Here is a 139,404-nt window from a genome sequence, read left to right as displayed (position 1 = left end):
CTATAAAACGTCTAAGAATGTTGTTATAAGGGCTCACTATCTAGAATTCAAGCTAACTAAGAATGAAAGACCGATATTACTAACAAGCTTTTTATTTTCTAAAGCCGTTGATATTCGTCTTGAAATTGTAGCTTCGTATGTTCTGGAAAGAAGATTGAAGCTACAAAATTACATTCTATGAGCAAATAAAATCTTGTGTTCAGAGAGAGTGGTCTCACATCTGTTCCTTGTGGCATAAAGCATAGAAAAGTGGAATGGTAACCTGAAGGTGAAGATTCAAAGCTGCATGTTTCCAATTTTTTTTTTGTCGTTTGTGCAAATTCACGAGAAAGAAAAAAACAACGCACTTCGGACAATGTTTATCCAACTTATGAAAGCGAGTGTGAAAAAAATGAAATAGCTGCCCTTTGCACATATAGGCTTCGCTATAATTCAAGTATTTTTCTTCAGGTAGCTAAAGCCATGAGGTGTGTTATGGCAGGGAAAGTATCCAATCAAGGAGCAACATTTGGAGACTGTGTAACATTAGGAGTAGGTAAGCGAGCTAAGTGGCTGCCTAGAATTGTTAAAGGCAAGATGAATTTGTGATATGACTGAACTCTAGGAGGCCTAGGTCTCAGGACACTTTCGACCAGGTGACAATTATGAGTCCAGGCACAAAGGCTAGCAGCATCACCGGAAATAGGGATAAATCCCAGTATGGGGAATTTTGATGGCTGTCGCTCATAAGGCATTTGTGCAGGACAAAATGCTCCAAGATATGGCGGCGTGCCAGACAAACTGAAAGATAGCTTCTTAGAGCTGTTTGAGAGTCTGTAATAATTCAAGTAATAAAGCAGATCTGAATACCTCAATGCTCTCAAATAGAAGAGGCACACCCAGTGACACAACAATATTTCAATATCTTTAATATTACAATAGTTAATAATCTACAGTGACTAAATATTTTCACAGTGAACCTCTGAATTAACATTTTTAAATGCTTTAAGCAACTTCATATCTCAGATGATAGCGTTGCACTATAGCTATGTCCACTGAAACCTACGTATCTGCATTTATTTTATTTCTTGACTTATGTTTTTATACCTTTTCATGATCCAAATGTTTGTTAGGACATCGTATTCTTCACATTTACACAACATCAGTACCTAATATCTTGTCACATTTGTGTAGTTATTTACAGTTTACTACTTTGCCAGTAACATTATTTAAATACTGATTGCAAGCACTATCGAAAACTGCGCTAATTTAAAAGTGGTCAGTCGTATGTGTTAGCAGACACCACAACATAAAAGAGAAGCGAATGATACTACTGTACAGGAGGCACACATAATTCCTTAAAAAATGTTTACTGATAATCTCTTGTAGTTTACCATGAGCACCCTTGCATGAGAATGCTGGCTTATTGATTTTTGAACCAACTATTACTTATATTTGTTGTACATGGTCTGAGAGTGTCCGAATGCTAATAACATTTCTCTTATTTAAAAATTTTTGCAGTATATGTGAGTTTAGCGCAGGAAAGTGGTCAAGCAGAGTCAATTCATGTCTGTAGAGCTTAATAATGACAGATTTCTAGTGGGGCAGCCTTCAGCCAATGGAAAAGCAGACAGTAGCAGAACGCTATGGGAATCAAGTGGAGACTGTAACTTTTCGATCAAAGAGCTCAAGGTAGTGATTCTGGACACTTTTACACAACTTCTGTAAGACAGACGTGTCTAGAGTAATATGCGCAATTCCGTTGTCTAGGTGACTGATTCTGGGTGGTGAATGGCCGCTATGATACTTTAACTTCAAAGGGTCTTTATATTTCGATATGTCTGAATATGCTCCAGAGTAGGACTCTAACTTTACCTGCTTGTACTACAGAAGTGAGGATGAGGGGGGGGGGGGGGGTATGAGTTTCCATTCTTTGCATCACATGTTGCAGTTTGTGAATCATCATGTTAAACTCTGAACTGTTTTGAGGAAATGAATATTTTATCTATAGTAGCTACGAAGTGGACTTATTTTCGCATATCTTTGATTACAGTTTAGTTTGGGGATTATGCTATCATAACGTTCTCACTGTAACTTTACTGCATTTGATAATGATAAGTTTTGTCTGTCATTTGACTGAATATCGTAGGAACAATTCACATTTATCTGAGATGTCCTTTCTTAAATAAACATTATTCAACATAATTCTTTGTCATCTACAGCAATTATGGAGATTAGAATAGAACCATTGACATTGAATTATTCACCTAACTTTTATTTCATAGTTCTTTGTATTTTATTAACTCGCAATCCTAAGCAATGCATAGACTATTTGACTGCAGGATCACAGGTAGAGATTATTATGTTCAGAGAGTTAGCTGCAGGGAATGAAAGCAGTTTACGTGGCTCGACCATATGACTACACTGAGCCATTCATTTTAATTAGCTCTGTGTGTAGCCCAGTACCTAAAGTACAAGTAAGCACAGGTAAAGATGCCACTGGTTCACTTGTAAGGGAAGCTGTTTGGAAGAGCAAATACCCTAGCAGACCGCTAAGTACTGTCGTCATTGGGGGCTCATCTGGTATATGAATTTAATCCCTTTAGAATTACAACTGTAATCCTAACACTTAACAATATTCTGTGATCTACTGCATAAGGCAGTTTGCGTGGGGGCCTGCGAGCACAAGATTTTGCAGCTGTTGCTTGAGTGAGAATTGGTAGCAAAAGGTAGGTGTGGGGAAGTTCACAACAGAACTTCAAAAAAGAAGAAGGCTGCGCAGAGGCGTGCTGAGTTCGAGTCTGCAGTGGCCAGCAGCAGCAGAGAACTCGGCGATGGTAAAGCAACAGTGGGCAGTGGCAGCCATGGCAATGTGGGCCACCAAAGTCGACTTTGAGTTCAGCAGCATCAACACTTCAGACAGCAGCAGTGCATCAGAAGAAGCCAGCATGACCAATAAGTTAAATACTTGCACCAATAGTGTTAATATATGTCATAAGTGATGAAGATTCCAATGATAAATAATCACCTAGTTTCTGTGGTTCAGATAATGTGAGCAGGCCACTTAGTCCAAAATCTGAATGTAACAGTGTTGATAGAGATGACATTAGTTTACAAATAGTCCAAAATGAGGGGGAAGTTAGCTTCAAGACAGTACATCATCAGAGTTAATGTAAATTTTGCAAGAAATGGAATCTAGTATAGGGGAACTGACTATAAAAACGGAACAAGGAAATTCCGGTCTCAATTCACATATCGAAAGTGTAAAATCTGAAGTGGAAAAAATTAAAGATATAGAAGGCGATATTGATAAAAGTTGTAAGTTATAAGAAGAGATGTAGGCAGAATTTCTGAGGATGTTGGTCAAGTTAACTCTAGAGTCGACAGATTAGAGAAAGATTTTGGGGAAAGGTAGGAAAATATATGGGACGAGCTGGGTAGCAGCGTTAAGAATTGTATGCCGAGGCAAAATGCGCTTGAGGAAGTGACCACTGAGTCGGTTAACAATTTTTCAGTAGAGTAGTAGAATGTGATGAAGACGAGCTTAAGAACACAGAACATTTTGAAGCTTTATTAATCAAAGAAGATGTGCAGCATGAACAGCAGATGAAAGACATACAGGAAGAATTAAATTCTTTAGCAGCGAATGAGGTTCCTTTAGTGATAGGAGTTCCATGGGTTAACACTGGTACAACAAAATGTTTTGCAAATGATGGGAAATACCACCCAGTTGATTTTCTTCCTGCCTGTAGACATGGTTTTGTGTGAGGAATGTTGGAAGAGTCAAAAATTAAACTCACAAAAAGACGCTCAAAAGATGACTACTGGGATTTTTACAAGGGGATCTTGTCCATAATCTGACAAATTTATTGAGAAGCTTGAACAGGTGTTGAAATTCAAGCCATAAAATTCGAACAGAAGATAGGAAAATGGATAACAGAGTGGGAATTGTAATAATCACCAAAGTAGTTATCACTGTAATAATAATTTTTACAGAAGAAATGGGAACAGGAATATTCATAACGAAAATCAAAATCAAGAATGAAGATTTGAGAGAATTTCAATACCAGAATACGAGCTCAGCAAATTAGGGATAACCACATCTATGGTCCAGAGATGGTGAAATAAACTAGCATTGAAAAGGAAACATTATTTAATAAATTCTCTTAGTGTTGAAAATTCGCCAAAGAAATCACAAATGATGGAGAAGGAGGTTATAAAAAGTAAAAATAAAATGAGGAATAATATTAAGCAGCACAACAGTAAAGAGGTAAAGAGGGCGCAATAAAGGTCATAAAATATGTAGAAAGAGTCGTGGTAAAGAGAAATAAAGATGCCAGCAATGAAAGTCAGTTTTACAGATAATTGTTCTGAATGTAAAATTCAGTTCTCCAACTGTTCGTTTATGTGTACTTTTGAAAGAAGGCCACAAAAGTACGTGATTTTGTGCGATAAAAATTAAAATGCTACAGGCTTTATTTAGTGCAATAAAATCAACAAGGAATAGTTGAACAACACTTAGAAGTGGGGTTTTTTGTAGGTTCTAGCTCATCTTATTCTGAGAAAAAAATGACATAAATCACAAAATCCCTTCACAATTTCGTGATTTATGTCATTTTTTCGTAGAACAAGAAATCCAGAACCTACAAAAATATCCTAACATCCTACTTTTCTTTCAACTCTTTCACCCCAATCTTTACTTCTTTCAACGCATTCATATCAGTCTAAGAATAATAAAAAAGTAGACAAGTAGGGAGATTACCAGTTTTAATTAATATGTATATATAATTTTCTATTTTTATTTTATAATTTTTATATATTAGTGGTAATGGGAACATTGAGCGCACCTGGATGCCAGTGCAGGGACGAGTAAGAGAAATAACAATAATAATAATGTTGTTGTTGTTGTTGTGGTATTCAGCCTGGAGACTGTTTTGATGCAGGTCTCCATGCTACTCTATCCTGTGCAAGCTTCTTCATCTCCAATTAACTATCGCACCTTACAGCCTTCTGAAACTGCTTAGTGTACTCATCTCTTGGTCTCCTTCTACGATTTTTACCCTGCACGTTGCCATCCAAAACTAATTTGGTGATCCCTTGTTGCTGCAATACACGTCATACCAACCGAACCCTTCTTCAAGTCAAGTTGTGCCACAAATTCCTCTTCTCCCCAATTCTATTCAGTACCTTCTTATTAGTTATGTGATCTACCCATCTAGTCTTCAGCATTCTTCTGTAACACCACATTTCGAAAGCTTCTATTCTCTTCTTGTCTTAACTATTTATCGTCCATGTTTCACTTCAATACATGGCTACACTCCATACAAATACTTTCAGAAATGACTTCCTGACACTTAAATCTATGTTTGATGTTAACAAATTTCTCTTCTTCAGAAACGCTTTCCTTGCCATTGCCAATCTACGTTTTATATCCTCTCTACTTTGACCACCATCAGTTATTTTGCTCCTTAAATCGCAAAACTGGTCTTGTAAACTGACATATGGCCAGTAGAGTGGTGTGCTGACCACATGCCCCTCCATATCCGCATCCAGTGACGGCTCTGGGCTGAGGGTGATGCGGCAGCCAGTCGGTACCATTGGGCATTCCAAGGCCTGTTCGGGCAGAGTTTAGTTTTAAATACCAAAACTCATCTACAACTTTAAGTGTCTGATTTTCTAATCTAATTACCTCAGCATCACCTGATTTAATTAGACTACATTCCATTATCCTCTTTTTAATTTTGTTTACGTTCATCTTATATCCTCCTTTGAAGACACTGTCCATTCCGTTCACCTGCTCTTCCAGGTCCTTTGCTGTCTCTGACAGAATTACAATGTCATCTGGAAACCTTAAAGTTTTTATTTCTTCACCAGGGCTTTCAATTCCTGCTCCAAATTTTTCTTTTGTTTCCTTTAATGCTTGCTCAATATACAGATTGAATAACATTGGGCACAGGCTACAACCCTGTCTCACTCCTTTCACAAGCACTCTTTCCCTTTCATGCCCCTTGATTCTTATAACTGCCATCTGGGTTCTGTACAAATTGTAAGTAGCATTTCGCTCCCTGTATTTGACCTTGACACCTTCAGAATTTGAAAGAGAGTATTCCAGTCAACATTGTCAAAAGCTTTCTCTAAATCTAGAAATACTAGAAACATAGGTTTGCCTTTCCTCTATCTTCTAAGATAAGTCATAGGGTCAGTATTGCCTCACATGTTTCAACATTTCTACGGAATCCAAACTGATCTTCCACAAGGCCGATTTCTACCAGTGTTTCCATTCATCTATAAAGAATTTGTGTCAATATCTTGCAGTCGTGACTCATTAAACGGATAGTTCGGCGATTTTCACATCTGTCAACGCCTGTTTTCTTTGGGATTGGAATTATTATGTTCTTCTTGAAGTCTGATGATATTTTGCCAGTCTCATACATCTTGCTCACCAGATGGTAGAGTTTTTTCATGGTTGGCTCTCCTAAGGCTATCAGTAGTTCTAATGGAATGTTGTCTGCTCCCAGGGCCTTGTTTCGACTTAGGTCTTTCAGTGCTCTGTCAAATTCTTCACGCAGTATCATATATCACATTTCATCTTCACCCACCTCCTCTTCCATTTCCATAATATTGACCTTGAGTACATCGCCCACGTACAGACCCTCTATATACTCCTTCCATCTTTCTGCTTACCCTTGTGTGCTTAGGACTGGTTTTCTATCTGAGCTCTTGATATTCATACAAGTATTTCTTTCTTCTCAAAAGGTCTCTTTAATTTTCCTGTAGGCAGTATCTATCTCACCCCTAGTTATATATGAATCTACATCCTTACATTTGCCCTCTAGCCATCTCTGCTTATCCATTTTGCACTTCCTGTCGATCTCATTTTTGAGACGTTTGTATCCCTTTCTGTCTCCTTCATATATTGCATTTTTGTATTTTCTCCTCTCATCAATTAAATTTAATATCTCTTCTGTTACCCAAGGATTTCTACTAGCCCTCATCTTTTTACCTACTTGACCCTCTGCTGTCTTCACTCTCAAAGCTGCCCATTCTTCTTTTACTGTTTTTCTTTCCACTGTTCTTGTCAATAGTTCTCTAATGCTCTCTCTGAAACTCTCTACAACCTCTGTTTCTTTCAGTTTATCCAGATCCCATGTCCTTAAATCTTTTTGAAGCTTATTCAGTTTTAGTTTATAGTTCGACGCTAACCACAGTTCGCATCTACAGTACACGACAACGGTGCGGCGTTTCGAGAGGGGAGGGACTGGGGGAAGGGATGTGCTTGCGTAAGTCTTCGCCAGTGCACTGGTCGGCACTAGGAAACATTGTATAGCAGGCGCTGAACCAGCCGCGTCTATGACAAGAGAAGACCAAGACACGCCCCCAGGCTACGCGCCGATAATGCCCCCTGGTCGGCGTGCACATAGGCCGCCACCACCGCCCGAGCTGGCTCAATCTCTCAGTACTTCAGTACGTCGCGTCGAACCTCAATACGTCGCATTGTGTTGTGGTCTTCCATAGTGACAGTCGTCACCTCGCACCTTTGCTAGCTGTGAGACAACGTTATTGACTGCTGTTAACAACATACATGGTGTTTCAAAAATGACCGGTATATTTGAAACGGCAATAAAAACTAAACGAGCAGCGATAGAAATACACCGTTTGTTGCAATATGCTTGGGACAACAGTACATTTTCAGGCAGACAAACTTTCGAAATTACAGTAGTTACAATTGTCAACAACAGATGGCGCTGCGGTCTGGGAAACTCTATAGTACGATATTTTCCACATATCCACCATAGCAATAATATGGCGTAGTCTCTGAATGAAATTACCCGAAACCTTTGACAACGTGTCTGGCGGAATGGCTTCACATGCAGATGAGATGTACTGCTTCAGCTGTTCAATTGTTTCTGGATTCTGGCGGTACACCTGGTCTTTCACGTGTCCCCACAGAAAGAAGTCACAGGGGTTCATGTCTGGCGAATAGGGAGGCCAATCCACGCCGCCTCCTGTATGTTTCGGATAGCCCAAAGCAATCACACGATCATCGAAATATTAATTCAGGAAATTAAAGACGTCGGCCGTGCGATGTGGCCGGGCACCATCTTGCATAAACCACGAGGTGTTTGCAGTGTCGTCTAAGGCAGTTTGTACCGCCACAAATTCACGAAGAATGTCCAGATAGCGAGATGCAGTAATCGTTTCGGATCTGAAAAATGGGCCAATGATTCCTTTGGAAGAAATGGCGGCCCCAAACCAGTACTTTTTGAGGATGCAGGGACGACGGGACTGCAACATGGGGCTTTTCGGTTCCCCATATTCGCCAGTTCTGTTTACTGACGAAGCCGTCCAGGTAAAAATAAGCTTCGTCAGTAAACCAAATGCTGCCCACATGCATATCGCCATCATCAATCCTGTGCACTATATCGCTAGCGAATGTCTCTCGTGCAGCAATGGTAGCGGCGCTGAGGGGTTGCCGCGTTTGAATTTTGTATGGATAGAGGTGTAAACTCTGGCGCATGAGACGATACGTGGACTTCGGCGTCATTTGGACCGCAGTTGCAACACGGCGAACGGAAACCCGAGGCCGCTGTTGGATCACCTGCTGCACTAGCTGCGCGTTGCCCTCTGTGGTTGCCGTACACGGTCGCCCTACCTTTCCAGCACATTCATCCGTCACGTTCCTAGTCCGTTGAAATTTTTCAAACAGATCCTTTATTGTATCGCTTTTCGGTCCTTTGGTTACATTAAACCTCCGTTGAAAACATCGTCTTGTTGCAACAACACTGTGTTCTAGGCGGTGGAATTCCAACACCAGAAAAATCCTCTGTTCTAAGGAATAAACCATGTTGTCCACAGCACACTTGCACGTTGTGAACAGCACACGCTTACAGCAGAAAGACGACGTACAGAATGGCGCACCCACAGACTGCGTTGTCTTCTATATCTTTCACATCACTTGCAGCGCCATCTGTTGTTGAAAATTGTAACTACTGTAATTTCGAAAGTTTGTCCGCCTGAAAATGTACTGTTGTCCCAAGCATATTGCAACAAACGGTGTATTTCTATCGCTGCTCGTTTAGTTTTTATTGCCGTTTCAAATATACCGGTCATTTTTGAAACACCCTGTAACTTCAGTCTGGACATCACTAAAGTTAACTACTGAATTGGGTCCTATGATAAGGTGTATTTTAACGATGTGTGCCTTTGAGTTGTAGTGAGAGGAAACCGGCCACCTATCTATCATACCACCCACTCCTCATCCAGTCAGGGGCCACACAATACTACAAGAAGGTACAGCCACAACAATAATCACACTCGATGCAGAGAGAACAAAACGTGGGACGAAAACCATTTACAACATACTTCTTCATTCATTTTCTGTGATACTGGGATTGTTACGAGGAAAGAGAAGAGCATCAACGTTGTACGTGTCCAGAAGTTACTGTCGGGCACTTAGAATGAAACTTGCAGAGCTAAAATTTCTTGTAAATAGTCTTCACGGGTTTGCCGCCGGATCACGTTGTTCTAATTCCACAACATTTCCTCGGAACAGCTGTCCGACATATTCAGAACAGTTCAGGTTGAACCACCGGGAAAGATTGAAGAGTCACATCTAAAATTTCTTTTTCATTCCAATCATCAGCTACATTTTCGAGTACATCTGTACTTTTGTTCATGGTAATAAAACAAAGGCTTTTAATATTCCGTTCGACTAATCATCAGAACTCAAAAGTACTACTGGAAAAACAAACACAGATGTTCTGTTCTTAAAAGTATTTGAATTATATTCCAGCATTTGAGGACTTCGTCAAAGTTGCTCTCATGTTCTACCTGGACAGTCTGACAAACAATTCACGTATATTTGGTTATTATTTAGGTAAGAATATACCTGAGATGATGTGCTTTTCTGAGGCCGAATTTAAGTTTATTTGGTAGACGGTGCTTCACGAGAGCGGGTCCTGTTGTGAATGGTCACTCGAAATTATTGATATAACTGCACTCCCCCGAGATTCAGACATCGTTTTAAGATGGCGAAATGATGCTCACAGGAAAGCAGCTAGCTCGAGGTGCCTTTTTCTCTACATTATTTTTCCGGTGGACTCTCAATATTTGCCGGCCGCGGTGGCCGTGCGGTTCTGGCGCTGCAGTCAGGAACCGCGGGACTGCTACGGTCGCAGGTTCGAATCCTGCCTCGGGTATGGGTGCGTGTGATGTTCTTAAGTTAGTTAGGTTTAAGTAGTTCTAAGGTCTAGGGAACTTATGACCTAAGATGTTGAGTCCCATAGTGCTCAGAGCCATTTTAACCATTTTTGATCTCAATATTTATTTCAGAGACTTCTCCGTCCTGGGGTTCTTTACTTAAGTGTTTCAGGAGCGTTATCTTCCATGGCAACAGCAGGTGCACTGTACGTGATTTTTCCTTTGTCAGTTCTTTAAGGTCTCCTTTAAGGAATGTATGAAAAATCCCTGCTTTAATTTTCCTCGAATAATTTGCGTGCTAATGAATACCAGTTTAATGTAAAAACATAATATCATACGTACCTTTAGAAGAGAAATCAGTTCATGCATCAACGTGATGTCAATCCTTCTATTCTCTCTGTTTCTCATTTCTCAGAGAGCTTTTTACACAATACCGAATACTGTATTTCGACCAATTAAAGCATTGTCAGTCATGTGTTCCGGCGTTCCAGCGAGTATCGTTCAACTACTAAGTGTTCTATCTAGACTATGAACAAGGCCACTTTGCTTTGCAGATGTCACAAGTTCCTTCACTGCTGCCAGAAGAAAATAAAGTTGCGAGAAATTGGGTGACATATACCGCACATTAAACGCTTTTCTTAGCACTGGGTTCGGCATGTGATAGGAACAATTCAGTCTAGAACGTCCACGAAGAGCAGCGATAGTGTTGGAAGTTTGGCCAGCCGTAAAAGGTACAGACAAATCGTCTCAAAAATTCCTTTATAATATTTTCATCTGTTTCACTCTCATCTAGAAACTGGGTCGTAAACAAGAAGCATGATATCAGGTCTCAACCAAAAAAATGAACTGTTCGTGTCAGCTCTTGGCGCTACATATCCACATATCTGTATCGCCGAGCATTCGTCTCCGTTCACGTAATAATTTCCTTTCTTAAGTTTTTCACTTTTTATGTGATGTGTCGTGAGACAGTTGTGGACTGAGGTATCATATGTTTTACAGATACAGTTCCACAAGTCACTGCAGTGTCGACTAATCTCTGAGCCAGATCCAAAACTCCTTCATTTCCAATAGCGTCATAAGATCTCAAATCTCGTGCACACATAGCAATGCATTTGTCAGTAATCTTGCCCTGAAGAGATGCAGGGAAGGCGCTTTTGGTCAACACATGCCACTTGTTTGTTAGGTACACACGAATAGCGTGAAATGTGCGATGGGCCAGACGACCCACAAGCATGCAAGTTAAGTTCGTTGCACTCCGCACTACAAGTTAACACCGTTGCCATCACCATCTGCTACAGGCTTAAACACTCACCAAATTGATCTTCTGAGATTTGGATCAGGGTTCTGTGCTCACCAGCCATTAGTTCTTGTTCTATTTCCGTTTTCTTGACATACTTTCCTTTTTTTTCGAAGCACTTGTAGTTTCTGCACTCATCTTCTATACAGTAAGAAAAACGTGAAAGTCTCGTATACCATCACAACGGTTTGACACATAATAAGAGAAAGCATCTTAGCAGAAGATTAACTATTGGCTTTTGTTAACGATTTTCTAGAATTTGTTAACGATTCTCACCTCATTTATCTGTGTCCATTACGATACGATTGCTACTAATTGTGTTTGAGCAGCTGTGTTATAAAGTATCTATTTCAACAACACGAAGACGTCATAATGTCGTACCAATGCCACCATCTTGCTTATAAAGATTTAAACAGATTAAATCATGTGCATGAAAATACCCAAGGCAATTACTGTAATTAGGTAAGGCAATAAAGTGGACAATGTGAGGAAAATCGGCAACAAACAAAGAAGCAACATGTTGCAAAATACAGAATGCCAGTTTTTCTGCAAAATTGTACACACTATTGGATTAAACTCTAAAGAGAGACTCAAATATTTCAGACATAATACGGATGTTTGTGGATAAGAACACAAAAATCCCAATACGTTGAGAAAGACAGACAGTCTGTGTCTGACAACGATCTAAACTGCGTGTGAAATAATATCAATAGGCCTATATGTGGAAGGAAAACAGCCTTAGGTAAAGATAACAAAAATCGAGAAAAGGCGGAGAACCTATTATTGAATGACTGTATAAAATGGTTCAAATGGCTCTGAGCACTATGGGACTTAACTTCTGTGGTCATCAGTCCCCTAGAACTTAGAACTACTTAAACCTAACTAACCTAAGGACATCACACACATCCATGCCCGAGGCAGGATTCGAACCTGCGACCGTACCAGTCGCGCGGTTCCGGACTGAGCGCCTTAAGAATGACTGTATACATTGAAGTGATAAAAGCAGTTGATTTATATTTGAATGATGACTGTAGATGCATCTAATGAAATTAATAAAAGATCTGCACTATAGTAGGAAGATAAGCAAACATAAATCTGGACATGTTTGTCGATGTTTTGATGCAGAGTTGTTAGCAAAAATAATTTCCTTTGATAAAGCTGTCGCCAGCACAGTGGTCGGCAAAGAGTTTGCAAGAAGATCGATAATAGGCACTGAATCAAGCGCTCCTCTGAGGAGAGAGGCCAAAGACAGACTCGCAAGCTACGTGCCGCCAACGCCCTCTCGACTGCCAGTATTTAGATCGCTGCAGCGGACCGGAGGGCCCAGTCAGTCACACAGGCAGTCATAGATAGAGTCAGTCGCAGTCGCAGTCAGCTCAGTTACTAACTCAGTCACTATTCTAATTGGCATCTGTCAGTTCACGTCAATGGCTACGAGAATGTAATGTTTACAGCAGGACTTGTACTTCACCAGCTAATGCGGACTGTTACAGAAGATCTTGTACGACAACAACTTGCTTGAAGATAAGTAGCTCCTTGTTCTTATGAATAAAGAACCCTGTTAATACATGTGTTGAAAGAGGATACTGGCCACAAAGTTTTAGCAACTGTGGTACGCTAAAAGTAATAAAATGTTTAGTGGGTGAGTATAATAGAAATGAGACTGAGGCTTAGGACGTAGCAGCGGCGTGTAGATGTTGCAGTTACGACACCGAGTTGCCTGCACTGACGGTAACGTTAGTAGGAGCTGTTACTCCAGTCACAAATGCAGAAGCATCTGGGTATAATAATTTAATAGAAAAAGCTGATACTGCTTCTGCCGGGTATAATATTAGACTTCATGATACAAATGTTCAACCGAGCCTTCATGTAGGCATTAATCCTACATATGCTTTAAGTACAAGAAGTTTAAATAGTGATGTTACAAAATATACTGATACTCAAATGTTGTTTGAAGTTATTGCAGAATGTTCAGTGTATGCAGATGGTTTAGAGACACATTACCCTAGAGCAACTGTATCAAATGTTCAAGTATCAGATATGATTTACATGTCTAATGTAAAAAGGAATGAAGAATCACCTGTTTATAAGGGGCAATATGAAATTAAACAATTGTAATTGAAATGTAACAATTGTAATTTATTTTTATTTGTTGTAATAATTGACAATAAAAATTATACATTGTACAAATTCTTGTCTTTTATTTAATAAGGAATATTATATATTTGCAACAATGAAAAGAAAGCTAAAGGATAAGGCTTTTTTATTGCATTTTTCAATTCATCAAACTTTTTCCACCTAATACACTCCTGGAAATTGAAATAAGAACACCGTAAATTCATTGTCCCAGGAAGGGGAAACTTTATTGACGCATTCCTGGGGTCAGATACATCACATGATCACATTGACAGAACCACAGGCATATAGACACGGGCAACAGAGCATGCACAATGTCGGCACTAGTACAGTGTATATCCACTTTTCGCAGCAATGCAGGCTGCTATTCTCCCATGGAGACGATCGTAGAGATGCTGGATGTAGTCCTGTGGAACGGCTTGCCATGCCATTTCCACCTGGCGCCTCAGTTGGACCAGCGTTCGTGCTGGACGTGCAGACCGCGTGAGACGACGCTTCATCCAGTCCCAAACATGCTCAATGGGGGACAGATTCGGAGATCTTGCTGGCCAGGGTAGTTGACTTACACCTTCTAGAGCACGTTGGGTGGCACGGGATACATGCGGACGTGCATTGTCCTGTTGGAACAGCAAGTTCCCCTGCCGGTCTAGGAATGGTAGAACGATGGGTTCGATGACGGTTTGGATGTACCGTGCACTATTCAGTGTCCCCTCGACGATCACCAGTGGTGTACGGCCAGTGTAGGAGATCGCTCCCCACACCATGATGCCGGGTGTTGGCCCTGTGTGCCTCGGTCGTATGCAGTCCTGATTGTGGCGCTCACCTGCACGGCGCCAAACACGCATACGACCATCATTGGCACCAAGGCAGAAGCGACTCTCATCGCTGAAGACGACACGTCTCCATTCGTCCCTCCATTCACGCCTGTCGCGACACCACTGGAGGCGGGCTGCACGATGTTGGGGCGTTAGCGGAAGACGGCCCAACGGTGTGCGGGACCGTAGCCCAGCTTCATGGAGACGGTTGCGAATGGTCCTCGCCGATACCCCAGGAGCAACAGTGTCCCTAATTTGCTGGGAAGTGGCGGTGCGGTCCCCTACGGCACTGCGTAGGATCCTACGGTCTTGGCGTGCATCCGTGCGTCGCTGCGGTCCGGTCCCAGGTCGACGGGCACGTGCACCTTCCGCCGACCACTGGCGACAACATCGATGTACTGTGGAGACCTCACGCCCCACGTGTTGAGCAATTCGGCGGTACGTCCACCCGGCCTCCCGCATGCCCACTATACGCCCTCGCTCAAAGTCCGTCAACTGCACATACGGTTCACGTCCACGCTGTCGCGGCATGCTACCAGTGTTAAAGACTGCGATGGAGCTCCGTATGCCACGGCAAACTGGCTGACACTGACGGCGGCGGTGCACAAATGCTGCGCAGCTAGCGCCATTCGACGGCCAACACCGCGGTTCCTGGTGTGTCCGCTGTGCCGTGCGTGTGATCATTGCTTGTACAGCCCTCTCGCAGTGTCCGGAGCAAGTATGGTGGGTCTGACACACCGGTGTCAATGTGTTCTTTTTTCCATTTCCGGGAGTGTAGTTCTCACACGGACATTGTTGAAATCTGGATGACTACATACAATTGGCTGAGAATTAGAAACTAACAGTAATGGAGTACGTCTTAAAATAGCCTCTCCTTTATATTTTACACGAATGTTGCATGCAATTCGTTCACAAACTTTTTTGAAATCTTCTATAGCACCTTCTTCTAAGGAAATTTGATTTCCAATGATTATACGCCTATTAACGGCATCTTGAAGAGCAAATTGATTCTCTTATTATTGCATCGGCCAATGTGGCCTACATTAAGTCCAAGTGAAATGAAACAATCAAAAAACCAATTTTTTCAAGAGTTTGGTGGGTCAATAATACAAAGAGTGTTTAATTTTTTATTTTGTACATAATTATTATCCTGCCATTGGTTGCAGTTGCTGACCCTCGAATCATGAAACGACGCGACGCAGTCATGTTTCGATTCATGAGGGTCAGCAACTGATAAAAAAAAAAGGGGCCCCCGGGGTCCCAAGGTCGCGATGGCGGCGTCACTGTCCCGCCGAGATAATTTGTCCTTTTAGGACAATTGTCTGAGCAAGCACCCACGCCAGCAAAAGGTTGCCCGACACGTGTTGATAACAGGATTTGTTTTAACCGGCTGTAGCCGAATTTTAGTGTATAAGGAGGATGATTTGGAGCACAGCACATCATGTCCTCTGAATCGACTCCGAGAACTTCTATTGTCGCTAACGAGCTGGCAGAAATAGTAAGTACACTTCTATTACAATGGAAACTTTGTACAAACTTGCACGAATTGCTGTTTGTGGAAGACCCCAAAATGCCTTGGATGTTTATCAATTGGAGTTAGCACAAACTATACGGGAATATATTTTATTGGAATTTCGTTTTTCAAAATTTACTTTCATGTTAAATTCGTATAGGTTGCCAGAATGTTATATATTTAATAAAAGTGAGAATGTTCCCATGATTTGTGAAATCGTAAATGATGCAGTAGAAGCTTGTGCAAAAATAAGAGCGGGAATTCCAGTTCCCAGCATTGCTCTAATTATACTACATGAAGCGGCGACCACGACATGTAGTTTTGATTAAATTGCCAGAGTAAAATTTCATTTGTGAGATAGAATTACGTGAATTATCGATAAAATAAAGTATGTGTTTCCCAGATGTGAGAATAAAATGCAAAATACTGTGCGGAGCAGCCCGACCTGCGCAATGACGTCACGGTCTCGCTTCGTCCGCTGTCTATTGCCTAGTGGGAGGGGGGGGGGGGGGGAGGGAGCAGTGCGGTGTCAGCTCATGGGCCGCGCCGCTTTGCAAGACTGCCTAGTTTGCAGGCGCAACAAAGAGACTCGGAAGTTGGTGCAGGAGAGTAACTCTTGGCGGGCAGCATCAAACCAGTCTCAAGTGTGACGAAAAAAAAAATAGTGAAAAGACAACAAATTCAACACTCGCATCGAGTAGCCAGTGAAAAATTCCCCAAAATGTCAAATGCATCAACAAAACGCATCAACGTTTTAGTTACCAGAGCCACAATTTGTGATAGACGCTCTCTCCGCATTATTACTTGTTAGGGTAGCTGCTGCCCGCGGATTGGACACCCTTGTTCTTGACAACTGTCGTCGAAAATTTTTTTTGGAGGGGGGTGGGGGGTCGTCAAGTGCTTTTTTTCCTGGAAAAGGTCATGATCAACAAATACAAATGGAAGAGGGCTACAGGCAGAACAGTTTGCAAGAGGCTTCGACTGGGACAAATTTAATGTCGGTGAATAATTTTTTTATATAGGTCAGTTGTTTTGAACAACTTTGAACCTCCTTCATGGTCATAGCCTCCCATATTGATGTATCTGAAAGAGTAATTACTATCGGCCAGAGTAAATGAAATAATTGAAAAGAACGCTCCCTAATAGCTATATTTATTTTAGAAATGTAATTCTCAATGTAGATAACAGGTTTTCGAGGGAATTAACTGAAATTTGAAAATATTTCAAAAAGATATTCGGATATTCCTTCAGTTCCTAGTATTGGGGAAAGAACTTCCCCTTTGGTGGATTTTGCTTTCCCTCAGCTGTCTTTGATTTCGACTACGGCGAGTAAGTAACGAGCATCGTGCGAAAAGTAAATTGCTGTCGTGTGAAATACTGTCCACTGGCGTTCTCGAGAAGTCACTTCTCTGGAGCGTCTATCTGTCCATCTCGCTGCCAGTGCCCGGCAGTTAACCCTGCTCTGTGTGGCCGGCACATTTGCTGAAATTTCTGCAATATTTTTTTTCCATCTCGAATTCCGTTGCAAGAATCGCACGTGCGAATTAGGGAGGAGTAAGAATCACTTCAGCCAGTTTGAAGGGCTGCCGACCGCGTTCCCACGCTGTGCAGCGTCCCACCTGCCGTTCTGTGCGCGCCAATTGTTGCAGGCCGAGGTAGTCTCGTGTGAGCGCTATACATACCGTCTATAAGCCAACCCCGCAATTAGTAAAGACATTTGCCATCCAACGATCGATATGAAACTTTACAGAGTCTTTCCAGATAATAATGGTTAACTGTTTTACGAACCTCAGTGTCATGCTTAAAGTAATTTCAGAAATGTTTAAAATGAGCTACAATACTGAAATTAGAACTTGTTTTAACATTCAACATTCACACAGTTTAATATACTTTTTAAATATATACGATATTTATTTTAACTCAGTACTTGATCTCCTACATAGTTAATTAAACAAAATTTTGTTTGACATTGTAAATTGCGTAATGTTCTCAGCTTACAAAAGATAATTAAATTTTATCAGTGTTTTTGATATTACTGTTTTGGTCTGCTACGGCGTTTAAGAGACTGGCGGAACGAATGTATGTGTATTAAAATTGTCGATAACTGAGTGTTGGATTTTCTTGTCCAGTTATTTAACATGAGTCACAAACGTAGGGCAAAAACGCTAGTATTAAAACAGCCAGTTTACTAAGTTGCAGAAGTGTAAAGCTTACTTCAGTCCTTCAGATGATTAAAAGTAGGATTAATTTCTTTTTATTTGCATTTTGATAATGTGTCATCCTATAACTTTATCCACATTTATTTAGGAACGAAGTTGGCCAAACGACAGAGGGTACCAGGTAGATTTAAGCTGACTGGCTACTTTTTTATGCAGCTAGTCAGTGGAGAGATATTCGGTGCGTTTTGGCACTGGGACAGAAATTTCAAGCCTGAGGTGCTGAGAGTTGAAATGGTTCTGAGCACTATGGGACTTAACTTCTGAGGTCATCAGTCCCCTAGAACTTAGAACTACTTAGACCTAACGAACCTAAGGACATCACACACACCCATGCCCGAGGCAGGATTCGAACCTGCGACCGTAGCGGTCGCGCGGTTCCAGACTGTAGCGCCTAGAACCGCTCGGCCACGACGGCCGGCGGGGCACGTTGGTCATGTAAGTGTGCCATTGTGATCTGTCGCCATAGTGGAATTATTTTAGTTCGTTTACGCAAACGTTTTAAGCTTTTACTCCCGTATGCAATGTCAAATTAAACTGTAATATATGGGCTTTAGTCGTTGTACTTACTTATTTGGAAAATGCTTTATCTTGTAGTACACAACAACACATCCTTGGCAAGCAAATTTTATTTTCACTGACAAGACAAAATGCTTGCTCTTCCTCACTCGACAATCTAACTGCACTGACGCATTTGTGGAAAGAAGACGGTTTTCTTGCCACCAGCCTCCATGGTCGGGGGTGTTCTCTAACGGCAGCTTAATGACATGTCACCAGTAGACCATCCTGCACGTGTGGGCCACTTGCCCTGATCTCCAATATGTCTTACAGACTAGGCTTGTTTGGAGATTGCTACTTACTTTCCAGGATCACAGTTTGTTTTAATGATTGCGTTCGCTACACCATTCCTATCTTTTATCACAGAGCTCTCATTTACACGTTTAGTTTAATTGATAGTTTTGTTGTCAAGTACCACGTGGTACCTACATTTCCACGCAATTACTGCGCTCCACTAATCAACGATGGTACCTAAAGACTAGCTGCGCCCTGCAGCCTTAGTCACTCTAGTGACTGCAATGTTCCTCAAACTTAAAACCAGTCTATATCTCGTTTTGAAACATCTTTTGCCACTCTTGTCTCAAAGAGTGACACTCGTAACAAGTGAGACTCGTAATAACTGAAAGCACTGCAAGCCCCTTTTTTTACTTTCACTGCAACATTCTAATGGACAACGATTTATCTTCCTCGTTTCTTTGCAAAGTACATGTCGGTGCAATCTTTTCTGCGTCTGTGTTCAGTAAAGCTTGAGTGCTTATTCATCACCCGAACATCTGATGTGGTTCAGATCTAATTATCTTGATTTTTTCAGGAATAAATTACAGAAAGTTGACAATTTCTTTACTCAATCGAATTTCACGGGTAAGTGCGTAATAATGGTGACTAAAGCAAGAATATTTAGAACAGTGGCGTTATTTCATGTGGTTCAGAAGCTTGCACAATGAACTGGGAATAAATTGAAAATTACTAGCTGCGGAGGTGGATTTCTACAGACTTTTGGGAATGAAACCGAACAGAAAAAGAACAACCGTAGAAGAGACGTAATTATTGCTCAAACTTAAGACATTGATTTTTTCTATAGAAATAACGTATCCAAGAAGACAGGCTTCCAAATGTAAGAAGAAAAAAAGGAGCGATCACGAAATTTATGAAATCGTGGCGTCTAGTTGGTCGTAAGGGAGAAGAATGTTCCTAAAGAGCTATGGAGACTGTTGTGACTTGGCAAGACAGCCAAGCCGAAAGGCACGCGTTTAAGCTCACGCAGGCTGGCGTGAGGTCTGGAACAGGTAAAGTAATTGAGACTAGCAAGTAAAGTACGTAGCTTCTTGAATACTTAACTTTAATCCATAATTGGTGAACATCTGTCTGACGGTACATGCATCACAAGATAAATAGCAAATGATAATGGCGCCTTGCTAGGTCGTAGCAAATGACGTAGCTGAAGGCTATGCTAACTATCGTCTCGGCTAATGAGAGCGTAATTTGGCAGTGAACCATCTCTAGCAAAGTCGGCTGTACAAATGGGGCGAGTGCTAGGAAGTCTCTCTAGACCTGCCGTGTGGCGGCGCTCGGTCTGCAATCACTGACAGTGGCGACACGCAGGTCCGACGTATACTAACGGACCGCGGCCGATTTAAAGGCTACCACCTAGCAAGTGTGGTGTCTGGCGGTGACACCACAGAGACAAAGAGAAGAGCGGAGAAAAAGTATTATAGACACAATGCTGGTAAAATGCACAAACATTGTAAAACCAGAAATTTATATGATCGTTTGGCGAGTCTCCTCCGTGTTTTCTATGCACAGGACATTTCCGAAATTGCGGCCAATGTTCTTTTGAATCTGCTGTTCGGTCTGACCTCACACATAAAATCACTAACTTCTCATTGGAGGGTACCATATTACTCCCTATCCACTTTAAAAACAACGACGAATGTGCTTGTGTAGGAGAAGAGAAATTTAGTACCTAATTGCAGGTGAGCCTACTGGAATCGATGATGATCGGGAACTCCAGAAGAGTGCTTGAATGAGGAAGACAGTGCTGTGTGCACACTCCGTGACAAAAAATGGTTCAAATGGCTCTGAGCACTATGGGAGTTAACATTTGAGGTCATCAGTCACCTAGAACTTAGAACTAATTAAACCTAACTAACGTAAAGACATGACACACATCCATGCCCGAGGCAGGATTCGAACTTGCGACCGTAGTGGTCGCGCGGTTCCAGACTGTAGCGCCTAGTACCGCTCGGCCACTCCGGCCGGCATTCCGTGACACTGTGTAGTCGCAAAGTAATTTACGCCTTTTGAGAGTGGCAGTTGCCTTCATGTCACCTGTCAGTTTGGACAATTGCCATATCCTTTGGTAAACAGCGTAGAACATGCTGCCCGAATATTGCTAGGATAGAGGTCGCCATTTCACATATGGAACGATGGAAAATCTTAAATAAAACACGTGTTCAAAAAGACAAAAGACGGACTTTATTGACAGTAGCACACACAAATAATGCTCTGCGTTGTACAACATGCAGGAAGCGACACATTGAGCTTATTGCGGCGTTTTACCTAATCTCTCAAATAAGATACAAGCACACCACGTAAAATTAATATTGTCACATGCATCGTTCAACTTCTCGAGTGGTTTCTTATTCTGTAATTCCGGATATCACGTCGATTCTGTTGGTTTATGAAGCATTCGTCAAGTCTCCTCCTTGGATTACCTGTAACAATAAAATGATGTGAACTGATAGGCAATGCATGATAAGAACCTTATTCTACTCAATACTTCGTAGAAAATGCGTGTAAAGAACTGTTCTATAAACTTGCTTTATATTCTTTTGTTGTTGTTGTTGTGGTCTTCAGTCCTGAGACTGGTTTGATGCAGCTTTCCATGCTACTCTATCCTGTGCAAGCTTCTTCATCTCCCAGTACCTACTGCAACCTACATCCTTCTGAATCTGTTTAGCGTATTCATCTCTTGGTCTCCCTGTACGATTTTTACCCTCCACGCTGCCCTCCAATACTAAATTGGTGATCCCTTGGTGCCTCAGAACATGTCCTACCAACCTATCCCCTCTTCTAGTTAAGTTGTGCCACAAACTTCTCTTCTCCCCAATCCTATTCAATACCTCCTCATTAATTATATGATTCTGCTGTACTAAACAAAAATACCTTGATCTGGGATAAATTATTTTTTTCTCGGTGCTGGTTATAATGCCACAATTTTTTTGCTGGATTTTAGAATAATCTACATTTTCACTGAAATACGCTACAGAACCTAAGAACGTAATGCACTGGTAAAATGTTTCCTGACTAAAAATCAAAATTGGCTTCAAGGCATATAGTTGCTAATACAGAGTAAAATAGCAGCAGCCTGTCATCTTTCTGAGTTTAATGTCTCACCTGTTATAGAAGGACGTTCACTATTACTGGATAGTAAATGGCAAGCCGCGGTACGCAACATGGATAAGAGGCATGGGCATTGTGCTCCTCGTATCAGCTGATACAGTGTAGAACTAGCCTTTCCATTATTAAATACAGTAACTTCTTTGTAAAACAGTATTTTGCCATGGGGTAAAGTGAATGAGTAGCACTGCTTTGACCCTGCTACCTCCCTTAGAAAAGCTACACACATGTGCCTTTCGTGTCATAATGATTACAAATTGTTAAAAATTATTATAATTTTAAATGTAAGTTTACTTGTTACAATACAACCCAGTTTTACAGTATTACATGCGAACAATCTCCACAGTGATGTAACTCCAGACCTCAATGAGCTATTGCGCAATAGAGTTTTACTTAAAGTATAATCTATCAGTCACGGGAAAAATTAGAATAGAGTATTATTTAGATTTCCACAATTTGCGCAGTGGTATCTAACGTGAGCTTTACAAACACGTTTATTACAATTTGAATCTTCATTGATGTCTCGTTATCATAACTGTATGGACAAAATTTGCATGTGGCACGTTTGAATTTTTGTATGCCAACACTGGAGGTTGGTGTTGATGGATTCCCTCTTTGTGTTCTTCTAACAATTGCCGCTGAGTGTTCATGTCGTGGCAGCAATTTTCGAGCTTCAATGTAAGAAGCGACTAGGAGTCTTCCCAATTCATCGAGAAATATTCTTCCTTTGTAGAGAATATTTTTTCTGCCCTGGATTTATTCCTCTCCACAGCACAAAAATATTGTTGGCAGAAGTATCCCTAATACTGTAGAAGGTTACCATTGGCCAGCGGTTGGTTTTCCTGTTGCCATGTGTGGATGCCAAGAAGCTGATCCAACATGTCAACTGCTCCCTTGTTTGCGTCGTAGTCCAATATCGTTTTAGGTATCTTGTCTTCTCTGTTGCTTATTTCCTCATTGTTGTGCACTGTGCTCATCAGGACAACCTGTTTGTTCTTCCTTGGAACGTTCGATACTACCTCGGTATCCTTAGTAAAAAAGAGCTGTAAAGTGTCAACATCTGTTTCGCTTGCTTTATTATTATTGAGTTCAGACTTATTTTTCTCACTGCCCTAGTATATTATAATGTCTTTTGAGAAGTCCCTGGCCTAATGGGTATGTGACGAAATTGACACATGTGACATTTTGTTCTTTAGCTCATGTGGCAGATCCATGACGACCTTATACCTTGGTTTTTCTCAAGTGCTTGTCCAGGTAATTTTCCTGTATAGATATGTCTTCAAAACATCGGAAGTAGCTCTATCACACAAGGTCCACATTTTTACCTCATATTTTGAGGGTTTTCTCTGTATATATTTTTTGAATTACGTCCTTGGAAAGCCACCAGTTGTTCATTCACGGTCACATTTGTGCTAATATTAAATAGTTTTAAAAATTTTTTTCACCCACATATCTCACAGAACTCTTACAGGTGCCAACTTGTCATTTACTCTTCGTGCTCTTCGATCAGATTTGTCATCGTGAGATGCAACAGAGGCGTTTCAGCGGCATTACGGCAGAGAAGATGTCTCTACCCGCTTCGCAATTCCACAGACTCTTTGTTGATTCATCATATGATTTATACATACCAGTCAGTAATGACAGGCCAATATAGGCTTCAAGTGCAAATTCATCGAATGACTCCCAGCTATCCCCATAAACTCGTCGATTCTCAATGCTACTCATTAACACCACAATAATGTCAATATTATCCTTCACTGTAACTTGAAAATATGATGTTATATCACTTACTCTGGTGATAGCGTATCTTGTCGGACCAGGGGTCAGTTTTATAATGTTTTCACTAGATGCTCTTCCAGTTTGCGGAAGAGGTTCTGAGCTCCACTTAACGTTTTTGTCTTTAGACTGAATCGGTTGAACAACTTGCACATTGTTATTTGAGGTATCAATATCTGAACTATCTTCTGAACCAGACGAGGTATGAATGTTGTCATCACTGATGTGACTTTCTTCTTCAGAAATATTCTCCTTGCTGTCAGATGCATTTACTAAAATTTCCAACTGCTATCGGAAGGAATTCGATTTTTCGTGATAGCCACACAAAAATTCCTACGATAGGGACATGAACTGCGTCTGCACACAACGGTTGATAAAATGTAACTGTTAGCTATAATGTGGTGTAATAATTTGAACGTAATCAGCGTCTGCATTGTTGCGAAATCTTCGCACATTTCAACATTAAGGAAAGAGATATTTGCTTTGTCATAAAAAAACCGTTATGCATATACTGTACATCTCAGGAATGTACAAATAAAACTTGACTACGATATTTACTCATTATGTAAGTTTTTAAGCGCCCCGGATCATACTGACCCAAGGAACACAAGTGTAACAAATTAAGTGGTAACAAGGGGGAGAAAAGTAATATATTTTTTTTAAATTTGAGCTTAAAAGTATTTACAATGTTTATAAAAACAAATCCATCCAGTTTGGAGCAATACCATCTAAATATTAAAAAATTATAAGAACAAATTCCTTTTTTAGGGTCAAAGATAACAGCACGGTTAAGAAGCCTGGCCTTGTGTTCAGGAGGCTCTAGGCTTCATCAGGCGATGCTGATGCGGGTTTTCTGTGGTTTCCCTAATTACTTCAGAAAAATGCTGTGATGGTTCCTATTATAAGGCCATGGCCAACTGCCTGTCCCATTCCTGTCAAACTAGACCTATAAATACGTAAATAACTGTACTTATAAATTATGTTATGTTAAACGGTAATACCAAGATATGCCCATGATCCTTGTAAAAGTGATCTATAGATAAATAAAACAACTGCTGCTGCTGTTACTACTACTATTACCATTACTACTACAAGTGTTATGAGTAGAGAATGTGTGACATGTCTCTAGTGATATCCTGGAAACTTTCGATACATCCCAGTAAGAGTAGGAAAACAACCGGTTCTGGGGTCTAAAGGCATCCGAGGAGAATAAACAATAGCTTAATTTATGATGTGAGCAGCGAGTAATGGCCCCTATTTCACATTGATGGAGCACCCTAGAAATTACTTCCACATCCGTGGTTGCCTCTCCATGTGGTATAATGTGGTGCGTTCTGTATAAGAACAAGTTTTCAGTCGTGTAGAGCTGCAGACGTACCGGTAAGTGTAACTCCCAGGTTGCACGGCGCCCAGGCAGCTGGCGACTGGCAGCAGGTGGCCGGACCAGCGGAGACTGTAGAGGCCGACTGAGGCGGCAGTGGCTGAGGCGGCAGGGTGGTGCCTGCAGGCCTCACGACAGCAGCCTGCGCAAACACAAACACAAGCAGCGAGTCAGCGGATGGCGACCGTGGCAGGACCCAGCGACCGCTGCCCTGCAATGCGGGAGTGCCGTCAGCGTGTGGTAAAGGGGTCGGCGATGGCGAGGCAGTGACCACTGGCCTAACTTCAGCAGGCTGCACGAGTACAAAAACAAGTGGTGAGTGACCATGTGGCGTCCATGACAAGACCCAGAGACTGCCCCACTGCACTTAGTCGACCAAGGGTAGCGGCCGAGCGGTTCTAGGCGCTACAGTCTGGAACCGCGCGACCGCTACGGTCGCAGGTTCGAATCCTGTTTCGGGCATGGATGTGTGTGATATCCTTAGGTTAGTTAGGTTTAAGTAGTTCTAAGTTCTAGGGGACTGATGACCTCAGCTGTTAAGTCCCATTGTGCTCAGAGCCATTTGAAACATTTGGCAGTAGACAGTTTAAGTAAAAGAATAGTGTACTAGAGCAGCTGTAAAGGTCACTGTATCAGATTGTCGGCAATATCACACTATTCATTTCGAGGCTCGTTTTGGACATTCCCTTTGATGGCCGATGGCGTGTGCATGGTCGACGCTTCATGTTAACCTTGTGCCCCAAAAATCATACGCAGAACAACAGATTTTTCTGCACTAAAAGGCCTAACATTTCAACTAAGACACGTGGAATTAATAATGTACATTTCACAAAGGCTGCTAGGAAACCCAATACTTCCTTTAGAAACTATATTGCTCTAGAGATTGGTCATAAAGCTGAACGAAACTCTATTGCCCTAAAGCAATTCCCCATTGCTTGATGCACCACACGAAATAGCGACTAGCATTTATAGACATGGTACTATATTTTGTAGCTTGCGTCGAGTTATTGTTGTTGTGTTCTTCAGTCCAAAGACTGGTTTGATGCAGCTCTCTGTGCTACTTTATCCTGTGCAAGCCTCTTCATGTCCGAGTAACTACTGCAACCTGCATCTTTCTGAATCTGCTTAGTGTATTCATTTCTTGACCTTCCTCTACGAATTTTACTCTGGAAAGTTGGAAAGTTGTGATAAGTTCTTATGGGACCAAACTGCTGAGGTCATCGGTCCCTAAGCCTATACACTACATAATCTACCTTAAACTAGCTTACACTATGGACAACACACATACCCATGCCTGAGGGAGGACTCGAACCTCCGACGGGGGAGCCGCACGAACCGTGACAAGGCCCCTAGACCGCGCGGCTACCCCGCGTGGCGATTTTTACTCTCCACGCCTCCCTCCAGTACTAAATTGGTGATACCTTGATGACTCAGAACGTGTCCTACCAACGGATCCCATCTTCTAGTCAAGTTGTGCCACAAATTCCTCTTCTTCCCAATTCTATTCGCCGATGGTTCAAATGGTTCAAATGGCTCTGAGCACTGTGGGACTTAAGTCATTAGTCCCCTAGAACGTAGAACTACTTAAACCTAACTAACCTAAGGACATCACACACATCCATGCCCGAGGCAGGATTCGAACCTGCGACCGTAGCGGTCGCGCGGTTCCAGACTGTAGAGCCTATAACCGCTCGGCCACTCTGGCCGGCTATTCACCGATAGACCGTCTGTTTGGCAGGGCAGGAGGCGAGTTCGGTCTACAGAGGAAGTTTCTATGACGAGACGGGGGGAGGGGGGCTGCAACTTGCCCTCTGCTGCTACTCACTAATACGTCCTTATTTTTGAGTATAATTAATATTACATGTACCTTCAGTTCATGCTTTTCCTACGTCTTTGACGTTTTCCTTTATAAATTGTAGTCAATACTTCTTCACCACTGTAATATTTGTCTTTATCCTTTCAGCTGCTGCTGTTAGAACGCTTTACTTCTTCGAACGCTTTATTTACATTTTTAGTGCAAATGTTGAAAAGGGTTGGATGAAAAGAACTTCCTTGTCTAACGACTCATCTGTTCCTCGATCGCCAGTCCTTATCATCTCTCTTTTTGCAGCTCCTTTATCAATCTTTTGTCCATCCATTTCATACGAAAGTCTTGTAAGGTGTTAGGAAGGAACTCCGGTTATATTATTTCGTTGGGCCATCTAGGACCGTGAGTCTGCAGCTCGTGATCTCACGGTTGCGTCCTCGCTTCCCGAGTTCCCGGGTTCGATTCCCGGCGGGATCAGGGATGACTGGGTGTTTGTGTTGTCCTCATCATTTCACCATCGTTCATGCAAGTGGAGACATTTGACTGAGCAAAGGTTGGGAATTTGCACGGGCGCTGATAACTGCGCAGCTGAGAGCCCCACAATCCAATCATCATCATCATCACCACCATCATCTAGGACCGTGTTAAATCTTGTTACACTTGCGAGTGAATTTTATATATTCATGGCACTGTGGACGCCAGAGGTATGTTTCAATTATGCTTCTTAACTGAATGAAGAGTGCTGCGAATCATTCTCTTCACCGATACTGAAACTAACAGTCTTATGTAAAGATCTGCATACTGAAATTAATTTGTGCTCACTCTTTCTTGTGCCCATAATTCACCAACTTCTCAACTTTTATAGCTTTTCGGCCCAGTAATGAGCTACGTCAGTGGCACATTTATTAAAATCCGATCCATCCCTATAAGTCTCTGTAGCGGAGAAGCAGGTGTCTCGCATCTGGCAGCATCATAAGAGATGCAGTCTTCATCCTTCGGGCCATATCTTGCTCGGTTGATCTTCATCTGCACCACGACTGGCCGCCTGGAGTAAGCTCAATCGACTACCAGTGTCATGTCGAACTTTAAAGACTGTAGGCTGACTTTCTTGAAGCTGCCAGTTCCAATCTATGCTATGACATAAGAGTCCTCCTTAATTTTAATCGTTGTGGTTCACTGAATGTGTCCCCTGCTTCGTACCTGACATGTCGTTCGTCATGGGGCAGCTTTTACTCACGATATTCTCGCCACATTGTTGGATCAGAAGGCCCTTGGAGGAAAAAGAAGGAAGGTTGGTTTTAAGGCGTCGTTGAAATCGAGATCATTAGAGACGGAGCACAATCTCTGATTGTGTCAAGAGTTGGGAAGCAAATCGGCCGTGCCCTTCCAAAGGAATCGCCCCGGAATTAGCCTGGAGTGATGTAGGAAAGTCACGGGAAACCTAAATCTGAATGGCTGGACGCGGGTTTGAACCGTCGTCCTCCCGACTACGAGTCCAGTATGCTAACCACTGCGCCACCTCGCTCCGTAGAGTGGCCTGCTGCTACGTATAGGTTGTACGTAGGTGTGTTCTTAGTGCAGGCCGTTATTTAATGTAAAGTTCCATTGAGAGTAACATATGTAGTGATTAACCATACCTTTATGAATATACCCTCCGCTGGCTATAACGCCACCTGGGGGTGTTGAGATCACGTGACCCGGTAAGGAAAGTATGTTAGTGGAACTGAGACGAATCGGAAAAACATTATAGCAACGATACTGACCATAAATGCGGAAATCCACTGAGACAGGCGAATTTGACAAAGGGCAGACAGCAACGGCTCGGCGCCTGGGAACGGGCATCTCGGAAACGACGGAGCCGGTCGGAGCTGTGGTGAACTCTGTGGGAAGAAGCGGCTGAAGGGCCGACATACCTCGGGCAGGCAACAAGGTGTTGGACGTCCCACCTTCTGCCAGAAGATCTACATCTACATCTCCATACGTTCTCCACAAGCCACGATACCGTGCATGGCTGATGGTACTACAGATTACTGCTAATCATTCCCTTCCTCGTTTCACTCGCAGATGTAGTGAGGGAAGAACTACTGTTTAAAAGCCTTCGACGAGCCACATTTTCCATTATCTTGTCTTGACGGTGGTTATCTGAGATGTATTTTGGTGGAAGTTGAATCGCACTGCAAATAGCGGCCCATCAAACTTTCTCAATACTGTTTCACGAAAAGAATGTCGTCTCCACTCCAGGGATTCCCATTTGAGTTCAAGGAGCATTTTCGTACCCCTTGCCTGTTGATCGAAACTACCGGTAACAAATCTAGCAGCTCGCCTGTGAAATGCTTCGAAGTCTTCCTTCAATCTGACCTTGTGGGGATCCCAAACACTCGAACAGTACTCAAGAATGTTTCACCCACGTGGTCTGTGTCCGGTCTCGTTTATGGATTATCTATAACTTCTTAGAACTTTGCTAATAAACGTAAGGAGACTGCTGGACTTGCCTACAACCGAGCTTATGTACTCGTTGCATTCTCTACCGCTTTGCAACGTTACGGCTACACACACACATCAAAAAAGTTTTGCATCACCTCGGTTCCGAGTGTACCAGAACCAGTAAAGAAATTTGGAACAGAGATCAACATAAAAGTCATATTCGCCCTTTTTATTGCCCATGAAAACCACACATTTCGTGTTGTACCACCAAACAACGAGACTTTCAGAGGTAGTGGTCCAGATTTCTGTACACACCGGTATCTCTAACACCCAGTAGTACGTCCTCTTGCATTGATGCGTGACTGTATTCGTCGTGGCATACTACCCACAAGTTTATCAAGGCACTATTGGTCCAGATTGTCCCACTCCTCAACAGCGATTCAGCGTAGATCTCTCAGAGTGGTTGGTGGGTTACATCGTCCATAAACAGCCCTTTCCAGGCGCGTTCGATAGGGTTCATGTCTGGAGAACATGCTGGACTCATACGTCGAGCGATGTCGCTATCCTGAAAGAAGTTATTCACAAGATGCGCACGATGGGGCACGAATTTGCGTCCATGAATACGAATGCCTCGGCAATACGCTGCCCATATGGTTGCACTATTGGTCGGAGGATGACATTGCCGTATCGCACAGCCGTTACGGCGCCTTCCATGACCACCAGCGGCGTACGTCGGCCCCACATAATTCCAACCTAAAACAGCAGGGAACCTCCACCTTGCTGCACTCGCTGGACAGTGTGTCTAAGGCGTTCAGCCTGACCATGTTGCCTCCAAATATGTCTCCGACGATTCCCTGGTTGAAGGCATATGTGTCACCCATTGGTGAAGAGAACGTGATGGTAATCCTGAGCGGTCCATTCGGCATGTTGTTGGGCCCATCTGTACCGCGTTGCATGGTGTCGTGGTTGCAAAGATGGACCTCGTCATGGACGTAGGGAGTGAAGTTGCGCATCACGCAGCCTATTGCGCACAGTTTGACTCGTAACACGACGTCATATGCCTGCAGGAAAAGCATTATTCAACATGATGGAGTTGCTGTCAGGGTTCCTCCTAGCCGTAATCCGTAGGTAGCGGTCATCCACTGCAACAGTAACCCTTGGGTGGCCTGAGCGAGGCATGTCATCGTCAGTTCCTGTCTCTCTGTATCTCCTCCATGTCGAGCAACATAGCTTTGGTTCACTCCCAGACACGTGGACACTTCTCTTGTTAAGAGCCCTTTCTAGCACAAAGTAACAATGGTTACGCGATCCAACGGCGATATTGAGCTTCTAGGCATGGTTGAAATACACACAACACGAGCCGTGTACCTCCTTCTTACTGGAATGACTGGAACTGATCGGCTGCTCGAGCCCCTCCATCTAATAGGCGCTGCTCATGCACGGTTGTTTATATCTTTGGGTGGGTTTAGTGACATCTCTGAACAGTCAAAGAGACTGTCTCTCTGATACAATATCCACAGTCGACGTCTATCTTCAGTAGTTCTGGGAGCCGGGGTGGAACAAAACTTTTTTTGATGTACTTAATCGTAGTGACTGTGTCAAGCAGCACACCACTAATATTGTATTGGAACGTCACAAAATTGTTTTTCCTTCTCATCCACGTTACCTTACATTTTTATACACTTAAAGCAACTCGTCATTCATGAAACGAAATATAAATTCTATCCCAGTGGTACCGTCACTCAACGATGACACTTATCCGCGTGCTACAGTGTCATCAGCAAACAGCTGCAGGTTGTTGCTCATCCAACAGATCGTTTGTGTGTACGGAGAACCAGAGCGGTCCTGTCACGCTTCCCTTGGGGCTTTCCTGACAATGGCCTTGTCTGTGGTGAGTACTCACCGTCCCGGACAACGTACTGCGTTCCAGTACATAGAAAGGCACTAACATATCAGAAAATCTGTTCCGTATGCCCGGACTTTCTGCAAAGGGGCCAACGTTTTCCAAGAATCTGGGCATATGGAATCTGCGTGCTGCCCTTCCTACATGGATCGCAGAATATGGCAAGGGAAGAAGGCAAGCTGAGTTTTGCACGAGCGATGATTTCTAAGTCCATATTGATTTGTGGACAGAAGATTTCTGTCTCAAGGAAATTTATTTTATTCAAACTCAGAATATGCTCAGAAAACCGACTTTAAGAATATCCGTCTGTAATGTTACGAGTGCGTTCTTTTACTCTCCATGTATGCTGGTGTGAACTTCGCTTTTTTTCCAGTCGTTTGGGACTTCGCGCACGGTGAGAGATACGCGATAAATGGAGGCTAAGGAAGGGGCTAGTGCCGGAGAGTGCTGTCCGTAACATTAGCTGTCCATCAGTACCTGGCCACTTATTTGTTTTCAACCGTTTCAGTTGTTTCACAAAGGCAGAAGTGCCTATTTCTTTGTCCTCCATACGAGAGTCCGTGCTATAGTCAAACGGTGGTATGTCTGTACGATTATCAGGTGTGACTGTTGTTTGAAACGCGACATTTAAGACTTCATCTTTCGCTTTGTTGTGTTGTATGCCACACGAGACTCTTCGACGAGCGACTGGACAGAAGAAGTCTTCGACCCGCCAAGTGATCTCAAGCAGGACTGGGATTTTCTCGGGTTCTCGGCAAGATCTTTCCCTAACGCATGTCGCTGAAAGTTGCTGTACGCGCCGCGAGACGATCTCGTGCACCGGTTTCTGCTAGCTGTTGTCCGTTTTTAATGCGGAGTGCGCCAGTCTCCGTTCCGTCACCATTTTCCGAATTTTATTATTAAACCGTGCTGGGTCTTTTCCACCCTTCAACCACTTACTCGGCATATACTTCTCTAGAGCGCAATTTACAATCTGTTTAAACTTTGGGCAATAATCTTTAGCGACTCAGCTAGGCCCATTTATTTCAGGTCGGAGGCTTGCGCGCGCTGTAAAGCAGGATGAGCAGCGATTACCGAATACACAGTGCTGATGCGAGGGCGGGTGTTTCGGACCACACCATTCAGCGCACACTGCTAAACGTGCGTTCCACAGCACACGACCCTACCCACGCCGAGTCAGCTAAATCACCCTGTTTGGTTATTCCAGGTCGACGGTCGTGTGTGGCCATACTGTCACGCAGGCGAACGGTTATTCGAAACATGGACTGCGCTACACTTCATCTTGGGCTCACAGACTGAACATACAGACTGATAAGACATTTGCAAGACGAGGTCAACGTAGTTTACTCCTGAGAATGAGCGGAGCCTTCAACAGCACGTCACTAGAGGCACTTTGCGTTGTGATGGGGACCTTCCCTATAGACATAACAATACGTTATACAGCTGTACTTAACTCGCTTAAGAGGGACAGGCTCGATAGCGGCACCGAAATTACGTGAACCAACATTATGACTAAAACCCCAATGAAACAATGGCGGATTCAAACATGGCAGAGAGAGTGGGACGCATCCGACAAAGGTCGCCGAGTACACTCTTCCTTTCCGGACGTACGCGGAAGATTGCAACTGAAACATGTCGACTCAAGCCGGGGGATGGTCCATTTCCTGACAGGCCACGGGCCGTATCCGGTACACTTAAACCGCGTGGGACTAACTAACGATGAAGTCTGCGTTTTAGGAGAAACTGACACACCAGAACATGTCACACAGCTATGCAGCACGCTAGCACAAGTGAGACCTATACAGAACGACAGCGACAAGCGCCAACCCATATCGAAGGAGGCGTAGACAAGCACAAACAACACAATAAACCACTTGGGAGGACACAAGCACGACCACAGATTCCGAAACCGAGGAAGGAACACTAAGTGAGCATGATTAGGAAGGGATCAAAACGTAAGGGACTCAAAGCAACAAGGCATGGACTCTCGTATGAAGGACATAGAAATAGGTATTCCTGGCCACATCAAGCATGAAACAAAGCAGTGGCTCCCAGCAATATTCAGATAGTCTGTAGCTGTCATGACGTCCTCGATAAGGACCAGACATCCCATGGAGGTCGGGATCAATATCTTCCACAGCATAATAGTGCCCGCACAGTCATAGTGCAGCCTGTAGCACATTTATTTTTTTATTTCATTAACAGTACAGAGTAACTCACCACCTTGAAATGTAAGGTGGGTCGGACGCATCTAAATCTAACAATAAATACTTCTCATTGTTACAATCTTATTGGTATACATTTGTTAATGCTTTTTTTAAAAAAAATAATATAAATAACATAATATATAACGATTTCTCTAAGGTTACAGCGAAATGAATGCTTAACAATTGTTAAATGGTTACATATAATTTGTTTGTGCGTAGTTGATGAGAATATAATTTATATAATGAAAATGTCAACGAAAAAGAAAAAAAGAAAAAAAAAGAAAATGTAATACAATGAGTGTGGTGAAAATAATTTGCAGTACGTAGAGGGAAGTGCTACACTGTATATGAATGTGTAATATAGTCTAAGTACCATTAATGGCCTATTTCTACCTAATTCAGATGAGAAGGTCTGGGTAGAAGCTCGAGCTATACCCATCTGAAATGGTTTGTGCTTACGTATGTTTACTGTGTTTGTGTGTATTGGTATATAAAAGGGAGTGTTGCAAGCAAGGGCACTACATGATATTCAGCACCTGTTTGTTTGCCCCATTGTTGGTAGTTGTGGCATATTCTATGTGATACCTTAGATACATACACCCAGTATTATACTGATTAAATACTGATTGAGCATTTCGTACATGGAATACACTGAATGCGTTATTCCTTAAATAACTTAATACATTACATTTTGAGTTATATACATACTTTATACAGAAATACATTTGATATATAAAATTCAGTGACTGTAGCTTTGAAAAGAGAAGAGAATATACTTCTATCTACACACAGTAAAACATTACTGCTTGTATGCAGTATGTCGTTGGGGAGGAGGAGCCTCGGAATAAAAGTTCTTCGAGCCTTCTCCTCCCAAGCAAAATTGCCTTATTACTACAGTCTTAGTATCTGGTGTCGGTTTTGTTTTATGATTGCTACTGTCTGTTGTGTTGTTTGTGACTGTGTTGTGGCATGCAGTGTCACGCGTTGTTGCTTTAAGTCCCTTACGTTTTGATCCCTTCCTAATCATGTTCACTTAGTGTTCCTTCCTCGGTTTCGGAATCTGTGGTCGTGCTTGTGTCCTCCCAAGTGGTTTGTTGTGCTGTTTGTGCTTGTCTACGCCTCATTCGATATGGGTTGGCGCTTGTCGCTGTCGTTCTGTATAGGTCTCACTTGTGCTAGCGTGCTGCATAGCTGTGTGACATGTTCTGGTGTGTCAGTTTCTCCTCAAACGCAGACTTCATCGTTAGTTAGTCCCACGCGGTTTAAGTGTACCGGATACGGCCCGTGGCCTGTCAGGAAATGGACCATCCCCCGGCTTGAGTCGACATGTTTCAGTTGCAATCTTTCGCGTACGTCCGGAAAGGAAGAGTGTACTCGTCGACCCTTGTCGGATGCGTCCCACTCTCTCTGCCATGTTTGAATCCGCCATTGTTTCATTTGTGTTTTATTCATAATGTTGGTTCCCGTAATTTCGGTGAGTTAATCGAGCCTGTCCCTCTTAAGCGAGTTAAGTGCAGCTCTATAACGTATTGTTATGTCTATAGGGAAGGTCCCCATCACAACGCAAAGTGCCTCTAGTGACGTGCTGTTGAACGCTCCGCTCATTCTCAGGAGTAAACTACTTTGACCTCGTCTTGCAATTGTCTTGTTAGTCTGTAAGTTCAGTCTGTGAACGCAAGCACTGGCGGCGAAGCATGCGATGGATTCAAATATCGCAATGTGGTAGGTCCTTATCGTCTTAATAGGTAATTTGTACTGAGGTGTGTTTGGCCTTGCTAGTTTGTGCATAATTTTGGAGCTTTTGTCAATTGTCAATTTTGTATGATTGTTGAAAGTCTGTTTTTCGTCTTGATGCAGTCCGAGATAAGGTGTGGTTTGCTTCCCCTTTATCCTTTACTGTCTAATTTTAGAATTGGATTCCTCTGTAGTGTCCCTCTGAGCAGTAAATATACAGTTTTGATGGGAGCTATTTTTAATTTATTTTCTTTACACCAACTGTTAATTTTCAGAAGCAGTTGAATGCCTTTTGTCTCTAACGCTGCTCTCGAGTCAGATGACTCCACTACGAGCAGGTCATCTGCGTAAGCCACCACACCTCTTACCCTGCCGTCACTGTCCAGGGTGTTCAGCAAGGGCTCCATTGCGATATCCCAGAATATTGGTACGCAGATCGATCCCTGTGGACATCCCTTTGTTATTCCTTTCCCTCTGCAGTTGTCGGGGAAGGTACTGTAGAGAGAATCTGATAGCCTCATTTCGCTTAACGTGGCGAAGAGTGACGGCCACGACAAGTTGTCAAAAGCTCCTTTGGTCGATTAGAATGGCGGCCGCGTATTTGTCGCTGATGCTATTTGTAACTGTCAGTGCTTGGTTGACGGCGTCTTCTACTGATCTACTTTCCCTGAAGGGGCGTTAGGCCGAGGAGACGGTTGTGCGATTGTAAAGGGACACACAGGAGCATTTCCTCTACCTTGCCGAGTGTGTTTAAGAGACAGATCGGTCAGTACATTTTGGGGTCAACTGGCTCTTTGTCTTGCGATTTCCTGATTAGTACTACATGAGCAGTTTTCCAGAGGTTTGGAATTCTACCTGTTAGTAGTGCCTCGTTGAACATGTTACTAAGATAAGGTGTGATTTGTGTTACTGTTTGTTTTAATGTTTCTGAAAGTAATTTGTCTGGGCCTGGTGCTTCTCGGTTTTTAAGCCTGCTGATTGCCGTCGCGCCTTCTTCTTGCGCGAATGGCATGGTCACACTGTCACTGATGTATGGTTGCCTGATGCTCTCTCTTAGGTCAGCGTGGTGTCGCTCGTTTTGTGTGGGGTCGTCATCTGGGAGGAGCCTGTTTAGAAGATATCCTGCTGTGCTTCTCCATCCTCTCATCATTGTGCCATAAGCTTGTTTTAGTGTTGTTAGAACTGTCGGTGTCTTAATTCGTTCTGTTTCTATATTGAATGGTTGTCCCCAGATGTCATTCCGTAGCTGGGTTTTTACAAAATTGGTCCAGTAGTCTTGCCTTGTTGTCTTCAGTTGTTTTTGGTATTTCTGTTTAGCGTCACGATACAGATCAAGTCTTACCTGCCTTTCAGGAGGTGTCTTTGCTTGTTGGTAGTACTTTATTTTGTCCCGTGAGTACTTCCTTAGTCTTGCCAGTTCTGTCGACCACAGTTGTTTCTGTCCCCACCCAGGTTTTGCCCGTGGTATAGCTGCTTCCTGTGCGGGATGCCACCATTTACACTGAAGAGCCAAAGAAACTGGTATAGGCATGTGTATTCAAATACAGAGATATGTAAACAGGCAGAATAAGGCGCTGCGGTCGGCAACGCCTATATGACAAAAGTGTGTGGTGCAGTTGTTACAGGGTGTTTAAAAAATGACCGGTATATTTGAAACGGCAATACAAACTAAACGAGCAGCGATAGAAATACACCGTTTGTTGCAATATGCTTGGGACAACAGTACATTTTCAGGCAGACAAACTTTCGAAATTACAGTAGTTACAATTGTCAACAACACATGGCGCTGCGGTCTGGGAAACTCTATAGTACGATATTTTCCACATATCCACCATCCGTAGCAATAATATGGCGTAGTCTCTGAATGAAATTACCCGAAACCTTTGACAACGTGTCTGGCGAAATGGCTTCACATGCAGATGAGATGTACTGCTTCAGCTGTTCAATTGTTTCTGGATTCTGGCGGTACACCTGGTCTTTCAAGTGTCCCCACAGAAAGAAGTCACAGGGGTTCATGTCTGGCGAATAGGGAGGCCAATCCACGCCGCCTCCTGTATGTTTCGGATAGCCCAAAGCAATCACACGATCATCGAAATATTCATTCAGGAAATTAAAGACGTCGGCCGTGCGATGTGGCCGGGCACCATCTTGCATAAGCTACGAGGTGTTCGCAGTGTCGTCTAAGGCAGTTTGTACCGCCACAAATTCACGAAGAATGTCCAGATAGCGTGATGCAGTAATCGTTTCGGATCTGAAAAATGGGCCAATGATTCCTTTGGAAGAAATGGCGGCCCAGACCAGTACTTTTTGAGGATGCAGGGACGATGGGACTGCAACATGGGGCTTTTCGGTTCCCCATATGCGCCAGTTCTGTTTATTGACGAAGCCGTCCAGGTAAAAATAAGCTTCGTCAGTAAACCAAATGCTGCCCACATGCATATCGCCGTCATCAATCCTGTTCACTATATCGTTAGCGAATGTCTCTCGTGCAGCAATGGTAGCGGCGCTGAGGGGTTGCCGCGTTTGAATTTTGTATGGATAGAGGTGTAAACTCCGGCACATGAGACGATACGTGGACGTTGGCGTCATTTGGACCGCAGCTGCAACACGGCGAACGGAAACCCGAGGCCGCTGTTGGATCACCTGCTGCACTAGCTGCGTGTTGCCCTCCGTAGTTGCCGTACGCGGTCGCCCTACCTTTCCAGCACGTTCATCCGTCACGTTCCCAGTCCGTTGAAATTTTTCAAACAGATCCTTTATTGTATCGCTTTTCGGTCCTTTGGTTACATTAAACCTCCGTTGAAAACTTCGTCTTGTTGCAACAACACTGTGTTCTAGGCGGTGGAATTCCAACACCAGAAAAATCCTCTGTTCCAAGGAATAAACCATGTTGTCCACAGCACACTTGCACGTTGTGAACAGCACACGCTTACAGCAGAAAGACGACGTACAGAATGGCGCACCCACAGACTGCGTTGTCGTCTATATCTTTCACATCACTTGCAGCGCCATCTGTTGTTGAATATTGTAACTACTGTAATTTCGAAAGTTTGTCCGCCTGAAAATGTACTGTTGTCCCAAGCATATTGCAACAAACGGTGTATTTCTATCGCTGCTCGTTTAGTTTTTATTGCCGTTTCAAATATACCGGTCATTTTTGAAACACCCTGTAGATCGGTTACTGCTGCTACAATGGCAGGTTATCAAAATTAAGGTGAGTCTGAACGTGGTGTTCTAGTCGGCGCACGTGCGACCGAACACAGCATTTCCGAGGTAGCGATGAAGTGGGGATTTTTCCGTACGACCATTGACAAGTGTACCGTGAATATCAGGTATCCGGTAAAATATGAAATCTCCGAAATTGCTGCGGCCGGAAAAAGGTTCTGCAAGAACGGTACCAACGTCGACTGAAGAGAAACGTTCAAATTGACAGAAGAGGAACCCTTCCGCAAATTGCTGAAAATTTCAGTGTTCGACCATCAGCAGGTGTCAGCGTGCGAACCATTCAACGAAACATCGTCGATATGGGCTTTCGAAGCCAGAGGCCCACACGTGTACTCTTGATAACTGCCTGCACGACACAAAGCTTTAATCCTCGCTGCCGCCCATCAGCACCGACATTGGACTGCTGATGACTGGAAACATGTTGCTTGCTCGGATGAGTCTCGTTTCAAATTGTATCAAGCAGTTGGACGTGTACGGGTATGGAGACAACCTCATGAATCCATGGACGCTGCATGTCGGCAGGGGACTCTTCAAGCTGGTGGAGGCTCAAATGGTGTGGGGAGCGTGCAGTTGGAGTGATATGGGACCCCTGACACATGTAGATACGACTCTGACAGGTGACACGCATGTAAGCATCCTGTTCAGCACCTGCCTCCATTCATGTCCATTGTGCATTTCGACAGACTTGGGCAATTCCAGCAGGACAATGCGACACCCCACACGTCCAGAATTGCTACAGAGTGGTTTCAGGAACACTGTTCTGAGTTTAACACTTCCGCTCCCCAGACACGAACATCATTGAGCATATCTGGGATGCGTTGAAACGAGTTGTTCAGGAGAGATCTCCACCTCCTGGCACTCTTACGGATTTATAGACACTCCTGCAAGATTTCTGGTGTCAGTTCCCTCTAGCACTACTCCTGACTTTGTGTTGCGGCACTTCTGCGTGCTGACGGGGGCCTACACGATATTGGGCTGGTGTACTAATATTTTTGGCTCTTCAGTGTGTACAGTGTATACAGGTGGAATGCGAACAACGAAAGACGACACATCAAGTTGAGAATGAAGCCCATTAGTAAAATAAAACTTTTTGGATGGCAACTAGACTATGTGGTCAAAAGTATCCGGACACCTGGCTGAAAATGACTTGCAAGTACGTGGCGTCCTCCATCGGTAATGCTGGAATTCAGTACGGTGTTGGCCCACCCTTAGCCTTGATGACAGCTTCTACTCTTCCAGACATACGTTCAATTATGTGATGGAAGATTTCTTGGGGAACGACAGCCCATTATTCACGGAGCGCTGAAATGAGGAGAGGTACCGACGTCGGTCGGTGAGGCCTGGCACGAAGTCGGCGTTGCAAAACATCCCAAAGGTGTTCTATAGGATTGAGGTCAGGACTCTGTGCCGGCCAGTCCCTTACAGGGATGTTATCGTAGTGTACCCACTCCGCCAAAGGACGTGCATTATGAACAGGTGGTCGATCATGTTGAAAGATGCGATCACCATCCCCGAATTGCGTTTCAACAGTGGGAACCAAGAAGGATTTAAAATGTAGGTCTGTGCTGTGATAGTGTCACAAAGGGTGCAAGCCCCCTGCATGAAAAAAGCGACCACACCATTACTGCCTCCGAATTATACTGTTGGCACTACACACGCTGGCAGATGACGTTCACTGGGCATTCGCCATACCCACACCCTGCCATCGGATCGCCACGTTGTGTACCGTGATTCGTCGCTCCACACAACGTTTTTCCACTGCTCAGTCGTCCAACGTTTACACTCCTTACACCAAGTAAGGCGTCGTTTGACATTTACTGGCGTGATGTATGGCTTATGAGCAGCTGCTCGACCACGAACTCCAAGTTTTCTCACCTGTCGTCTAACTATCATAGTACTTGCAGTAGATCTAGATGCAGTTTGGAATTCCTGTGTGATGGTCTCGATAGATGTCTGCCTATTACACATTACGACTCTCTTCAACTGTCGACGGCCTCTGTCAGTCAACAGACGAGGTCGGCCTGCACGCTTTTGTACTGCACGTGTCCCTTCACGTTTCCACCTCATTGTCACATCGGAAACAGTGAACCTAGGGATGCTTAGGAGTGTTGAAATCTCGCGTACAGCCGTATGACACAAGTGACACCCAATCACCTGACCGCATTCGAAGTCCGTGAGTTCCGCAGAGTGCCCCATTCTGCTCTCTCACGGTATCTAATGGCTACCGAGGTCGTTGTTATGGAGTATCTGGCAGTAGGTGCAGCACAATGCACGCTTTGTGAGGAACGTATGTTTTTGGAGGTGTCCGGATAGTTTGATCATATAGTGTCAGTAGCTCTAGAGTAGAAGGGAGCGTGGGGAGCGACCGTTGGGTGTGACATCTTGGAGGGCATCTACCATACCTGTGTACGAGCTGCAGCGCCGCCAGCGCCGTGGTGGCGGCGGCAGCCGCGTTGGCGCCGCTGGCGCTGACTGCGAGCCGCAGCGTGGCGTCGGCGAGGCCGCGCGGCGAACGCACCAGCAGCCAATACTCTCCCGCGTCCGGCGGCCGCACACCGCGCACTTCCAGCGCCGCCCGCCGGCAGCCCTCCGAGCTGCCCTCCTGCCACACACACACAAATGTGTCTGCTGCTTCACCACAGTCCCCACACTGTCACCGGTCGATGACATCATACACTGGGCTTCCAAATACGACGCAAATGCTGCATACAGAGCACGTCAAATCCGAATTAAGACTCGAGCTTCCGAAGACGGTCACGATGTTCTTCGTCAGGAGATCTCTTGATGAAGAAGATGGTGATTATCTTCGAAAGCTCGAGTTTTAACTCAGATTCGATGCAGTCTGTACAACAAGAAGATTTTACACTAGGATGCTGCGACGAAAATTTCGATGTCACATCACGACATAAGCAGTTTTTCGAACGTTGCTTGTGAACTGATAATGGCGTGGGAGGGGGACAGGAGAGGGCGGCTTTGATAGCAATATATGCACTGGCCCATTTCGGGGTCTTTGGCAGGAGGCAATTCGCATTTACCTGAGTATTAGCTAGATGAGTTAGGAGTGGCCTCTTATTTAAGTTCAAGAAAATAGTTACAACATTTAGTACTTCTGAGTGACGAGTGGCAGGCTCACAGAGGTGTGTAAAACTGTATACTGAAACCTTACAAAAAAACACAGTATACAAAAGAACCGATTCAGGTACACATCATACAAAGTAAAGTGTCACAACTGGCATTTTTTTATCCTTGTCATTTTTGTTGTGTAGACATTAAGGTGTGGTCCAATGCAGATTTCTGTGCCTAATGGGGTCAAGTGTATATAGGTACTATTAAATGAAGCATCAACACCTGGCTTAAAGAACTCAAGAGCAGTTGGCGTCCAGGCAACCGAATAATTGGGCAGCAGCCAATTATGCACTGGGACCAGAGAATCACCAAATTAGATTCTCTCACACTCTAGGTCTTCGACAGACAAGAGGAACGACTATCTCGGACAATTACGGGTTAAATAAAGCAAACAGACCAAGTCTTATGCAGTATGAGCTTCATAATATGCATCAGTGCCCCTCTGTGAACTTCGACAGGGGCCGGATGATGTCACAGCACAAATGTTGTGTTGTCGCGTATAAACAGTTTGGCTTCCTGAGTTTGAATTCGAAAAGTTAGTAACAGCATTTTATATTGTCTGAGGAAGTATTTCACATCAGGAACAAAACCTAACCACAGTGTAATGCTCACATACACTGAGGTGACAAAAGTCATGGGACAGTGATATGTACATACACAGATGACGGTGGTATAGCGTAAGCATTGGTGGAGCTGTTGTTTGTACTCACGGGATTCGTACGAAAACATGTCTGATGTGATTGTGGTTGCACAACAGGAATTAACAGACTTTGAACGCGGAATAGTAGTCTGAGCTAGATGCATGGTAAATTCTATTACAGAAATCGTTAGGGAAGTCAGTATTCTGAGATCCACAGCGTGAAGAGTGTGCAGAGAATACCAAATTTCAGGCATTACCTCTCAACACGGAAACGCAGTGATCGACAGCCTTCCTTTAACGACCAGGAGCAGCGGCGTTTGCATAGACTTGTCACCGCTAAGAGGCAAGCAACACTGCTTCAAAATAACCGCAGAAATCAATGTGGGACGTAGGACGAACTTATCTGTTAGGATAGTGCGGCGAAATTTGACGTTAATGGGCTGTAGCAGCAGACGGACGACGCGAGCGTCTTTACTAACAGCACGAGATCGCATTCAGCGCCTCTTCTGGGTCATAACAATCTCGGTTGGATGCTAGAGGACTGGAAAACCGTGGATTGGTTGGATGAATTCCGATTTTAGTTGTCAAGACCTGCTGATATGTTTCCAGTGTAACACAAGAGGTCCCACAAAGCCATGGGCCCAACTTGTCAAAAGTCACTGTGCAAGTTACTGGCAGCTGTGTAAACGTGTGCGCTATGTTTACATGGAATGGAATGGGTCCTCTGGTCCAACTGAACCGATCATTGACTGGAAATAACTATGTTCGGCAACTTGGAGACGATTTGTAACCCAACAAAGTTTGAGCTGTTATGGGTTACAATGCATCATGTCACCAGGGCACAACTGTCCATGATTGATTTGAAGAACATTCTGAACAATTCGAGCGAATTATTTGGCGACACAGATCAGCCTTTATGAATGCCATCGGGCATATGTGGGACATAATCGAGAGGTCGGTTCGTGTACAAAATCCTGCACTGGCGACACTTTCGCAATTATGGATGACTATAGAGGCAGCATGGCTCAGTATTTCTGCAGGGGACCTGTAACGACTTGTTGAGTCCATGCCACATCGGGTTTCTGCAGTATACTGGGCAAAAGAAGGACCGACACGGTATTGGAAGGTATGCCATGATTTTTGTCACCTCAGTGTACAGTGGCTGATAAGGAAACTGAAGCATCCAGAGGAGATGGTCAGATATCAGTGTAGACGTACATACCATCGGGGAGTGTCTAAATGATTAGAGTTGAAATTCTCTGAGACAGGTAGAATGGGCAGCAAAGTGCAGTACTGTTGTTTGCGTTTAGTATTGTCACCAGACTTTGAGAGGAATATAAGACGCATCAGATGTTGAGTGACTGCTGTGAAAGACATGGAAATACCTCATAATGGTGTAAGATTCCTTCATCAGTAACTGAGTGGGCATTGTAGGGGGACTCAATTTGGCTGGTTGATTGAATCATGCAATATGTGAATTTGTGGGGCATTTGGATGTGACTGTGTATCGATGTTGGATTTCATGTCAACTTGAGGACAGGCATACGTGTCATCTACGTTCTGGTCGTCTACGTCTGACTACCTCAAGGAGGGATTGCCGCACTGCGCTACAAGCATCTACATCTACATTTATACTCCGCAAGCCACCCAAAGGTGTGTGGCGGAGGGTACTTAACGTGCCACTGTCATTACCTCCCTTTCCTGTTCCAGTCGCGTATGGTTGGCGGGAAGAACGACTGCCGGAAAGCGCTCGAATCTCTCTAATTTTACATTCGTGACCTCCTCGGGAGGTATAAGTAGGCCTCATCCAGAAACGCACCCTCTCGAAACCTGGACAGCAAGCTACACCGCGATGCAGAGCGCCTCTCTTGCAGAGTCTGCCACTTGAGTTTGCTAAACATCTCCGTAACGCTATCACGCCTACCAAATATCGCTGTGACGAAACGCGCCGCTCTTCTTTGGATCTTCTCTATCTCCTCCGTCAACCCAACCTGGTACGGACCCCACACTGATGAGCAATACTCAAGTATAGGTCGAACGAGTGTTTTGTAAGCCACCTCCTTTCTTGATGGACTACATTTTTTAAGGACTCTCCCAATGAATCTCAACCTGGTGCCCGCCTTACCAACAATTAATTTTATATGATCATTCCGCTTCAAATCGTTCCGTACGCATACTCCCAGATATTTTACAGAAGTAACTGCTACCAGTGTTTGTTCCGCTATCGTCTAATCATACAATAAAGGATCCTTCTCTCTATGTATTCGCAATACATTACATTTGTCTATGTTAAGGGTCAGTTGCCACTCCCTGCACCAAGTGCCTATCCGCTGCAGATCTTCCTACATTTCGCTGCAATTTCCTAATGCTGCAACTTGTCTGTATACTACAGCATCATCCGCGAAAAGCCGCATGGAACTTCCGACACTATTTACTAGGTCATTTATATATATTGTGAAAAGCAATGGTCCCATAACACTCCCCTGTGGCATGGCAGAGGTTACTTTAACGTCTGTAGACGTCTCTCCATTGATAACAACATGCTGTGTTCTGTTTGCTAAAAACTCTTCAATCCAGCCACACAGCTGGTCTGATATTCCGTAGGCTCTTACTTTGTTTATCAGGCGACAGTGCGGAACTGTATCGAACGCCTTCGGGAAGTCAAGGAAAATGGCATCTACCTGGGAGCCTGTATCTAATATTTTCTGGGTCTCATGAACAAATAAAGCGAGTTGGGTCTCACACGATCGCTGTTTCCGGAATCCATGTTGATTCCTACAGAGTAGATTCTGGGTTTCCAAAAACGACATGATACGCGAGCAAAAAACATGTTCTAAAATTCTACAACAGATCGACGTCAGAGATATAGGTCTATAGTTTTGTCCATCTGCTCGACGACCCTTCTTGAAGACTGGGACTACCTGTGCTCTTTTCCAATCATTTGGAACCTTCCGTTCTTCTAGAGACTTGCGGTACACGGCTGTTAGAAGGGGGGCAAGTTCTTTCGCGTACTCTGTGTAGAATCGAATTGATATCCCGTCAGGTCCAGTGGACTTTCCTCTGTTGAGTGATTCCAGTTGCTTTTCTATTCCTTGGACACTTATTTCGATGTCAGCCATTTTTTCGTTTGTGCGAGGATTTAAAGAAGGAACTGCAGTGCGGTCTTTCTCTGTGAAAAAGCTTTGGAAAAAGGTGTTTAGTATTTCAGCTCTACGCGTGTCATCCTCTGTTTCAAAGCCATCATCATCCCGGAGTGTCTGGATATGCTGTTTCGAGCCACTTACTAATTTAACGTAAGACCAGAACATCCTAGGATTTTCTGTCAAGTTGGTACATAGTATTTTACTTTCGAATTCACTGAACGCTTCACGCATAGCCCTCCTTACGCTAAATTTGACATCGTTTAGCTTCTGTTTGTCTGAGAGGTTTTGGCTGCGTTTAAACTTGGAGTGAAGCTCTCTTTGCTTTCGCAGTAGTTTCCTAACTTGTTGAACCACGGTTTTTCCCGTCTCTCACAGTTCTACTCGGCACGTACCTGTCTAAAACGCATTTTACGATTGCCTTGAACTTTTTCCGTAAACATTCAACATTGTCAGTGTCGGAACAGAGATTTTCGTTTTGATCTGTTAGGTAGTCTGAAACCTGCCTTCTATTACTCTTGCTAAACAGATAAACCTTCCTCCCTTTTTTTTATATTCCTATTTACTTCCATATTCAGGGATGCTGCAACATCGTAAGTCCGTGACATCTGCGCCTGTCAGCCGAAAACATGCAATATTCTGTGTCATTCCTCACCACAGATCAAAAGTAACAGGAACCACACCAGCGGATTAGTATCCTATACTGTTAAAACCACAAAACGAAAGGCTGTGTTTAGAGTGGTGCCATGCACGGAATCCACGGATGGCTGATGAATGGCACTGGATTGTGTTCAGCGATGAATTGCAGTTTTGCAATTTCCCAGGTGACCATTGTCGGCGAGTGCGGAGAGGTCCCGTTCATCCAACATTTTAGAGGCGCCCGGCGTTATTTCTCCTGGCCGCAAAGTGTAGGGAGGCATGGGGTATGATTCCAGGTCGCGGCTGGGGTGTCATTGAAGGAACTCGGACGGCACAATGATACGTCACTGACATCCTGCGTCCACATGCGACAGTACCATGGTGCCATTTTCCAACAGGACGATGGTAGTTCACACATCGCACGTGTCCTTACTAACTTTCTGCGTGCTTCTGAGGTACTATGGTGGACAAGAAGATCCTCGGATCTGTTCCCGATAGAGTCTGTGTGGGAGCAGCTCGGAATCAAGGATGTTAACAATCGCTTGTAATGGTCGCGGGCCAACTTGCCTCAGTAGAGGATACGGCTGATCTATGACATCATTGCCAATCGGGTCAATGCAGACATTCAAGTGACAGGGGGTGCAACGTCGTACTAATAAGTGGACTGATTTCTAAATCTGACTTTATTTTGTAATCAGTGAAATAGCATCACATACAATCTCATCGCGTGAAGTCTGATTCTGATTCGGGCATCCTTTCTGAGTGCTTAACATTTTTCTCACACAATGCAACTAAAATGAGAGAGGGTGAAACAGTCCACGTGCTATTCTCGACAACGCTAGTGCAAGCAGTTATTGCTGTTTGTGTACGGTGTAGAGATTTATCCTGAAACGCTCTTTGTTTGTGCTGAGGCGTGACTGAATTTACCACGGAACGTGGAATCGCAGAACAATCGACGTTAGAATTCCTAAAATCCTCTTGTGTTACACCTGGAGTCTCCACATGTAAAACAAGTGTAACTCTGGCATGTAATCAAGTCTAATGCATATAAGGAGTTCTATAATACCGTCCAGTATGACCGTTTCATTTATAATATACTTTGGTAAATGAACTGCAGAGTGCAGTTAAATAGTTCCGTTTTCGAAATCCCGTATTTGTCTCTCATTGCGACACACAAGTCTGAAATATGGCTCAAAGTTGCCTACAACTTTCCTCTATAGCGGTGCGAAAGCGTGGCGCACAGCGACGTCACGGTCTGGACCGGCGAAGCTTCAAACAGCAAGGTGTCGACACGTGGGAGGGAGGAAAAAAAAAAGAAAAAAAAAGCCAGAGCTCAGAAGTCCATTTGAGGGTTACCGATGTCACATTGGCACCAAATTTCGTCACAATTCAGCTCAACGCCACCGTGGAAGCTTCATACTATGAAAACCTCGTCACAACACACCTTAGCTACATTTCACCCTTTCTATTGAAGCCTCTGCGGTGAAGATCAGAATCGCGACGCCCAACTTTGAGACCCCTCGGAATTCCTACGGATGTCCGAGGAAAACATTTTAGACACGCCGTCGCTCAGAATCGATACGGGAAGGCGTCTGGTGTAGCATTAAAGGAATAATAAAACCACCGTCAACCAACTTCGTCATGTCCCATGTATGAACCCAGAACTGTGCTGCATTTATTGCGAGAAACATAGCAAGAATTGATCGAGAGTGACCACAACATTTGGAATGACAAACCAAATTTAAATTGACGCTCTACCCTGAAAGTAACACCACGAAAAAGACAGAACACGAGAAGTCAGTAAAATAAACTGGATGGAAATGTTTCACCTGATATAGGCTCCAAGGACCGAGTAGTGAGCCCAGGAGCCCTGTGAAGTCTTGATAGTAAAGAGTGCTAAAATTTTATCCTCAAACCTCAGGCACAGCAAGAACAAATCTTGAAAGAAGTCAGCCGTGGGCGAACACAACACTTCACTGACGGAAAAACGACGTGACTAACGAGTGGACTCTACTGTGGATCGCCGCCGGACACCCTGCACACTCGGCCACACGCTAGCGGATTCTAGTGGTGGCCCACGGATATTTCCGACAGCTTCTGGAGCAGGTGCAGTCACCGCCTGTGCGTTAGCTGAGGCTGTGCCTTCAGACTGTTGATCGCAGTTGTCGGAAGCGGCGATCCAGCCTCATTAGCTGCGAAAACAGGTGAGGATTTCTGCGACGGCCCTTTTTCAGGAACTCTATAAGTCCTCTCTCTTTTTAGATGGCAGTATAATGAAGGGGTGGACCAATGACCACATCGATAAACTTATACATTTGTGCTATGGAATATCTTGTTTTTCGTAGTTGACACATGAACAATAGACGAACAAGAATGTAAAAAATAGGGCGTATAGAGAGATGGCTGAAACATTTTTAAAGGTAGTTCCAGCTGTGGTCCAAAATGCTATGAAATATTAGATACAAAATTTTAAATACAGTTTCAGAAATGAAATTCATCATTTGTGTGGCTTCATAGTCCGTAATTGCTTAGTAATTATTGGGAGTATTTTAAATTAGTCTTTGAAACTACGGTACAAGAAACAACAGGGTCAGAGGGGGAATATCTAAAAAAAGTAAACATCTTCTGTAATGAACTGTTTTTAGGTCTAGAAAGCAAAGCAAATTGTAGACATGTTTCATTACAGACCACTGATTATGTTTTGTTTCTTTAAAACAAAATGCTTTTTGTGACAGACATACGCTTTTTCTTGTCGCTGCGAAGACGGATAATAATTTCAGGAAAGAGGCCAGAAATATGTAAGCCTCTTGAAAGAACGGAAAAAGAGGAAATGAACTACATAATCCAATACTTATGGCGAGCGCCAATAAAAATTGCTTGTGCTATAATCATTATTGTATGATTCATAACTTTTTTGAGTTCTTCCGGCCCTGCAAAAAAAAAAAAAAAAAAAAAAAAAGTGTTTCAAATGGCTCTGAGCACTGTGGGACTTAACATCTGAGGTCATCAGTCCCCTAGAACATAGAACTACTTAAACCTAACCAACCTAAGGACATCACACACACCCATGCCAAAGGCAGGATTCGACCCTGGGACCATAGCGGTCGCGCGGTTCCGGACTGAAGCCTGAAGCGCCTAGAACCGCTCGGCCACATCAGCCGGCCCGGCCCTGCAGCGTTACATATGTCTCGTATATACATTTTACGTCTAGTAAGCCAACACGCAGCTATATTCCAAGTTTTTTTATTATTATATTATGTTTTGGTGCTACAAGCTTATTTCGGCTGCATCGTCATTATCAAGCTATCTGCAAACATACGAAGTTGTTAGTGCCTATATCTGTCTGTATTTGTATTTAAAAATATTTGTATATATCTGTAATGGTACTCACTTCCGTAACACGTTGTTAACGCTGTCACTGTCTAACGCCTCTTACTGTTGCGTTTCGTAGGTGTAGCGCAGATGAAATTGTATGTTATGTCTCAGCAGTGGAATTTATTGCTTAGCAATATTATTCTATAAGATCTACTTCATATTTTTCGTACGTTTGACAGCTTCAATTGACAGCTAAGTCAACGATGTTATTTGGTTGCAAAATCGGCTTATTCGTCTCTGGGGTTGTGTGTGGAAGTAGTCAATACTTTGCAGATGTTCGATAGTGTTGTCTTTGCCTTTCACATAGTATTATTCGGTCTCGTGTTCTACGATTTTAATACACTTGTGAATATAAGTTTATGTTTTAAGTCGCTTTGTTCGTTGTATATATGCGAGTGTGTATGTAGATGTCTATGTCTTCTAAGAAGTTCATTATTAGACCCTTTGGTGTTAGTGCAGAACTTGCATCGCATTTTTGATCTGGTTTACACGGCAGCTTTCTTTTTGCACTTGGTGAAGACATTGGGTGGGTTCGTGTCACTGTCTCTGCTATGTTCTTGGTATCTAATTTTTAAATGTCTGCCTGTTTAGCCTATATAAAATTATTAGCAATTATTACAATTAATTTTATATGCGCCTGGGTATATGTGCGCTGGTAGTTTCATTCTTCCGGATTTTAGTTCTTAGGGTGTATGGAATGCGGTAAGCAAATCTTGCTGTGGTTTTCTTTAGTAACGTGTTAAGTTTATTTGATATATTTCATATATATGTTTGTGGTACTTAGCATGTTATTTTCTGTTTTGTTGGTATCTCTCTTGTTAATTTTAGGTCGCTGTAAGATATTTTGATTTGCTGTATTAATCACAGATTTTGTTGATTATGTTGGGATTGAGGTTGGTTTATTGTGCTGTGTACCTGAGGATCACCATTTGCTTCTGCACTACGGATTGTTGTAATGGTAGATTCATCAGCCTGTTTATCATAGTATAAAAGTATGAATGTTAATGAGTTTTAGGATGATAGGAATTTGCGTTAACGATGTTATCTGATAGGTCTTTTCTGTAGGTTTCGAAGTGAGATGTGCTGTGAATGGTTTTTATTTGTAGGCCCAGGAGGTTGATAATTTTATTATTTTCGCGTTCCTTTGTGAATTTCCTGTTGTCATGAAGTTCATTTAATGTCCTGTGCATGTGCTGGATGTCTGTGTCCGATCTACGTATTAGTAGCAAGATGTCATCTACATAACAGTAGTAATATTCCGTTTTCTGTGCAAGTGTGTGTGTGGGGCTAAAATTTTTTTGTACTAATACGTTTAAAAATATATCAGGTATGATATACTACATCCGATGGCTACACCATGCTTTTGTGTGCAGAATGCATAACTGAATTCAAAGTAATTCTAGTTTAGTAGTAGTTTTATCACTTCAGTGAACTCGTGCGTTCCTGAAACGGGTAATTTTCTACAGTGTTGTAAGATGTTTTCTATGGTATTAATTGCTTCTTATACAGGAATCTTGGTGTAGACATTGGTGATGTCAAAAGACACGAATTTTCCAATCTTTGGAATTATTATATCTTTTATATTGTCTCCTAATGTTCCTGAGATTTTGATTGGGAATCGTCTTCGATATGTACAGTATTTTGTCAGTAGGACGTTCAGCTTTCTACTAGTAATGCAGATTGGGCTATCTATAAAGCTAACCAGTGGGCATATTGGGATTTGTGGAGTTTTTATAAGTGCCACGACTTATATATAAAATTGTTATCGGCTGTAAACACATACACTAAAAATCCCATTGCTTGTAGCTTGAGAATGGACACCGAACCGAAATGAACTTATAGGACCGAAACATAACATCGTAAATAAAGGTTTCTGAATATAGCGGCGTTTTGGATTACTGGAACTGTAATGTCCTTACAACTCATAACTGCGTTGTGTCCATTATTTTAAAGGTATTACAAAATAACTGTGGTTTGTAGAGGATCAAGAATGCCTGCCCTCTTCCTATCATACTGGACCATCACGATTCTCAGAGGAATGCCCATGATTTTGACTGAGACTATATTCTGAAATATTGTCTTCTGGAATACATTTTTTACCCATTTTCAGTGATTTTTGTTCTGTCGATAAATATATCGTGACATGTCGTACAAATTGTTGGCGACTGTCCCAGTTTTCTTCCTACTGTCACCTGTAATATCTTACTCTCTATAACGCAAACGAATTTCAAAAACCGAAAATGTACTGCAATCAAACAGTGCCTTAAAAACCGCCGTTCCGTACAAGATGCGGTCAGTGAGACAGAGTCGTAATTCCTGAAACCCACAGCCCGTGGACTCTGGTGTGTGGAGCATGCACCACAGTCGTGTGTCAGCGGCTAAATCATGAAAAGACGCCTTTTTACGCCAGACATCAAGGCTCTAGGCCACAGGGCAGATCTGAGCGACTGCATCCGAAGGTCGTCGCCTGGGCATCAGTAGGGAACGGCTGGCCTGAAACCTTCCCTCGCCGATTTGGTTCACATTGACAGCGTGTGTGCGACTCAATTAGGACTTGAACACATGTTAACAAGACGAAAGGTCAAGCGCTTTTGAAAAAATAGAATTTGAAAATTGTAGGGGTGCTTATGTAGTTTGTAGGGCCGTTAATGTTGAAGTAGTCCGCAGCCGAGCGAATGAGCTCATAGTTCCATGTCTCTGGATTGAATCTTGTTGCTAAACAGATTATTACGACTGTGAAGGGTATCAGTATTTAACGATTCACGTGTTATTTTCCTAATCTTTATCCTGAAAATAGAGGTAAAAGTTTTCTTCATGAGTTTGGAAATAAAAACGGATACACTAGAACTTTCAATCAAGTCAGTGTAGTCGTTTTATTTATACTACTATAGCTACATTTTGGACTCGTATATTATGTAATCTGTGGAGTAATGCACGATTCGAATGTTATAGGAGCAGATGTATACGCATTATCCGGCGACTTCATTGAGGTAAGAATTTTCAATTTATTCAGAATGATCTTTCAGAGCCATGACGCAGCACTGCTGAAGTCCAAATTTACCAGTTTAGAGTCACAGTCAGTTAATTATTAAAAGGATATATATGAATCACATTTTTATTAGGAGGTTAGTCACGTTATTATTGCGAGATTATGAAATAATAAACTGTTGGGAGGTTACACTAAATGTGAATGTTATACGTATAATTATAAATATTTTAATCTGTGGGGAGGTTACAATCTCTTGGTCTTCGTCTACGATTTTTACCCTCCACCCTTCCCTCCGATACTAGATTGGTGATCCCTTGATTGTCCTCCCAACCGATCCCTTCTTCTAGTCAGGTTCTCCCCAATTATGTTCAGTACCTCCTCATCAGTTAAGTGATCTACCCAGCTAATCTTCAGCATATTTCTGTAGCACCACATTTAAAAAGCTTCTCTTCTTGTCTAAACTTTTTGTCGTCCATATTTCACTTCCATATATGGCTACACTCCATACAAACACTTCCAGGAAGTGCTCCCTAACACTTGAATCTATACTCGATCTTAACTAATTTCTCTTCTTCAGAAAATATTTTCTTGCCATTGCCATTCTACATTCAGTATCCTCCCTACTTCGAGCATCATTTTGCCTCCCAAATAGCAAAACTCATGCATTACTTTAAGTGTCTCATTTCCTAAGCTAATTACCTCAGCATCACCTGATGAAATTCGATTACTTTCCATTATCCTCGTTTTGCTTTTATTCATGTTCTTCTTGTATCCTCCTTTCAAGACAGTCCAGTAATTACTGCAAAACACGGCACATGTAATGTTCGTCCCATTTTTTCTTGTATACGATTTTCAATGTGTGTTGTTTCTTCATCTAGAAGTACCTGCTGCAACCTACATCCTTCTGAATCTGCTTATTGTATTCATCTTTTGGTCTCCCCCTACAATTTTTACCCTTCACACTGCCCTCCAATACTAAATTGGTGATCCTTTGATGCGTCAGAACGTGTCCTACCGACCGATACCTACTTCTAGTCAAGTTATGCAACAAATTCCTCTTCTCCCCAACTTTGTTCAGTACCTCCTCGTTGGCTACGTGACCCACCCATTTAATCTTCAGCATTCTTCTGCAGCACCTCATTTCGAAAGCCTCTATTCTCTTCTTGTCTGAACTATTTATCGTTCATGTTTCACTTCCATACATTGCTACTAAACTAAAAAACTAAACTCCTTCCGCACAGGCCATGAAGGCCCAAAGGTACCGACTGGCCGCCGTGTCATCCGCCACAGGCGTCACTGGATGCGGATATGGAGGGGCATGTGGTCAGCATACCGCTCTCCCGGCCATAGGTCAGTTTCCGAGACCGGAGGAGCTACTTCTCAATCAAGTAGCTCCTCAGTTTGCCTCACAAGGGCTGAGTGCACCCCGCTTACCAACAGCGCTCGGAAGACCGGATGGTCACCCATCCAAGTGCTACCCCAGCCCGACAGCGTTTAACTTCGGTGATCTGACGGAAACCTGTGTTACCAATGTGGCAAGGCCGTTGGCCCATACATGGCTACACTCCATACAAATACTTTGAGAAAAGGCTTCCTGACATTTAAATCTATACTCGATCTTAACAGATTTCCCTTCTTCAGAAACGCTTTCCTTACCATTGCCAGTCTACACTTTATATCCTCTCTACTTCGACCATCATCAGTTATTTTGCCTGCCAAATAGCGAAACTCATCTACTACTGTAAGTGTCTCATTGACTAACTTAATACCCTCAGCATCACCTGAATTAATTCGACTACATTCCATTATCCTCGATTTGCTTTTGTTAAAGTTTATCTTATATCCTCTTTTCAAGACACGGTCTATTCCGTTCAACTGTTCTTCCATGTCTGCTATCTCTATGGAATTACAGTTTGATCGACAAACCTCAAAGTTTTAATTTCTACTCCATATTTTTCTTTGTTTTTTTTCATTGCTTGCTCAATATACAGATTGAATAACGTCGGGGATAGGCTACAACCTTGTTTCACCCCCCTCTCAATCGTTGTTTCCCTTTCATGCCCCTCGACTCTTATAACTGCCACCTGGTTTCTGTACAAATTGTAAATAGCCTTTCGCTCCCTGTATTCCACCCTGCTACCATCAGAATTTGAAAGAGAGTATTCCAGTCTTAAGCTTTCTCTAAGTGTACAAGCGCTAGAAACGTAGGTTTGCCTTTCCTTAATCTTTCTTCTAAGATAAGTCGTAGGGCCAGTATTGCCTCACGTGTTCCAACATTTCTACGGAATCCAAACTGATCTTCCCCGAGATCAGCTTCTACGAGTTTTCCATTCGTCTGTAAAGGATATGCGTCAGTATTTTGCAGTCGTGACTTATTAAACTGATAGTTCGGTAATTTTCACACCTGTCAACAGCTGCTTTCTTTGGGATTGAAATTATTATATTCTTCTTGAAGTCTGAGGGTATTTCGCCTGTCTTATACATCTTGTTCATCAGATGGTAGAGCTTTGTCAGGGCTGGCTCTTCCAAGGCTATCAGTAGTTCTAATAGATCGTGTCTACGCCCGCGGTCTTGTTTGGTATTGCAAAACAAACATGATTTACATTCATAAACAGTTGTTGGTCATCTCAGAATTTCTTGGTTACTACGTAAGACTGCTGTTAAAATTATGTGGGAATGAAAAAAACAATCACCAGCGAGATTCAATCCAGAGGCATCGCTCTTACTCACTCGGCTTTGGATTGCTTGACTACTAAAATTTTCAGATTATATTTTCTCGAAAACAGTCTAGAGCTGTGTCTCGCAGTTTACATATTTTGAAATCCTAGTCGTGCCCTACGCACTCCGTCAGTACGAATCAGATCGGTGAGGGATATTTCACGTGGTACTCTAGTGAGTTGGGCGGGTCGGATCGGTCAAAGATATGCGCTGAAGTGACCCGGCAGGCTGCGCGACTCACGAGCAGCGGCAGCGCGGCGATGCGGCCCTCGACGTCGCCGGGCCGCAGCAGGCGCCGCCCCGCCGCCCACAGCACCCTGTCTGCCGCCGCCTCGGCCGCCGGCCCGCACAGCTCCGCGCGCAGCGCCGCCGTCTCGCCGGGCGCCGCCGTCACCAGCGACAGAGGCACGACCACCCGAGGCGGAGCTGCGCAACCACACAACACGGCCCAGTCGTGTCACTCGCACACCTTGAGGCATCGAAAGCTTAACTACAAACATCAGAAAAAGTTTTGCATCAACCCGGTTCCCAGAACCCCTGAGATAGACGTTGACTGTGGATATTGTATCACAGACACAGTCCCTTTGACTGTTCAGAGATGTCACTAAACCCGCCGAAAGATGGTTGATAAGTTCCCGGGAATTACGCCGGATAATATTGTAAAAACAGCACAATATTTCAGCGAGACAACTGCCCGATATCTTCAGGAGCTACTGTCGCGTCGCTGAGAAGCTCGCCAATTTATATGTTGGCTTTCAAGAACAGAGCAGGCGCCTGCGGGGGCATAACGTCATCGAAGACCAATCGTAGACGGCGTCGAATACCAGAGCTCTCTGCTGGAGAAACGGGTCGCGGTCTGCGGAAGCGCGCCGCGGCGCGGGAAAATGCGGCCGGGAGCGACAGACCCCCTTCGCGCGCGAAGTGTTGGCGCGCGATTTAAGCATCTGCGCTAAAGTTTCCCATCTGCGATGACTCGGTGCAGTTGCTAATCTGCGGCTGACGATTCCTTAGTGCCGCCAAGGCTGTCTCCCAGGCCAGGCCTCTTTGATGATGGAGTCCCAGTATGTTGAAGCATACGAGAGGATCTTGGTTTCTTCATAGTTCATGCCGTGTCCCGTGTCAAGGCAGTGTTCAGCAACCGCAGATTTCTCTGGCTGACCCAACCTCGTGTGACGTTTATGTTCGTCGCATCTGTCTTTAACCGTACGACACGTCTCGGCAATATAAGACTTCCCACAGTGGCACGGCATTTTATATATTCCTAGTCTCCTCAGGCCGAGGTTGTCTTTAACAGAGCCCAGCATTGATTGCACTCGTGATGGAGGCTGGAAAACACATTTGATCCGGTATTTCTTGAAAATTCTGCCCATCTTAAAAGACACGCTACCGACATACGGTAGAAAAACCAACCCTGTGGTGTTTTCTGCTTCTTCGGGCTGTTCTTGAAGTTTGGAGCGTGCTGGCCGAAATGCATTCCGGATCTACATCTACATCTACATTGATACTCCGCAAGCCACCCAACGGTGTGTGGCTTCGTGGAGTACCCGTTCTGGGGAAACACAGAGCGGAGATGGCTAAGCTCTGCCGATAAGATGTCCTGATCTGAGATGGCTCTCGCCCTATGCACTAGTGTCCGTAATACACCGCTGCGCTGTGAGGGATGATGACAGCTCGTAGCTTGTAAATACAAGTCTGTGTGCGTAGGCTTCCGGAACACACTGTGACCCAAGGAGACGTCTCCTTTTCTACGAACCAAAACATCCAGAAACGGGACCTCACCATCCTTCTCTACCTCCATGGGGAAACAGATGCTTGGATGGAGGAAGTTCAGATGTTCCAAACAAGAAGGAAGCGTTGCTGTCCCATACGGCCATACCACAAACGTATCATCTACATATCTCCAAAAACATTTGGGTTTCAAAACCGCCGTCTGAAGTGCTTTGTCCTCGAAATCTTCCATAAAAAGATTAGCTACTATGGGAGACAGAGGGCTACCCATAGCAACACCGTCAGTCTGCTCAAAATACTGGTCTTTGAATAAAAATATATAAATATAAATTGGCGAGCTTCTCAGCGACGTGACAGTAGCACCTGAAGCTGGCGGGCAGTTGTCTCGCTGAAATATTGTGCCGTTTTTAAATTATTATCCGGCGTAATTTCCGGGAACCTACCAAGCAGATGCAGCGCCGGGAAAGCACAACCGCCCAAAGATGTAAACAACCAAGCATGAGCAGCGCCTGTTGAACGGAGGGGGTCCGACAGCCGATCAGTTCCAGTTATTCCGCCAAGAAAGAGGTACACGCCTCGTGATGTCTTCCCTCTCAACAAGGGCAGTATCCAGACGTCTCGGAGTGAACCAAAGCGATGTTGCTCGGAGATGGGGATAGACAGAGAGACAGGAACTATCGATGACATGCCTCGCTCAGGCCGCCCAAGGGCTACTACTGCAGTGGATGACAGGTACCTACGGATTATGGCTTGGAGGAACCCTGACAGCAACGCCACCATGTTGAATAATGCTTTTCTTGCAGCCACAGGACGTCGTGTTACGACTCAAACTATGCACAATAGGCTGCATGATGCGCAACGTCAATCCTGACGTCCATGGCGAAGTCCATCTTTGCAACCACGACACCATGCAGCGCGGTACAGATGGGCCCAACAACACGCCGAATGGACCGCTCAGGATTGGCATCACGTTCTCTTCACCAATGAGTGTCGCATATGCCTTCAACCAGAGAATCGTCGCAGACGTGTTTGGAGGCAACCCATTCAGGCTGAACGCCTTAAACACCCTATCCAGCAAGTGCAGCAAGGTGGAGGTTCCCTGCCGTTTTGGGATGGCATTACGTGAGGCCGACGTAGCAGCTGGTGGTCATGGAAGGTGCCGTAACGGCTGTACGATACGTGAATGCCATTCTCGGACCGACAGTGCAACAATATCGACAGCATATTGGCGAGGCATTCGTCTTCATGGACGACAATTCGCGGCCCCGTCGTGCACTTGTTGTGAATGACTTCCTTCAGGATAACGACGTCGCTCGACTAGAGTGGCCAGCATGTTCTCCAGACATTAACCCTATCGAACAAGCCTGGGGTAGATTGAAAAGGGCTGTTAATGGACGACATGACCCACCAAACACTCTGAGGTAGCTACGCCAAATCGACATTGAGGAGTGGGACAATTTTGACCAACAGTACCTTGATGAACTTATGCATAGTATGCCACGACGAATATAGGCATGCATCGATGCCAGAGGACGTGGTACTGGGTATTAGAGGTACCGCTGTGTAGAGCAATCTGGACCACCACCTCTGAAAGTCTCGCTGTATGGTGGTACAACATACAGTGTGTGGTTTTCATGAGCAATATAGAGGGCTTTTTGTGGCGCGTGTTTTTCTTTGCAGTTAAGTCGACATCTGCGTTACGCTATGACGTTTGCACACAGGTTGATTTTTTTCCACCTTGTACAGTCTTTAGCGATTGATCGATGAGAGGATACGGAACAAAGAAGGTCTAATGAACTTATGTCCGGAAATGCAAGATTTCCATGCTAGAGACCGTTTATTCAGTCATACATTGCAGCGAACTAATATGCGCTGTACCGTACAGCCACAGTCGCAGCGTGTGTTGAAATTGGTTTCCATGTACATCAGCGTGTGGATGTACGCGCCGCAGTATTTATGTCTCACACGTTCACATGGGCCAGGCTGCACCCGAACAGTATTAATGGCAGCACGAATACGCTGCTCCAGTGTCTCCGCATCTGGAATGAGCTCTACACGATACTTTTGAGATGGCGCCATAAAAAGAAATGTCTCTGGTTCAGATCCGGAGAACGAGCAGGCAATCCAACTGGACGGCATCGTCCGATCCATAGACCAGGGAAGACACGACTGAGATGCGTCTGGACGTTAACGGCGAAGTGGGCTGGAGCAACGTCATGTACCACCTACAGAGGCCTTCCGATCATCAATGACACTTCTTCCAGAAGGGGAGGCAAAGTCAGCCACAAGAAACGCCGATAGTTCCGGCCTGTTAGGCGACGTGGGAGGAAGACTGGTCACAAAATACGGTCGCCTACTATCCCGGCCCACACATTCCGGCTGCACCGATGCCGATGTTTCGATGTCACCATACCGTGCGGGTTCTGCATACTATCCCACAAGTGACTGTTATGAAAGTTGGAGACGTAAAGATGGCCTCATCTGTGAATCGGATGGATGACACAGAACCCAGAATTGTGGTTGCCTGGTGATGAAATCAATGACAAAACTGTTCTCAGTGTGGAAAGTCTGTCGCTAGTAAGCCCTGCACACGCTGTAAGTGGTAAAGGTAGTAATAATTGTCATGGAGAATGTCCCACGCTGTCGTCTGGCTTACCCTGTACTGGAGGGCAAAATGCCTGGTACTGACACGGCTGTCTCCTTCCACACTGTTAATCACATTTTCCTGCAAGTCTGGCTTCCGATTCATTACTTCCAGCTTCCCGAAACGACCCTGTCTCAGACAAACGGTGAAACACTGTTGCAAACATTGACTGCTGTAGTTGTTGTCGGCGGATATGGGTATCCTGATACAATCTTGCTGCCCGCCGCCTGTTGCCATTTGCTTCCCCGTAAGTAAACATCATGTCGACAAGCTTTCGATTCGAGTACGGAACCATTGTGTTTAACGCCGTATCGCATCCACTACAAGGTGAGTCAGCAAGAGAAGTGAATGGGACACAACATTACCAATTACTATGGCAGGAGAGGGCGCTAGGACATAACGCATGAGGAACAGTACCGCCCTCTAGGAGGAAACCATACAGCACGTATTAGGCCGCAGCCTCTGTATCATTGAATGAATGGTCTCTAGCATGGAAACCTTCCATTTCCGCACATAATTTCATTAGACCTTCTTTGTTCCGTATCCTCTCCTCGATCAGCACCTAGAGTTTGTATGCGGTGGAGAAAATGAACTTGTATAACATTGTTGCTTATGTCTGAATACTGCAATTTCGTCAGCCAAACAGTCGCGAAAGAACGTGCAGAAAACTTATAATCCTAGGGGAAATATATAGAACTCTCTACCGTCAATAGACTTGCTGATAATCAGACACATTGAACGTGTGCAATGCTCGTTACATTTGCTGAATAATAAGACAACGATGATTGAATTTGGTTACTCTGCTCAATGAAAACACTGTCACATTGACAACGAAAAGTGTCGGAGTGCCAGAGATTACACTTACTTCTAGCTGAGTCCCCGGCGTTGCGTAGGTAACTATTTACTCCAATCTCCTCCTCCCCCTCTCTCTGTCGATCTCCTCTTCTACCTCTCTTTATCCATCTCTTCCTGTCTCCTTTCTCTGTATGTGGCGTTCTCTCCCCTCTCTCTGTCCAACTCTCTTTCCTTAACAGGACGGAGTAACCGCGCGATCTGAAGGGCCTTGCCACGATTCGCACGGCTCCTCCCGTCGGAGGTTCGAGTCCTCCCTCGGCGTTGGGTGTGTGTGTGTGTTGTCCTTAGCGTAAGTCAGTTTAAGTTATATTAAGTAGTGCGTAAGCCTAGGGACTGATGACTTCAGCAGTTTGATCCCACAGGAACTTACCACAAATTTCCAATTTCCTCTTCCCTTTCTCTGTCGATTCTCTCCACTCCCTCTTTCTATCCATCTCCTCCTCGACTCTCTCTGCCCATCTCTTCCTCCCCCTGTCTCTGTCCATCCCCTCCTCTCTCCTTTCTTTGTCCATCTCCTTCTCATCCCTCACCCTCTGTGCGTATCTTCCTCCCCCTTTCCCTCTCCACGTTACCAAGCTCACCTCAATGGGATGCTGACGGTTCTTACCCCCGCCGTGTATCTTTCCAGGTCGTAACTAGCATGTGTACCAACTTTGATTGAAATCGTTCCAGGGGTTTAGGATGAGCCTCTTACCCGTCGATTTGCCCACGTGCACACTGGTGAAATATATTTCACATATGTTACCATATTTCACGCTTATTTGTACACCTATTTCATCCATATCTCTCGCGAATTTCGCCCAGTTGTTTCCTTTTCACGTAGCTCAAAGGTAATGAAGTCTTATCTGCTGGAATAGGTGCTTTTCAGTTATATAAATTTGTAGGTACTTATAGTGGTATATGTGGATACTGTTGACGAAATGTGTTGTGAGCAAAGTTAGAAGTAAAGAAGTAGTAAATCAAAAAGTCATGCATGATCGGACAGTTTTTCACGTGTCTCAACATTTGACGTCACATCTCCTGAACTATGTGTCTTACAGTGATGTATTTCTGAAGGCACTACCTGCTAGAAGTGCTGCGAATGAGTGAGAAGCAACGAAGTAATAAATTTAAACGTCTCGCATCAAGCTGCGCTTTTTCACGTATCTCAGTGTTTATGGCACTACCTGTCGTACAATGATATAATTTTCCTGATAAATTCGGAGGTGTATATGAATCCTATCTGCAAAATTTGACTCCAGTATATGTAGTAGTGAACTAGTAATAAATTAAAGCGTCATTCCTCATCCGGCAATTTTACTATCCGGACAATGAAAATGTAACAATCGATAAACTTTTTCCCTTTCTTCACTTTGCGGGGGTTGTCAGCGAGAAACAGTTTCATACAAATTTGTAAAGATTGTTGCAGGTGACTAAGTGCTCTGATTCTCAAATGCTGGATGAATAAAATTTGGGTAGTCGCGCATTGTAGGCTGCATTTCTTTTTCACCCCATCCCCACCCATCTATAAGTTCTTACTCCGATAGGGATTCTTCCCAGACAATAAGTAAGTGTACCAAGTTTGTTTGAGATCCATTCAAAGGTTTAGGAGGAGATGTGGAACATACATACGTACATAAAAACATATATGCATACACCTAACTTATAATGTATAGCAATGAGTGGGTCACTGAACCATGGAAAAGTTGCAGGACAGTTTAAAGTATATTACAATTTAAATAAAGTCTCATTATAATACATTTTTATGAAACGATGGTGTGGCGTTGATGGCCGGAAAGCCCCATCAGGGGAAGTTTGGTCGCTGGGTTACAAGTGCTGTCTCTGGCGACGCCAACTGGGGCGACTTGCGAGTCGGTGATGATGAAATGATGATGAGGACAACACAACTCCCAGTCCGTGAGCAGAGAAAACTTCCAACCCTGCCGGGAATCGAACCCAAGCCATCTGCATGGTAGACAAACACGTTACTACTGAGCTAAGCAGGCGGACACAGATTTTTATTTCCTGTAATGGATGGAATACATATATACTTACCAGAGAGAAAACTTTTCTAAAAATCAGCAGTGAATGCATAAAAAAAAAGAAATGACGCTAACACTATGGTGCACACCAAATGACAGGGAAGACTGGATCGCGACACAGAACATGTCATTCTATTCCAAGTTACTGAGACAAAATCAGAAATTATAATGAAATTCAAGTTGCATGCCAAAACAACTAAGTCACGAGCTGCTCAGCGTATGGATCGCGCAACTGAAAAGAGATGGGGGAGGAGGCGAAGCGATATGAAGGGGTGGGGGTGGGAATTAGAGGGGCGGGGGGAGGGTGAGAGAATGAGGTGGACAGAGAGATGGGGTGAGAAAAAGATTGCTACAGCAGGAGGGGAGGATGAGATGTGTACAATACATGTGTTGAACGCATATGCGAGTGAAGCCATGGCGAAGAGGCTGGTACATGTAAGAAGAATGGTGGAGACTTTGCACTTCGCGACTATAGCAGAAGTTGATTAACAGAACGGGATACGGACTCTGCACTTGGGGACTGTGTCAGGACTGGTTAACACGTGTCAAAACGAGGTATGACTCTGCACTTGGAGGTTAATGCGTGTCAAAAAGAGGAACGGTGTCTGCACTTGGTGACTGCGACTGGAGTCTTTTAATACGGGTCAGAGGGAGGACGGCCACTACACACGATAATGGTGTCGCAGCGAGACGGGGACGCCACGGCTGCAGCTGCTTACAGCGGCTGGTGGCGGCGAGCTGCCTCCAGCTGGCGAGGTCGTGGCGGGCAGTGGGCTGGCAGCGCGCCCCCGCGCCCGCCCCCGGATGCGCGCCCCAGCAGCCACCCCCGCCGCCCCCGCCGGGGCACTGCAGCGACACCGAGCCGCCCAGGGCCGCCTCCAGCAGCGCCGGCTGCGCCGTGCCGGCGTCCGCTCCTTCACCCCTGCCGCTGTCCGATGTGGCCTCCGGTTCTGAGTCTAAACACACGTGGCCAGGTGTCATGCCACTTGTCCAACACGCTGGTCGTTCTCTAAACAAATGGCTTCAAGAATTTGCACAAATAATTTAGCAAAGTGAAATTCCTCTTGAGGTGATTTCTTTCACGAACCTCACTATTAGCGTGCTTGTTTGGTTGAACAGTAAATGTTTAAGAATTCTCCCTGGAGAAACAAAGCATTACTAATTGTACGAAACTTCCTGGCAGATTAAAACTGTGTGCCGGACCGAGACTCCAGCTCGGGACCTTTGCCTTTCGCGAGCAAGTGCTCTACCACCTGAGCTACCCAAGCACGACTCACGCTCCGTCCTCACAGCTTTACTTCTGCCAGTACCTCGTCTCCTACCTTTCAAACTTTACAGAAGCTCTCCTGCGAACCTTGCAGAACTATCACTTCTGAAAGAAAGGATAATTTTTGTTTGTTCTACTCACGTATGTTTTAGCGATTTTACACCATCATCATTGGGTTACCTTTTGTTCTACTTAACGGCACATTTACACTGAAGTGCCAAAGAAACTGGTATAGAAGCGCGTATTCAAATACAGAGATATCTAAACAGACAGAATACGGCGCTGCAGTCTGCAGTCGGCAACGCCTATATAAGACAACAAGTGTCTGGCGCAGTTGTTAGATCGGCTACTGCTGCTGCAATGAGAGGTTATCAATATTTAAGTGAGCTTGAACATGTCGGCGCATGAGCAATGGGACACAGTATCTCCGAGGTAGCGATGAAGTGGGGATTTTCCCGTACGACCATTTCACGAGTGTACTGTGAATATCAGCAATTTGGTAAAACATCAAATCTCCGACACCGCTGAGGCTGGAAAAAGATCCTGCAAGAACGGGACCAACGAAGACTGAAGAGTATCGTTCGCAAACTGCTGCAGATTTCAGTGCTCGGCTACCAATAAGTGTCAGTGTGCGAACCATTCAACGAAACATCATCAATATGGACTTACATAGTCGAAGGCCCACCCGTGTACCCTTAACGACTGTACCACACAAAGCTTTACGAATTGCTGGAGCCCGTCAACACCGACATTGGACTGTTGATGAGTGGAAACATGTTGCCTGGTAGGACGAGTCTCGTTTCAGATTGTATCGAGCGGATGGACAAGTACGGCTATGGAGACAACCTCATGAATCCATGGACCCTGGATGGCAGGAGGGGACTGTCCAAGCTGGTGGAGGCTCTGTAATGGTGTGTGGCGCGTGCAGTTGGAGTGATATGAGGTCCCTGATAAGTCTAGATACGACAATGGCAGGTGACACGTACGTTAGCATCATGTCTGATCACCTGCATCCACTCATGCCCATTGTGCATTCCGGCGGACTTGGGCAATTACCAGCAGGACAATGCAACACCCCAAACGTCCAGAATGGCTACAGAGTGGCTGCAGGAACACTGTTCTGAGTTCAAACACTTCCGCTGGCCACCAAATTCCCCAGATATGAACATAATTGAGAATGTCGGGGATGCCTTGCAACGTGCCGTTCAGAAGAGATCTCCACCCTGTCGTACTCTTACTTATTGAAGGACAGCCCTGCAGGATTCCTGATGTCAACTCCCTTCAGCAGTACTTCAGACATTATTGGAGTGCACGCCATGTCGTGTTGCGGCGTTTCTGCGTGATCGCGGGGCCCCTACACGATATTAGGCAGGTGTACTAGTTTCTTTGGCCCTACAGTGTAGTTGTTCATGGAACTGTGCGGCTTTTGGGGCACAGCATGCGCTGTAACACTGGTTCTCATCTGCAGTTGTTTTGACAGTGTTAGTTTTCACGTTGTTACAAGTCTGTATACTGTATCCACAAGAAGCACTGTTTGAATGTTTACGATAGATCTATCTGACATAATAACATATATGGGTGAAAATTCTACAAAAGTTCAATGATGTATGCAGAGTGAAACATCACCATAAAACGAAGAAGTCGATGTACTGTAACAACAACTGTACATATAATAATTTTTTCTTCTGATTTTCGATAAATTAGTGTAAGCAATGTTTTGATTTCATTTCTTTTTCTTTTCGTGTCATTATGTTAAAGAAACTGTAAGCAACTTTCGATGTGAATATTAATATTTATGTCAAATTTCAAGCAATGCTATAACAGAATTGAAGTGTAACCCATGTTGAATCTATTGTAACATGTTTAAAATTGTAATTGTGCGCCTGGTCCATACGTAGGCAATGTATTAGGATATGTGGAATGCAAAACCTTTGGTAAATACCCTGTCTGTAGGGGAGCGGTAAAAGGTGGAGGCAGGCGAGCGCGGGAAAATGCACACGGGCGCGGCACGGCATAACGGGCTCAGCAGTAGTAGTCGGAGTTGGGCATCGGTCTGAGAAACACGCTCTGGATCGAGGAGGCTCTCCTGGAAAACGTGATTTCATTGAGCCTCGGATGTGCCGTTTCCGACGACTATACAGCATGGCTATATTCCATAGGCACTAAATGGAAAAGGATTGCGACGCTAAGAAGAAGCAAAGTGCCGATACATCAAGAGCCATAGCTGTGATTGTATGTGTGCTGTGCGCCTCGCCATCTCGCCGCCCGCCAACCGCCGCATCGACACGAACAGGTTGAAACATTTAGTACTGTATTCGTGTGGACCAGTGTTAATTTTGTTCCTGACTGTTCAATAACAACTTAACTTTTACCAGAATTGTCCTATCATTTAATTATCCTCATCACTAACCTAGACAGGGTCCTTTCCACATGTTGTGCAATCCGAGTGTCCCGAAATGAAGATTTAAAGTTTATGTTAATAAGAATTACCTGCAGACCTATCTATGCTAGAATGATGTTTAAGGAACTTTATTGCTAATGAATATACAAGTAAAGAACATAGGTCTGACAAAGTTGGAAGATAATGTTGAAATTGGTTTAGTAATGAAGTGTAATTAATTTGAGACAAAAATAATGGTAGTTAAATAAGCAAGAAATAAGACAAAAAGAGTAGTAATTCATATATTGGAAACCTTGAGTGCTTAATGAGTTCAATAGTCAAAGAATTTCAATACAGTGACAATTACAGTTTCAGGGTCCCCCCCCCCCCAACCCCCTTTTCTTTTCTATTCATTTAAATTCTGAAGTGTACTGATCTGATTTGACCAGTAAAGCTAAAGTCAATATAAAAACTAAATTTATCAGTGTTTTACCCTTCTTAAAATTGACAATGTATGTGTGTTTCAAAAGTGCTATTTCTAGGGTAACCTATGCCCGATTTCAGCCGGATCAATAGACAAAACGCAGTTTGTAGTAATCATTATAGTGTAATGTTGTGTATTTATAGCTTGTCCAAATTAGTACAGAAAGGGAAAATATTAGTTCAGTAGATTTTTCTGGTTCTAAAATTTACCATATAATGCAATATTACTACGTGTCGTTATGCTTGTACGTACATCCACTTGTACAAGGAAAAAACTCAATTCCTAATCAGGCTGGCGACCGTATTATTAACAATTGGTAGCATCTGCTGTGTATGTTTCTTGCCCGTCCTAACGTGTAGTTGCACTTTAGACTTGCTTGACGTATCATTGTTGTTACTGAGTGGGTGTAAGTCTGATTTTGCCTCCATTCAGGTACACGCGGTCAACATATTTACTAAAATCCTTTCTTATAAGGTGAAGCCCGTCAACTTACCATAGTACAGGCTTTAAAGAGTTAACGTACACCCGAACGTAGACGTTACAGTACGACTTAGTGGAAGCTAACGGACCAGGTACCTGTCATATGTTTACCAGGCAGAGGTCACTGTGGGCTTTCAAGTCGACAATAGTCAAATATCGTGGTACTGTCAGTGACAATAAGCTGTAGTGGAATTCGGTCATTAAAACCGTTATCAAAAACAGCGTACAAGCAATAAATTGTCTACATTGTCTATGGTATTCAATTGAGTGGCAAACCGGTCGATTGGACTGATGTTTAATCGCACTTTACTCCATGATCTTGGTGGTTTGGTTCACCACTCAGTTTACCTTCACGCCATGGCCCCAACTCAAATAGTCGTCATTCGTGAGAAATTCAGTGCGAAATCCTTATTACAGTTGCTGTAGTACACGGACGCTAAACTCTTAGAGAATATTCGACAGCCACCTGACATATGGCTGACATCAAAGTATTTGTTGGAGAGGCGTCAGACACACTCGTGGTGGAGTTTGAAGCGAAATGTCGTCATCGCGTAAGATACTGTTGAGAGGTGCGCCGCGAACTCTAGCTGTCAGAAACTCAGCTCCCCGGTGAAACACTGATGGTCAAAATTTATTCCAGTCCTAGGATTCGAGTCGCCTTACCTCAAACTGCCACTGCACAGGCGTGCGTTAGCGACCTCGACTACGGAAGTGGCAATGGGGGCGCACAGTTTAACGTGGAGTCCAAAACACTCCTGAGTACGGCACTTTTTCGCATTAAGAAATCATTGCTTGAGATGAGTGGAGCAATAAGTGGACTGCAGAGGCATCGAACCCTGATCCTTTGGAGTACTGCTCTGGCAGTCCACACTGAGCCGCCGAGCAGTGTTGTTCTACACTGTTAATAGTTTATAAACAGACGGCATAACACCGTCTGGATCACTATTTTTTATTAATTATGACTGGTTTCTATCAGATTAGCAGACCATCTTCAGATCTAAGTTGGGAAAAAGGAAGGAAAAAAGAATAAAAAAAGAAAAGACACGACTGTATAAAAGATTTACTTGCGTGCAAACCGGCCGCTGTGGCCGAGCTGTTCTAGGCGCGTCAGTCCGGATCCGCGCTGCTGCTACGGTCGCGGTTTCGAATCCTACCTCGGGCATGGATGTGTGTGATGTCCTTAGGTTAGTTAGGTTTAAGTAGTTCTAAGTTCTAGGGGACTGATGACCTCAGATGTCAAGTCCCATAGTGCTTAGAGCCATTTGAACCGTTTTGAACTTACGTCGTCAGTGAATTTCAGACAAGATTAAAACATTGCGAATATTTAAAGTAACAGTGGCGGCATTATTTATAGCGTTACACTTTGAAAGTTATCTGTTACGTTCACAAATTTAAGCATTCAATTTCTTTCGAGTCTCAGACACTCTGCGAAGATATAAACTGTCGGAGAAAATGCAATACCTTCAAAGACAAGATCATATTATTGACAAGTGATGTGACAGGTGGCCGGCCGGTGTGGCCGTGCGGTTAAAGGCGCTTCAGTCTGGAACCGCGTGACCGCTACGGTCGCAGGTTCGAATCCTCCCTCGGGCATGGATGTGTGTGATGTCCTTAGGTTAGTTAGGTTTAAGTAGTTCTAAGTTCTAGGGCACTGATGACCACAGATGTTAAGTCCCATAGTGCTCAGAGCCATTTGAACCATTTTTTTGTGACAGGTAGTCCTTAATTTTAGGGGTACATGATAACTAATTCAGTCCAATGAAACACACGTGTCGCAGTAAAGGGTGTGCAGATAGTCAAGTTTATATATGTGCCGTCAACGCAGGCGTTTATCCCAGTATACAAACAATCATAAAGTTGCCAAATGTCATCCTGTGACAGACTGTCGCGAAGGAGTTGCACCTTTTGTAGCAATACGGCAGTGGTTTTTGCAGGCTCTGGGGAACGAGGAAGTTCCCGCTTCATCATGCCCCACACGTCTTCAATTGGCGAGAGATCTGGGGATCTTACTGCCCAGACCAGCTGTCGTACGCAACGAACAACGTGTTGTGTGGCGGCAGTTGTATGTAGTCGTGTATTGTCCTGCCGGCTGAGAAGGCGCGTCAACACCGTGTCGAAGAAATGGCGGTAACAGCTTCGGCAACGTAGCGGGGACCGTAGCTGGTTGCTTGGCCGTGCAGAAACACCGCATGTGACAGCGAGTTGTAACAAATATCCCCTCCCCCTTGCACTACACACACACATGAAACGCGCCTGGGGTGGGACCTGTGTGTGATCTCTGTGGAATAGGCAGCTCAGCAGTTCCACGCCACACCAGTGATCCTCCATCAGTCGCTTACAGAGAGAACCTCCTCTCATCACTGAAGACAACAGAGTTCCGGCCGACTCTTTCACGACACCAGAATTGCCGTCCTTCGCAGTGTCACGGTGTCAGCTGTATGCTGGCCAGAGGCACACGTGCTCTTAGTCGGTTCCCAAAGGTACCTGGTGACAAAGCAGGTCCAACATGTGCCCGGATTTCTTCCGTGGTTGATCTTCAGTCGGCCACTGCTGCTCGCACAAAGCACCAGTCTTGACTTGCTAGGGCCCCCGTAAACGATCAAACGTGTGTCACAAAATCGCTCTTTTTTAGCCACTGACTTGGCAAGCAGGCCCGTACACGTTCAAACAGTCTTTATCAGTTTAACCTCACTTCGAAGCAGACGAAATTCGTGTTCGTGTGTATTTTGAGCGCAGTGAGTGCGGTCACAAATGCAGACAAAGCATTCCTAGCATTGACTTTGGCACTGTGTTGAAAGAAGAAGAAGAAGAAGAAGAAGAAGAAGAAGAAGAAGACAAGACTCTCGTCCAGGGAATGGCTTGAAACGAGAGATTTACCATGAAAATATGCTAAAGGGAATATTACTCTCAGAACGGGATGATTACAATTTTCTTGGAATGGACAATGTAACCTTTTAAAACTTATTAAGTCCCTCCTAAAAGAGCAAATTAGCCTCTGAAGTTCGCTGTTATCTAGCCACGGCTGTGTCAAACAAACCTGTACACGTACTAAGAAAGCTTGTCAATTTATCATTACTTTTGAAGCACACACTTTATCGTGTATTTTGGCGCTAATGGGAAACGCTACAAATGCAGGCAAAGCATTTCTAAGACTGCCTCTGGCACTGTGTTTGTAGAAGGAGAAAACAAGAAGCTGGACCAGGGGATGGTTTAAAATAAGAAACATGCAACTGGAAACCTGTTAACGGAAATGTTTCACTCAGAACCTGATCATTACAACAGCTTTCTGCGGATGGACGGTGAAACGTTTAAAAAGTTGTTTAGTGTCACTTCGCCCTCACATTGAGAAAGACAGACGTTTGCGAATATTTATTCTCTTCTACTCGGTCGCCTAATGACAAGTCATTAAAATACCGCAACGTGGGAACATATAGCCCACATCATCCGTGGAAGGACTCTAGAACTTCGATTTCTTTTCTTTCATTCCACTCCGCTCCTATATCATTGTATGCGTAAGATAATGATTTTGTGACTGTAGGCTTTCCCGACGTAAACTATTGGTGAAGGTTTCTCGGGTCTCCAGCCTGGTGGTAGGATTGATATCTTGATGTTTCGGGAAGTGTCATACTTCTGGCGAAGTGTCGAGATTCGCGGAGAGCGGGCTATTTATATGCGCGGTCACCCCCCCTCCACTACACCTGCGGTGGACCAGCGGCGTGTGCGCGGTGGTGGGGATGGCGGTCGCCCCCAGCGGCCGCGTTCGGTTCTCGTATTTTTTTACGGACCTTGGGTTCTCGCTGTAAGCCTTCTGTCTGCGGCCGCGGCGGAGGACGTTGACGGGCGCGCTCCCGACGGATTGCCGCTATCGTAGGGTTCTATGCTGCGCTGAGATGCTGCTGCTCTCATCTTTTACCTTCCCCTCTTTGGGGAAGTGTGAGTGGGGAGTTTGCAGCCTTTCGGCTTTTACTCCCCTGTGAACGTGTGTGTGTGATTTTTCTATAGTTTTTTGGTGTCTGTGATATGTGATGATTGTCGTGTATGTGTCTGGTACTTGCCTGAGATAGGCGAATGATTGGTGTTATTTAGGAAGGAACAGGATTAGGGATTTGGTGTTGGGATTTTGTCTTCGACTTAATCGTCGAAGATCGTCATAGGGCGCTTGAGCTTATCGCGGGACATGTCATACCGACCTAGGGAGTGGATGAGGGCGTTTCCTGATCTGGAAGAACCTTCATAGAAAGCCCTTGCCAGATCTTGGAAGCGCTCTCTCAAGAGTGGGATTTCAGCTGCGGCGTGCAGGTCATCTATGGGGAATCCAAGAGGTAAATGCAATGCCCTCCTGAGGGCGCGGTTCTGCAGCCTCTGGAGTTTGTCCAGGTGCTGCTTTGCCGCGTATCCCCAGACAGGGCATGCATATTCCATGACTGGCCGGATCAGGGCCAGGTACACGTTTACTACTACTGGGCATGGAAGGGAGCTGGGGTATAGGATGGACATTCTGGCGCAGACCTTCCTGTGGACCTCGTCTATGTGGGGTTTCCACGTGAGACGAGAGTCCAAGGTTACGCCAAGGTATTTGGCGGTTCTGCGCCAAGGGAGTAGGTAAAGATGGTGGGGGGGGACGTTGAGGAGGTTTGCGCCTTCCGAGCCTGCGGGTAATCAGCATTGCCTGTGTCTTTTCAGAGTTGATGGTGATGCGCCAGCGACGGGCCCAAGTGTCATCTAAAACCTTTTGTAGCCTACGGATGACCAGGTCCTTGTTCGCGTTTCTCGTGTAGAAGGCTGTATCGTCAGCGTACTGTGCAGTGTGCACCAGGGGGGCCGTTGGAGTGTCCGCAATTTACAGACTGTACAAAACGGGCCCCAGGACCGATCCCTGTGGCACCCCGGCACGAATACGCCTTTTGGTGGAGGTGGCAGTTTCTACTTTGACAGAGAAAGTCCTATTCGTGAGATATGCGCTGAGTTGGTATCCCTCATCTCTGTTGACCAGATTGTCGTGAATCCTTATATCTACATATTCGTTGATAACGCTTTCCCAGAAGCCAGATGCTCGGCACAGTACCTTCGTGTTTTCGAAGTTGTAGGTGTGTTCTTCGTTTATGCTGTGTTCTGCTATGGCTGATTTTTCTGTGTGACCTAGTCGCACACATCTGATACGTTCTTCGCAGCGTTTAGATATGCAGCGCTGTGTTTGCCCAATGTATTGTTTTCCGCATTCGCATGGTATGCTGTATACTCCTGGTGTGTTAAGGTTCAGCGCGTCTTTGGCAGAACCTAGGAGCTCCCTCGTCTTCGGTGGTGGTCAGAGAACGGTTTTGATGTTGTATTTGGCCAGAAGTCGTGCAGTTTTGGCCGAGAGCGGACCCACGTACGGAAGGAACGCGAGTCGTTTGTCCTCTTCATCATCTTCTTCTAGGGTTCTCAGTGCTTCCTTCTTCCTTTTAAGCGCCCTGTTGATCTGCGTTTCACTGTAGCCATTTTGTTGGAAGACTTCCCTCAGGTGTTGCAACTCGGATGGTAGGCTGTCTTTGTCGCAGACGGTGCGCGCCCTATGTACCACGCTGGTCAGTACTGTTTGTGCTGGATGGTGGCAGCTTGTTGCATGAAGGTATAGGTCTGTGTGTGTCTTCTTCCTATGTACTGCATGGCCTAGTGAACCATCTGCCTTCTTCTTAATTAAAATATCAAGGAAGGGGAGGCATCCATTTTCCTCCATTTCCATTGTAAATTTGATGTTCGGATGGATGCTGCTGAGGTGTTCCAGAAACTCATCTAGCGCCCATTTGCCATGTCCCCACACGACAAAAGTGTCGTCGACGTAGCGGAAGAAGTGCTTGGGTTCCTGTCTGGCAGTTTGAAGGGCCACATCCTCGAAATGTTGCATATAGAGGTTTGCAATCGCAGGAGCCAATGGGGAGCCCATGGCCACACCGTCGATCTGCTCGAAGAATTCCCCGTTGCTCTGAAAGTAGGTGGTTACATGTTCGAAGAGGCTGACTGTTTGTGGTACAAAGTGCTGGGCTAAAAGTGCCAAGGAGTCTTGAAGGGGCACTTTCATGAAAAGCGACATCACGTCGAAGCTCACGAGTAGGTCCTCCCTTTAGTCGCATGTCCCTGAGTATTTTTACGAATTAGGCTGAGTTTCTCACATGGTGGCTGCTGAGTCTCGCAAGGGGTTTGAGCGATGTCGCTAGGTATTTAGCAAGTCAGTAACTGTGAGAGTTGATGGAGTCCACAATCGGTCTCAGAGGTACCCCTTCCTTATGGATCTTGGGGAGTCCGTAGAGGTGTGATATCGCTGGCGCTCTGGGGTACAGCCGCTTCTTCGTTGGCTCAGGTGAGTCAGATTTCTTCAGCAGAGCTATCGTCTTTCTACTCGTCGTAGGGGTTGGATCCTTCTTCAGCCGCTTGTAGGCCTCGTCTTGTAACAGCAGGTCCCATCGGACGCAATCAGCGAGGCGTGCGCCAGGGTCCGCGCCGCCGCCGACGAAGAAATTGCTGCCCTCAAAGCCGCAGTGGCGAAAGAGAGGGCAACACTCCGAGCCGAACTAGCCGACGCTCGGCAGCTGGTGCACAGTCTCCATGATACACTGGCCAGGCAGCCCCGCCCAACACAGAAGAAGGATGCTGACACGCAGACTGCCGCCCCCGTGGAACCTGTAGTAACACAGGAAGCCACAGAGGGGTGGTAACACAAGACGCAGCCGCACAGACAATCGTCGCGGCGAAGAACAAGGCAACCCAGGTCATCATGGACGAGGCCCCTTGCCCCCTCACCAAGACGCAGTTGCAGAAGATAGTGACCGTTCATTTGGACGCTCTCAGGTCCTAAAACGCCCGCCCTCCTCTCACCCCTGCCGAGTGGGAAGTTCTCGTCGCCACGATAGAAAAAGCCTAGAACGCAAGCAAAGAAGAAGGGTCGAGGACCTCTGAAGACGCCGAAGCCGTCGGCTTTGAGGGTGCGATAGACCCTGTAGTGTCACAAGCAGACACATACAAGAAGAAGAAGGACAAGAAGAAGTACCTTGACGCCAGCAGACCTTAGAAGACCCTCCTCATCACCGCGCCCAACACCCATCATCACCACCATCAACCATTCGCCCTGACAGTCGTCGATTGCCAGTATTTGGCGTCAACAGCGCCAGTATAGTCAAGGCCCCTACGAGACGCATGGCCATCGTCCGATTCAACCACCACCTGTCCCTGACCGGCAGTATGAGTATTCCATAACTATGCACATCATCCCAGTAAACCTCAAACGCCCCAGCTTTGAACCCGTCAATGTGGAGTAAATGTCTCACGACAACAAACTCCTCCTTACCTCCTCAAGAAGAGGAAACTTAAGTGCGAAGAGAGAGAGAGAGTCATCTCGATACTTCGCCAGAAGAAGGGTAATATGACACTTCCCGAAACGTCGCGAGATATCAACGTTACCACCCGGCTGGAGACCCGAGAAACCTTCATCAATAATGATTTTGTTCATAACCGCTTCATGCGTAATATATGGCGGGGAAAAATGTGGTACGTCTACCATTTTGGTAATTGTCAGAGCTATTTTGTTTTTATACTTGATCATAGCTTCCGTAGTAGTGGAAACTCACGATACAGTGAGATAAAAACGTCATAAAACAATTTTTCACTATACGAATGAGGTGAAATATTAACACAACGTCTGCCATATTTTTAAACTTTCTGTCGATCAAAATTTAATTTAGACACGTCAAACACGATATGTCCTTGACAAACGCATGAAAAGTGCACCGCACACGTATTGGGCAAGCACAGTTAAGTTTGACAAAATGTTTGATCGTTTACGGGGGCTTTTGCTCGGACGTTCAGGTAATGTTCCACAGACCGCTGCTGAAATTAGCGACACATCAGCGACAGATTGCGCCCAACATGTGAAGCAGACCATCCAGCTTTCCGCAGGTCCAAAATGGCTGGAGTTGCTCACTAGGAGTACGTACTCGTCGGCAGGGCATTTGTTGTACCCTACAAAGAATGTTGCAAACACTGTTCACCTCTAAACTGAGTACAGATACTGTCTGCAGAGACAAAACAGAGGGCACGCTGACAGGCCTTCTGAGTGCCATCTATCGCCGTTGAGCGTGACAAATGAATCACTAACACAAGAACCCCTCAGCATGCTACTCAACACAGAACTAGAGAGTGTCTAATTTTTGCCCCGGCTCTGCATCCTGTACCGACATGGCGATCGCTGAAAGTATGACTGTACTTGACACGTTGAGTAGAATGGGACGAAAAAACTCTTTTGAAGTTCCGGTATCCGCGAACCAGTGATAAACTAGCGCGGCAAATGGACTGCTAGGGAACAGTGTTTCTCGCATGAACGAAGCGAGAGTCGAGTCGAGTTTAGCTGCATGGGCGGGTGTGACAAGACGCCCTGTAGTCGGGTAAGATTTCAGTGCAGCTTAATCAGAGTCTGCCGTTCAGTCACGGACATTGTGCTAGTAATCTGTGCCTCCTTTATGATTCGTATTGCAATGTGTTAGGGCGATACTCACAGCAAATATTTTCAGAACTGTAGCGGGTGCTTTCTATGTTGAAATGTTGCGTTCGTATTTTTGTAAGATGTCTGGTTTTTCGAAGCACGGTGCAGAATCGGATTTACATTAATCCGTTGAAATATTACGGCATTTAAACATAGCCATTTAATGTGCTTCTTTCAGTGTTTTCTGAGGTACATAGACTTTCATTTGTTCAAATATTTCACATGTTATGTGTTTTTTTACCACGTCCTACAGGGGTTGGGTAAAATGTGGAAGCGCTGCAACAAATGCATGCTTGGAAATAATGCAGATACTAGACAAACCTGCGGCTTGTGGTGCTGTATTTGTCCACGTACGGCACCTGTGCAACGTCCTCAATACGTCGCAAGTGACAGCCGTCGTCAGAAGAGCGTTTGGTGTAGTTGTGAGAGGCACCGTATGAAGATTCATACCGCACGCAGGGGAAAGCGGGCAAACATCATACGATAACTCACAACACGGACGACGCTTTCTAAAGAGGACTGTGACAAAAAAAAAAAGTGACCGCAGAACTGAATGTCGCCGTTGCGAACCCTCTCAACAACAAAACAACAGTTAGGGGCTCTATTAGCAGGGAATTCCAGGATGAACTGACTTCGAAAATCAATCATCAGTGACGCAAATGCGCATAACAGGGAAACGTGGTATAGAAGACATAGAATCTGGACTAGGCAGCACTGGAGGAAAGTAATTTGACTGGATGAATCTTGTTTCAACCTGTTTACAATTTCTTCCCCCCCCCCTCCCCCCCATGAACCGTGGACCTTGCCGTTGGTGGGGAGGCTTGCGTGCCTCAGCGATACAGATAGCCGTACCGTAGGTGCAACTACAACGGAGGGGTATCTGTTGATGGGCCAGATAAACGTGTGGTTCCTGAAGAGGGGCAGCAGCCTTTTCAGTAGTTGCAAGGGCAACAGTCTGGATGATTGACTGATCTGGCCTTGTAACAATAACCAAAACGGCCTTGCTGTGCTGGTACTGCGAACGGCTGAAAGCAAGGGGAAACTACAGCCGTAATTTTTCCCGAGGGCATGCAGCTTTACTGTATGATTAAATGATGATGGCGTCCTCTTGGGTAAAATATTCCGGAGGTAAAATAGTCCCCCATTCCGATCTCCGGGCTGGGACTACTCAAGAGGATGTCATTATCAGGAGAAAGAAAACTGGCGATAGGGGTAATGCAGGAGTAGGTTTAATAATGAATAGGAAAATAGGAATGCGGGTAAGCTACTACAAACAGCATAGTGAACGTATTATTGTGGCCAAGATAGATACGAAGCCCACACCTACTACAGTAGTACAAGTTTATATGCCAACTAGCTCTGCAGATGACGAAGAAATTGAAGAAATGTATGATGAAATAAAAGAAATTATTCAGATTGTGAAGGGAGACGAAAATTTAATAGTCATGGGTGACTGGAATTCGAGTGTAGGAAAAGGGAGAGAAGGAAACATAGTAGGTGAATATGGATTGGGGCTAAGAAATGAAAGGGGAAGCCGCCTGGTAGAATTTTGCACAGAGCACAACATAATCATAGCTAACACTTGGTTTAAGAATCATGAAAGAAGGTTGTATACATGGAAGAACCCTGGAGATACTAAAAGGTATCAGATAGATTATATAATGGTAAGACAGAGATTTAGGAACCAGGTTTTAAATTGTAAGACATTTCCAGGGGCAGATGTGGACTATGACCACAATCTATTCGTTATGACCTGTAGTTTAAAACAGAAGAAACTGCAGAAAGGTGGGAATTTAAGGAGATGGGACCTGGATAAACTGAAAGAACCTGAGGTTGTAGAGAGTTTCAGGGAGAACATAAGGGAACAACTGACAGGAATGGGGGAAAGAAATACAGTAGAAGAAGAATGGGCAGCTTTGAGGGATGAAGTAGCGAAGGCAGCAGAGGATCAAGTAGGTAAAAAGACGAGGGCTAGTAGAAATCCTTGGGTAACAGAAGAAATGTTGAATTTAATTGATGAAAGGAGAAAATATAAAAATGCAGTAAATGAAGCAGGCAAAAAGGAATACAAACGTCTCAAAAATGAGATCGACAAGAAGTGCAAGATGGCTAAGCAGGGATGGCTAGAGGACAAATGTAAGAATGTAGAGGCCTATCTCACTAGGGGTAAGATAGATACTGCCTACAGGAAAATTAAAGAGACCTTTGGAGATAAGAGAACGACTTGTATGAATATCAAGAGCTCAGATGGAAACCCAGTTCCAAGCAAAGAAGGGAAAGCAGAAAGGTGGAAGGAGTATATAGAGGGTCTATACAAGGGCGATGTACTTGAGGACAATATTATGGAAATGGAAGAGGATGTAGATGAAGATGAAATGGGAGATATGATACTGCGTGAAGAGTTTGACAGAGCACTGAAGGACCTGAGTCGAAACAAGGCCCCCGGAGTAGACAACATTCCATTGGAACTACTGACGGCCTTGGGAGAGCCAGTCCTGACAAAACTCTACCATCTGGTGAGCAAGATGTATGAAACAGGCGAAATACCCTCAGACTTCAAGAAGAATATAATAATTCGAATCCCAAAGAAAGCAGGTGTTGACAGATGTGAAAATTACCGAACTATCAGTTTAATAAGTCACAGCTGCAAAATACTAACACGAATTCTTTACAGACGAATGGAAAAACTAGTAGAAGCCAACCTCGAGGAAGATCAGTTTGGATTCCGTGGAAACACTGGAACACGTGAGGCAATACTGACCTTACGACTTATCTTAGAAGAAAGATTAAGGAAAGGCAAACCTACGTTTCTAGCATTTGTAGACTTAGAGAAAGCTTTTGACAATGTTGACTCGAATACTCTCTTTCAAATTCTAAAGGTGGCAGGGGTAAAATACGGGGAGCGAAAGGCTATTTACAATTTGTACAGAAACCAGATGGCAGTTATAAGAGTCGAGGGACATGAAAGGGAAGCAGTGGTTGGGAAGGGAGTAAGACAGGGTTGTAGCCTCTCCCCGATGTTGTTCAATCTGTATATTGAGCAAGCAGTAAAGGAAACAAAAGAAAAGTTCGGAGTAGGTATTAAAATTCATGGAGAGGAAATAAAAACTTTGTGGTTCGCCGATGACATTGTAATTCTGTCAGAGACAGCAAAGGACTTGGAAGAGCAGTTGAATGGAATGGACAGTGTCTTGAAAGGAGAATATAAGATGAACATCAACAAAAGCAAAACAAGGATAATGGAATGTAGTCGAATTAAGTCGGGTGATGCTGAGGGAATTAGATTAGGAAATGAGACACTTAAAGTAGTAAAGGAGTTTTGCTGTTTGGGGAGCAAAATAACTGATGATGGTCGAAGTAGAGAGGATATAAAATGTAGACTGGCAATGGCAAGGAAAGCGTTTCTGAAGAAGAGAAATTTGTTAACATCGAGTATAGATTTAAGTGTCAGGAAGTCCTTTCTGAAAGTATTTGTATGGAGTGTAGCCATGTATGGAAGTGAAACATGGACGATAAATAGTTTGGACAAGAAGAGAATAGAAGCTTTCGAAATGTGGTGCTACAGAAGAATGCTGAAGATCAGATGGGTAGATCACATAACTGATGAGGAAGTATTGAATAGGATGGGGGAGAAGAGAAGTTTGTGGCACAACTTGACCAGAAGAAGGGATCGGTTGGTAGGACATGTTCTGAGGCATCAAGGGATCACCAATTTAGTATTGGAGGGCAGCGTGGAGGGTAAAAATCGTAGAGGGAGACCAAGAGATGAATACACTAAGCAGATTTAGAAGGATGTAGGTTGCAGTAGGTACTGGGAGATGAAAAAGCTTGCACAGGATAGAGTAGCATGGAGAGCTGCATAAAACCAGTCTCAGGACTGAAGACCACAACAACAACAACATACAATTTCTTACAGAATTTACGTTCCAAGAGCGAAACATGGTGGGGGTTGGGTGATAGTTTGGACAGCCATATAGTGGTATTCCATGGATACCCTGTTAGATAGCAATAGTGCCAAGGATTATGTAACCCATTTGGCTGATCACGATCATTTCAGGGTGAAAAGTTTGTTCCCTAATTGTGATACTGTTCCAAGACGACAGGGCTCGCTGTCCACACAGATCGCACCTTGTGTGCACGTGGATGAATTTTTACATCTCTCCTGGCCACCAAGGTCACCATATCTCAATATTATTGAGTCTTTGTGGTCCACTTTGAAGAGAATGGGCCGTGATCGCAATCCACCCCCATCATCGTTATATCAAGTTGCGGCTAATTTGTAGGAATAATGTTATGAGATTCCATTGAGAACCATGCAGGATGTATTTATCCATTTCAAGAGGAATGGAAGCTGTTGAATCACATCGGCTTTCCTACACCGTATTAGACTTGATAACGAGTTGTGTCCATGGCGATTCTGTATTTTTATGCAGCTCATTTAAATGCACGTATGTTCTGTGCGCCAAAGTGGCTTCACTATACTTTCGATACTATTAAATACCTTTTCAATCAATTATATTCACGATCTTTTGATGTTTTTTTCTGCTGAGTTTCACTTTGCAGTCAGTTTCAAGTCATTCCACGCAACGCTCACCCTGCTTTCAGCAGAAATCGGAACTTCCATGTAGTACCATTACTATCAGTATTTACACATTTCAGTAACTGGTGTGAGCAATATGCTTTGTGTATTTTGTCTTCATGATTCTGCAAGTTAGTCAACCTAAGTGAGCAGCTGCAGTTGCTGAGGAAGGTGTCAGTTGATCACTTCATGTATTGAAAAAAAGAAGAGAAAAATTTTGTCCATGTGCTAGCGTAAGCTGTCGCCAGCACACTGGTCAGAAAATATGAAGTGAAGATCGATTAGTAGGCACTGGATCAAGTGCTCCTATCACGAGAGAGGCCAGAGACACACCGACAAGCAACAGGCCGCCAACGCCCTCTCGATAAAAAGTATTTAGGCCGCCGCCGCTGACCAGAGGGACTCACTCACTCACGCACTCATCCAGTTTGGCATATGCAGTTTACACATGGAGTGGCTTTATTTCGTCAGAACATAGCGACCACATTAGCGACGATAGCGGGACTAGTTTTATTGAAATTACATCTGTTTGCAAGAGGACTATTGCTGATCAGCTTGTACCGTAAAACAAGGACGCTATTCAAATTAAGTAACAGCTACTTGTTCATGTAAATAGAGAACCGCATTAAGCCATGTGTGCAATTGTGTTGTAGAAGGAGGTTACCGACCACCCATAACAACACCCTCTCCCTTGCTTCCTTGTGGCACAAGACTCTGCAGCTTACACACTTGTCCAAACGTACCCAAGGCACGCAACTTGGCTACGAGAGCGATCGCTTGCACATTATTCATGTTAATTCATATATTTATGACAACTTATCAGCTTGACGCAGTTCGATCAACGATATAATTATTAATATGCTGTGCAAAGTAGGTTACCTCTGCTCTTCTTTTCTGATTATTCCTTAAAAGTGCGTTATTATATGAATTCGTGGTTCTAAACTTTCTATATGAGGGGTAACTTCAGACATATTTTCGCACACATAGTTGCATGTAATCCGAATTAGAAACGACAACTAGAGGCTAACAACTTATTTAAATATTTTTACATTGTCGCCCCTTTCTCTTCCTTTTCCAAACTTAGATGTGAAGATGATCTGCTGATCTGATTCCTGGATGGAAACCTCTCATAAAAAAAACATAGTGATCCAGACAGTGTCTTCCATTCATTACACCAATGGAGAGCATAATTTACTGAGACATGCCGTCTGTTATGATTTAAACTGGTTATAAGATTACTTTGCGCTATCATGATTACAATGGAGCTGACAGTCTATCTCCTATGCTAATACAAAAATTTGATGAAACGTGCAAGAGACCAAACACCGCAGAACTTCGGAATGTATACGTCTTGTGTGAGTGGGCCATGTCCTTCGAATGGGTGCACGTAAACTTCAGCATCCCTTTTGCTGTCATCTATTGCCACACCAGACTGGTGATTTAACACAGGGCCAGAATTTCCTAGGATTCTCAGGAATACCTTTGGTATAGGTTTGAAAAATTCTGCATGGTATATAAATGAATTTAACTGGATCATAACTAATCGTGATTCAGGCACAAATAAGAGTCAATACTGTAATTAATGTCCGCAACAGAACGAATAAATCTCTGAAACATTGTGGCCCTGACAGTGAATCCTAAGGTTGGGAATTTGTATTTTATCATTGAAAAGTCTTAAATGTGATAATAAACATAATATTAAATCGAGCTCTGTAGCTTATTACAAAAAGCATTAGAATCATGAAGCATACGAAACAGTCATGAAGTCACAATCACAGCATTACCCACGAGACTTACAAAACTTTAGCCTGTGGCTGGCAAAGTTAGTCGATGGCGTCGGAATTGCTTGATAACCTCGCATCTGACTTCGTGACATTTGTCTCAGCGTGACTGTATAACGATTACAATGACTCTTTATCTGAATAGAGTAGCAAAGAAACCCACAGGATAGATTGACGAATGTGGGATGGTGAAACGTGTCATGCATTTGAAGTTCAAACTTTCGATTGTTCTAACTCGCTAGAGCTGGTAGCTATGCTCGCGGTAATCTTCAGTGTAATATGAGCAGAGTGGTGTTACGGTGTCACACTCCCATGAAGTTAGACGCTAGGACCGACCTGCTGACGGCTCAAACACCGGTCCCTAGTCGGCTACTCCATCTGAGAGTGCGGCCTGTGGAGTACTGAGGTGTTCAGTGCTAATCACAGAGATGAAGTCTTATTTCTAAGTCAGAAAAGAACTGACTGCTCCATTCTTACCACAAGGAAAAACTCAATCACCAGTCATCGATAATGTTATGTTGGTTCGCCATGATATAAATAATTGTTTATTTAACAAAATATCCTACCAGGAAGAGGTGAAACATCAAAAAACCAATGATCTGATTTTCATCCCCTATTTTTTTTTTTAAAAAACAAAAACTTCCCACTACATGTTATGTTCTCCTGACATCACTTCTATTTCACCACTCAGTGCCCTCTCAACCTGCAGCTACCAGTATTACCGGTCATGGGAAAAGCTAAAAGACTGTGCCTAAGGAGAGCCACCAACTTTGCAGCATTTTCCGACACTGTACTATGAAGTACACTCCTGGAAATGGAAAAAAGAACACATTGACACCGGTGTGTCAGACCCACCATACTTGCTCCGGACACTGCGAGAGGGCTGTACAAGCAATGATCACACGCACGGCACAGCGGACACACCAGGAACCGCGGTGTTGGCCGTCGAATGGCGCTAGCTGCGCAGCATTTGTGCACCGCCGCCGTCAGTGTCAGCCAGTTTGCCGTGGCATACGGAGCTCCATCGTAGTCTTTAACACTGGTAGCATGCCGCGACAGCGTGGACGTGAACCGTATGTGCAGTTGACGGACTTTGAGCGAGGGCGTATAGTGGGCATGCGGGAGGCCGGGTGGACGTACCGCCGAATTGCTCAACACGTGGGGCGTGAGGTCTCCACAGTACATCGATGTTGTCGCCAGTGGTCGGCGGAAGGTGCACGTGCCCGTCGACCTGGGACCGGACCGCAGCGATGCACGGATGCACGCCAAGACCGTAGGATCCTACGCAGTGCCGTAGGCGACCGCACCGCCACTTCCCAGCAAATTAGGGACACTGTTGCTCCTGGGGTATCGGCGAGGACCATTCGCAACCGTCTCCATGAAGCTGGGCTACGGTCCCGCACACCGTTAGGCCGTCTTCCGCTCACGCCCCAACATCGTGCAGCCCGCCTCCAGTGGTGTCGCGACAGGCGTGAATGGAGAGACGAATGGAGACGTGTCGTCTTGAGCTATGAGAGTCGCTTCTGCCTTGGTGCCAATGATGGTCGTATGTGTGTTTGGCGCCGTGCAGGTGAGCGCCACAATCAGGACTGCATACGACCGAGGCACACAGGGCCAACACCCGGCATCATGGTGTGGGGAGCGATCTCCTACACTGGCCGTACACCACTGGTGATCGTCGAGGGGACACTGAATAGTGCACGGTACATCCAAACCGTCATCGAACCCATCGTTCTACCATTCCTAGACCGGCAAGGGAACTTGCTGTTCCAACAGGACAATGCACGTCCGCATGTATCCCGTGCCACCCAACATGCTCTAGAAGGTGTAAGTCAACTACCCTGGCCAGCAAGATCTCCGGATCTGTCCCCCATTGAGCATGTTTGGGACTGGATGAAGCGTCGTCTCACGCGGTCTGCGCGTCCAGCACGAACGCTGGTCCAACTGAGGCGCCAGGTGGAAATGGCATGGCAAGCCGTTCCACAGGACTACATCCAGCATCTCTACGATCGTCTCCATGGGAGAATAGCAGCCTGCATTGCTGCGAAAGGTGGATATACACTGTACTAGTGCCGACATTGTGCATGCTCTGTTGCCTGTGTCTATGTGCCTGTGGTTCTGTCAGTGTGATCATGTGATGTATCTGACCCCAGGAATGTGTCAATAAAGTTTCCCCTTCCTGGGACAATGAATTCACGGTGTTCTTATTTCAATTTCCAGGAGTGTATGTCCACAAAGTAAGTTCCGTTTGGTTATATAAAATTAACGTGTACAGACACAGAAAAAATATTTATTGTACAAAAAATCTAAAACTGTTGAACTACTTTTCTACATAGCTTCCGAAATTCTGTAGGCACTTATCATAGCGTGGCACAAGTTTTCGTATACCCTCTTCGTAGAAGGTTGCCGCCTGTGTATTCAACCATGTGGTAACATGTTCTTTCAGCTCGTCATCATCGTTGCCGTGTTAACCGCCAAGGACAGATTTTAAGTGCAAGAAGAGTTGAAAGTCGCTAGGAGCGAGGTCTGGGCTGTACGGAGGATGATCAAACGGGTCCCAGTGAAATTCCCAGAAGAGTTGTTTGGTCACAGTCGCCGTGTGAGGTCGGGCATTATCGTGGAAAAAAACACCTTTTGACAGTAATGCTCGGCGCTTGTTCTGTATTGCGCGGCGCAATTTCTTAATGGTCTCGCAGTTACCATGTACATTGATTGTTTGGCATTGGGGTAAGAAATCGATCAGCAAAATGTCTTTTCTGTCCCAAAAAACCGTGAACATGACTTTTCGAGGTGTCAAGATTTGCTTAGGCTTAACCTTCGTTGGGGATGAAGTGTGCCTCCATTCCATTGATTGCCGTTTTGTTTCAGGGGTGTCGTACGATACCCAAGTTTCATCCCCCGTGACTATCCGAGAAAGAAAACCATCGCCTTCTTCATTGTAGCGTGTCAAAAACTGAAGTGCACTGCCCATCCGTTGTTTTTTTGTGTTGTTCAGTAAGAATTTTGGGTACTCAACGTGAGCAAAGTTTTCGAAATTTCAGTTTTTCAGTTACAAATTCATGAATTAGTGATCGTGAGATTTGCAGAACATCCATAGCAAGGGCACTAAGTGTAAACTTACGGTTGTGCTTCATCTTCTCTTCAATTGTGTGAACCAGTTCATCAGTAACCACAGACGAGCGTCCACTTCGTTCTTCATCGTGTACTTGATCACGTCCTTCATTGTACAGTCTGACCCATCTTCTAAACACTGAATCACTCATAGCATTTTGTCCGTAAACCTCGCAGATTTATCGATGAATTTCCTTTGGTTTAACTTTCTTTGCATTTATAAAGCGAATCACAGATCTGATATCACACGCGGCTGCTTCATGGAACAATTCGAAGCACAGGCACTGGACTCGGCGACTTGCAAACCTAAGGTGTGGTACAGGTACGTCGATGATACTTTCGTGGTGTGGAGCCATGGTGAAGAACAGCTCGGTGACTTCCTAAGACACTTGAACAGCCTCCATGCCAAAATAAAATTTGCCATGGAAGTAGAAAAGGACAAGAAACTGCTATTTCTAGATGTGCTGGTCACAAGGGACAGCGAAAACCTGGGACGCAACGTGCATCGAAAACCGACACATACGGACCGATACCTGCACAAACTATCAAACCACCACACGAGCCAGAAAAGAGCATGATTAATACGCTCGTAACGCGAGCAGGACGAATATGTGAGCCGCAGAACCTCAGACGAGAAATGCAACACTTGGAAAGTGTTCTGCAATGTCGGGAATATACCGTATACCATGCACATGCGGAAAAGTTTATGTCGGAATGACTGGACGATCAATTAACACCAGGATCAAAGAACATAAGCGACATTGCAGGTTGGGGCAGGTGGAGAAATCGGCCGTGGCAGAGCACGCACTGAGTGAGGCCGACCACGTAATAAAATTCGCCGACACGGAAGTTTTGGCTGTAGAGAAGCACTATCATACGCGCTTGTTCAGAGAAGCTGTAGAAATACAATTACACGCGAACAGTTTCAACAAGAAAGAGGAAAGCCTTAAGGTAAACGGATCCTGGCTTCCCGTACTGCAGCGAACGACCGTCGCAGGTAGCTAGAGGAGAACCGCACCGGAAATGACGGCCGAGAAGCCCTCGGACGTTAGCGCGCCAGGTACATATAGTCTCCGGCCGCGAGCTCGGCTCCAGTGCACCACCGGCAATGGAGGGTGAAGCTTTGACAATGCCAGCCACTCGTGCTGGCGAAACGTCAGTAAAATCGTTAGATGAACATCGACCGAAGAACCCGAGACAGAAGCCAACAGGCAGTTTGTCAACAAGTGGCCACGAAAGCCTTAACAATTTTGTATTATAAAGAAGCACTACAAAGCACACGTCGGCAGCAGCGACCTGAAAATGGCGTACATGCCTTATCCTTGAGTCAGAGTAACTGCCGCGCATGTTTGGAAGGCGATCGTAGTGCCGCCGCGGATAGAAATAGAAACGGAACTTACTTTGTGGACGACCCTCGTATATCAGAGCTGTTTTTCCATGTTTTTGGAAAGCTGGGAGAAGTTTATCTGTTGAAAGCATTTTCTTCACATGGTCCAAGTGCCTGTCTCCTCATGGCAAAGTACAGTCATCTGGAACGAATGCTTTCAGCTCAGCCGTTGAAAGTAGATACCTGCAATAAACTGCACAATAGGCTACGTGTAATAGGCCATCGTTAGCACGACGCCGACCGATGCGACTTCCCCCAAGACAATGCGAGTGCAGGTACACTTGCTGGTCCCCTACCCACAGTTCTGTGAAGAGGGGGTCGTTTCGGTCCTCTACACCCCACCTGCCTCGCACATGCGATGCTCCTCACTTCTAAAGCTCACACAGAAAAGTAACTGATATAGCCGGCACCGTGTTAGATTAAAGAATGTTACAAAGAGGAAATGAAATCAGCACACACAATCAATGCAATCTCGATAATCCATCTAATACAGCCCCCCTCCAGTCGCATAACCGATCATAAATGAATGAAAAGAGACGAACCAAATGGCTTTCCACTTTTCAACGTATGACTACAGAAGTACGTTTTTATGCTTCGCTCATCGATCTTTTTGTAGATACAGGAATTCTGCTAACATTCGCCTGCTGACATTTCTGGATTATTTTTTGAACGGAGAGTTCAACAGTGCTTTTTTTTTTTTTTTTTTTTAAAAAAGGATTTTCCCAACTTTGTTATCAAACCATCTCTAATCCACTTACCTGTCACACATTCCTGCAGAGCACGATTTATAAGGTTTCTCTGTGCCTATAGTTCCCCTTCATGGCTGATATAAAGACTAAATGATACCCATTCATTGTCTAAATTGGATGCTAAAATCAGATTATCTTCTCTTTCTACCGTAAAAACTCTCCTGCTTTCTTGGGGGATTCCTTAAGTTTAGTAAGCATCGTGGATATGATGACATAATGACCGTTGTCTAACTGACACGTTCTCTGTACAAAGTCCGGCCTAACTACCACAAAATGTGAGGCAACTAAGAACTGATTAACGTACTCAAGGGAACTCTGATAGGAACACTTTACCAAACAGTGGTACTGATGAAGAAGCTCGTGTAGTGGGCCGTAGGAAATATTATACAGTGACATGATAACGCAAGCAAAGAAGCAGTGGAAAAGATATTTGCGATTTTAGGAGCGGTTATCTTACGGCCTGCTGTCGGGGGACATGAGATGACTAATGCCCTCTTGTAGTCTAGTAGACAACTATAGCTGGAACACAATAAAAACTGCAACTTATAAACTCTTCCTCAATGACTATCCATCAATAGATGCGATATTAGGGGTATGTAAGAAACCGTAAATTTATGATCTTGTAATCAGAAACAAGAAAGTAGTAACTGTGGGTAAACATATTTCTTAGAATTAGAAGACAAAAAAATGGTTCAAATGGCTCTGAGCACTATGGGACTTAACATCTATGGTCATCAGTCCCCTAGAACTTAGAACTACTTAAACCTAACTAACCTAAGGACAGCACACAACACCCAGCCATCAAATTAGAAGACATGAACTGAAGTTAATGAAGGAGTGTTACTTGACGATGGGTATTTCTAGGTTGTCACAAAATCAATGGTGTGCCTAGAAATAAAGGTATAAATATACTCATGCTCATAAATTAAGGATAACTGCATAATGTGGTGCCACACAACGTGCTCGATAGGGTTTAGGTCTGGAGAACAGGCAAAATGGCTCAAATGGCTCTGAGCACTATGGGACTTAACTGGAGACCAGGCAGACCACGCCATTCGCCTGACGTCTTCTGTTTCAAGGTACTCCTCCACGATGGCAGCTCGGTAGGGCCGTGCGTTACCATCCATCAGGAGAAAGATAGGACCCCCTGCACCCCTGGATAGGTGAACATACTGGTGCAAAATGATGTCCCGATACGCCTGACCGGTTACAGTTCCTCTGTCAAAGACATGCAGGGGTGTACGTGCACCAATTATAATCACACTCCACACCATCAAAACACGACATCCATACAGGTGCCTTTCAGGGACATTAAGGGGTTGGTATCTGGTTTCTGGTTCACGCCAGATGAAAACCCGGCGAGAATCACTGTTCAGACTGTACCTGGACTCGTCCGTGAACATAACCTGGGAGCCGGCCGAAGTGGCCGTGCGGTTCTAGGCGCTGCAGTCTGGAACCGCGAGCCGGCTACGGTCGCAGGTTCGAATCCTGCCTCGGGCATGGATGTGTGTGATGTCCTTAGGTTGGTTAGGTTTAACTAGTTCTAAGTTCTAGGGGACTAATGACCTCAGGAGTTGAGTCTCATAGTGCTCAGAGCCATTTGAACCATTTGAACCATAACCTGGGACCACTGTTCTAATGACCACGTACTGTGTTCTTGACACCAGGCTTTACGGGCTCTTCTGTGACCAGAGGTCAGTGCAATGCACCTTTCAGGTCTCCGGGTGAATAAACAATGTCTATTCAGTCGTCTGTAGACTGTGTGTCTGGAGACAACTGCTCCAGTGGCTGCGATAAGGTCCCGAGCAAGGCTACCTGCAGTACTCCGTGGCCGTCTGCGGGCACTGATGGCGAGATATCGGTCTCCTTGTGGTGTTGTACACTGTGGACGTCCCTTACTGTAGCTCCTGGACACGTTTCCTATCTGCTGGAATAGTTGCCATAATTGTGTGATCACACTTTTTGGCACATGGCGGGCCCGTGCTACGACCTGCTGTGCCTCCAGTCGCCCTAGTATTCTACCCCTCAGAACGTCATCAGTATGTGTTCTTTGAGCCATTTTGAACACACAGCTACCATTAGTACGTCTGAAAACGTCTGCACGCTTACTCGCTGCACTCGTCATACCCCGAGCTGATTAAAACCTGCAAACCGCCCACCAGAGCGTTGTTTCACCATGCATGAGTATTATCCTTGATTTATCAGCATGAGAGTATTTTAATACGTATAAAGTACGAAATTATGTACAGACGTATGTTATACAAAAGACGAAATTGTGTAATTTTGTGCAAGGCACGCTTATACAAAGGTCAGTGGTTGGTTGATTGGGGGAGGGGCCAAACAGCGAGGTTATCGGTGCCGTCGGATGAGGGAAGGATGGGGAAGAAAGTGGGCCGTGCCATTTCAAAGGAACCATCGCGGCATTTTCCTGAAGCGATTTAGGGAAATCAGGGAAAACCTAAATCAGGATGTCTGGACGCGGGTTTGAACCGTCGTCCTCCCGAGTGCGAGTGCAGTGTGCTAACCATCGGACTACCTCGCTAGGTAGAGGCCAGCGGGTATTGATCATTTGTTAAAGAGCAGATAACTAAAAATGTGGCAAAATTTTTTAAAAATGACAACAAAGGAAACAGTAGCGACAAAACTTAATCTGTAGAAAAAATATGTGTAAGGTATGATAGCTCTGTGTTTGCTACAGTTTCTTGCAAATGACAATAAACGGCAAAGCACAATGGAGGACACGCAATAACAATAATGATAATGATAATTCCGTGTAGCGAAGTGGCATGGTGCAGGTCTTTTAATTGGACGACACTTCGGCGACGTGCGTGTCCCTAACCTACCCCAGGAACCCTACCAGGGTGAAAGGGACAGTTGAAGGCGAAAGACCTACCACGAAAAGAGATTCTGCTCGTGGGAGGAAGAACTTTGATTGAATAAAAAGTAGACGAAAACATCCAGCGATCTTGTGGGATACACAGATTGTATAACTATGGTACGACGTAAAGCACAGTGCAATACAGGTGTGTGAGAGCAGGAGAGCTCTCAGCTTGTCGTCGCGCAGACCGGTGCAGACGGCGGATATCGGCGGGCGCAGCAGCAGGCGGCGCGGCGCGGCGCGGCGCACTCACACAGCACGTTGAGGAAGTAGCCCAGCGAGCTGGCGTCCCCGCTCGTGCACTTGTACCAGCCGCTGTGCTGCCGGCTGATGGCGCTGAAGTTCAGGAAGCCGTCGCCAGACTGCGCCACCGGCGGCGGGCCGTCGTCTGCACAGAACGCACAAACACGCCGTCAGCACGCGCAACCGCTCCAGCGATGACATGACCGACATACCTGTAGCTCACTTTACCTCTCCATTTCAGCTGAAACACCTTTACATTACCAAATGAAATTCTGCGCCAGCAGCTATCGAGACAGACTGCCTGGAAGCATTGGTCCTTGTCTGGAAATGATTATGGCAGTGCGAAACTGCTCAAAGGAGCTGTGCCACGTTTCAGTGGCACTCCCACGTCTGCAGTGCCCGCCTGAGTTCGTCATCGAGCCAGGTGTGAAACGCAGAAACTGGACAAGTATTCAGGAGGGACTGGTTAAAATCGCCATCTGGTCGTCCATATTTAGGTTTTCCGAATTTCCTCCAAAAATAGCAGAGACAGATGCCAGGACGGTTCGTTCGAAAAGGTCACGGGCGACTTCCTGTCCCATTCTTCCTGTATCTGAGCTCCTGCTGCGGCTCTAAACCACGATCTTCCTTTTTTCCACAGCTCGTCTAGTGTCACGGTTTTTTTGCAGTGACCATGTAGGTGGCTAGATCAGTGGCAGCTTGTGCCAAATTTTACCAATTTGTGCAGTGTGGTATCCTGTAGCCCTCTGGCTTACAAGGATAATAATCGCAACTATATTGAATATGTTACTTTTACGTAAATGAATTGAACAGTTTAAATAAATTTAAATTAGTAGTTAACAGTTTAACATTGTGAGCAATAAAATAAAATGGCAGAAAATGATGGTAGCAGCGGCAGTCAAATCTGGGACGACGAACTGCCATCGTGGTTGACCATTCAACCTCAGCGTCATTACGTCAATTGTTACTAAAAATCCGTCATGCTCTGTGCTTCCACAATACGTTTCAAAGGAAAGCACTGAACCAAGGCTCTGAGCAAACATAGCACTCATGGTGCCGGAACGAGGCCTACGAGAAAGACAGGTCGCGGCGTGTACGTCACGAAGATAGTCCTGCACTCACTCACTCGCTCAAATCAGCAGACAAACTACGATTCTACACATGTTAACTAGGAACTGGACGTGTCCCTACAAACGAAAACAGAATCTTCTGACGGATACCGCTGTTATGGAATCGTACTGTTATTAGTCCTATAATGATGGGAAGTACATGGGATTGCTTATAATTTGTTGCAGCTGTACTGGCATACAATAAAATAAAATCGTGCTAAAATGATTATCAGTTGCATAAGGCACCACTTTAGCATGTAATGAGTACTGTTAAGCAGAAGAGACCAAATGCTATCAACTTGCCGTTATACCATTAAAATCGAGTACTGAAATTAAATTTTGCTGCAGTACTGTTAATCAGTAAGACTTCATAATAGCAGATTCCAATGGAAGATGCAATTCTCGTTAGTACATGCACGCCCAGCTGCGAGTTAACAGTTTTAGACAAGCATTTTGTCTGCTGAGCTGAGCGAGCGAGCGAGTTCAGGACTACTTTCGTGACGTAAGCGCTGCGGCGTGTCTTTCCCGTGGGCCTCGATGCCGGAAGGAATGACGTCACATCAGAGCATGCACGGTCCAACACTTACAACTACGTCCCTCTTCTGAGTTGATCGTAGTGCGGCTGACCACTGAATCAGCACATGGTACTGGTTTCTAGTTATCGCGAAGAGAGCGCTACAAAACATGTTTTCGTCCATTTTATCTGCATACTAGCACGTATTCACAGAGGAATCGCCTAGTGTTAGTACGATTTCTGGCTCATATTCTTAAAGAAACGGCAGAATTTTAATACGATATTCACGGCATGCTGTTACAGATTAGCTCACGATAACCAGCCGCCACTGGACCAGATACTGCCCATATCCTGTGTACATTGTCTGACGAAAAACGGAAGCGCCCAGAATTTGGAGCATGTACATACCACTGGTGTGTATACAGGGTGGTCCATTGATAGTGACCAGGCCAAATATCTCACGAAATAAGCATCAAACGAAAAAACTACAAAGAACGAAGCTCGTCTATCTTGAAGGGGGTAATCAGATGGCGCTGTGGTTGGCCCGTTAGATGGCGCTGCCATAGGTCAAACGGATATCAACTGCGTTTTTTAAAAATAGGAACGCCCATTTTTTATTACATATTCGTGCAGTACGTAAAGAAATATGAATGTATTAGTTGGACCACTTTTTTCGCTTTGTGATAGATGGCGCTGTAATAGTCACAAACGTATAAGTACGTGGTATCACGTAACATTCCGCCAGTGCGGACGGCATTTGCTTCGTGATACATTACCCGTGTTAAAATGGACCCTTTACCAATTGTGGAAAAGGTCGATATCGTGTTGATGTAAGGCTATTGTGATCAAAATGTCCAACGGGCGTGTGCTATCTATGCTGCTCGGTATCCTGGACGACATCACCCAAGTGTCAGGACCGTTCACCGGATAGTTACGTTATTTAAAGAAACAGGAAATGTTCAGACACATGTGAAACGTCAGCTACGACCTGCAACAAATGATGATGGCCAAGTAGGTGTTTTGGCTGCTGTCACGGCTAATCCGCACATCAGTAGGAGACAAATTGCGCGAGAATCGGGAATCTCAAAACGTTGGTGTTGAGAATGCTACATAAACATCGATTGCACCCGTACCATATTTGTATGCACCAGGAATTGCATGGCGACGACTTTGAATGTCGTGTACAGTTCTGTAAGTGGGCACAAGAGAGATTACGGGACGATGACAGATTTTTTCCACGCGTTCAATTTAGCGGCGAAGCGTCATTCACCAACAGCGGTAACGTAAACGGGCGTAATATGCACTATCAGGCAACGGAAAATCCACGATGGCTGCGACAAGTGGAACATCAGCGACCTTGGCGGGTTAATGTATGGAGCGGCATTATGGGAGGAAGGATAATTGGCACCCATTTTATCGATAGCAATCTAAATGGTGCAATGTATGCTGATTTCCTACGTAATGTTCTACCGATGTTACTACAAGATGTTTCACTGCATGACAGAATGGCGATGTACTTCCAACATGATGGATGTCCGGCACATAGCTCGCGTGCGGTTGAAGCGGTATTGAATAGCATGACAGCTGGATTGGTCGTCGAAGAACCATACCATGGCCCGCACGTTCACCGTATCTGCCGTCCCCTGATTTCTTTCCGTGGGGAAAGTCGAAGGATATTTGCTATCGTGATCCACCGACAACGTCTGACAACATGCGTCAGCGCGTTGTCAATTCATGTGTGAACATTACGGAAGGCGAACTACTCGCTGTTGAGAGGAATGTCGTTACACGTATTGCCAAATGCATTGAGACTGACGGACATCATTTTGAGCATTTATTGCGTTAATGTGGTATTTACAGGTAATCACGCTGTAACAGCATGCGTTCTCGGAAATCATAAGTTCACAAGGGTACATGTATCACATTGGAACAACCGAAATAAAACGTTCAAACGTACCTACGTTCTGTACTTTAATTTAAAAAAAACCACCTGTTACCAACTGTTGGTCTAAAATTGTGAGCCATATGTTTGTGACTATTACAGCGCCATCTATCACAAAGCGGAAAAAGTGGTCCAAAAAAATGGTTCAAATGGCTCTGAGCACTATGGGACTCAACTGCTGAGGTCATTAGTCCCCTAGAACTTAGAACTAGTTAAACCTAATTAACCTAATTACATCACAAACATCCATGCCCGAGGCAGGATTCGAACCTGCGACCGTAGCGGTCTTGCGGTTCCAGACTTCAGCGCCTTTAACCGCACGGCCACTTCGGCCGGCAAAAGAGGTCCAACTAAAACATTCATATTTCTATACATACTACACGAATATGTAATGAAAAATGGGGGTTGCTATTTAAAAAACCGCAGTTGATATCCGTTTGACCTATGGCAGCGCCATCTATCGGGGCAACCATAGCGCCATCTGGTTTCCCCCTTCAAGCTAGACAAGTTTCATTCTTTGTAGTTTTTTCGTGAGATATTTGGCCCGGTCACTATCAATGGACCACCCTGTATAAATGATCAGCACAGGATATGTCTGTGACTTTGAAGTGGGTACATCTGTGAACCCTCCCACCCCTCCCTCTCATAATTCTGTCGTTTCATGACTTTTTACTCACATAATTTTGTCACTGTCACTGTAGTATCCTGAATACATGCCAGTGCTTGCGAGAAGAGTATAATGGAACGTTTTGTTTGATTTTTTCTTGAGATCCGTATCGTGAAAGGCTTCAACCATTCGACCTCTCACACAATTTTGTGTTTTTACTTTTTCACATTTGGATGATTATCTTTTGTCCTCCTACATTAGAAACTTATTTTCCACGCCAGAGAAGAAGATCACACTGGTAATTGAAACAGTGCGTTGTGTTTATTCTTAATTTAATTTCGATGTCCCCAACACAGAGAAGCTCTCGTTTCGAACGAATGGGAGTGTAATTACAAATGCATGCAACTGCGCAGATTCAGAGGGAAGATATTGATCTGACTATGCAGTAGCTGACTGGGATGGCATTTCAGTGTAATCTTTGAAGTCAGGTCCGGTGGCGATAGTCTGCCATGAGAGTTTGTCGCGCCACAGTTAGCTGTGCGTCTCTAGAGATGTGGCCACGTGGTTGGTCCTTTCTAATCCAAGTGCAGGGACGCTAACTTCAAAATTTCATCCTTAGAACGGAGTGGAACATTTTAAGTCGAAAGAAACAGGTATCGGCCGCCATGTTTTCTGATTGTAGGAGACGCCTGCTTTCACTGGCAACATCATCTTGGTGATGGGTCAGTGCGCCCAACAAATTTTGTTCGCTCACTGTATGCAGAAGCGAGGAAGTTAAGGTTTTAGACTGAATGTACTGTAATGCGGCAATGAGTTGCTGCTCCGCGGCCAAGTAATTATGAAAAATTTTGGAAATTTTGTGGTAAAGTCTTAAGGGACCAAACTACTGAGATCATCGGTCCCTAACCTTACGCACTACTTAATCTAACTTAAACTAACTTAGGTTAAGGACAACACACACACCCATGCCCAAGGGAGGACTCTAACCTCCGACGGGGGAGCCATGGTGGCCGAGACCGTGCGGCTAACCCGCGCGGCAGTAATTATGACGTACTGTGTCTGTACATATATGGACAGTGATACTTGGATGACATTTAGATCGATTTAGGTTTGTCTATAACGATAATGTTCAAGCGTTAGGAACAGTACGGAATTATGGTGAGTGACGACTTTAGTATTTTCTTACGCAAATTCAAAAGGAAACGAACTTGGTCCTTAATCGGTCACAATGCACTTCATGCATCGTGTTAACCTTCTCCATTGTTTCCGCTGTGAGTCAGTAACTGCCTATGATGATTCATTTATCAGTGGGTCCGCAGCTCGTGGTCTAGTGGCTAGCGTTGCTGCCTCTGGACCACGGGGTCTCGGTTTCGATTTCCGGCCGAGTTGGGGATTTCCCCTGCCCGAGGACTGGGTGTTCGTGTTGTCCTTATCATTTCATCACCATCATCATCATTCGTGACAATGGCGAGATTCTGAAAAAAATTGAACTGTGTCAAAATTGGTACTTCTTAGGGGCGCTTGATGAGAGCGCAGTTGAGCGCCCCACAAACCAAACATCATCATCATCATTTACCAGCGGAAAGTAATGAAATTTGTTTTCAATTACTGAGTGCATTTGAATCTTTGTGTGTGAACCATAATCCTTCTACGCGTTATGTGTTATGAACAACATATTAGAAATCCTGCCTGGTGTGGGGTGAGTATGGGAGTGGGGTGGCGTCTGAACGTAACTTTTGTACGTTGAAAACTTCGGCCTCTAGAAAAAGCGTATCCCAGTTAAAAATGTAGCTACATTCAACTTGCTCCAAAAGGTACTGTTCATTTTTTATGTAGGATTACTGTTTGCGTGTAACGAGCGAGAGAATATGAAAATCTCGCTTTAGGTTTTTGAAGGGCAGATATAATATTGTGGGTTGTATAAAACTACTCTGGTAAGATCAGCTGAATAACCCCGTACGTGCGTAACATCGAGTATTACGGAAAATTAAATTAAAGTTAAATTGATAAGAACGATTCTCAGAATCTTTCACAAACGTTAAGGTGAATAACAAAACTTTTTCTGTAGTGTTGACAGAAAAGCCAACACTGTTTTTCTAGAGGAGGCCGAAATGCACGCGTTTAATTACACGCTGACTGGCGTGAGGTCTGGAACAGGACAATATCTTGAGAATTGCAAATAAAGTACGCAGTTGATATAATACTTAACTTTAATCCACAATTGTAGAACATCTCTCGTTACGGTACATGCTTCATAATATTAATTATCAATTGAATACGGCGCCTTGCTAGGTCGTAGCAAATGTAGCTGAAGGCTATGCTAACTATCGTCTCGGCAAATGAGAGTGTATTTGTCAGTGAATCTTTCCTTGCAAAGTCGGCTGTACAACTGGGGCGAGTGCCAGTCAGTCTCTCTAGACCTGCCGTGTGGTGGCGCTCGGTCTGCGATCACTGACAGTGGCGACACGCGGGTCCGACGTATACTAATGGACCGCGGCCGATTTAAAGGCTACCACCTAGCAAGTGTGGTGTCTGGCGGTGACACCACATTTTCAGCTGGCAGGATGCGAAGCAAAACTTTTGGTTTCTTAGCTCCACATGTATACCTATTACAACACGGCGCTGACCTACAAATCTTACTTTGTCCTGTGTCATACATCACATGAAAGTTTTAAAAGCCGATGAGTCATACCTGAAATTTCATTGCAACAAACTGTACCAATACTGAAATCATTTGTAGAGAACCTCACTGTGTTGCTGTTTTGAAACAGGTTTTATTCAAAGGACCTAAATTACAATATAAAGCACACAAAATACGACCTTGATAAAATCCGATATGTCGTCTCCCAGGTTTGATACGCTGAGGTGACAAAAGTCATGGCACAGCTCATAATATCGTGCCGGACCTCCTTTCACCGCACTTAGCGCAGCAACTCGCCGTGGCGTAGACTCGGCAAGTCGTTGGAAGACCCCTGCAGGAATACTCTGAGCCACGCTACCTCTATGACCGCCAATCACTGCGAAAGTATTTCGGGCGCAGGATTTCGTGCACAGACTGACCTCTCAATTATGTCCCATTAATGCTCGATGTGTGACCAAATCATTCGCTCGAATTGTCCGGAATGTTCTTCAAACCAATCGCGAGCAATTGTGACCTGGTGACATGGTGCATTGTCATCCATAAAAATTGCATCGTTGTTTGTGAACATGAAGTCCATGAATGGCTGCAAATGGTCTCCACATTCCCGAACATAACCATTTGTAGTCAATGATCAGTTCCGATGAGCCTCAGAACACAATCCATTCCACGTAAACACAACCCACACCATTACGGAGCTAGCATCAGTTTGTACACCGTGTTCTTGACAAGTTAGTTCCATGGCTTCGCGGAGCCTGTGTCACACTCGAACGTCACCACCAGGTCTTACCATCAGAAATCGCGACTCATCTGAGCAGGTCACGGTTTGCCAGTCGTCTAGGGTCCAACCGAAACGATCACGAGACCAGGAAAGGTATTGCAGGTGATGTCGTGTTGCTAGCAAAGGCACTCGCGTCGGACATCTGCTGCCAAGCGCATTAAGGGGAGGTTTACTATCTTTTGGTTAAAAAAAAATCGATTTTTTTAAAATTGCATTTTTGGATCCATTAAAGTGTTTGGAATCCACCCCTGAAACGGTTTTTCCGAATACGGAACGGAAATGTTTGTGTTATTCGCTGTTGAACAAAAAAATGCACCTGCCTGAAATCGGCCTTTTCCACGCACCAATTTTTTCCTATCGGAGGACGAGTTAGTCTACCGGTGCTTGGGAGGAAATACACACAATTCGAATGAAAGTTTGAACGCGTGTGTTTGGAAATTAGCCCCCAAGCATTTGCATTCTGGTGCGAAGACTGTGGAGATTGCGACTTTCCTGGGAGTGAGCAGCTTCAACGAAGGGTATTCGGCTATTATGAAGACCATGACAACGATGGACGTCACCCTGGGACTCTATTCGACACAGTTCGCCAAGCATTCGGACGACCACCGGGTTCAAGCGGCCGAAAACCGCTTATCACCGGCCGTACGAGCGGCTCTGGAGCAGCGGAGGATGGCCCAGATCGAGCAGAACGCCCTCTATGAGGAGGAAGAAGGACTAGTTTATGAACCCGGAATAGCAGATTGAACGTAAGTTGCATAATATTGCATTTATATGTAGTCAAAACTACAAACGCGTTTTTCTCGAAATGACATTTTTTATCGCGAAGTATGGTAACTTCAAATCTACTGAACCGATTGGGATGATTATTTGTTGCCGACGAAGCTAACTAAATTGTTTAGGATCTGTACCGCTTTTATTTCGATCCATCAACTACAAATATTTTTACTTCGCCGACGAAGTCGAAAAATCGATGAAAAAAACCCTATTTTCTTTCAAATGGCCGCCATTTTGTTTCCTATGGTCCAAATAACTTAAGCGAGGTACAACTCCTAAAGAAGCTATATATACTTCGCTAACGTCAACTCAATTTTGATTTCAGGCGAGCCGGCTGATCAGTGACATACCGCGCGTAGAGGTCTACATCGAAATTTTGTTTCTTTCCGTCGACACTTCGGCCTTTTCTCTTCGACATTTCCAATCGAAAAGTTCCAGTTTGTAGAGGAAATATCAATAAAGATTTTGACCAAATTTGACATTGATATCCGTAACACATCCCGAGAAAAAAGTTGTCAAAGAGCATTCTTTCTTCGGGCTAAAGATACTAAACCTCCCCTTAACGCCAGATTTTGAGCACTGTCCTAACGGATACGTTCTTCGTACGCCCCACATTGACTTCTGCGGTTACTTCACGCGTGTGGCTTGTTTGTTAGCACTGACAACTCTACGCAAACGCTGCTGTTCTCGGTCGTTAAATGAAGGCCGTCGGCGTCTGTGTTGTCCATGGTTAGAGGTATTGCGTGAAACCTGCTATTCTAGGCACACTCATGGCAATTTGGATACCGGAATATTGAATTCCCTAGCGATTTTAGAAATTGAATGATCCGTGCGTCTAGCTTGAAATACCATTCCGCTTTCCGCGTTCAGAGTCTGTAAATTCTCGCCGTGCAGCTAGAACCACGTCGCACACCCTTTTACGGGATGCGCCTGAGTGCAAATGACAGCTCCGCCAATGCACTGTCCTTTTACGTACACTACTGGCCATTAAAATTGCTACACCACGAAGATGACGTGCTACAGACGACAGGAAGCAGATGCTGTGATATGCAAATGATTAGCTTTTCAGAGCATTCACACAAGGTAGGCGCCGGTGGCGACACCTACAACGTGCTGACATGAGGAAAGTTTCCAACCGATTTTTCATACACAAACAGCAGTTGACCGGCGTTGCCTGGTGAAACGTTGTTGTGATGCCTCGTGTAAGGAGGAGAAATGCGTACCATCACGTTTTCGACTTTGATAAAGGTCGGATTGTAGACTATCGCGATTGCGGTTTATCGTATCGCAACATTGCTGCTCGCGTTGGCCGAAATCCAATGACTGTTAGCAGAATATGGAATCGGTGGGTTCAGGAGCGTAATACGGAACGCCGTGTTAGATCCCAACAGCCTCTTATCACTAGCAGTCGAGATGACAGGCAGCTTACCCGCATGGTTGTAACGGATCGTGCAGCCACGTCTCTATCCCTGAGTCAACAGATGGGGACGTTTGCAAGACAACAACCATCTGCACGAACAGTTCGACGACGTTTGGAGCAGCTTGGACCATCAGCTCGGAGACCATGGCTGCGATTACCATTGACGCCTCATCACAGACAGGAGCACCTGCGATGCTGTACTCAACGACGAACCTGGGTGCACGAATGGTAAAACGTCATTTTTTCGGATGAATCCAGGTTCTGATTACAGCATCATGATGGTCGCATCCGCGTTTGGCGACATCGCGGTGAACGCACATTGGAAGCGTGTATTCTTCATCGCCATACTGGCGTATCACCCGGCGTGATGGTATGGGGTGCCATTGGTTACACGTCTTGGTCACCTCTTGTTCGCATTGACGGCACTTTGAACAGTGGACGTTACATTTCAGATGTGTTACGACCCGTGGCTCTTCATTCGATCCCTGAGAACCCTACATTTCGGCAGGATAATGCACGACCGCATGTTGCAGGTCCTGTATGGGCCTTTCTGGATACAGAAGATGTTCGAGTGCTGCCCTGGCCAGCACGTTCTCCAGATATCTCACCAATTGAAAACGTCTGGTCAATGGTGGCCGAGCAACTGGCTCGTCACAATACGCCAGTCACTACTCTTGATGAACTGTGGTACCATGCTGAAGCTGCATGGGCAGCTGTACCTGTACACGCCATCCAAGCTCTGTTTGACTCAATACCCAGGCGTGTCAAGGCTGTTATTACGGCCAGAGGTGTTTGTTATGGGTACTGATTTCTCAGGATCTATGCACCCAAATTGCGTGAAAATGCAATCACATATCAGTTCTAGTATGATATATTTGTCCAACGAATACCCGTTTATCGTCTGTATTTCTTCTTGGTGTAGCAATTTTATGTGTACGCGATACTACCTTTGTCAGTAATACATTCATATCGCTATAGCATGACTTTTGTCAACTCAGTGTATACCTTTGAGAGAAGTGGAGCCACACTACCTCTCGTAGCCCATATGTAAACAAAAGCTCGTGTTCAGCAGCGGCGATGCTTCGCAGCTGCGGCGGGACCAGGACACCAACTCCAGCTGACGCCTCCCGGCCTGCAACGCGCGGCGGCTGGGACACTGCCGGTCTGCTGTACTGACCTTTGACCCAGACGGGCCTGGACGGAGGGTTGGCCTCGACTTCGCACCTCAGGGAGACCGGCATCCCTTCCTCAATTGGGAAGCCGAAGCCAGGGTAGCGGCTGATCATGAAGGACGGAGTATCTGTAAGCAGACGAGTACCGTGGCAACATGTATCTCCATTCATGTGTAAACGTTAACAATGAGTAATTCTACGCTGAACAGCCTGAATAACTTTAAACTGAGAGTCGAACTGAGCCCTCTCTAGACTATGCAACTGATTGTCGAGGAGGACAACTCCAACTCGAAAACAGAAATTGTGAGCCCCTCTCATTGAAAGCTCCAGAGGCACTGAAATACGAATCTGAATGAAACTAACAGAGCTGCATTTAATTTTATATTGTAAGTGGAAAATAGAAAAGAAATACATTCAATCTGTTACCCCACACATACCACTTTCATTGACATACAGCGTGAAGCACCTAAGAAAGGCCAACTGAATAACTTACCCACAATTAGTAATAGAAGAAAATATTTCAAGTAAAAGCTGCTTACCTTGAAGTGTGGTGTTCAGGATACAGGATATATGAAATTCAACTTTGTTGTTTTAAAAGGATTGGCGTGCTACATTACTTGCCTTTTAATAGTACTTTGAAGACGTGCACGCTGCGTTAGGTTGTAGAGCACTCAGCTGTTGACCTTTTGCAAGTACATTTGCAAACGCGTACTGTGAGACTAGGGTGAACTGTATGATAAGTAATTTAATGACGTCAGATACGAGGGTCACTACAAGAGAAATGTACATTATTTTTTTAAAAATCCATCTTTTATTCTACATGTTGGAAAGTTTTACAGAGTGTAGATACTTCCTTTAGGAACAATATTTTCATTTCTCCACATAATTTCAATCTCTCTCAACTGCTATACGCCATCTTGGAACCAGCGGCTGTATACCCGTATGGTAAAATTCTGGACCAGCCTGTTGGAGCCAGTGTTTGGCAGCGTGCGCAAGGGAGTCATCATCTTCAAACCTTGTCCCACGAAGAGAATCTTTGTTTCCCAAAGAGATGATAGTCACGTGGAGCCAGGTCAGGACTGTAAGGCGGGTGTTTCAGTGTTGTCCATCCGAGTTTTGTGATCGCTTCCATGGTTTTTTGACTGACATGTGGCCGTGCATTGTCGTGCAACAGCAAAACATCCTGCTTTTGCCGATATGATCGAACACGACTCAGTCGATCTTGAAGTTTCTTTAGTGTAGTCACATATGCATCAGAATTTATGGTCGTTCCACTTGGCATGATGTCCACAAGCAAAAGTCCTTCGGAATCGAAAAACACCATAGCCATAACTTTTCCAGCAGAAGGTGCGGTTTTGATTTTTTTTTCTTGGGTGAATTTGCATGACGCCACTCCATTGATTGCCTCTTCGTCTCTGGTGTAAAATGATGGAGCCATGTTTCATCACTTGTCACAATTCTTCCAAGAAATTCGTCTCCACCATTCTAGTACTACTCCAAAAGTTCGCTGCATACCGTTTCTCTTGTTTCTTTGTGAGCCACTGTCAACATCCTTGGAACCCACCCGGCACAAACCTTTTTTAACGCCAACACTTCCAGTGTTCTGCAAACACTTCCTTCCCCTATCCCAACGTAGCGTGACAGTTAGTTCAGTGTGATGCGTCTGTCAGCAGTCACCAGTTCGTTAACTCTCTGCACATTGTCTGGAGTGTGTGCAGTACGAGGCCTGCCGCTGCGAGGACAATCCTCAATATTGCCGTGCTCGCTTTCATCACGTAACCTTCTTCCCCACCGACTAACTGTACTGCGATCGACAGCAGCATCTCCATACACCTTTTCAACCTCTTGTGGGTGTTTCCCAGTGTCTCGTTTTCACAGCACAGGAATTCTATGACAGCACGTTGCTTCTGACGAACGTCAAGTGTAGCAGCCATCTTGAAGACATGCTGTGACGGCGCCACTCACGGGAACAAGTTGAACTAAGTTTGAAAACAAGCGGAAAGGATGTATCTACACACTGTAAAACTTTCACACATTCAGAATGAAAACTGTATTTTTACAAAAATAGTGTGCATTTCATTTAGAGTGAATCTTGTAGCTTTGTTACGGCATGTGTTCAAAATGGTGACCATTAATAGTTAGTCATACATGCTGTAAACCGATTGCATGTGGACCATAGTGTACGTTGAATTTCACCCAAGCTAATGGCGGAACAAGCTCGTCTACTACGGTACTTCACGCCTTCGTGAGTGGTTCCAGTTTCATTGCAAACGTGTTGTCTCAGTGTACTCCACAAGTAAAAGCTCACATGCGTTACGTCTGGCGAACGTGCAAGCCAGTTTATGTCGTGAGACCGACCAATACGAGGCTCTCCAAATCCGTTGTCCAGAACCTCTGTAATTCTCGGTGCAGAATCTACAGGACATCCATCGTGTCCAGTGGAATATCCTCTACTGAAAGTGGCAGTGCCTCTTTTAAGAAATGATAATACATCGCTCTATCACTCTTTTCAACATAGGATTATACAGCCAACAGGTTGCAAATAATTGTTTGGTACACTGACAAGGTTTCGACACCTCTACGGATGTCTTCATCAGAATGATATTTTGAGGGACCGTAAAATTACTTTGCAAGAAAGCAATGGTCAAAATTAAGAGCAGATACGCTAAATTCAAAAATGTTTTTTATTTTTTGACTTGAGCATATCTGCTCTTAATTCTGACCATTCCTTTCTCGCAACGTAGTTTTACGATTTCTCAAAATTTCATCGGTAGGGGTGTCGAATCCTAGGTCATTGTACCAAACAGTTATTTGCAACCGGTTTTCTGTATACTCCTATATTGAAACTAAAATACGGTTGCTGAAATCAGCCATGTTTAAAATTGCAACATTTCTCTATTTAAGTTCCTATAAAATAAGATGGGGTCAATAAATCGACTATTTAATAGACCGCACCACACGTTGACCGACCAAGGTCCTGGTTTGTCCTCTTCTATCAGGCACTGTGGGGTCTCAGAGGACCACTAGTGTATGTTGCGAAGCTTGTCCAGCCCATGGTTTACGTATGATGCTCTGTTTGCAAATAACGTCTTCATCTGTTTGTATTTTCCATGGCCCCCCTTCGCAGAACAGTGCTCTTCGTCGAAAGTCATCGCTATGGGGCTTTTTATATAGATACGTGATATGGGTGAAGTTCGTTGGAATATAATATTCGAAGAATGCTTCGTTTACTAATTCCACCCTCGTGTTTGAGCTGTCTTGTTGTAACACGTGGATTGTGTGCTATAGCTGCTAAGACGTCAACTGCGTGTCGCTCATCGGTTGCTAATTTGAGCCATTTACGTGTTTTCGCTTTTGACGTTTCCCGTTTCGTGAAATGCATGTATTAATTTGCAAAGATGAATCACAAAGGCGTCGCACAATCGCGATACCTCCCAGCATGCAGTCACACTGCTACTCTGATATTTTGACAACGTTCGCCGTAAATAGAAACAATATCAAGTTTCTTTTTTAGCTTTTGTGCAGAACATTATGAAGATCCGATAACTTTATGAAGACGTCACCTGCTCGCTGCGATAGCAAAACCAAAGGCTAATGGTGTTCATACAACAGATAAACACACGAACCCTGCAATGAGTGGCATGTTCTTTACATTTGATGCAATCTATACACTAAATCAGCTACATTGTGTTTAAGTTTTTTACTGAAGACACTCCATGATTAACGGACGCTCATAGATAACCAGACGTAACGGAAGATATTAAATTGTACGCGTTTACAAACGCATTTACGAGTAAAATAACAAAGCTGGCTACCAGTCGCCTCTATCCTTCAATCTAAGAAAAAAATATGAACATCGTGCTATATCGCCTTTGTAGCTAAGCAGATTTTGTTTGACAGATTGTATCACTAAAAGTGGTTGAGTTATTCATGTGATGTGTCTCAACCTTGTCGCCCTGCCTGCAACTCAATCATCAGTGGTAGCCGCTGTTTGCGTCCGACTCCAACCCTTCTCGTGACAAATTCTCTTGATACTTGTCTCCAACAGGTCCCCACATTTCTCTGAATACAACTCTCTATGGACTGGACGATCACTCATAGTGTTTGTTTCGCTATTAACTGTTCCTAGAGAAAAATGGCATACTGGCGAGTAACCGAGAACTGTTGGTTGATTTCATTCCACAGTGCTACAAGGCTGTGTCGCATTTAATCTAGTTTTGGCCATTAATATTCACTGATTCCTTTAATTGCTTGTACACTACTGGCCATTAAAATTAGTGTAGCAATTGCTACACCAAGAAGAAATGCAAATGATAAACGGGTATTCATTGGACAAATGTATCATACTAGAACTGACATGTGATTGCGTTTTCACGCAATTTGGGTGCATAGATCCTGAGAAATCAGTACCCAGAACAACCAACTCTGGCCGTAATAACGGCCTAGATTCGCCTGGGCATTGAGTGAAACAGAGCTTGGATGGCGCGTACAGGTACAGCTGCCCATGCAGCTTCAGCATGATACCACAGTTCATCAAGAGTAGTGACTGGCGTATTGTGACGAGCCAGTTGCTCGGCCACCATTCACCAGACGTTTTCAATTGATCAGAGATCTGGCGAATGTGCTGGCCAGGACAGTAGTCGAACATTTTCTGTATCCAGAAAGGCCCGTACAGGACCTGCAATATGCGGTCGTGCATTATCGTGCTGAAATGTAGGGTTTCGCAGGGATCGAATGAAGGGTAGAGCCACGGGTCGTAACACATCTGAAATGTAACTTCCACTGTTCAAAGTGCCGTCAATGAGAACAAGAGGAGACCGAGACGTGTAACCAATGGCACCCCATACCATCACGTCAGGTGATACGCCAGTATGGCGCTGACGAATACACTCGTCCAATGTGCGTTCACCGCGATGTTGTCAGACACGGATGCGACCGTTCTGATGCTGTAAACAGAACCTGAATTCATCCGAAAAACTGTCGTTTTGCCATTCGTGCACCCAGGTTCGTCGTTGAGTACACCATCGCAGGCGCGCCTGTCTGTGACGCAGCGTCAACGGTAACCGCAGCCATGGTCTCCGAGCTGATGGTCCAAGCTGCTGCAAACGTCGTCGAACTGTTCGTGCAGATGGTTGTTGTCTTGCAAACGTCCCCATCTGTTGACTCAGGGATAGAGACGTGACTGCACGATCCGTTACAACCATGCGGATAAGCTACCTGTCATCTCGACTGCTAGTGGTACGAAGCCGTTTGGATCCAGCACGGCGTTCCGTATTACGCTCCTGAACCCACCGATTCCATATTCTGCTAACAGTCGTTGGATCTCGACCAACGCGAGCAGCAATGTCGCGATACGATAAACCGCAATCGCGATAGTCTACAATCCGACCTTTATCAAAGTCGGAAACGTGATGGTACGCATTTCTCCTCCTTACACAAGGCATCACAACAACGTTTCACCAGGCAACGCCGGTCAAGTGCCGTTTGTGTATGAGAAATCGGTTGGAAACTTTCCTGATGTCAGCACGTTGTAGGTGTCGCCAAGCGCCAACCTTGTGTGAATGCTCTGAAAAGCGAATTATTTGCATATCACAGCATCTTCTTCCTGTAAGTTAAATTTCGCGTCTATAGCACGTCATCTTCGTGGTGTATCAATTTTAATAGCCAGTAGTGTATGTCCCCTCTTAGTAGCATTTATTAGCTGAGTACCAAGCGGTGCGCTCACATTCAGAAAAGAACAGAAGACCTTGAACGATTAGAGAAAAGACGTTCATATTCACAGGACCTGTACATCAATATGTTCTGCAGAAGTGATTAGCATTTGAACCATGTTGGTACGCGGTTTCAAGGTCAACACTGAAATCGTGGCGCGGCACCACCTACCAGTAAAATGTGCCTGCGGCTATCGTTGTCGCTATAAACAGAAGGTAATCGATGAGCGAGCAGACGTGCAGGATGCCTCGCAGACTAGGCGCTACCGTACCGTCAAATCAATGAGTTTGAAAGAAGGCGCGTTATTGACATTAGAGAATATGATGCATCCATTCGGGGAATTCCTGCTCGTACGGGATGAAGCGTTTCGGCAGTGCGACGGGTGTGTGTAAATGGTCCACGGAAGGCCGTAGAACGTGATGAGATGGGTCAGGTCGCACAACCCAGACACCCCACCTTCCCCCGGAGAAGGTCGACATCTCATCCGAATGGTATTGCAGGACAGATCTGCGTCGTCCTCGGCTCAGGCGCAACAGTGGAACACATCGTACGTTTATTATGACATGGGTTACGCGCGCGTCGTCCACTTCTCCTTTGGCGAATGTACAGAAACATGCTAGACGTGGAGCGACATCACTGGGAACAGGAATGACATCGTAGAGTGTTTTCGGATGAATATAGGTTCTGTTTGTTTAAAAATGAGGGTTCGCCGCAGACGGGGGGAGCGGCATGATAGTGACTGCATTCGCACAAGACATACAGCGCCAACTCAAGGCACGGTGTGGGTTGCAATTGGCTACAGCCATAAATCACAGTTGTTGTGTGTCCAGGGCACTGTGACCAGTGTCGCCTACGTGAATGACATCCTGCGACCCGTAGTCATACCCTTTCTGCACAACACTCCAGACGCTATTTTTCAGCAAGACAATGCACGACCACATGTTGCTGCACGAACACGTGCCTGCCTTCTTGGTGTCACAGGATTTCAGCCGTCTGCCCTGGTCTGCCAGATCACGAGACTTGTCGCCAGTCGAAAATGTGTGGGATATGGTGAAACAGCGTCGTGACTCGATGCCAACCACCACAGACGAACTTCGCAACCAGGTGAGTGCAGCATGGATGGCTGTACCACAGAGCACCATTCGCGCTTTATACGCGTCAATGCCATCACGGCCCGAGTGGGAGAGGGGATTTAAATCGGCCGCCCGCCCTCAGGAGCTCAGTTCGCCAGCGCACCTGACGATGGCAACATGTCTGATCGCCGAAATATTGTGCCCACTGGACGCTATGAACCGGCAGCATACTCGTGGACTGTTCGAGCAACTAGGTACTTAATTTGCATCTCCAAAAAATCACCATCATTGCAGTACGTTAACTTTAGTAGCGAATACCGGAAATGGACTGAACAAGTGTCAGTCGTCCTGTTGAAGAGAGAGAGAGACTGAGAAATATGGCTGGGAGCAGCACCGGCAGCACCGGCGGTCTACGTACACTGGACGTCGAGCAGCAGCTGGACGGAGAGCGGCCGCTGCAGCGCGGGGTGGTGGGCGCGGCAGGCGACGGTGGCGCCGTGGTGCGCGCGCCGCAGCGACTGCAGGCGCAGCTCGGAGCGCCGCGACGCCCGGCCGCCCGGCTGGTGGCCCGGCACGCTCTCGGCGGGCGAGCCGTCGGCGCGCGCCACCTGCCACGTCAGCGACGGCGCCGGCACTCCACCCTCCGCCACGCACCACACCGAGAGCGCGGCGCCCTCCCACACGGGCAGGAACTGGTTGCCCGGGTCCAGGCGCCGTCAGTCCACCTCCAGGAAGACGCCGTGCGGCGGCTCTGCCGTTCACATCGCAATACCCCGCCGTCACACTCCCGTATTCTCTTATTCGTTAAGTTATACAGTTTACTTGATACTCGGAGTTTACAGCTGCAAAATGTAAGGTAAATAAGAAGGCGAGAATTTCACAACTACAGCTCATCCGCCCTGAAGTCGTTTTTCCTTCCTATACAGGGTGGTCCATTGATCCTGACCGGGTCAAATATCTCACGAAACAAACTACAATGAACGAAACTTGTCTAGCTTCAGGGGGGAAACCAGATGGCGCTATTGTTGGCCCGCTAGATGGCGCTGCCATAGGTCAAACGGATATCAACTGCGAATTTTTAAAAAGGAAACCCCATTTCTATTACATATTCGTGTAGTACGTAAAGAAATATGAATGTTTTACTTAATTTTATCCATTGTTTTTCAGTGTTTCGTCCGCGACTGTTTTACTTTCGTAAAACGAAGAACAAACCGCCTTCAGTCACAAGTTGCGTTTATTTACTGCACTGTGCATTTCGAGCCCTGGAGGCTCATCTTCAGGTGCTTTTTAGTGATCTGCATCAGGTTTTTTTAGTTGTTTGCCTGTTGATATTACATGTTTCTGTTACAACATGGTATATTGTAGATATAAGTTTAATAGCGTTAGTAATATGAAAATAACTAACAGTTTAAGATTGCATGACGTCTGCTTCTGTTGTGCAGTTGGTATACACAATATACATCTTTAATTTTGCAGTACATACTGGGATATATACATAGTCACACACTTTTTCGCACATTGTAGTAGCAGAACGTAAACATGCCAAAGATTCTCGTTCATACAGATGTTCTACTTCTAAATATAATCGATTTTCTTGTTCCACAGAAGATAATATGATATAGTATTATTAGTACACAGGTATTATTAAAATAATTATTTGGCACTATGTTGTAGGTTGTCAGCTGTTTGTACTATTATAGATTTGATTCCTCAGGAAAAAATAAACTTTTTTATACATTTTACGAATATGAATGTTTTAGTTGGACCACTTTTTTCGCTTTGTGATAGATGGCGTTATAATAGTCACAAACATATGGCTCACAATTTTAGACGAACAGTTGGTAACAGGTAGGTTTTTTTCAGTTAAAATACAGAACGCACGTACGTTTGAACATTTTATTTCGGTTGTTCCAATGTGATACATGTACCTTCGTGAACTTATCAATTCTGAGAAAGCATGCTGTTAATCGTGATTACCTGTAAATACCACATTAATGCAATAAATGCTCAAAATGATGTCCGTCAACTTCAATGCATTTGGCAATACTTGTAACGACATTCATCTCAACAGCGAGTAGTTCGCCTTCCGTAATGTTCGCACATGCATTGAAAATGCGCTGACGCATGTTGTAAGGCGTTGTCGATAGCAAATATCCTTCAACTTTCCCCACAGAAAGAAATCCGGGGACGTCAGATCCGGTGAACGTGCGGGCCATGGTATTCTGCTTCGACGACCAATCCAACTGTCATGAAATACGCTATTCAGTACCGCGTCAACCGCACGCGAGCTGTGTGCCGCACATCCATTATGTTGGAAGTACATCGCCATTCTGTCATGCAGTGAAACATCTTGTAGTAACATCGGTAGAGCATACGTAGGAAATCAGCATACATTGCACCATTTAGATTGCCATCGATAAAATGGGGGCCAATTATCCTTCCTCCCACAGTGCCGCACCATACATTAACCCGTCAAGGTCGCTGATGTACTTGTCGCAGCCATCGTGGATTTTCCGTTGCCCAATAGTGCATATTATGCCGGTTTACGTTACCGCTGTTGGTGAATGACGCTTCGTCGCTAAACTGAACGCGTGACATCGTCCCGTAATTTCTCTTGTGCCTAGTGGCAGAACTGTACACGACGTTCAAAGTCGTCGCCATGCAATTCCTGGTGCAAAAAAATATGGTACGGGTGCAATCGATGTTGATGTAGCATTCTCAACACCGACGTTTTTGAGATTCCCGATTCTCGCGCAGTTTGTCTGCTACTGATGTGCGGATTAGCCGCGACTGTACCTGAAACACCTACTTAGGCATCATCATTTGTTGCAGGTCGTGGTTGACGTTTCACATGTGGCTGAACACTTCCTGTTTCCTTAAATAACGTAACTATCCGGCGAACGGTCCAGACACTTAGATGATGTCGTCCAGGATACCGAGAAGCATACGTAGCACACGCCCGTTGGGCATTTTGATAACAATAGTCATACATCAACACAATATCGACGTTTTCCGCAATTGGTAAATGGTCCATTTTAACACGGGTAATGTATCGCGAAGCAAATACCGACCGCACTGGTGGAATGTTACGTGATACCACGTACTTATACGTTTGTGACTATTACAGCGCCATCTATCACAAAGCGAAAAAAGTGGTCCATCTAATACATTCATATTTCCTTACTTACTACACGAATATGTAATAAAAAATGGGCGTTCCTATTTTTAAAAAACGCAGTTGATATCCGTTTGACCTATGGCAGCGCCATCTAGCGGGCCAACCATAGCGCCATCTGTTTCCCCCTTCAAGTTAGACGAGTTTCGTTCTTTGTAGTTTTTTCATTTGATTCTTATTTCGTGAGATATTTGGCCCAGTCACTATCAATGGACCGCCGGCCTTGGTGGCCGAGCGGTTCTAGGCGCTTGAGTCTGGAACCGCGCGACCGCTACGGTCGCAGGTTCGAATCCTGCCTCGGGCATGGATGTGTGTGATGTCCTTAGGTTAGTTAGGTTTAAGTAGTTCTAAGTTCTAGGAGACTGATGACCTGAGATTTTAAGTCCCATAGTGCTCAGAGGCATTTGAACCACTATCAGTGGACCACCCAGTATTTATTGTTATTTCACACCCCTGCTCCCCGTGTGGGGGAGGGTGGGCTGTAAGCAGTAGAGGCAACCCACTTTTCAGGCAATTGACAATACAAAATTAAAAAAAAAAAAAGGGAAACACATAGTGGACATGTTTAGAGTTGACTTAAAATTTTTTAAAAGTGAAAAGAAATGGGATTTTTGATATATGACACATGACTTCTTGCACTGCTAGTTACAAACAGTAATAATAAAAGTTAAAATGGAACACAGTAAATGAACCATCAGAACAATTAAAACGTTGCTGAAACGCTGATATTTGAAAGAAGCACTTTCCTGTCACCAGAAACTGGAGAAACCTGTCATGGAAGAGGGAGTCAGCAGGTGAAGGGGAAAAGGTTGCCCATTATGGACGGTGGCAACGGCCTTGCCGCAGTGGATACACCGGTTCTCGTTAGATCACCAAAGTTAAGCGCTGTTGGGCGTGACCGGCACTTGCATGGGTGACCATCTAGCTGCCATGCACTGTTGCCATTTTTCGGGGTGTACTCAGCCAATTGAGGAGCTACTCAACCGAGCAGTAGCAGGTTCGGTCAAGAATACCATCATACTGACTGGGAGAGCAGTGTGCTGACCCTACGCTCCAACTATCCGCATCCTCCTCTGAGGATGACACGGCGGTCGGATGGTCCCAGTAGGCCACTCGTGGCCTGAAGACGGAGTGCTATATTATGGACGGTAGGGATGTGGTGGTATAAGGATGGAGGACTGGTGCAGAGCAGCGATGGGGAGTAGTGGCTATTGAGGCAGAAGATGGGGTGGAATAGAGTGGGAAATTGCACTTATACTCGTAGTTGTTGGGAAAAGGGGTTGGGGAAAGAAAGGCAGATGGGGGAAAAAGGGGGTAAGGAAATGTGGCGAGGGGAGGGAGAGGAAGTCTTGAGAAGGTGTGTTGGGTAGGATGGGCTTACAGCTGGTAGGAATTCGTGACCTAGGAGGGGCAGAGGATTGGAGAGACCATGTGGAGGATGTGTATGTGGAGGGTTTGTGGGATGTATTAGTAAAGGCATGGCAGCGTAGGAGTGCTGGCATGTAGAGGGGAAATGACAGAGTAATTGGAGTCGAGTTTGCAGATGGTGAAGATTGTTTGGAGGTGTTCCACATGAATAGGAGAGGTGAGAATTTGATGAGTATTGTAGGATGTCACAAAACTCCTACATGCAATGCTCGATTTTTGAGAGCCCCACACTGTGAAACTACATGAATTTGTCGGAAACTATTGGCTCCATCTTTTTTATTTTATTATGTAAGAGAACTACAGGGTGCCAATCCAAAGGAAGTCTTGGTTCCAAAATTAAATAAACTGAAAACTAAGATCGATAAAGGAGTGCAGCAAATTGTACGTTTATTGTGGAACCTGTAAGAGTTTTATACAGAACTTACATGGATGTTTCGAAACAGTTCGAAAAGCTACTTACTGGTGGCTCTGTAATCCCAAAATGTAATGCCTACAAGTAATGCACTGCAGCGCAGACCGACCAGTGTTACGATGCACTGCCTCCAGTCGCTATCTCGGAAGGCCCCATCCCGTGGTCAACAAAGGGTAAGTACCTAGGGATGACACTGGACTGCGGTCTCACCTGACAACCCCACACCTGCGTCATGTGCAACAAAGTATTGGGGACCTCCGCGCTTCTCTCGCATATCTGATCCTCAGCCCGGCATGTACACTTCCTTCCTGATGATGATGATGATGAGAAAGTTTTATGAATTTATTTGTAAAAGTACAGACAGTGGAAATTAAAATGTCCTGTGGTGTCCCTCCTGCTCCAAGTCGCTCCATTTGACGTCCTACACTAGGGTGACCAAATTATTTTCGGTGAAAACCGGGACGCATTCACCCGGGTGCCAATGGACACCTCATTCCACATGTACCCAGGTTTCTTAATTTAAATATTAATGTTTTGTAATACATTTTGTTAACCCGATTATTATAACTACTAAGAGGATACAAAAGACTGATGTAATCTAGATTATCTGTGTAATTAATGACATTTAATAAACGTATACAGCAATAAAGAAATGTATTACGATTTTACAAAATTTTACAGCCATTCAACTTTTAATCAATTAATATTAACATGAGCTTTAATATTACTGAGCACTTGTAGATGGAATTGACTGTCCTTGGAGAAAAGGGTATTTTTCGCTGCCTCTAGCCTTCTTGATCATGTCTTTGTTCTGTGAGACACAATGATAAAACTCGGCACAATCCATTTTGTAGTTGTACAGGATCTGCAGGATTGCTTGAAGAGAGTCCACCTCCATTCTGTTTCTTTCATCAGTCCACTGGATATTCATGAACGAAAATATTCTTTCCACATTGGCATTATGGGCTGGGATTGCAAACAAATACCTTGCAATTATTACCAACTCAGAGTAATGCTGAAGACAGTCACAGCTTTTAAAAAAACTCACCCACTTCTCATGACATTCCAATGGTGTTTTTTTTTCATCATTCCACTTGTGAAGACTTTCTTCAACAAAATTTATCATTATGGCGAACTGATCAAAGAGAATGGAATCATCGATTTCAATCTCTTTACTCTTCAAATAAGAAACTGTCTGTTCAACACTTTCCCATTTTGGCACTCTCTTCAGTAACATCCAATCAAACACCGGCGATGAGGGTAAATATGAGGCGCTCCACTTGCTAAGATATTCTACACAAGTGTCATAAAACTTGTTAACTTCTTCTCAAAAAGTCCTTTCCGCTGCTTCGGATACTTCTGCTCTTTTAAGGACAGATTTAACATTAAAAGAAATGAACTGCTGTTCTCTCCTCTTAGTAACAGTTTCCAGAGTATTTTTCAAAACATCATTTACTCTATTACACTTTTCGTGCTTCCCTCAATTTCCTTTATCCCATGCTGCAAAGTGCTAAGCTGACTGTGAATGAACCATAAGCAGGCTTCATTTAAAGGGTTACTGAAAAACTGAACCAATATTTTGGGGGCTTTGTCTTCATTTAGGAAAAAATCTTTTAACGGTTCAAACAGGCGGATTACTCTTTCAACTGCTGGAAACAGTGATGACCAGCGAGTTTTCGAGTGACACATTACCTTCATTCGTATTTAGTTCCCACATAATCACACAACTCCTTAAGCCTCTCTGTTCTAACAGTATATATGTAAAAGTGTGAGTGTACATTCATGACGATAGTTTCAACATCACAGCTTAAACTGTCAGCAGATGTCTGCACGCTATTGTGTAAAACATGTGCAGGGCACCCTATGCCTTCAATGTTTTCATGCAATGTTGCCTTTAATTTGGTAAATACGTTGCATTTGCCTTTTCTTTTTAAACCACCAAAGTTTGTGTTGGTGCTGTCTCCACAAAATGCCACACATTTATTTTTCTCAAGATCAAGCATACAAACCTACATCAAACATACAAAATCTTGAAATTTCGTCAGATGTTTCATTAGGTAGCGAACTCACCTTCAAAAGTTTGGTCTGAATTCCCTGATTAATATCGAAAAACTGAACAAAAAACGGAAATATTTTAGTGGCCTTATGATTGCTGGCATCAGTGGATATGCCATAGAAAGAAGACTTTTTGATGTATTCAAGTCTTTCCTTTACACTCTGGGGAGCAATAATTCCTTTCACTAAGGCTGACACTTTAGTTCTTGCTGAACTAAACTTTTTTGCAATGGGAGAATCATCAAACATAATGCTGTTAAGCTTATTAGTACAATCACTAGATTTATGTGTTTGGTGATGTTTTACCGTGTGGTAGGCTAGTGTAAGCTCGGCTGCTCGAACTTTCGTCTCTTCACTTGACTGATGTTTCACAAAATAATTTTGTAGAGTTTTACTGCAGCTCGGTGCAATGTATCACCTGAGGTGATCAACTATGTCGGAACGTCCACCATGACTCATACTAATAAAACAGTTACATACGGACCACTCTGCTTCGTAATCAAAACGACCTTTCTTAATGAAATTCCATTCCTTGGACTAACAGTCACTGAACTTGCAAGCACGTTTCGGCATTGCGTTTCACAGTACTGCAGCAATAATACCACTAATATGAGAAAAAACCATTGCAGTTTGTCTAACAAAACATCAACTACTACACTGTTCTGACAATGTGTGTGTGAGTAAGTGGCGCGACAATCGGACGGTTTCATAGGTCTGTTACAATAATACAACTTACTACTTGTTGGCCAATGTACCGCTCAAAGTAAATTATTGCCTGAGTGTATCAATACTGATACTGTGATTACTAGTATGGGACAATGGAGGTTTTAGACAAATAAGCTAAAATATATTAATTTCTTGTGTTGTATTTCCTTTAATATAGCGAAATCCCAAAAATTTGAGAAAGTTTCACAAAATATATTTAAAAACTAAATTCCGGCACTTTTGAGTGTCCCGAAGCAAATTTTCGGGACACCGGAACACAGGGATGAAAACCGGGACAATCCCGGTTTTCCGGGACGTTTGGTCACCCTATCCTACACCCCTTAACAAAATGCTGAATGCATCATCATGAAGCTGACACATGTAGCTAAAAGTAATGCAAAAAAGAAATTATTTTACGAAATAGTTTCTGTAAAATCGTTTGTGAGAGATTGCACGGCGTGTGTCTCGAGTCTGTCATCGCCGACCAGTGGAAACGGGTCAGACACTGTCGGCTTCCCCTGGTTACTGCGCATCGGCCATCGGACATGTGTGGACATTCAACAGAGGACACGAGATACGCGAGGCGACGCACCGATGACGTGGAGCCGCAGCGGCGGCGAGGCGGCCAGCAGGCGGCCGGAGCGCGCGTCGCGACGCTCGCAGCGCCACAGCCCGGCGTCCTCCAGCCTGGCGCTGCTGATGCGCAGCTGGCCCGACGCCAGCGTCACGTGGCGCGGCCCGCCCTCGGCGCCGCCTCCGGCGCTGCCGGCCGGCGACCCGGCGCTGGCGGGCCGCGACAGGTGGCGCCACAGCGGCGCGCCCGGCGGCGGCGCGCACTCCAGCAGCGCCTCCTGGTGCAGCCGCAGCTCGACGACGCGCTCGCGCTCCGCGGGGCCGGGCAGCAGCAGCGGCGGCGCCGGGGGCGGCGTCGCGGCCGACGCGGAGGCGGAGGCGGCGGGGTGCTGGCGGTGGCGCCGCTCGCGCCTCCCGCACTGCAGCGGCTGGCCGCTCTCTGCAACACGAGGACTCGACTCACTGGTCGCTCGCGTCTGCTACGGGTTTAGTCTTTACGGCTTCTGAAATACACTGAGGGGACAGCAGTCGTAGGATCCCTTCCCACCCCCGTCCGCTGCCGCGCCTGTACTCCCATATCCCACCTGCTCTCCATCTCTGCACACTCCATCCCCTTGCCCAAGGTGGCTTCCGCCAACTCCCCCTCCCTGATGATGCCCTCATCCCCTCCATCTACCCCTCCAATCAACTTTGATCCTCCCTCCCGCTGTGCTTTTCTCCCAGGGCACCCTCTCTCCCCTCTTTCCCTCCTTTCTTCCTCTCTCCTTCCCCTCCCCTCTGGGCTTCCACTACCCTCCCCCCAACCTTCTCCCTGCCCCCCCCCCCCCCAAATCTCCTCTGGCAATGTCATCAACACCCGCACCTCTTCCCTTTGGCAGGTCCCCGGCTTTGTGCGTAAACAGTGAATCTTCGTGCCCCGGAGATCGTCGCCAGTGCTTGTGTGTGTCTTCGTGTTAGTGCTTAAGCGTCTGCCCCTTTGTGCTCCACGATTCACGTGTGTAATTTCTGTCTCCTCCATTTGTGTACAGCGATGAACGTTTTTTATTCGGACAAGTGCGCCTGTGAATGGCAACATGTATTTTAATATGTCTGTCTACCGTTTTTATCCACCATGATTGTTTTGTTTTTCTGTGTCTCTTTATATACTGTCTGTGTTATCTGTGGTCGAAGAGCGGCATAGATAGGCCGCTGCCGGCCTACCTATCGTGCAAAGGTGCCGAAATGACAATAAAGAAGAAACAAAAAAAAAGTCATAGGATTACTCCTAATATCGTACTGGGCCTCCTTTTGCTGGGAGTAGTACAGCAACTCGACGTAGTATGGGCCGAACGAGTCGCTCGAAGTCTTCTGCAGAAATACTGAGCTACGCTGCCTGTACAGCTGTCCATAATAGCGAAAGTGTTGCCGGTGCAGCATTTTGTGCACGAATTGATGTCTCGTTTATGTCCCATAAATGTTGGATGGGTGGCCAAATCATTTGCTCGAATTGTTCAAACCAATCACTTACAGCTACGGGGCGACTTGACCTATCGCTGTTTTGGAACTCCTCTAATTGCTGCATATGCTCTCCAAGTAGCCGAACATAACGATTTGAAGTCAATAATCGGTTCACTCGCACCGGATGACCTAGTCCATTCTATGTGCACAGCCCACACGGTTATAGACACACCACCAGCTTCCACAGTGCGTTGTTGATGATCTCGGTCCCTGGCTTCGTGGCGTCTGCGCCACAAAATCTACACTCAGCTCTTACCATCTGAAATCTGGACTCATCTGATCAGCCCACGGTTTTCCAGTCGTCGAGAGTCCAACAGAGCCCACGAGAGGCGCTGCAGGCAATGTCGTGTTGTTAGCAAAGCCACTCGCGTCAGTCGTCTGCTGCCGTAGTCCATTAATGCCAAATTTCTCCGCACTGTCCTAACCGATATGGTCATCGTATGTCCCACATTGATTTCTGCGGTTGTGTCACGTACTGTTAATTGTCTGATAGCACTGACAACTGCACGCAAACCCCATTAAGTAACGGCCTCTGTGGCAGAGCGGTTCTAAGCGCTTCAGTCCAGAACCGCGCTGCTGCTACGGTCGCAGGTTCGAATCCTGCCTCGGGCATAGATGTGTGTAATGTCCTTAGGTTAGTTAGGTTTAAGTAGTTCTAAGTCTAGGGTACTAATGAGCTCAGATGTTAAGTCCCATAGTGCTTAGAGCCATTTGAACCCCATTAACTGAAAGCTACTGCGACGTCAGCAGTGAGAGTTAATGCCTGAAATTTGGTATTTTCGGCACGTTCTTGACACTGTGGATGTCGGAATATTGAATTCTCTAACAATATACGAAATGGAACGTCCTATGTGTCTAGCTCCAACTACCATTCCGCGTTCAGAGTCTGCTAATTGTCATCGTGTAGCCATAATCACGCCGTAAGCCTGTTCACATGAATCGTCTGAGTACAAATGACACCTTTGCCATTGCACTGCCCTTTTATTTCTTGTGTACGCGATACTACAGCCATTTGTATACGTGCATATCGCTATCCTCTGACTATCGTCATCTCAGTATAATTATTTACGTCTCAGTCGATTAATATGCGTGTGCAAGATCGATACTTGTTTTCTGCACACTGGAATATCTTTGGGACATTACCTAAAGTGACGTTAGGTTCAGTTATTTTTCGATTTCACGCTTCATAATTTCCTGAGTCACTTGACAGCAGACGCAAGTAGTAACGTTGTTATCTCTGACTGAATCTCACATACATGTCCACTTCTCAGTTTTGTGTACACACCAAATAACCCTAACATATCTTTGAAGACTGGACGACACACATTTCATAGTGACACACTAGATTCAGTGGGAGAGTACCTTGTTTCACTGATCCGTCATACCAGACATCTCGTGATATACTGTATTGCATCATTTCGATTAGAACACAACAGAGCCACTATTTCAGCGCAGACAATGCAGGGTATCAAATAACAAAGAAAGTAATAATCATATGAAATTAAAATGCAACAATTTAATTAAAAACTAATTGATTAATATAGCCACATTAAATCATCAATTTCCGCAAAAAACATACGACACATGAGGATTTTTATACGAGAAACAAACCACACGCACAAAATGCAAGGTGTGGATCTGAGACGAACCTAGGGTTTTAACCTATCATCCTTACTTTTCTATTTTGTGTAAAATGATTTTATTTATCGCAAAAATATACAGATATCTTCAAAGATATGTGTCTGTGAAGGTAACTTAAAGTTGCCAACATTAGTGTTGTTAACAACAATAAGCTGACATTTAACACAGAGCTTTTTATTTTTTGATATGTATCTTATTATATAATTTTGTTTTAGATTATAATAATTTTTAAAAATATTATACTCATGTCTTGTATGTAAGAGTATATGGTTGAAATTGGCCAATTGCATGGATAATGAAAAGAATACAGCCTACTTGGACCATGTTTTCTTTCTGAAAGCACGTTCAGGCGGTGGACCCCCACAAAAATAAAAAATAAAAATTTGAAACATAAAACCTGATTTAGAGAACGTCTGCAGCGCAGGATAATTTAAAGACCTGAGACCATTTGATCGCCGATGTAAGTAAAGACTTTACCAATCTCCACCTCCAACCTTAAGGATTTAAAAGAAACAGAAATGTTGAACAAGCGTAATCATACCCTGAGTTTAGGTTAAAGGAACAAACCACACTCAAACATAGGCCAATTCCAAGTAATTATTTTGAGTACTATAATGATATAGTCATGTCCAGGTCCTTCAGTCTATTGTAACCTCCGGTATAGTTTAGTAGTTTTGATGATGGCACTTTTGTTCATTATGTATCTTTATTTTAACTACCTGCCACATATTCATGTGTTGTCCTTGGGGTACTTCATTATCATGTTGTCGTGCACTTTATAAAAGAGATTTCATCTTTTTTTTGTCTTGGTGCTTGGTTATCCAATGTTTTGTTTTATGCCTTGTTATCAACTTGTTGAGTGGTAACTATTTTATTCTTGTCTGGGTTATTTATTTGTACATTATAGTTTTAACTCTTGGTCTGAGTCTGCATACGTTTATTGACAACGTAAGTGAAATTCGCTTTTTGTCACGCATTCTTTTTTTTTCTTTATTATGACCTCGTTGAGTGGTATCTGTTTTATTCCCTACTGCGTTATTTACATGTACACCAGATTTTATATCAGCCTTTATATGTATTTTGATAACTTTTTTTTTTTTTTACATTCGCTACCAAATGTGTCTTTTTTGACCACGTGGCTAATTCATACAAGTGTGTTCTACATTTTACACGGCCGAAAAAAAAAACATGCAAAACCTAAAAGAACTGTGCTCAGTGGCACCAGGATATACATCTACATCAACATTGATACTCCGCAAGCCACCCAACGGCGTGTGGCGGAGGGCACTTTACGTGCCACTGTCATTGCCTCCCTTTCCTGTTCCAGTCGCGTATGGTTCGCGGGAAGAACGACTGTCTGAAAGCCTCCGTGCGCGCTCTAATCTCTCTAATTTTACATTCGTGATCTCCTCGGGAAGTATAAGTAGGGGGAAGCAATATATTCGATACCTCATCCAGAAACGCACCCTCTCGAAACCTGGCGAGCAAGCTACACCGCGATGCAGAGCGCCTCTCTTGCAGAGTCTGCCACTTGAGTTTATTAAACATCTCCGTAACGCTATCACGGTTACCAAATAACCCAGTGACGAAACGCGCCGCTCTTCTTTGGATCTTCTCTATCTCCTCCGTCAACCCGACCTGGTACGGATCCCACACTGATGAGCAATACTCAAGTATAGGTCGAACGAGTGTTTTGTAAGCCACCTCCTTTGTTGATGGACTACATTTTTTAAGGACTCTCCCAATGAATCTCAACCTGGTACCCGCCTTACCAACAATTAGTTTTATATGATCATTCCACTTCAAATCGTTCCGTACGCATACTCCCAGATATTTTACTGAAGTAACTGCTACCAGTGTTTGTTCCGCTATCATATAATCATACAATAAAGGATCCTTCTTTCTATGTATTCGCAATACATTACATTTGTCTATGTTAAGGGTCAGTTGCCACTCCCTGCACCAAGTGCCTATCCGCTGCAGATCTTCCTGTATTTCGCTACAATTTTCTAATGCAGCAACTTCTCTGTATACTACAGCATCATCCGCGAAAAGCCGCATGGAACTTCCGACACTATCTACTAAGTCATTTATATATATTGTGAAAAGCAATGGTCCCATAACACTCCCCTGTGGCACGCCAGAGGTTACTTTAACGTCTGTAGACGTCTCTCCATTGATAACAACATGCTGTGTTCTGTTTGCCAAAAACTCCTCAATCCAGCCACACAGCTGGTTTGATATTCCGTAGGCTCTTACTTTGCTTATCAGGCGACAGTGCGGAACTGTATCGAACGCCTTCCGGAAGTCAAGAAAAATAGCATCTACCTGGGAGCCTGTATCTAATATTTTCTGGGTCTCATGAACAAATAAGGCGAGTTGGGTCTCACACGATCGCTGTTTCCGGAATCCATGTTGATTCCTACATAGTAGATTCTGGGTTTCCAGAAATGACATGATACGCGAGCAAAAAACATGTTCTAAAATTCTACAAGAGATCGACGTAAGAGATATAGGTCTATAGTTTTGCGCATCTGCTCGACGACCCTTCTTGAAGACTGGGACTATCTGTGCTCTTTTCCAATCATTTGGAACCCTCCGTTCCTCTAGAGACTTGCGGTACACGGCTGTTAGAAGGGGGGCAAGTTCTTTCGCGTACTCTGTGTAGAATCGAATTGGTATCCCGTCAGGTCCAGTGGACTTTCCTCTATTGAGTGATTCCAGTTGCTTTTCTATTCCTTGGACACTTATTTCGATGTCAGCCATTTTTTCGTTTGTGCGAGGATTTAGAGAAGGAACTGCAGTGCGGTCTTCCTCTGTGAAACAGCTTTGGAAAAAGGTGTTTAGTATTTCAGCTTTACGCGTGTCATCCTCTGTTTCAATGCCATCATCATCCCGTAGTGTCTGGATATGCTGTTTCGAGCCACTTACTGATTTAACGTAAGACCAGAACTTCCTAGGATTTTCTGTCAAGTCGGTACATAGAATTTTACTTTCGAATTCAATGAACGCTTCACGCATAGCCCTCCTTACGCTAACTTTGACATCGTTTAGCTTCTGTTTGTCTGAGAGGTTTTGGCTGCGTTTAAACTTGGAGTGGAGCTCTCTTTGCTTTCGCAGTAGTTTCCTAACTTTGTTGTTGTACCACGGTGGGTTTTTCCCGTCCCTCACAGTTTTACTCGGTACGTACCTGTCTAAAACGCATTTTACGATTGCCTTGAACTTTTTCCATAAACACTCAACATTGTCAGTGTCGGAACAGAAATTTTCGTTTTGATCTGTTAGGTAGTCTGAAATCTGCCTTCTATTACTCTTGCTAAACAGATAAACCTTCCTCCCTTTTTTTATATTCCTATTAACTTCCATATTCAGGGATGCTGCAACGGCCTTATGATCACTGATTCCCTGTTCTGTACATACAGAGTCGAAAAGTTCGGGTCTGTTTGTTATCAGTAGGTCCAAGATGTTATCTCCACGAGTCGGTTCTCTGTTTAATTGCTCGAAGTAATTTTCGAATAGTGCACTCAGTATAATGTCACTCGATGCTCTGTCCCTACCACCCGTCCTAAACATCTGAGTGTCCCAGTCTATATCTGGTAAATTGAAATCTCCACCTAAGACTATAACATGCTGAGAAAATTTATGTGAAATGTATTCCAAATTTTCTTTCAGTTGTTCTGCCACTAATGCTGCTGAGTCGGGAGGTCGGTAAAAGGAGCCAATTATTAACCTAGTTCGGTTGTTTAGTGTAACCTCCACCCATAATAATTCACAGGAACTATCCACTTCTACTTCACTACAGGATAAACTACTACTAACAGCGATGAACACTCCACCACCGGTTGCATGCAATCTATCCTTTCTAAACACCGTCTGTACCTTTGTAAAAATTTCGGCAGAATTTATCTCTGGCTTAGGCCAGCTTTCTGTACCTATAACTATTTCAGCTTCGGTGCTTTCTATCAGCGCTTGAAGTTCCGGTACGTGTGTGTACTGGGAGGCTCTGCGGTTGGTGATTCATTTGCCACGCTCAACGGCAATCAGACTGCGTTCAGGAAGCCTGTCTGTGCACCCTCTGCTTTAACTCTCTGGCCGTTAAATTTGCTGAGTTCAGAGGTGAACAGTGTTCGCAACATTCAATCTAGGATACAACAATTCCCACTCCTGTAGACCAGTTTCAGGACGTTGTGAAGATGCACATCAAGATCGGCACGTTGTGCGAGCAACGGTGGCCGACCGAACATCGTCCAAGGGCGAAATCTGGGCACATGTTGCACCTGCTTTGGTATCAGGGACAGTTGTGATTCGTCTACTCGTAGCAAGACTAAGATAACGTGTGACCCATCGCCAGGCTACCACCATCACGTCGCCGCCGAAGTCAGCTATTCTGGAGTCAATGAAGAGGTCACTAGAGTGTGGAATGGTGCTGCTGTTATCGTGAGTGACGAAAGCAGGTTCTGCCTGTACGTGAATGATGTATGGCGCAGACATAGGTAGCCACCCATTCTAGAGTGTTCGCCCACGATACCAGGTCCCATGCCAGGCATCAGGATGTGTGGAGCAATCAGTTACAAGTCGCAGCAATATTTGCGGTTTCTGCAGGGTAAAGTAACCAGTGCCCGCTACGTTGCACGGACAGTTGCCCACATGCTACTACCACATCTTCGACACGGAAGTGATGTGGTTTTTCAGCAGGACAATGCGCATTTACATACGGCTGCCGCGACACGTCTTGCTCTTTGTGATGTACAAAAACTGCCGTGGCCAGCAAGATCACCAGATATCTCTCCAACTGAACAAGTGTGGGTCATGACGAAGCGGAAACTTAGTCGGTTCGAGAGTTTGCAAGAAAGATTGCCGAAATGCAACAAAAGGGGCAAGGCGCTTGAGACAATTTATCGCAGGATGCCATCTGGCACGTTTTCGATCATTTGCATGCGAGAATACACTCCTAGGTTGCCGCCAGAGGTGGGTTCACTGTGTACTGATGCGAACCTTTCCGCAGCCTTTACTGTGAGAAATGTGTTGCATTTGGACTGAATTTATCATGATAAAATCCTACAGTGATGAGCAACCTGTCACAGCACTTGTCAATAAAAATGCCTTTCCCACCGAGAGTGCTGCATGTTTCTCCGCGCACAGTGTATGTATCACCCTTCCCTCTTTTCCACGTATTTGCTGCCTTATATCTTTGTTATACCTTCCACTTAAAGCGTACCTATGGTTCCTGCCTTAAATGTTTGCTATTTTTTTTAGCTGCAACTTTTATGTATTTGTCTTTCTCTGTTAGTTCAAATATTACAGTTAATTGCATGCATTGTTCTCCTGGGATATATTAATACTTTATTCGTTGTATTCTTCATTTTTCCTTTATTTTATGGATTTCACGAGCACGTAAGCGGACGGTCTACTCAGCTCGGGCTTTCTTCAGCTTATTCCGTGGGGCTTAGGTCGTTGCCATGTTATCAGTTCTCATGCAGGACGCCTGTGCCGCCACACCCTGCTCGTAAGCCGTCGGGCCGCACCATTTTAGGTTAGTTAGGATAGGTTTCTCCTTGCTGTCCCCCCCGCCTCCCCACCCATCTTCTTCAGTCCCCGCCTACTGTACCGACGCATAAATACGCTTGGTTATTGTATTTAATTTGTCATGCATTTTCTTCTTGTCACTCCACTCACTGTAGTATTACTGTTACAGTTTTATGTGTCGCACAGACGTGTGTTTAATCTTTTATGATTGATTTGCCTGCCTGCCACGCATCCAGAAATTAATAAAATAAGTGAGTGGTGCCAATAATTATGGTTTTCTCTCAACTTTCGATCATTAAGCTATCCCTTTTTGTGCAACTCCCTCTCTTTTTGTTCGCAGTTGGTGACACGGGAGAATATATTGGGTTTAAAGCATGCTGTCGAGATCCAACAAACGCCTATGACAAGGCATGTCCACGTGCGCCACTTAGCGACATGGAGCCGGACAAGCGCTTCTGGAGAAAGTGAGCTACTCAGAATAGCTGCCGCTAGTAAACAAGGCAGGCCACAGATGGTCCTGGAACCTCGAGCACTGGTAGGAGGGCCAAAGGGGAGTCAGCATAGGCTTGCAGAGACGAAACATTGCAGAATAATTTAAGATAGGGAAAGCGGATGCAAGGCCTCGTATTCGAGTGGGAAAGGTCTTCGAAAGGCCTATAAAGGAACAGCCATAGGCAGTAGGAAGTCAGCATCCAGTGAGCAGCGAGTCAGCATCAGGCAGACACTGGCCAGCGTCGCCGAGGCGGCGGCACTGGAGGGCAGCAGTGGGTGCTGATGGAGCACTAAAGCGTAGACTAGCAACAGATGGTGACGTTTCGCTGTACGTAATTGCAACTGATAGATAAGCAGCAACTTTACAAGATACAGTTTCGGTTGGAACAGCGCCTCAGATTCACGGTCGGGTCACGTCAATGTGACCTCCGGCCATGTTCGACGTCAATGTGCCATAACCACTCACAGGCAACAGGTGGCAGCACTAGCAGTGGAGGGTATATAAAGCGTGCTGGGGGACGCGGAAAACTGCAGTCGCTATCGTACTGCGGAAAGGGAGCGATTTATCTAACTCCAGAAGGGTATTATCATTGGCTTTCGGGCCAAGGGTGTAAGCACTTCCGAAAGGGGTAAGTCTGTAAAGTACTCGCTTGCCGCTGTGGTTCAAGAATATCGTGCGTGCCAATATGGCGCTATCAAAAACTGACGCCGAGGCAACTGTGTTATACCACTGACTACAGCTGACAGTGTGGGCGGTGTGTACGCGAGAGTGGACGTGCAACTGTTGAGCAACTGACCGGACAGATGAACCAAGGAGCTAGCAACAGTATCCCCTCAAAGATCTGTGAGTGAATGTTACTGCGTATGGGCTTCCGCAGCAGGCGTCTGTTTCATGAACACATGCTGGCTGCTGTTCGGCGACAAGGCTGGGATTGCCACGCCAATGTCGCAATTGGACGTCCACTAAGTGGCGACAGTTGGCCTTTTTAGGTGACAGATGGCAGTTGGTGGGTACGGCACGAAACGTCTGAAAGCAAATTCCCTGCAACAATCGTCGGAAGAGTCCAGGCCGGCGAACGGAGCATTGTAGTCTGGGGAATGTTTTCATGGCATTCCCTGGTTGACCTCGTCATCGTGGAAGGCACAATGGATATCCTGTGGACCATGTCCACCGCTAAAAGTTGTTTGTTTCTTCTAGGCACGATGACATCTGACAGCAGGACAGTGCAAAGTGTCGCACAGCTCACAATGTATGTGCATGTTTCAAAGAGCACCAATATGGGTTTATGTTACGCTTCTCCCCACCGCCTTGCTCGGGCTCTTCGCAGCATGGATCTTGAGCTGAGAAACCTAGAGTAGGTGGCCATGGCACTGAAGTCAGGCATGGCTCCACGTCCGTGCCAGTACCTTCCAGAATCCCATTGACTCTCTACCAGCGCGTCTCGCAGAGGCCCGTGCTCCAAAAGGTGGTGATCCAGGCTTTTGACAGGTGGTCACAGTAATCTGACTGTATAGTGTAGTTATCGTTGAGGATTTCACTATGTGGTAGAAACAAGTAGCTGAGTAGTACTCGTCTCCTGTGAGATAGGCAAAGGGGCCGTTAATGAGTGGTGAATTAGGCCAAGGGGCCAATGATTGATTCGTTACGCCAAGAGATCAGTGATTCAGTACTTAGCAGAACTAGTGGTAGTAAGTGCACCGAGAGAGATTGGAGCCAATGTGCAAGAGGATTGAAAAGAGCTCTGTCTCAGCTATATGTATAACAAAGGGTAGCTTATAGGACACTACTCACATCAACGTGTTTAATGATAAATAAATCTATTTAAAGAAAATTAATAACTTGCTTCTTCAGCACATCACCATCCCTGCAAAATCCCTAATCTTTGTTGACTAATTGCAGACACTACCCTAAGTAACCAATGAAATTCTATTCCCTTTCGACTCTGCTATAAAGGTTAGTTAGAGAAACTAATCAACTCCACAGACCCACATTGTCGTTAATGTCCTGACTGCACTACACGGGCACAAAAATGGTATACTGGTGGATTGGATCTGTGCCAGGACGTGACAACCTGATGATGGAGCTACAAACCTCCAAAACTAGTGGTGCAGCAAAAAGATAGCTACAACTACAGCAGATTCTTAATTTTATCAATATATTACCGAAACTGTTGTTAGATAAAACCAATAAAGTTTCACTATATGAACAAAGCTACAAATGGTATTGAAACGTATGATCATTTTTTATACTGGTGTCTTCAAGGATATTAAATAATTGTTGTAAATCAACTACAAATAATGATTTTGATATTTTAGTTTTAGAGAAAATGAGAAAGTTTCAACAAAGCAAGACAAAATATAATTAAGAGTTAATAATTTTTAAGATTATGATATGCAACGAGGAGATATTAAGAAGGTAGAAAAGATCAATCAAGTATGGCGAAAGCTTCGAAAAGAGTTATGTATCTTATAAATATTCCTCATAATTAAACAAGTCCATAAACTGTGATAATGCATTTATTAGTGTATAGTGGTGCAATGAAGTGTGAACAGCCACTACAAAATATATTTTTAGAGAATAAATAAGGTAAAATAATGAATGTAAACACTTTATTACCAACAACTATAAAATTACTACAGTGTTTGTAAGACTGAATGATGATGAAAATTCCTAGTCTATGAAAACTCTGTGGCAGACTAAGTCACAAATATGGACCTTTGCACTTTGCCACCAATTGAACTATTTAGGCACGACCCACGACTTGCCCTCACAGTTTAACTTCTAATGGAACCTCTTCTCCAACTTTCGGAACTTCACAGAAGTGCCGCATTTTGGGGTCAACATTTTTGGAAGACAGGATATTTTTGAGAAAGGACTTAGCTAGAGAGTATTTCCAGTATGGATTGAGGTGTGGCCAAAGCGAATCTCTGCAGGCAGATCGTGCATCTGTGTAATTCAGTTCGTAATGGTATTGTCCCTGTATGATACACATTTTGTAGTAACATTTAAAAATATGATATACAGAACATAGTATTATGTATTGATAAATTTTGATACTGCAGTTAATAAAACAATAACAATAGGAATTCTGGAAGTTTAAACCACTGTTTTTTCATCTAGAAGATAGAGCAATAATTTTTAAGTATTGATGACCTCAACAAAAATGTTTTAAAATGAGCTACTTGCGAGAACCACGAAAGTTAATTCCTGATCCTAGTAACAATACTTATGATGATCGTGTTTCAAGTAAATAAAGAAGTAAAATTCTTAATGCTGTTTACACAGCAACATATCAAATGCAATCTGTAGTTCTAACATGTCTTTCATCTCTAGTGTAAGTGCCATTGATAGTATAGTTATCCTTAAGCATTTTTCTTTCTCTTTTCCTTTATATGAGTTTCTCCACACATAGCACCAATTTGGAGCAAATGTAATACGCTAGCTTTTTATATCTGTGTCACGTTATTGAACTCTTCTGCATGCCAAAACGCATTAATTTCTTTTGGTAATATGGTTATTCATTCCTTTAAAACATTATGTTTAGATGTAGTAGTTTTTTTATGAGTATCCCCCAGCTGATAACGCACAACCTCTGTGGCTCACAGTCCTCAAGTATATGAAAACACATCTTCATTTAGTCGTTTTACGGTGGAAAATTTAAAGCATGCTCGGAGTTAGTAGTCGTTGACATTCCATCTCTTGTTGTTGATCTAATTCTGATGCTACTTTCGTCGTTCGCTCTTGTGGATTTCAGTGCCTTTCAGTGGATTTCATGTCTTTAGTACGATAACTTACAACAATACAAAGTTTTAGGCAATTTTGCTGTAATTTTTTTTTTACCACGTAGAGCTTTACTTTTAATGGGATTAATACCTCTTGACGCAGACGTGTGCAGAAGTGAAGCACCATTACAGATTTGAATGATGTTACAAGTCACCGTCAATCATTTATATTTTTCTTTTATATTAGGGTTGTAACATCCTTGAGATGTGGCAAATTTAGCCAATATCTCTAAAAAGAGTGCAATGAAGGTTTTCGTTTGCACTGCAGGGCTGTCTAACTCCAGGGGACTGGTAACGAGGTGAAGCACACAGACGACATGGTCAGATGCCGATGTAACTTCGTACAAGTACACACCATCGGCCAGTGTAAATGGCTGCAACTGAAGTTCTCTATGAAGGGCAGAACGGCCTGCACTGTGCATTGATGTTGTTCGTGTTTAGTGTTGTTACTATGCCTGGTAGCGTGTAAGGGGAGGGGGGATGAACAGCATCAGACGTTGAGCTATCACGCTGAAGGACGCGGTACTCCTGTGAGAAAGCGTTTTCAGTACCTGACAGTGTGTAGAAGGGACATCATTATGGGCCTCCTTTTGCATAGTTGGTCGATTCGCTCAGTATCCAGGTTATATATTTTCCCGAAAAATGAAGGCCTTAAGCAGCAAGCAAAATGAGATGTACTGGCGGAGACAAAGCTGAGAGAGCAGATCGTGAGTCGTGTAAGGGTTTTGTATAATACAGAAAATTGTAGTTTTGGTAATATTTTGAATGTGACATGGAAAAGTAAAGATTCAATAGCATCTGAGTAATAGCAGGCAACATCTCCGTCAGAGAAGTTGTGCTGCGAGAGGCTGTTAATAAAACCTTTGTTTGTCAGTGGAGTGCAGCCACGGAGGGTGAGACAGAGAAGAGAGCGAGAGCGAGAGAGAGAGAGAGAGAGAGAGAGGTGTCGTGTTGCATCTTGTGATGGAGTAAGATGTGTTTAGGCCGTGCTGAGTGCTGGAAATAATCTTCTTGTGTTATTTTTCATTTATGGAGAGATATTTTGCTAATTCATTTATAAGACTTAAGAATGTACTGTAATACCGCATTTGCCGAGACATCCAAGCGTAGTAGTGTACTTGGTCAGGGATTTAGAATTGGAGAGTTTTATGACAACGTAACAATGTGTGGTTTACTGACTTTTTTTCAAAGACGGATAGAATACATGTTTGTAAGAAAGTAAAGAGAATTCGTTCAGGTTTTTTCGCTAATAATGTAAAGCGAATTTTTAGCTTTTCAAGTGTTATACTACACTCCTGGAAATTGAAATAAGAACACCGTGAATTCATTGTCCCAGGAAGGGGAAACTTTATTGACACATTCCTGGGGTCAGATACATCACATGATCACACTGACAGAACCACAGGCATATAGACACAGGCAACAGAGCATGCACAATGTCGGCACTAGTACAGTGTATATCCACCTTTCGCAGCAATGCAGGCTGCTATTCTCCCATGGAGACGATCGTAGAGATGCTGGATGTAGTCCTGTGGAACGGCTTGCCATGCCATTTCCACCTGGCGCCTCAGTTGGACCAGCGTTCATGCTGGACGTGCAGACCGCGTGAGACGACGCTTCATCCAGTCCCAAACATGCCCAATGGGGGACAGATACGGAGATCTTGCTGGCCAGGGTAGTTGACTTACACCTTCTAGAGCACGTTGGGTGGCACGGGATACATGCGGACGTGCATTGTCCTGTTGGAACAGCAAGTTCCCTTGCCGGTCTAGGAATGGTAGAACGATGGGTTCGATGACGGTTTGGATGTACCGTGCACTATTCAGTGTCCCCTCGACGATCACCAGTGGTGTACGGCCAGTGTAGGAGATCACTCCCCACACCATGATGCCGGGTGTTGGCCCTGTGTGCCTCGGTCGTATGCAGTCCTGATTGTGGCGCTCACCTGCACGGCGCCAAACACACATACGACCATCATTGGCACCAAGGCAGAAGCGACTCTCATCGCTGAAGACGACACGTCTCCATTCGTCCCTCCATTCACGCCTGTCGCGACACCACTGGAGGCGGGCTGCACGATGTTGGGGCGTGAGCGGAAGACGGCCTAACGGTGTGCGGGACCGTAGCCCAGCTTCATGGAGACGGTTGCGAATGGTCCTCGCCGATACCCCAGGAGCAACAGTGTCCCTAATTTGCTGGGAAGTGGCGGTGCGGTCCCCTACGGCACTGCGTAGGATCCTACGGTCTTGGCGTGCATCCGTGCGTCGCTGCGGTCCGGTCCCAGGTGGACGGGCACTTGCACCTTCCGCCGACCACTGGCGACAACATCGATGTACTGTGGAGACCTCACGCCCCACGTGTTGAGTAATTCGGCGGTACGTCCACCCGGCCTCCCGCATGCCCACTATACGCGCTCGCTCAAAGTCCGTCAACTGCACATACGGTTCACGTCCACGCTGTCGCGGCATGCTACCAGTGTTAAGGACTGCGATGGAGCTCCGTACGCCACGGCAAACTGGCTGACACTGACGGCGGCGGTGCACAAATGCTGCGCAGCTAGCGCCATTCGACGGCCAACACCGCGGTTCCTGGTGTGTCCGCTGTGCCGTGCGTGTGATCATTGCTTGTACAGCCCTCTCGCAGTGTCCGGAGCAAGTATGGTGGGTCTGACACACCGGTGTCAATGTGTTCTTTTTTCCATTTCCAGGAGTGTATTTTGCCTTAGTGATGTAAAGTGTTGTTAATACAATTACTTTATTGTTTTTCAATCAATCATCATTCATCTGTTTATTTCAAGTTTCACATATATAATTTTGCTTTCCTGAGTTTCTCAGCAACAGAACATTAATTGACCATGATCATTGCAGTAATGAGATTTATTAATACAGGAGTTTTGCGGTTGTCTCTCTGGTTTAAAGCATGCACTGCACATCGTGTTGCTAGTAGTTTGAATTTTTATTTTTCAGCTAGCATGGCAGCAACACCTGCAGTAGTTTGGAGATTGCAGCAGGACAGCATTTATTTCATTGCACAAACAGGCAGGCCATTTAGAATTTACGTATGATACAATTAACATTTCAGCAGTGACATACTTTTCAGCCAGGGCATTTTTGGTAGTTATATATATTTTGCATATGTCTCACAGTCAGATTGCTTGTATTATTGCCAACACGACAGTTTTCTAAAATTTAACAGAACAGACTGTACTTTCGCCAAGAGCGTTGCAGTATACAGTTTAATGAAATGATAATTAAATAGACACCCTAGCTGCGAGCAGGCGTTGATACACTTCATTGGAGACATGTTGCAAATGCGTGCCCCGACCGGGACTCGAACCCGGGATCTCCTGCTTACATGGCAGACGCCCTATCCATCTGAGCCACCGCGGGCACAGAGGATAGTGCGTCTGCAGGGACTTATCCCTTGCACGCTCCCCGTGAGATCCACATTCCCAACATGTCCACAACACTACATTCGGACTTGGTAGATTAATCTGCCACGAGTAATGAGTATGATGGGCAAACATCTATTAGGCGCACTACGAATGTAGTGTTGTGGATATGTTGGGAATGTGGATCTCACGGGAAGCGTGCAAGGGATGAGTCCCTGCAGGCGCACTATCCTCTGTGCCCGCGGTGGCTCAGATGGATAGGGCGTCTGCCATGTAAGCAGGAGATCCCGGGTTCTAGTCCTGGTCGGGGCACACATTTTCAACATGTCCCCAATGAAGTGTATCAACGCCTGCTTGCAGCTAGGGTGTCTATTTGATTATCGTTTCAATTCTAGCAAAGCTGCATGGTCGTCCACGGCAACTGTTCTTTCGGGAACAGATACTACCGTCATATATAGTTATACAGTTTAATGTTGCAATTGTGTTTAACTTTTGCATTGCCGATCACTTTTCAAGAATTACGAGATTACTTACGAACTTAAATACCAGCTTAACTGGTTCTCTAATCATGAGTTTACATTACCACACAGACAAAATACCAGTAAAGATAACTATAGACTACCATACAACAAAAGCTAATTAGCCACATTCAGTAGTAAGTAAATCTATTGTTAAAGCCTAGTTTACGCGACGACAGTGGCTTGCGCCACTCGTTGCGTGAAGCGAGTTGCACGCAAATGGTATCGTATACGTCTGTAGACAGGGCGCCGTCAGTGTAGACTTCAGTTTCGGCATTTGTGAGTGCCGTATATTCTTGCGTAAAATGAAAATTTTAGCAACTGTACAAGTTGTGACGGCTATAAGAGCTGTGCCGGAGTTAACCATACATTACGTGAAATCGCTGCGTAAGAGAAAAGATAAAAAAAAATTAAGAAACGTGTTAGGGTTTGTGACTGGATCGAGAAAACGACCTAGAAGCTATTTTAGTGATCTTAGAATGTCACCAGACCACTTCACGTTACTTTTAAATACAGTTAACCACGCACTGAGGAAAAAAGATAATGTGGATGGTGGATTTTATCAGCCAAGGACATTGAGAAGTATAAATGCTGGGGAGCTGATACACGCAAAGCTGCAAGCCGGCAGCAATAATTATTCGAAACAGGCCGCATTAAGAAGACAATGGTTTTCTACCTAATTTTTTACAGATGGAGCTCTACCTTGACAAAATGTAAGAGCTTAATAATATATACCATTACTATAAATTGTCAATGTGAAGCACTGATGTGAATTCTTAAAAAAATGAATATTGAGTAAAGAATTCAGTTCAGCAGGTTTGTTCATCCTTTTCTCCTGTAGCCTACACAATTCTCCTCAACAAACGAACCAGCCAACTCGCACCATGGGATTTTCGTGTTGTAGATGTGGGCTGTTCCAGCGTTAGGTATTTTTCTCGCATGCATTTCTCTTATTTCCTTTGTATAACACCCCTAATTAAATGTTTTATGTCCTGTCGCTCAGACATCGTCAGTTCTTCAATGTTCAGATCGCGTAGAACGGCCCCAAGTCCAGCAACACGTCACTGCCTCATTCAGTAGTCAACATCACTGAAATTCCCCTAACACCAATGCATAGCATAGACGTCAAGAAAGTGAAGAATTTCTTCTGTTCCCCACTTCATATTTCGATATGTTTCCACTATACTGACACACTTAACCTCAAAACTCGTGCAAGTAGTGTCGCCAAAGTTGGAACGAAACGAAACTGCTTAGTTTCACAAACGAGTTACGCAAACGCGAGCCGCGCATGCGCAGTGGTCAGGCAGCGCAGTTGCATGCTGTCTAGTGTCGTTGTGAAAACTGGGCTTAAGAAACGAGCGGGCCAGGTGTCTGGCCCATGGCCTAGCTTGACCACAGAGGGTCAGTCACAGAGGCTCTGGGGAAGCGAACTGACACCACAGGGCAGTGCAGTTCATGGGAGCGGATGCAATAAGCCCCTACCCATTGTTTTGGCGGTGCATATGGTTCTCTCCTTTGAGCGCAGCTGAGGGCAAGCCATTCTAAGTCCCTAGAGCATGCGTGACGAGTTCACTTTACTGTACGGAGCTGTAAGAGTGGTCTAAACGGCGCCACTTGATCAGCGTGAGGAAATTCACTGCCTTTTGTCTCCTAATCTTGTTATCCAGTCAACCGAGTCTTGCCTGTCACCATTTTTGGATTCGAAGGGCTCGACCAACGACTGGAACATTGTTAGCAGCTGAAACCAACCTCTTACATATCAAGAGGGAATCTGTATATCAAGAATCGGAAAGTTCTGTAGGTTTCCCCTGTATTCAAGTAAATAAATCGAAATTCTCGCTGGTAACCGTGGCAATATTTGGGTGCCCTGCCCTCCAGGTAACGTTTTTCATAAAGTCGGGAGTTAGGTTTGGAGGAAGAGAATATAGCCACTTGGACTGGGCAAGCCACATGCGGTACTCATGATCCAGAGGACGTCTGTGACGGCCTTCTTCTGCCACCACCTCGGCCGTCTTTATCCAGTGCTGACTGACGCGTTCTGGCGTACGTTTTATGAGTTTTTCTTTTTTGAATGAGTGTCGCATCTCCAATTAGCGCTATCCACTTTCTGAGCAGCTCATAATTTGCGGGATTTTCTCCATAATTTGAGTTGCTTGATTAATTGTGTTATTTCGTGAATCTTCGACTCGTTTACTTTGCATTTACGAACTGCACATAACAGGAAAGATTGTAGCGTTTCCAAAGCAATGTTGGCGGGATATTCACAATTAATTTGAGCTTCTAGAGAGTTTTATGTTTAAAAATTTTAGACGATTTTGTGACCGTTTCTTTGGAGAAATTTCTATCGGCCTTATGAAACTTCATTTTTATTTCGTTGGTAACTTATCTGTGGTGTCACCGCTAGACACCGCACTTGCTAGGTGGTAGCCTTTAAATCGGCCGCGGTCCGTTAGTATACGTCGGACCCGCGTGTCGCCACTGTCAGTGATTGCAGACCGAGCGCCGCCACACGGCAGGTCTAGAGAGACTTCCTAGCACTCGCCCCAGTTGTACAGCCGACTTTGCTAGCGATGGTTCACTGAAAAATTACGCTCTCATTTGCCGAGACGATAGTTAGCATAGCCTTCAGCTACGTCATTTGCTACGACCTAGCAAGGAGCCATTATCATTTGCTATTTGTCTTGTGATGCATGTACCGTCAGACCGATGTTCACCAATTATGGATTAAAGTTAAGTATTCCAGAAGCTACGTACCTTTTTTGCTAGTCTCTATTCCTTTAACTTTTCCAGACCTCACGCCAGCCTGCGTGAGCTTAAACGCGTGCCTTTCGGCTATCTCATAGTGGCTTGGCTGTCTTGCCAAGTCACAACATTATCTATTCTCTGTCAGTTTAATTTCGTATACGTCCACATTTTAATTAAACAAATAACTTGTTAAACTCAGACTTGATTTGAATCGCAGTACCAAAACAATGTCCTACAACTGATCCATATTAGGCGACCCTGTAGAAGTAAATATAGCCCTTGCATTCCTAATTTCTTCGTCTCACTGTGACAGTGTTTCATTACAAACCAGGTGCAACTCTTCTTGTTTCAGTATTGAATGTGAAAAACTTTGGTCTGTGATTATGATTTATGATTTACGAGCACTGCACTGAGCTCATCCCGAAGGCGTGGAACGCAGGTCCCAGAGATACCAGAAACATAGGTAAACACTTATTTTCAAGTGGCTTGATCACATTATATTCTGTTAAAATTTAGTGCCGGTTTCGGCTTTAGAACCACGTTCAGGTTTAAAACTTCAGCAGCAACACATAAGCTTGTAGTATGTAAGGGATGATAGAACGATAGGAACACACGATGTCTAGTAACTGAATTTAGAATCACAGGAAGCCATATAGGAATGCTAACTGAAGACCACCTTAAGCTGTTTCCGTCATTTTCTATGTTTCTTTTTGCATGAAATTATGTTTTGCACAGTATTTGTAAGTATTTCGCGTTCTACACATTTAAGTGCTCTATAACATACTGAAACGTTTTGGAATATATTTTTATTTTTTCAGGTACAGTATTTGATGGTGATTACAATGATATATATTTTTAAAACTATTTATATAACGTGGACTTCATATTTTGTGCCTCTTCTTGCACCTTAAAACTGGACTTATAATGAACGAAAATTTAAGGATTTATGGATTTATTTATTTATTTAGCCATCCGTGGACATGTTGTCAGTTGTCAGTTTGTGTACATTCATATGTTTATACAGCTTGCTGTTACATGTAGTTAAACATTGTTATTTACAATCCTTATCAGAAAGTTACATATATTAAATATTATGAAACAAAAGTTATTTACAATCATTTTGTACGATGTCCTCCAGAGATGGGAAGAATATATAAAAGAGCTATATGACACAAATAGCAAACCAGAAACTCTGGAACTTGAATCACACAACAGTGTAAGTGATGAAGAGAAAGGACCGACCATCATAATGGAAGAAGTAAAGTCTGCCATTGCTGCAATGAAAAATGGCAAAGCAGTAGGTACAGATACAATACCGGGAGAAATACTAAAATGCTTGAACCACAATGGAATAAGAGAAATATTGAGGTTATGTAATAAAATATATGACAGTGGTGAATGGCCTGAGGACTTTTTGACGACAGTAATGATTCCATTACCGAAAAAACAAGGAACCAAGAAATGCAGCGAACACAGGACAATCAGCCTCATTTCACATGCAGCCAAAGTGATGTTAAGAATAATTAATAAAAGACTTGAAAAAGTAATAGAGGAGAATATCGGCGAGGAGCAGTTTGGCTTTAGACGGAATACGGGCACCAGAGATGCAATAGGGCTCCTACGAATCTTGGGAGAAAGGTTTATTGAAAAGGGAAGAGACCTATATATGTGCTTCATCGATTTAGAAAAGGCATTTGACAATGTGGTTTGGGACAAGCTGGCGACTATTATGAGGGAAAAGAGAGTGGACTGGAAAACCAGAAGACTTATAAACTCATTGTACCTTAATCAAAAAGTTTCAGTTAAAGTGAGAGGAGAAAGTACAAACTGGATCAGACTAGGGAAAGGAGTAAGACAAGGGTGCTGTTTATCACCTACTCTTTTCAACCTGTACTTGGAAAATATGATTGACCAATGCTCATTAGATGACAAAGGAGTAGAAATTGTAGGAAGAAGAGTAGGGTGCTTGAGATTTGCTGATGACATGGCCCTTCTAGCCACAGGGGAAAAAGAATTACAGGATTTGGTGGACACCATTGCAACTAACGGAAAAAAATATGGAATGAAAATTAACACAAATAAAACAAAAGTACTGGCAATAGGAGGAAATAAGGAAATAAAAATTGTGCTGAATGGAGAAACACTAGAACAGGTGCAAAATTTTAAGTATCTTGGAAGCAGGATAGACACCGACTGGAAGTGCACCACAGAAATTAAAACAAGGATAGCAATGGCAAAAGAGGCGTTTTATAAGAAAAGGAGAATCTTCTGCAGCAGCATGGACAGAGAACTCAGAAAGAGACTCATAAAATGTCTTGTATGGAGTGTTCTTCTATACGGCGCTGAAACATGGACTATGAGGAAAAAAGACAGAGAAAGGCTGGAGGCTTTTGAGATCTGGACATGGCGGAAGATGGAAAGAATAAGTTGGATGGACAGATTAAAAAATGAAGAGGTACTGAGAAAAGTGGGAGAGAAAAGGCAGTTACTAGATGTAATAAAGAGAAGAAAAATAAATTGGATTGGGCATATATTAAGAAAGAATGACGGACTGACAAAAACAGTTTTAGAAGGTTATGTAGAAGGGAAAAGGAAGCGAGGAAGGAAGAGATTCCAGATACTGGATGACATGATGGACGGTACAACATACAGCAGCCTTAAGAAGGAAGCAATGGATCGCAGAAAATGGAGATGCAAAGGACCTGCTAATATAGCAGATAACTGATGATGATGATGTACTAAGGAATTCACTTATAGTGTAAAAGCAGTGTTCTTGCAAATACAATTTAAGATTTTTCCTAAAGCGTTACATGTTATCTGTTACTTTTATTTTCTGTGGCAGGTTATTATTCAGTTTTACACCTTCATACAAGAAGCTATTTTGGGTCTTATGTTTATTCTTCCTGTCTAAGTGAAGACAATGACTTGTTCTTGTACTATAGTACTGCTATTTGTGCTATAATTTTCTATGTTTTTCTTGATGTACACTATGGTTTGGAATATAAATTCACAAGGAACAGAATTTCCAACATTTTGAAGAGTTTTCTGCAGTGGGCCCGCTTACCGCTTTTCTTTATAATTCTTACTGCTCTCTTTTGCATTTTAAATACTGTTTGTAAAATCTGAGCACTGTTTTCCCAGAAAATAATACCATTACTGATACTCAATGAATATAACTAAAGTATACAGTTCTAAAACATTCATTACTGCATGTGGATACAAGAACTCTAAGTGCATAACATGTTGTGGATATCTTTTTCGAGAGTTTCATACCATGTTCATTCCACTTCATTTGGCTGTCAATGTGCAACCCTAAGAATTTTGTTGCAGGTACATCATCTATGGAGATGTTATCTAGTTTTAAATTTAAGGGACTCTGTTTTCTGTTCATTCTAAAGCATATTGCATTTGTTTTCTTTATG

The 139,404-nt window shown here is 44.4% G+C and overlaps 1 protein-coding gene, 1 long non-coding RNA gene, 1 other non-coding gene and 1 pseudogene across 3 annotated transcripts; all 4 read right to left on the bottom strand.

Moving 5' to 3' along the window:
- Positions 1 to 21,223: 21,223 nt before the first annotated feature.
- On the bottom strand, positions 21,224 to 41,070 carry LOC126455452 (uncharacterized). Its single transcript, XR_007585323.1, has 3 exons — positions 40,973 to 41,070; positions 25,268 to 25,412; positions 21,224 to 21,428 (listed from the first exon to the last, which is right to left on the bottom strand). It is a non-coding gene; the product is annotated as an uncharacterized LOC126455452 (long non-coding RNA).
- Positions 41,071 to 49,018: 7,948 nt separating this feature from the next.
- LOC126455753 (roundabout homolog 3-like) lies at positions 49,019 to 119,278 on the bottom strand. The gene is given in 8 exon segments (XM_050091518.1): positions 49,019 to 49,045; positions 55,439 to 55,623; positions 63,165 to 63,401; positions 90,310 to 90,444; positions 101,262 to 101,384; positions 108,460 to 108,792; positions 116,409 to 116,828; positions 119,272 to 119,278. Coding segments are annotated over 8 exon segments (1,467 nt in total).
- On the bottom strand, positions 53,911 to 54,028 carry LOC126459111 (5S ribosomal RNA; annotated as a pseudogene).
- Positions 119,279 to 132,643: 13,365 nt separating the features above from the next.
- Positions 132,644 to 132,718, bottom strand: Trnat-ugu (transfer RNA threonine (anticodon UGU)). Its single transcript has one exon. It is a non-coding gene; the product is annotated as a tRNA-Thr (tRNA).
- Between the last annotated feature and the right edge of the window lie 6,686 nt (positions 132,719 to 139,404).

The sequence above is a fragment of the Schistocerca serialis genome, chromosome 2 (assembly GCF_023864345.2).
Source record: "Schistocerca serialis cubense isolate TAMUIC-IGC-003099 chromosome 2, iqSchSeri2.2, whole genome shotgun sequence".
Classification (NCBI taxonomy): Eukaryota; Metazoa; Arthropoda; class Insecta; order Orthoptera; family Acrididae; genus Schistocerca; species Schistocerca serialis.
This window is presented reverse-complemented; position numbering and strand designations above follow the sequence as displayed.